This window comes from Cuculus canorus, chromosome 12 (genome assembly GCF_017976375.1).
Source record: "Cuculus canorus isolate bCucCan1 chromosome 12, bCucCan1.pri, whole genome shotgun sequence".
NCBI classification, from domain to species: Eukaryota; Metazoa; Chordata; class Aves; order Cuculiformes; family Cuculidae; genus Cuculus; species Cuculus canorus.
Genome location: NC_071412.1, coordinates 6,053,963 through 6,180,876, shown reverse-complemented (window position 1 = coordinate 6,180,876; position 126,914 = coordinate 6,053,963). Strand labels below are relative to the sequence as shown.

At 42.2% G+C, this 126,914-nt stretch overlaps 4 protein-coding genes across 6 annotated transcripts; 3 read left to right on the top strand and 1 right to left on the bottom strand.

The window, feature by feature from the left end:
• Positions 1-1,599: 1,599 nt before the first annotated feature.
• On the top strand, positions 1,600-16,423 carry BTBD1 (BTB domain containing 1). The gene is made up of 8 exons (XM_054078267.1): positions 1,600-2,012; positions 7,894-8,050; positions 8,618-8,723; positions 10,307-10,504; positions 10,770-10,962; positions 11,524-11,611; positions 14,500-14,646; positions 15,530-16,423. Exons 1-8 carry the CDS (start codon positions 1,642-1,644, stop codon positions 15,686-15,688), a joined length of 1,419 nt encoding a protein of 472 aa, XP_053934242.1. The 5' UTR covers positions 1,600-1,641; the 3' UTR covers positions 15,689-16,423.
• An 858-nt stretch (positions 16,424-17,281) lies between these two features.
• On the top strand, positions 17,282-21,698 carry C12H15orf40 (chromosome 12 C15orf40 homolog). Its single transcript, XM_054078273.1, has 4 exons — positions 17,282-17,371; positions 17,452-17,575; positions 18,832-18,959; positions 20,909-21,698. Exons 1-4 carry the CDS (start codon positions 17,327-17,329, stop codon positions 20,999-21,001), a joined length of 390 nt encoding a protein of 129 aa, XP_053934248.1. The 5' UTR covers positions 17,282-17,326; the 3' UTR covers positions 21,002-21,698.
• A 15,582-nt stretch (positions 21,699-37,280) lies between these two features.
• RAMAC (RNA guanine-7 methyltransferase activating subunit) lies at positions 37,281-110,635 on the bottom strand. Of its 3 annotated transcripts, none has more exons than XM_054078275.1 (4): positions 110,632-110,635; positions 42,421-42,484; positions 41,350-41,524; positions 37,284-39,767 (listed from the first exon to the last, which is right to left on the bottom strand). In XM_054078275.1, exons 3-4 carry the CDS (start codon positions 41,514-41,516, stop codon positions 39,581-39,583), a joined length of 354 nt encoding a protein of 117 aa, XP_053934250.1. In that variant the 5' UTR covers positions 41,517-41,524; positions 42,421-42,484; positions 110,632-110,635; the 3' UTR covers positions 37,284-39,580. The 3 variants fall into 3 exon arrangements, with proteins under 3 accessions (XP_009555170.2, XP_053934250.1, XP_053934249.1); XM_054078274.1 differs by lacking the exon at positions 110,632-110,635 and adding an exon at positions 44,276-44,339 and having other exon boundaries at positions 42,421-42,482; XM_009556875.2 differs by lacking the exons at positions 42,421-42,484; positions 110,632-110,635 and having other exon boundaries at positions 37,281-39,767; positions 41,350-41,534.
• Positions 62,878-123,010, top strand: HOMER2 (homer scaffold protein 2). Its single transcript, XM_054078269.1, has 9 exons — positions 62,878-63,032; positions 88,890-89,046; positions 106,166-106,297; positions 113,367-113,459; positions 114,532-114,671; positions 116,240-116,396; positions 118,703-118,813; positions 121,248-121,328; positions 122,673-123,010. The coding sequence occupies exons 1-9, from the start codon at positions 62,950-62,952 to the stop codon at positions 122,859-122,861; spliced, it is 1,143 nt and encodes a 380-aa protein (XP_053934244.1). The 5' UTR covers positions 62,878-62,949; the 3' UTR covers positions 122,862-123,010.
• The last annotated feature ends 3,904 nt before the right edge of the window (positions 123,011-126,914 follow it).

The window sequence follows — 126,914 nt, the reverse complement described above, 5'->3', positions numbered from 1 at the left end:
CTACTTTCCCTTGCCCACCTTGGGACAAGAAAAGCGCAAAGGCTTCCTTCTTCCAAGTCAGCACTATGATTTTATTTTTAAATATAGCCTCTGTGCAAAGCTACTTGCTGCTTTCTGGTTGGTGTACCATGTCTTCTTTTGCCCTTTCCTACTATCGTTTACTCTGCTGAAATTGCTTCCATCTTGCTTAAGGTTCTCTAAAACTTGTTCTGCGAAACGGACCACATTTGCCTGGTCTCAATTTTGTCCTAATTATAAACCTAAATGCAGAGCGGTGACATATTCTGTTCCTCTTTTAGCCACACGCTTCCATAAATGCTGACAAGTCTGGAGCTATGATAAACAGCTTTCAGCTCTGTGATTTAAATTGCTGCTGTATTTACAACAGAACTCCAGTAGATGGCAAAAGGATCCACTTTATTTTTCTAACTGACAGCATCTGGTTTGACAGAACTGTGAAAATGCAAACATACCTTTGCTTTCTTTCCCAAAACGCCACCAAGATAATAGCTAAAAATTATCCCATTTTGCTTGCCAGAATTCCCAGGTTGTAAGGGGCCTTAAAGCCCATCCAGTTCCAACCCCTGCCATGGGCAGGGACACCTCCCACCAGCCCAGGCTGCCCAAGGCCCATCCAACCTGGCCTGGAACACCTCCAGGGATGGGGCAGCCACAGCTTCCCTGGGCAACCTGGGCCAGGGCCTCACTGCCCTCAGCGTGAAGAAACTCTTCCTTATATCAAGCCTAAATCTGTCCCTCTCCAGTTTATACCCTTGTCCTATCACAAGACTTTATGAATAGCCCCTCTCCAGCTTTCTTGTAGCGCGTTCAGGTATTGGAAGGTCTCTATAAGGTCTCCTCAGAGCCTTCCTTTCTCCAGGCTGAACAACTCCAACTCTCTCAGCCTGTCCTCATATGGGAGGTGCTCCAGCCCTCTGATCATCCTTGTAGCCTCCTCTGGACCCCTTCCAACAGCTCCACCTCTTGTCTTATGCTGAGGATTCCAGAACTGGACACAACACTCTAGATCAGGACTCACGAGAGAGGAATAGAGGGTCAGAATCCCCTCCCTCGCCCTGCTGGCCACGCTTGATTCCCTATGTGTCTGGTGTCATATTACGTAGTAAAGCAACACCTGCATAATAATCCAATTGGCATTGAGATTGGCCTTTTTCACGGCATCAATACCCACTGCTTTCGCAAGATGCCTTTTTTAGGGCATCTAAATCAGCTCTGAATTGTAAAATAAAAGTACCACGGGCAGCCTGATTTAGTGGGATGTCCCTGCCCATGGCAGGGGGGTTGCAACTAGATGATCTTTAAGGTCTCTTCCATCTCTAACTATTCTATGATTCTATGATAGCCTTTGCTTCGAAGGCTTTGTCCCTTTCAGCGTCTCACGTGTTTCTCACAAACAGCACGGCTGCACGGTTTAGTCCTGCACGTAACCACACGCATTCCTGTCCCCCCCCCATGCACACGTGGGAGCGCCCATCAGTGACCCCCGTGCACACGTGGGCGCGCCCAGCAGGCGGTGCGCGGCTGACGCGCATGCGCGGTGGTGACGTCAACGCGCGCCGTGACGCCGGGGCGCGCGGAGATGATGTAAGGCCCGGCCCGGCCCGGCCCCTGAGGGCGGCGATGGCGGCCGGCGGCGGCTCCGGGGTGGCCGCGGAAACGCCCGCCGGCAGCGGCTCGGAGCCCGGCGCGGTGCTGCAGCGGGAACCGCTGTACAACTGGCAGGCCACCAAGGGGTCGCTGCGGGAGCGCTTCGCCTTCCTCTTCTCCAATGAGCTCCTGAGCGACGTGCACTTCGTGGTGGGTAAGGGCGGCCCCCGCGGCGGGGCGGGGGCGCCCCCCGGGCCCGGCCAGCAGCGCATCCCCGCCCACCGCTTCGTCCTGGCGGCCGGCAGCGCCGTTTTCGACGCGATGTTTAACGGCGGCATGGCCACCACCTCGGCCGAGATCGAGCTGCCCGACGTGGAGCCCGCCGCCTTCCTGGCGCTGCTCAGGTGAGGCCCGGAGGCGCCCACGCAGCCCGGCCCCGCATTTCGTGCCCGCGGAGGGGGATGCGGAGCAGAAGGGATCATTTCGGGGGCTGGCAGGCATTCGTCAGATCGCCCCGCACACGGGTTGGCTCCTTCGTGCTCTCCCACTGTGTTCTTTCCCTAAGATAAGTGCCCTGATTTTGGCGCAGTAATTGTTCGTTCAGAAAAGTACCTCCATACTGGTGGCAGGCTGCTTTGGCGTTTTGACTCCGTTTTATTTTAAGTAAGATGATGGAAATCAGTGGTTCGTTTGAGTGCTGGAATTATCCATCCACTGTCTAATAACGCCTAAGAAGGGACAAAGGCTGTCGTACCAAGCTTTCCATTTGATGCTTCCTCTGAAACCTTATTCATCTTACTGTTCACTTAGGCTTTCTCAGCTGCGGTTATAAAATGCTCTGGTTTTATATCAGAATAATACCTGCTATAATCACACTTATTTAAAATACTTTTGGGTGGAGAGTGAGGCTGCAGTGGAAGGCAGTAACTAAGTGATTTTTTACAAACAAACCACCTAAGTGAGATCGTGAGTACAGTGAGTGATGGCAAAGAGTCTGTAAAATGTGTTGGTGATTTCTAATTTGAGCATAATAGGATCTGCTACTTCTCGTGCTCACGAAACTGGTGAGTTTATGTACTGTTTATTTTTAGTCAACATAGTGGGGAATAAAATTTATGGTGTGCGTGGCAACAAATATTGATACAGTTTCGTTGTGCATCAGGCTGGGGTACTCTAATATGCTTAAACTGCTTAACCTTGAGGTTTTTCTTCAAAGAAACTCTTCTGTTAGTCAAAACCTCTGTAAGGTATGTGAAACAGATTTCTGTAATGAAAGTTTGGGAAAAAAGTAACATTATTGCCTGGAAATCAATATGTAGTGTCTCAAATCTTTCTTTTCAACAAAGAGGGGAGTGGCAAGATGAAGAATTTGTTTAGCAGAATGGGAAGTAGTGGGAAATGTCTTAGAATGTTTTCAAAGGTTAGGAGTATGTGATTGTGCACATTTATGTGTTTGTGTAGTAAAAGCACTGGACAGTGAAAAGTGGATATAACGAGAGGACTTTGTCTGGATAAGAATAGAAACAAGGAAACAGTTCTAAGTGAAGATAAGGAGGGGATGGTATTTGAGAACTGTAGGAGTGAATGAAGAGGTTAGACGTGAACAAAAGCCATCTTGTGTTGGTAGAGCAACTAGTATGTAATGGCCAGGGAACTTATATAAGTAAACTGACTGTTGTCGAAATACCACCATGCTGAACTGTTGAAACATCTTGGGTTTGTTGTCGTCTTTGATATTAAACGTGGCAGGTTTTTAAGATGTTCTTCCATATTTTATGTATATAATATATATATATAGGGCTTATATTGGAACAAATATAAATTGCAACATCTTGTTAAAAATACACCTAAGGAGAACTTCCTTAATACAGACCAGAACTGTACTGCTTCCGTGCTCATATATGCTGGTTTTTTTTGAAGTGTACCAACTATAAGACAACTGTTCTTTTCCTAGTATTAACTAGGGGAGGCAAGAATTATGCTTTGCACTGTTGTTCCCTTTTATCTGTCGTTAGTAAATTGGTGAGATAACGGTAGTTGGCTTTTATAGGGCCTTTCTTAAATCTTAGCAAAGAACAACTTGAGGTGTATTGGCTAGAAATTAAGTTGGGATCTTTGAATACATATAGCAGATGAACATCAAGGTACAGAAAATGTTTAAGTGATGCAAAACCTTTTAGGGATAATTTACTAATTATTTGATGTTTCACAGCTCGTTTCCATTTTATTTACTCATGATTTGTTAGGTCCTGTCTGCAGCGGAGTGTTTCATGAAGATCTACTGTTAAATTTGCTTGTAAATTAAAGCCTAAGGAAAAAAAAGTTATAAAATATTTTTTAATTCTCTTACAAAATGAAATTAATTTGTATCTGTCCAGTGAGATCAAGTGTCTTTTCTCTGTCCTGTGATGTTTACTTTCATGAGTACACAATTTAAAATCGGCTACAATTTCTACCTTTTTCTGGCAGAGGCTTCTATAATAAGAAATTGCTAAAGTATTTAATATTAATGAACAGAAACTTTTAATTGATGATACCATTGTAATTCCAGCAGTATGTTTTAGGGTTTTTTCCTCCCCTGCAGAAAGTTGGATAGTCCTCCTTGTGTATGGGCTAAAGTCTTAACAGTAAAGATGGGAAAAGGGGGGCCTTTTGAAGTTGGCTGGGGAAGGGGAGGGAACTTTCTTAGAAAACTGGCTGAGCTCAAAGGCTTGGAAAGAAATTACTATGGTGTGTGTTTTGCCTTATCCAGTATTCGTCTTGCCTGAAGAGTTTTCAAATATGAGCCAGAGGAGTGTTTTTTGTTTTGTGGTTTGTTTTTTTTTTTTTAAAAAAAAAGCAGCTGACTACTTCAGTAATTTGACAGAGAAATTCTTAAGAGCTGAAATAGCGTCAAAGTCGCAACATTTGAATCTGCTTCCCAATGAAACATCTTTTTTTTGGTACATTTCTAACTGTAAAAATTGAATAGCAACGATCAAAGAAATTAAAGTTGTCTGAGTAGGATTCTGCCTTAGAGTTTCACTTTGTTGTTTTTAGTTTGGGTTTTTTTTTAAATAATTTGTATTTAAAAATACCTTTTACAGTGTTTTAAGTTGTCCTTTGATCATAATGTAAAGGAAAGTGACGACATGGCACGAATTTAGTAGTCCGTTTTCCAAATGTCTTTGCAGAGGGCTTTGGCAAGCGGAGTCATAGAGGAGTAATCATGACTAACTGGAAGGAGATTCCTCTGTGCTTTTATAATGGTGAAAGTATTTCAGCTGTTGGGAAGATGCTAAGACTACTGGAGAAAGAAGTACTAACCTGAGAATAAAGAAAAGTGGCGTAAAAAAACATTTGAGAGGATTATGTACAGTGAATGGTCAAGTGATCACATGGAAAATTGTTCTGGTCACTAAAACTGTTCTTCCACTATGCACATACGCGCACATCCCATCCTGGGTGACAATAAAATCAGTGTACATGTGTAAAGAGCGGGTTATTGCTGCTCAAAGCGGAGGAGAGGAAGGAAGAAGGCAAGGGGGAAGGATAAGTGATCTTGAGCATCACTGAGTTAAGTGGAGGAGAATCTGTAGCATAAACATAAAGGTGTGCTAGTTGAGGCACTCCACAAATGAGTGAGTTAACACTGAGACAGAGCTGTTGGCATATGAGCAGAGGGACTTTTAGAAGGAAGACACACCTTCCTCTTTTATGCGTAGGAGATTGCATCATGATCATCCGTCTATATACTTAAGGGAAATAGGATTATGCAGCGTCTTAGCGCAATGGACTTTATTACCATTTTTGCAGTTTTTTTACAGCTACCTTTTAACTTTGCAAATGCACGAACTACTATTTGGCTTTGAAAATCCCAGAGGAGTATTGGCATCATCAAAAACTTGAAATTAAATATTATACACAAAACCCTGACAATACGACTTTCTTAGTGTATTTGGAGACTACTTGTCATGAATATTCTCAGAGTTTGTAGCTATATCACATGTTCTGGGACTGAAGTTGTTATGCTCTGTGGTGATTGATGTGTAGAAATAGATAATGAAGTCAACAGGGTGAGCTTCAGACGCTGTGCAAATTTTGGTTGTCAGAACTCTAATCGCTTCAGTCCTGTTAGTTTTGTCACTGACACACTTTCAGTTCAGGAGTGTCTTTTAACATAGATCCAGACATACAGCAGGGGAGAGATTGGAGCATAGAACCATAAGTGTATTCTTCACGCAATGAAAAAGCATCCTGTGGCTTATGTAAATGTCATGTAAATGAAAATCCTGCATGTATATGCACTGTTACCAGATTTGAATCCCTGTCATTTGGCCATGAGATTGGTTTCTGATGGTATGAGGAAAAAGCCTGCAAAATTCCCGGGAAAGCAGAGTTCAGAAAAGTGTGATTTGCATTTGTACCCTGATTCTTAAGAAGGTGTAGAAAGTGAACCACAAATCAACTAAGCTCCTCTGATGGCTCAGATCATTGGCTTTAGATTGGACAAACTTAAGGAATAAAATCAAAATCATGTTCCAAAAACAAATTGGTGGATTTTTTTTATATAGGGTTACGTAAAATTTATAATTTAGCTTGTGTGGTGCTTCTGCTTTTTTTTTCATAGCCTGTTAATGTTCAACTCTGATATGATTTGGACTCCAATCTCCTGTAAAATCATACAAGAAAGGTTAGGGCACTTTTAATATTATTTTTTTTTGATAGATCTAAACCCAAAGTCTAAATGCACTATTCTAGTTCCTTAATGAACAACTTGTCCATTTGGTGTACAAAACTGTACCTATGAGGTGTTAGTTTCTTAAAAGTAAATTTGTTGGTGATTGATTGGCAAGTTAGCCCATCATTTCCGTGAACACATGATAGTTTATAGCCTCTGTGAATGAGTTCTAAATGAACCGCATGAAACTTCTACTAACAAAAACGTTAGCATTTAATTAAACTTGTTCTTTCTACAACCTTATCGATATAAATCCAGTTTAAAAAAGTATTCTACAGCATCAGTCTCATTTCCTAGCTGATACAAAAGCTGGCCATATGAATAAATGGGAGTATTGCAATGGTAATTATGCGAACATTGGTAAGTGGCAGCAAATTTAATGTTGGAGGCCATATTTAGTTGTGTGTTAGCAATTATTGAGAATTAGTTTTCTTGGAATGTGAGAAATATAAACAGTGAAGAACTTCAGCTGAAATTTTAATTCTAGGTTTCTATTACTTAGATCTGCCCACGTTGCAAACAGGTCTGAGTCCATTACTTTCAGAGGTTTCTTTTGTTAAATACAAACTAGCTATTGTTACATTAGAAACCCTTCGAAACGCACCTTCTGTCTCTACTTGTTGTTTGCCATTCATTTCAGGAAAGGCTTGGTGTCTTCATTGTGGAATTCCTGCATGGGCTGAAGTGCCCTGGTTTATTATGTTTAATCACCCGTATGTTTGGGACAAATGTATTTTTGTAAATCACAGACTATTCTTGATTATTATCTGAAAAACTGATGAATGTGGCTAAGATTATCTTCAATGTCACCTGCAAGAAAAGCTATATTTAAAAAGTCTTTTTCCAAACAGAACCTTAGATCTTATCTTTTCTGGTCTCGAATAACAGCTGCTCAGTAAACAGTTTTTTCCCAGTTTTGTTGGAGGTTTCTGTCTTTGGTTCACGATTTATGCTAAAATCTCAACCAGTCATCCAGCCTCAAACAGTGGAGACAAGCCAGGGTGTTTTGCTGTGGCAGGAATAGACGAGTCAAGGTCATCTGCTAGAATATTACTCCCTTTCCCCTCTTCTGAACATTACAGAACAGTAACTTTGACATAAGATGTTATCACAGTGTAAGTCCTTGACAGTGTTCTCATGGTGGGAAAGCTAGTGTGTGCTGTCAGTAAATTTAAGTTCAGCAATATAGCCGTAGAGGGTTATGTATTAATACTTTGAAATACAGCTCTTCTGAGTGAATCGAAAGAGCACGCATTCATATGTTAAGTAATTCTGCAGCTCAGCTGTTGTTTACAGTTCGGTAGCTATGTATAACCAGCACAGCCACATCAGTCTTGGCGAGTAATGCATATTTAAAACAAATGTATGCCATTGGGTTAACGTAATACCCTTTCTTTGACCCTTTATCTAGCTTATTAATTTGTAAAAATGCTAAATGGTCAACTGCTGCATATTCACAGCATGAATCTTTGACCTGTTTTCTAAATGCAAAGAGACTTACATTGTGCTTGAAAGCCCCCTTCAAGATATGGTTTTATGGTCTGTATTTGTGTATTGATTTCTAGGTTTCTATATTCAGATGAAGTCCAAATTGGTCCAGAAACAGTCATGACAACTTTATACACTGCTAAAAAGTATGCAGTCCCAGCCCTGGAAGCCCATTGTGTGGATTTTCTAACGAAGCACCTCCGAGCAGATAATGCCTTTATGCTGCTTACTCAAGTAGGTAAATTTAAGCTTAGTTTTGTTTTACTAGAGAAAATAATATTTGGAGGAAAATGACTAAACAGTACTTCACAAAATAGATTTGCTATCACATAGCCTAATTTATGGATGAAAATGTCTTGTTGCTAGATTAGCATTTTTGCAGATTCAGCTTTTGATTAATGTGAAGGAAAGGTGCTTCTTTTTTTCAGGGTTTTTTTTTTAAATATGTAACAGATTGGGGCTTTTCATACGGTGCCAATTTATCCTAGTGTGTTGGTGTGAATCTATTAATTGCTTTTTGTTAAAACCATGCTTCAGTTCACTATAGTGGATTTGATGTGTGCTTGTTTTAGTTATATTACCAAAACTACAAACATAAGCATGAAGGAAAACTTGCATGTAATTAATTCTCCATAATTATGTACTTTTTTGAGAATTTAAGTGCTCTTTAAGTTATTAACACAGAGTACTTAGACAAAGCAACCTATTTTAATTTATTCTATACTAGAGTAAAAATACTTGCTTTTTAACATTAGTCATTTGTCAGCTTTATACTTAAGATGTGTTTCTTTACCCTTTTAGGCTCGTTTGTTTGACGAACCTCAGCTTGCGAGTCTTTGTCTTGACACAATAGACAAGAGCACCATGGATGCAATAAGTGCAGAAGGCTTTACTGATATCGATATAGGTAAGTTACTTTGTGTGTCATACGCCTTAAACTTCTGAAGTGAACTGCAGGGTGTGAGAAGACTCTGTGACAGTGACCCAGGGTAGTTTGCCTCCCCTACCCAAGTATGTAGGGTCTTGGGCACATCTTAGTTCCTTGTCACGGTAACCTCGAGTAGTTTGATTTCCCCCTCCTCTGCACACGCCTTTGCATGGACAACAATACAACAGCCAGGTGTGGATCTTGGAATTTGGACAACAGCGTCTGCATTACATCGGCAAGTTTGCTAATGAGCAAGGCAGAATATTGCAGAGATACAATAATCAGTGCAATTTTTATCCATTTCTGCAGTGCTTTCCTTTGAGTTTCACTCCCAAGCAGAGTTCCACTATGTAACATCCCCATTTGAGTGTCAGTGTCCTAGGGCTCCGACCGCGGTAACACTACGCTTTCATTATAGGCAAAGCTTTCACTTGCTGAGTGTTGTGCCTTTTCTCTGAGGGATCCATACCTGCTTTTCACGTGTAACAGGAGTCACACTGTCCTGTTGCTGTGTGGTACTTACCTACTCAGAGTTGCACAGGTCAGGTACAATTTCTGAAATCCTTTTTAAAGAAATAAGTATCTAAACTGCTGATTTCTAGGTTTCATCTTTTATGAAAAGCTAGCACTTGTAGATTTACATATTTAATTTCATTGTTGCTACATGTCTAAGACTTTACTCCAATTCAGCTAGACAGTGTGAAAATCTCAGACTGAAGGAAGGTATTCTAGATGCTTAAAGAAACTGTAAAGTCATTGTTAACTCATGCTCAGTGGGATTTGTATCCACACTGTGAGTGTCCATCTCTACTCTTGATAAGTCCCAATTTGTATTCACTTTTTCAATAAAATATTTTCTATGATGGCAAGCATGCCTTGCTTAAATTCAGGGCATATAAAGATTCAGAATATGAAAACGCTGTTTTTTCAGGCTTGTGTGTTGTGACAAACTGAGAATTTTTGCGTACCTGTTATTCATAAAATACCAGAACAAGGATGGGAAAAAATGCTTTTGTAAAACACGTGAGAGTTCCTTGCCTCGCCTCACACCCTGTGTTCCACCTTCAAGCTTTGTGGGTGGCACATACGTCAATGTTTAAGATCACTTTCATGTACCTTTAAACTGGTTTCGTGTGCGTCACTGCTGCTTGTGTCTATAGTTGATCCAGACTAGCAGGTTACTACTCAGATGAAAATATGACAGCGTCATCATGAATAACTTGTTTTTTCAGTAGTATGCATTCACCACTGGTCACTTACAGTTTTGATCTTGCCCTAGCCATGGAAATTCCTTAGGACATTGGTTATCACTACATAGATTATATATAGTCACACTCTTAGGAATCCAGAAGAAAGTTTATATGCTTTCTTCATTGCGGGAAAAAGATTTTTTAGTTTGGAGTCTGTATGCCATCAGGAGATTTACATATACGTAAGGTGGATTGTCTTATCTTTGTCTTATTAGGAATGTTCTTGGTGTTTACTAAACACTTTAAGCTTATGCAGTGTGTAATGCAGTTTTCATTCAAACCACTAACAGTCTGTTAAATTTTTTTCTTTAGACACATTATGTGCAGTTCTAGAAAGAGATACCCTTAGTATTCGAGAAAGTAGACTCTTTGGAGCTGTTGTCCGCTGGGCAGAAGCAGAATGTCAAAGACAACAACTGCCTGTGACATTTGGAAACAAACAAAAAGTCCTTGGAAGAGCTCTTTCCTTGATCCGTTTTCCATTGATGACTATTGAAGAGTTTGCAGCAGGTGAGTTTTGGAGTTCTTTGTCCTACTATCGGACCATATCTCTGCACTGTTCACCTGTGAGTGTTTAGATGCTTAACACTATTCTGTTACTGATACCATACTAATAAAATTTGTGATGCACAAATGAAAGCAAAACATCCTGGATAGTACTCTTTGGCTATCGGAAAATATTATTGTGATCTTCAGTTTGTGAACATGTGTGGTTTAAAAACAGCAGTTGGAGTAATTCTTCAAATCATCTTAGAAGTTTTTATTCTTTTCACAGGCCCTGCTCAGTCTGGAATCTTGTCAGATCGGGAAGTAGTAAATCTCTTTCTGCATTTTACTGTCAATCCTAAACCTAAAGTAGATTATATTGACCGACCAAGATGTTGCCTTAGAGGAAAAGAATGCAGCATTAACAGGTTCCAGCAAGTGGAGAGTCGCTGGGGCTACAGTGGAACAAGTGATCGGATTAGGTATGGCTTTTGAGACTATTTGGAGGAGAGGCAGAGAAGTGTGGAAAGAAAGGGAAGATATTACTCAACTTGGATATTTTAGCGTAAGATACAGTAACAAAAACATGCTGGTTCTGTTTGGGCAGGTTAGATCTTTCTCTTTTTTAGAATAACTTAGATTGTTGCGCACATAAAATATAAAGTAGCGAAGAACTAAGTCCAGAAGGACTGGGTGCATTCTAGAGTGATTAGGTGTTAGCTGCATATTCCTTGGTAAAATACCAAGTATTGATCTGTTTTTATTTTGGAGATGTTCAAAAGAATCTGGCTGGGTTTTGTTCAATTTTTTGTAGTACTGAATATCTTAGGGGATTAGCAAAACTTTCACCCGTAAAGCTGATACCTTACAAAGCATTTTTCTTATTACTGAAAGTTAAATAGAAAGTGTTGAAAAACAAATGTAATGTAATTTTCAATCTACTTCCCTACTCTTCAGTGTGACTTTTTCCTACTCGACTGGGAAGAAAGTAACACACCCATCAAAGTAGTTTTAAATTCGTCTCTTGGCTTGTGTCTTACTAGGTTCACAGTTAATAGAAGAATATCCATAGTGGGATTTGGATTGTATGGTTCTATTCATGGACCCACAGACTATCAAGTTAATATACAGGTACAGTATATGCTGTCTAATTAGGTTTATGCAGAAACAACGTTTGTAGCACTTGCAGTATGTTTGGTGTGTATTTGAGGAGCAGCAATTGATAGGCCAGGAATCTAACCTGTGTTTTGTCCATAACAGTGGTAATTAGTGGACGACTAGTGGAAAGTAAGGACAATACGAAACTCTCCTCATTTTCTGCTGTACTCTGCTGTCCTGCAATCATTGCCAGTATTGGTGTTTCTGGAGACCAAATTATTTTTTTCTGTATGGTAGCGTCTGGTGAATCTTTCTTCAGGATGCTTGTTGGATCTAACCTTGAATTCCTGTAAGCTTTCTTCAGAGGAATTTCATAGTTTTGTATCTGTTCAGTTCTGCACAAAGTTTGTCCTCTTAATAAAGTTTCTGGTAGTTCAGGAAAGATCAGAGAGCTGTTGATGACAAATCCAAGAAGTCAGTGACACAACATGTAGTGACGGCTGCTGTGTCATCGGGAAGATATTGAAAACAAGACAAAAGGAGACATTGTCTTGCTGTATAAAAGCCAGGTATGCCCACATCTTGAGTGCAGTGTGCAGTTCCCAGTCTCACAGAGTAGAATTAGTAGGTTGAGAAAGTGGTAATTAAAACAGTTAAGGGGATAGAGCTGCTGCTTTATTAAGGGACACCAAAAAGGCTAGGACGTTGCAGTTTGTAGGGGAGAAGGTTATGGGTAGGCATGAACACTGCTTCTGAAATCATGAGGGCAATGGATAAGGTAAATGCAGAACTGTTTATTAGTCACCAAACCCCGGAATATTAGAACTGGGAGACTCTCACCGATGCTAGCAGATCAAAATAGGTAAGAGCATGTTCTTAAGTGCAGAGGATTAGAAGATTCCAGAAGGAACAGAAGAGGGATGTGCACTGTAGGGAGCCCTAGTAGGACAGTTGTGGACGGTGGGGGAACAGGCAGCAGAGCCTAGACTTGCGTGCTCACCTTCAGCAACATCTCTTGCCACTGTCAGAGCATACTGGACTGTTTGTCTGACCTGACTGGGTACTTATTACATTCTTAGCTCGCTTGTTACACGTTTGGTACAGGCTTAGAGGCTTGTCCTTGCCCAGAGCTTTTTGCAAAGACAGGCACTGTATGGCTGCTAGTGCAGTCTAAGGCAGGAGGTTGTGTGTTACTACTGCTATAATTTCTTCTTTAAAGTTACTTCAGTTTTAGGTTTACTGACAACAACATTATCAGCATTGCCAGCACGGGATTCTCCCCGGTTTCTTGTAACCTTACCCTGCTGCTACTTGTTTTTTATCTTCATGCTGTTTGGCCCACCTGAGTCTATAGGGCTTTTTGCTACTGCTTTGTTGAAAGAATGATTTAACATTGGTTTTGATGCTTTCATATAGCTCTTCCTAAACTTTCTTTTGGCCTGCTTAGTTGTATTTTTTACATTTTAATCTGTCACTTTGAACCCTTCTATTTTTATGTGGATACAATGTCCTCTTTCTGTAGGATGCCCTTTTTCGTTTGTTTATTTCCAGTAATAGGCTTCGGCTGATCAACTGTGCCAACGTTTTTGCCCTATTCTCAAACCTTTACAAATAGGTGATATGTACAAAAACTGTATTTGTGCATATGATGTCCTTCAGTAGTCCGCATGCTTCTTATAAGGATTTTATTTTCTTAATTGCTCTTTTTAGCTTCTTTTGAACAAGCTTCCTCATTTTTCTCTTCTTGAAATTTAGCACAGCTGTGGTGGATTTGCTTTTGTTGTTCATATGGAAGCATTGACTCTTAGGCATATTATGGACAGTCTTACATAGTGTTTCCATTATGAAATTTTTAATCTGATCCTGCTCATCACTCAGTCCCAAATCAAGGGTTGTGTTTCTTCCTACTAAGCAAGTGGTTAGCAAGCTCATGAAACGGTCAGTGATAGCATCTAAAATTGTCACTCCTGCTTTGTGTCCTGATATGACACTTGCCTGGTCTGAGAGGGTTATTGAAGACACCACTAAAATTGTTTTTCCTGTTCTTGTAGCCGGTTTGATCTCTTTTAGCATGTTGTGGTTAGTGTTTTGTTCTGGGGAAAAAAAATAGAGCATGTTTTGCCTAGAATAGGGATTCATCTCATTTGTGTGATATTAAAAATTATATGACAATGTAATAATAATATTAAAATTAATAGGATTCTTGTAAGTGCAGTAATCATTAGCAATGTTCATGTTGCTCTAAAGCTCTGATATCAAACTTCTGCAAGAGGTGTTTGGCAGCATGGATAAGGATTGCTATCCAAAATGAGAAGTGAGGTATCTGCTATTACTACATCTTAGCTAATGATTCATATTTGCTACTAAAATTGAAGGCAAAAGAAAATATGCAGTCCGAGTGTAATTTTTATACTGAATTTAGAATAGAAGTTGTATGAAACATAGCAGTGCCAGTTTTTAAGAACGTATCCTTGACTGCTTGCATTGTCTATGAAAACTTGTTTTCTAAATGAGCCGCAGCCAGCAAATGTGCTTCCCTCGTGTGGGCAGCATATGTTTACAAAGATCAGCAAACCTAGGTACAGGGTTGTATGTTGTGTGTGAAGGTCAGAAGCTGAAGTTCTAAGAGCTATTTTTCATCTCCCAAGCAAAGACTATAACCCGGCTGGAGCAGTGTCGAGTATAGCCCACAGATTGGATGGCCTGCATGGAACTTGCAAGCTGTTGTTTGACACGCTGCTGGGTCAGCCCTAATGGTATTGGGAAATTACACCTACTTTTCCGTTCCAATATTGCGTTATCCTTGCAATTAAACTGGGTGGAGTAGGCAAGTGTTTGCTTGTAATATTCTAATATGCATACAGTAAGAAACTTTCTCCAGCCTGTAAGCCAAAAAATTCTGTTTTCATGTTTTTATACAGATAATTGATTATGAGAAGAATCAAACACTAGGACAAAATGATACGGGATTTAGTTGTGATGGAACGGCCAGTACCTTCAGAGTTATGTTCAAAGAACCTATAGAGATTTTGCCAACAGTTTTCTACACAGCTTGTGCAACATTGAAAGTAAGAATGCCTAACAGTAGAGAATAAAATGTTATTTTGATGAAAGAGTTGTTCTTTTATCTGTCTTTTGATGGAGAGAGTGTCTTCTAGGTCTTGAATTTATTTTTAGCGGGAAAGAAGGCCATAGTTAAACTCCACACTAACTTTTAAGACTGTGACTTCTCCTGTGCCACAGCACAGAATTCATAACTGGATCCTTTGTGCCTTCCAACTTTCTGGCTGGATGTAAAAGTTAGAATGAGTCCTGATGGAAGTCACTGGTTCTGTGTGGGCAAAAGCACTATCTAGAATACTTAATCTGGAAGCTTTCTATCAAAATTTAAGTGTTATTTTTTTTATGAAGGATATTCTAACCACTAGGTAGAGTCAAGAAAACAGAGTGGGTTTTTTTGTTTTACCACTTCTTATATACTAGTGCTGAAATATAGGAAAGAATTATTTGTTCTAGTAAGTCTCCCCTTAATGTTAGGGACAAAACTATTTATTCAATGTGTTCTTATAAATCTTTTAATACTCTTTTAAATGTAATTCCTTATACAGAAATGGAAGTTGAGTGGGTTGGAAAAACGATTGCACATTAAGCTGAGGCTGGGATCTAAGAATATAGACAACCTGTGTGTGACTAGGAGAAATACTAGAAAATATTTATTCATTACTAATTGGATAAACCCAAGTGTTTTAAGTCTACTGCCAGGGAACATTTATTTAGACATAGGGTACTTGCTTTTGTTGTCTGTGATATTGTATGTAACTTACATGATGTGGGTATAGAAATTTCATACTATTAAAATAACCTAAGGCAGCAGTATTCAAACTTAAGCATTTTATGGGTCTTGCTGCATGTTTCCGTTCAGTAGCTCATCTCCTCTTGGATGTTTTTCAGGGTCCTGATTCCCACTATGGAACAAGGGGTTTGAAGAAAGTGATCCACGAATCCCCTACTGCTAGCAAAACATGCTTTGTCTTTTATAGTTCACCAGGTAACAACAATGGTACATCAATAGAAGATGGACAGATACCAGAAATAATATTTTATACTTAATTTCACACGATCATCTCAAATGCGTCAGTGTATCAGTGGACTTCAGCTAACTAGCGGCAGCAGTTAAATTCTGTGAAATTACATGACTGTGTGAAACGAAACTAACTTGTCTGAAAGGTACTGGGAAAGCGATTGTCTCTGCATCATTATTGGCAGAATGTTATTTAGCTTTTCCTATTAAGAAAACATCAAGTGGAATAAATACTCTGTATATTGAAAAGCTTGTTTCAAATAGCATCTTGTGATAAAATTGCTTTGTATTTTCACTCCATTTCTCATGTAGTAATAATACTTTTTTTTAACTGGAAAATCCTTACGTGGTATGAACTTGTGTACCTTTTTCCCCAACCTGTCCTAAAATGACAGTAAAGCTGCTGCTGTAGTCCCAGCCTTCACCTCTTTCCAAAACGACCTTGGAATTGCCCTATGGACATGAATTGCTACTGTGGTGGTTTTTTTTAAGTACATCAGCAAAGCTGGATTCATGTTGCCATCATAACTTTTTGGAGGAGCTGTGGAGGATTAATGGACTAAGCACTGCAGACAGCACTTGTGGCTGCACTGAAGAAATGCGGAGTCAAATTCAGCAATAAACAGATCTTTCCAGAACGTCTCTTAATTCAGAAGGGCTGTTTTGGAACATGGAGCTGGTTATGGAAATAGCCACTGTATATACATATGTGCCTATCAGAGAATGTATAATGTGAAAATGAGAATACAGACTTTTAATTGTTATTTTGTCACTGGTCGTTCCACTACTGGGGAAAAAAAAAGTATAAACTAAGGATTATTTGTGTGTAACTGCTTTTACCGCTTTGCTGCCAGTGATGGTCGCTGTCTCGCTGTGTGTCCTGTGCAGTAGGAGAATGTGTACAAGACCCCTGGTTCTACTGAAGTAATAATTTGAGAATGCTGGAGAAAGAAGAGAGGAGGGGTGGGATTTGCCCTGTTCCCTCAAAGCAGAGGATTCAGAACCACCCCCCTGTTTCCCACGGCCGCTCCCTTTGGCCAGCGCTCCTCTGCCCCCGGAGCGGAGCTTCCCGTTCAGTCGGATATGAAGAGCGCTCCTGGAACGCCCCGGGAGGAACCGGGACGGGAGCGCTGTGCTGCGGAGGGGCTAAGGGAGGGGGCGGGGCCAGAGGGCTAAAGGGGCGGGGCCTGGGAGAGCTGGGGGTTGGTAAAGGGGCGCGGCCTGGTAGAAGGGGAAGAGTTTGACAGCGAGAAGGACGGCAGAGGGGGCGGGGCCGGCAATCAAATGAAGACTGGTAGAGGGGGCGGGGCCAAGTGGAGCGAGAGGGGCTCTAGAGAGGCCGTAGCCTGCAAGAGAGGGTGGGTTCTGATAGAATCGGGGCGTGGCCTATCAGAGGGGCGGGGTCTAATAGAGCGAGGGGGCTCTGGAGGGGGCGTGGTCTGTGCGAGGGGGCGGGTTCTGGCAGGAGGTGCACCCTGCTTCAACAAGGGGGCGTGGTCTCTATAGGGGCGAGGCCTGTCAGAGGGGCGGGGTCAGCAGAGCGAGGGGCGTGGAGGGGGCGTGGCCGTACGAGGAAGCGGGTTCTGTAGACCGAGGGGGCGGGACCTGGTGGTGGGCGGGGCCGTTCGCGGGGCCGGAAGGGCGTTTCCGGAAGGGCGCGTCCCGCGATGAGGGGGCTGCTGGCTCGGGGTGGTGGAGCGATGTCCCGGAAGGTTGCGGGCGTTCGGGCTGGTGGGGGGTGTGGAGCGAGTGAGCGGCGCCTGTGGTGACCGCGCCTGTTTCTCTGTTTCAGGGAAAAGGAGCCGGGAAGGGCCCCGCGGAGCCGGGAGCCGCCGCGGGACCAGTGATGGCTGCGGGCAGCGGTGTAAGGGTGGCGGTGCGCGCCAAGCCCGGCGCCCGCTGCAGCGCAGTCACAGGTGCGGCCGCTCCCCGCCTCCCCCTGGGCCGGGGCTGCGCCGGCTCGGGAACCGCAAAGGCGATCCGAGGGCTGGAGCACCTCCCATACGAGGCCAGGCTGAGAGTCGGGGTTGTTCAGCCTGGAGGAGAGAAGGCCCTGAGGAGACCTTAGAGCGACCTTCCAGTACCTGAAGGGGCTACAGGAACGCTGGGGAGGGGCTGTTGACCAGAGAGGGCACGTATTGAGCGAGGAGGAATGGTTTAAGTTGGAAGAGGGGACATTTAGATTAGACATTAGGAAGAAATGTTTTCCTGTGAGAGTGGTGAGGGTCTGGCCCAGGTTTCCCAGGGAAGCTGTGTCCCTGGAGGTGTTCCAGGCCAGGTTGGATGGGCCTTGGGCAGCCTGGGCTGGTGGGAGGTATCCCTGCCCATGGCAGGGGGTGAAACTGGATGGGCTTTAAGGTCCCTTCCAACTCAAACCACTCCATGATTCTCTGATGTCCTGAGCTGGAAAGGAAACAGTCAGAAAACTAAAGACAATATTTTCACACTGTTCTCAAAAGCAGGCGGTGCAGTGGGCATGAGGTTCATTCTGCTGAACAGCTTGGTTTGAAAGAGGTAATAAGCAAATGCACTTGATCAGTGCTGCAGTTTCGCACGTGTGGTTTGTGCGTGCTGTTTGTATCCCACGAGGTTGTGCAGGTTTATTGGAACTGTGAGTTTGATCTAATAAAATCCTTCCACAGTCCTTCCAAATCGGACTTGCTCTTGTACAAATCATAACTGCTCTTTGTACAGATCCATGCATGAAATCAACATGCTGGGCTGCTGCAGTGTCCAGTCTCAATAAGCGGCACAGTGAGAATGTTGGTGATAGCGTAGCTCGCTGGGGGGGCTCATTTATCAGACTTTTCGTTGTGGACTAACCTGATTTGTATTATGCTACATGATGCCAAGCTGGACCACAGCTGCGGCAGAATGGGGGACATAGAGGGGGACATGGAACAGTGCCCAGTTGTGTGAAAACTGATTATTCGTAGCTGCATTCTGATACACATCTGAAGGCTTCGCTGTTTTTTGTATCAAAAGGTTATCTTTGTACTGGCTGATAGTTTTAACTTGAAGGAGTGTTTGAAGTACAAAAATGTTGTTAGCTGCTAATCTATAAGTTTATTTGGTTTTAATACTTTAGAAAGTCTAAGCATTCATTTTTAGGAGACAATAACTAGATGTTCTGATAGTTTTGACCATAAAATCTTTAAAATATTTGTTATAGATGTGACAGCTGAGGCAGTAGGTGTAGCTATTGCTGCACCTCCGTCGGAGGGAGAGGCAAATGCAGAGCTGTGTCGCTACCTCTCTAAAGTGCTAGAAGTGAAGAAGAGTGAAGTTATTTTAGAGAAGGTACTTCCTTTTTTTTCTTTCAGTCTTGCCCTGCTTCAATTTAAATTCAAGATTTTGAAGCTTAGTCATTGATTACAGGGAACTGCTCTCAAATTTCAATCCAAAAGACACTTTAAAGGTCTTTGGTTAAGTTGATGGAGCGATTCATTGAAAACAAACCTAGTATAGGAAAAATGACGGCTGATCTTAAGATCTTTGATCAGAATAGTTCTCATCATATTATATTTTCCAGATTTGTGTGGATCGTGTTTTCTGTGTTGTTCAAAGCTTTTCTTGTTTTCATGTCAAATACAGTTCACAAAGTTTTTGCTTTGCAGAGGGTGTTTTATTAATAACTTTTCATTCATTTGTTTAAGTAACTTCTGTATTTGAGTGAAAATTCCCTGACAATTAACTGTCATGCGTAAGCAAGAGCATATGTAAGCACTGGGATTATAGCTGGGCCTTAACACTTTCTTTGTATTAGAATGTAACATGTCTTGACTTTGTGAGCAGAAACTCTGTTTTATTCATTGCGCTGAATAAATAATTTGTTTTATTAGTTCATTGTACTTAGTCATTCTTTCCAGCCATGTTCATTTATAGTTTATGAACATCAGATCACAATGAAAAATTGTGCTTTTTATTCCTGTCTATAGTAGTTGCTGAAGTCTGTTAAAAGATAGAGATAAATGACAATGTTATAAATGAATTGAGCACTATGTTGCGGAAAGGTAGAGATGTGAAGATTTGTGTCTTCTTTTTCCTGCTTCATTTATCAACATTTTACAGATATCACTGTTTTCTAACCTTAAAGGAGTGTGCAGGTTTTACCTAGATTATTCTCACAAGTGCTAAGCAGAGTTAGACATTAAAGGAGGCAGCGCTGTCAGACCTTCTTGACTCAGTTGTTCTGACCTATAGGTGTCCAAATAATGTTTGTTTTTCACAAGCCACTGTTTATTCTCTGAGAAGCATTGTGGTCAAGTCTGTATTTTACCTGTGGCTTAATTTTTTCTGTCCTGATCTGCTGGTGTAAACAGCAAGTGAGTTTTGGTACTATTTGCTCTCTTCTGTGCTCCTTGCCTTAGATAAGTGCTACCATTAACAAAACCAATCCAAATCTGGAAGCTGGATCATTTCTCACCCTGCAGATTTCTGTGCAGGGACATTGGTTTTCATCATCAACTGGCTCTACTGCTTAAAAAAATCTATTTTAAATTTCATGCTATTTTTCTGTATAGTAGAATTAAGGACTTTCTCTTCCTTCAGGATGTCCCTTTCGAGTTTCTCAAACTTCTTGCGAGGTTGCATGTTAACAAGGAACTTGTTTCTCATGGTTTACTGAATACTAGCAAAGTTGTGTCTTCTGGCAATATGAAATGAGGTTGCAGGTTTGCCAGTTCCTACGTAAAATAGTCTTTTTTTTTTTTCAGTGATGCAAACCCAAATATTTCAAATAACTGCTGTATGAATCTGGATGTCTTATACACTATATATAATGTGATCTCATTTAGTTGATATTATCAACCTGAGAACTCAGCTTAAGAGTAATTAATAGTCTGTGGGAGAGGATTCCGAAGAAGGGTCTGAAAGAACACAGTTATCAAATATACATATATATACACCCACTTTTTAAAAACAAAAATGCAAACTAGTTGGAGTCTTGCTTGTAGATGATATGAGTGAATTATGGAAACTTACCACTCCTTGCTGTTCATTCTAGCCCATAAAAACAACATAAATTCAAGGCATGCTCTGGGAAGCATATGTAGAGAAGACATTTTCCACCTTTCAGGTGACTAGAAGGGACATTGACCTCTCTCTTTCAGCTGCTAATTCTGCATGCGTATGCTTTAAGACTTATTTTTCAGCTACCTGATTTGTTGGCATTACAGTGAAATATTTTTCAGTCTGTGTATTTGGTGGTGACTCTCTGATCAATGTATTTCTGTGTGTGTCTAAACCAGGGTGGTAAATCGCGTGAAAAAGTGGTGAAGATTTTGGCATCGATGACACCAGATGAGATTTTAGAAAAACTGAAAAAAGAGGCTTCCAGCTGACCTGAAACAAGAGCTGGAAATGGGACAATGCATTTTGGTAAACGGGCTGATATTCTTTCTTACGTAAATCTAGTCTTCAGTAATGAATACAGATACTTCTCCCCTTCACTGCCTCGTTTTGTTAATGTCACTGTTGTACAGTTGAAGTTTTTGTGTAGATTTGGTTAGCCTTTGCTGAGGCTCCATATCTGCTTTTGTCACTATAGACTTTTTTTTCCCCTCTGGAGAATTTCCTGTTTGTGAGATTGATCCTCCTTCCTGGTCACTAAAGGCATGGTTTGGAAAACTTGTTTCTTATTGAAACAAATTTGGTTAATAAATTGAAAGGCTTGGAGTGACAATGTGAAACGTGGTACAGAAAGATGAGTCTGCCTGAGTGGTGAAGACCCTGGAAGAACCTTCTTTTCTGTCTAGCGGCAGGTACTGGGTGTGGTTTTCCATGATGTGCACATATATACATCTAAAATAAATGTATTTGAGGCCAATAATCTGTCATTGATTGGGCAAGCTAAAAGCAGAATCACCTGAATCAAACCCAGAAGTTTGCAGTATGAAAAACTGACCCAGAACCTGGTAATTGCGTATACGATGTTGCTTTGTGATAGTCTGTATTTAGTTTCCTGAGAAGTAAAGATGCAGTCTTGTATTTTTGCTCAATGTATGTCAAATGTAATGAGTGTTTTTAATAAAAGGGGCAAAAAAGTATTATCTAACTTGGTTTCGTGTTTATCTTTTTAGCAAAAAAAGGTAACATTAGAATGTTATTTTTAAACAAGAGGGGTTTTTGTGAGCTTTCCTTGATCCATGGAACATGGCTTGTTCCAGCCCATGGAGAATTGAGCAGTCTCATTTGTAGAATGGAACAAGAATTTTGAAACAAAATATGCAACTATACCCCAGTCTTAGGACTAACGAGAAGAAGGCTTCTCTGTTCGGTCATGCGTCAGAGTTCAGAGTAAGATTTAACTAGTATTCCCCCAAAATGTATGTGATGTCATACATGTCTGTGGCAGGAATTTGCAGTTTCATCTGCACAACTGCTGATGTCTGAAGTTGTTTTATTTAATGTACATATACGTATAAATGTAGTGCCTAAAGTAAAAAAGAACTGTTCTTCTTTTAAGGAGGTTTTTAAGGCTTAGTTAGTGTTTATTGTACATTCTCCTGGAAAGCAATGTTAGGAATGCAAAAGTTACAGCTAAATTTCTTTACCAGCTTCATGCAGTGCAGACTTCATAACTCATAATTTGTTTTTGGATGGTAAAAAATGTTTTACTTCAGGAAATTCTTTCTGCTTCCTGTTATCCTAAATATTGCAGCAAATGTTTTTAGAGTTATAGAACTGGTGCTTTTCCAGATGACAGCTTCTTCAAGGTGACTCATTTTCACAAATGTTATAAAAAATGTTACTTTCTTGTTTGGACAGTGCCCGGAGAAGTGAGTCTAAATTGTGAGTGCTGTTTGCTTAACGGTTTGCATGCGGGCTCCTTATTTTCTCAGGCTTTTGCTCAGCCATACGTTGCCTCGCTTGCCTTTCCTTACTTATCCTTTCCTGTCTGTACAGGCTGGTTTGGGTTTACTGTTCAGTCAGTTTGGTTCATGGCTTCTTGCTGTTTCATCTGTTCTTGCCCAGCAGAGGGGTATCCTGTCTCGCAGAAGAATGAAGGCGAAGCAAGCCTAACCTAAGTATTCAGAGGGTATTTTTTTTCTTATTTCCTAAACTTCTTTTTTGAGTAGAAAACAGCAATGGAAAGACTGAAACCTCCTGCGTTTATAAGTTAGATTCTGAGTTGGATGCTGCAACAGCCATTATAAAGACTTTTTTGGAAGCTAATACCATGTGTTATATGTGTTATATCCTATATTGAATTAACGTATTACGCTTTCCCATTACTTCAGACCCAGAGTGAGGGAGGAGCTGGGTGGGCAGGTGTAGTCTCTGAAGAAGTTGGTCTTCAATGATGTTTATCTACTACAATAGCCAAGTTAATCTTTCAGTTCCCTCTGTCTTGTCAACGTGTTCAGCCTAGTCTTTGCTAACTTCTGCTTCAGGGGTTTCATCTTTCCCAAACACCCTCAGCTGGCATTCTGAATCTTTTCTTCCTAATCACTGAAATTAACTCGAAGACAAATTTGGGTGCCTTCAGTGTGTTATGCTGTCATTTTTATGTAATTAAGCCAAGCATGTTGTCATAGTCATCACTTGTAATGAGAAGTGCTGTTCAGCTGGGAAGTTTATTAGTCCCTGGATAAACAACCACTGTGCCCTCTTCCCTGTTGCGTTTCTGCTTTCTATTGCATTTACAAGGGTGTGACTGAGGAGGAGGAGAGCCATTTATACAGTATTCATTTTGTGTTTGGCCAAACAAAGTACTTTTGCTTTCATCTGGGTTGTAACCTGCCCAGCTCAGTCATCATCCAGTATTTTTCCAGAATACTATATTTTTCCATTGTTGCAGTTGGCTGTTTTCTAGCGTTGCTTCTTAGAAAGCAGAAATGTTGGTGTCATGTATTGAATCCCGGCTTTCTGTTGCTGAAGGCGTTACTTAGTTGGGGCCTCAGTGATTATGTAAAAAAGCCACAGCAGATGGAAACCACAGCAGCAATCGAAGCAGGGGGGTGGAAATTAAGTTCTCCTGGTAGTAGTGCCCTGTCCTACTTCAGACTGAAACAGTGGACCAAAGAAGTCAATGCCTAAACTCTGGTTTAGGCCTAGCTCTATCAGATCTTGTATTGATATCCTAATCTGTCAGCTGTCTCTTCATAAACACAGTGAAATATCTTTCATTCTATGGAGAAAATTGTTGTAGGAAATACCTCTAACTTTTCATTACAGTATATTTTTAATAGAACAAAGCTTTGTGATGTTGTAGGAGGCTTCTTCCAAGAAGTACTTCAAAAATACTTTCCACATCCCTTGTCTCAAAATAAAACTTAACTGTTATTCCTAGGCCAGTTTAAAAACATTGCGATGCCAGTTGCTACTCTCCTTTAACTTGCTGGTCCCTGCTTTGTCCGCATGCCTAAGAATATATTTTTCTTTAAGTGACATGATTACTGAACTACTTGAAATGCTATTATTGACTCAAGCACTGCTCTCTTTGCATGATGCAAAATCATGATTAAATCTGTGATTTAATATGCCGCATGCAAACCTGGGCAGTCAATGTATTGTAAATAAGTTAATTAAACATTAGCAAAATAGAAGTTATCTAAATAAATTCTATGCCAAGCAGTCTTATGGCATAGAATATTCTTGCTTTTTCATTCTCTCAGTTACATTTGTTTTCTAAACTCCAACTTTGAAAGTGGGTATATGGCTTTGTTGCAGTACTCTAATATGCTAATGAAGGATATTTAATTATACCATCTGAAGCTGCCCTCTTTGCTCTTCTACTTTTGTTCCACTCCATTTATCATCTGCAGTGCATTCCTCTCCTTTTACTCCCAGCTGTTTCTAAATCCCCATTTCTTTGGGTATCATCTGTCTAAATAATCCTGTATAATGGACAACTTTGTGAATAACTGGCAGTGGCAATTTAGCAGAAAGCACAGTTTAATATCTTCTTTCCTTCTTTCAGCCTCCAGGAAGATAGATACACCTGATCTTTCTGTTCTTTGCTTCACATCCAGCTGTGTTTCCTATCCTGTACTGCTTATTTGCATATGTAAAACTTGGAACTAGCCGTCCTTTTATTTAATGCTTTATTTCAGCCTACTGTATCCCCCTCTTATTGTTTTTAGCCTTCATCTCAGGAGGATGATTCATTGCCTTATTAGCTATTATAAAAATGTGTTCTCCTGTCTCCTGGGAGCACAGAGATTTACCTGCACGTAAAGCGGATGTTGGTTATTATTCTCCAGGAAGGCTGCTGCACTTGGGGCAAAGTGCTGTTAATGTAACCAGGGTACAATAAATAGTCAAAAAGCTGCTGAAGAAATTAAGTACTTGCCTGAAAGGAGGATAGTTCTATAAGGGATAAGATGGACTTAAAGAGAAAAGATTATTGGAATGAACAATGCAGGGGCAGAGCCTCATTTTGTGCTGCTCAGATAAAGCCGTTGTCTGCCTTGAGAGTAGCTGGGGTTACAACGTGGGATTCAGGGGGGACTGCCGTTACCTTGCCTGTTTTCTTTGCTTGGTAGGTGTGCAGGGCACATGGGAAGGGCTGCAGCACGTTGTTTGCTTGGCCAGCTTTCATTGCTGTAGTTCTTTGCAAACCAGGATGCATTGAAGCATAATTTACAAATAATGTCAAAGCTCTAAATACGTGTGAGGGCACCGTTGGTGCTCATCTGTCTGAAAGGGGCACTTGGAATGGCAAGATGAATTTTATAAAACAAGCTATTCCTACGGAACCTTTTTCTACTGGTGGTACTTACAATAGTCTGTCTTAAAAACTACAAAGTTTACTGCTGCTTTTCTCTTGTTCAGAAGGTCTGCAGGGTTAAGTTTGATAATGATACCAATCACCACACGTGCTCAGCTCAAGCAGCCGCCTCCTGACACCTCCAGGCCCTGAGTTTGTGTGCCCCTTTGTTGCCTCTCACATCCATTTTTGCCGCTGTTGTTCCAGGTGAGTGCCTTCTAGCAGGACCAGGCTCTCTGGGGTTGTTTCTGCTCATTATTTGTCACATCAGCATTGTTGCTGGTGCTTGTCTCCTTAGGCGCTACTGCATTTCTTTTTCAGTGTCTTGGGCCTGAGAGCACTTTGAGATGTGTTCGTTGTGAAAGGGGAGTGAAAAAGACGTTGAGATCTTTGCAATCAGAAGGCAAACTTGTCCCTTCCAGTGAGGCCCTGTGGCATCTCTGTGTAGCCTCTTGGCATTTGCCCTTTAATAAAAATAAAATGTCTCCTTTTGTCTTCAGTCAGTCTGGCAGCAGTCAGCTAGCACCTATGTGAGGTCATGTACCTGCTATGAAGAAGGATTGCTATTAGGATGCACTTCTGAACAGACAATTTTCTTCAGTTTCATAGTTGCCTTTTTACAATGGCAATGCCATCTGTTACTAATAAACCTGAGAGGTGTATGGGGCTTAGGGGGATTTTTTTTTTTCTTTTTGTTTGAAAAACCTGATTAAGCTCATCTCTGGCTGAATGTAAATGCTAACACATAGAGGGGACCAGCCAGGCAAATTGCACGTGGCTAATTTTCCTTAATGAGGCTGTCTGATTCTGCTCAGTCACTTCCTCACTGAGTTCAGGTTCACCTAAAGCAGACGCAAAAGCTTTTCATTAAATATTTTTAAAAGATGATCAGCTTATAGTGATGTTCTCAAACTGTGTGATTACTGTTTGCTGTGGTTGCTGTGATGCTTTTTTTTTCTTTATTTAATACAAAGCTAGGCAATACTTCTGGCAAAAGATAAATGTGAAATTAGAGCACCTGACAACACAAACTTGACAATAGCTGTCACTAAATCATGGATGTGCAGCAAGGCCAGTCTTTCATTAGCCAAATGCATGTGTGTGTAGAAGTAGAGAAGGTGTAACATGTAATTAAACACAACTTTCAGTGGACTGAAAAGTGTATAAGTCCTAAATCTGCCAAAATAAGTAAAGTGAGCCTGTCAGTGGAGGTGTTAGTGTACATTTGTTACACACTTAAAGAATCAACCCCCAAAAAAACACGTAATACCTGAGCTTGAAGCCTTCCTGCTGGCTTTATGGGGTTGCCATTGCAAATCTGAGTCTGAAGGTACTTTTCTCTCTGATCTTGCTGTGAAATAGACCTCTACAAGAAACTGGAGATTTTCTGCACCGCTGTTCATGTCGTGAGGCTGGAAAGAAAAGTTCCAGTAAAGTGTGTTTTATGGAGAATGGTGTTTAACAACCTTTTCTATAGAAAACCTTTGGTTTCTCAGCAGCATATAATTCCTGCTCACTTCAGTGGACATCCTCAGTCTTTTTACCTGGGCTGAGAAACTTAAATGAGCAGTTTCTGTTTAATACATTTTCAGTTCTCAGCTATTCCTAGGCTGAGTTTTAGGCTTTGTCCTGTAGTTTTACAGTGGGAGGTACCTTGATTAGACGCTTTGAAGAAACAGAACTTGTTTGATTGATTCCTGAGTTTGCACACTAGGTGAACTTCTCCAATCCAAAATCAAAGAAAATAAAACATGGTGGGGAGAAGGGAGAAAAATGGGAATAATTCACACTAATCAAGGGTCTATTATTGGGCTAGGAGCAATTTTACTTGGCTTGTTGGAAGTATGTGCTGCACGTCCTTCTAATTTCTGCTGGGGAGGAACATGCACAGAATAGGGGGTGTGATAGACTCTAGATATTGTATAGCACTTGCTTTGCTGTTTAGCACTCCAGTCAGAATGGGAAAAAACCCTATCACAGGAATACTACTTTTCTAGTCATATTTTCAAAGACACTAATAATTTGCAATGTAACTTTCAGTTGTTTTTTTACTTGCAATCCACGAATCTAGGTGGGAAAAGGATATTACCCGTGGCCCTCTGATCATGAATCTTGAGCCCTTAAATGCCAGTCTGAAATTTTTCAGGAAGGAAAAATTTGTCTTCTGAAATGATAGATTTGTGTAAAGGCCATTGATGTGTAATGTAGAAAGAGCAACTACTGCTGCTGTTGTTGTTTAGGTTGGTTGAAATACGAATTCTTATGGAAAGATTGGCAAGCAAGCTGCTCCTAACCAGTCCATCTATTCTGCCTTCCTGTCTCATTTGAGTAAATTGATACTACAAAGGCAGCTACAGTTTGCCAGTATGTTTTTGTTTTGCTGGACTATTATCCCTCACAGCACGTCAGGGCTAACACATTGTAATTGCTGTGAGAGGCTGGCACATCCCCTTGACACCAGAGTCAGCCAACTGCAACTCCCGGGGTCTTATTTCATCTGCAGAGCTTCGTCCAAAGGATTGTGAAGTCTCCCACAGGTTTCCATTAGGTGAAATTGGCTGCCCTGGGAGCTCAGCCTTCTGTGATGCAAGGAGATGCTGCCAGAAATACTTATTCAGGTTAGTGAATATGGTGCGAGTTTGCTCTGCAGGGGAAGATAACTGGACTGTATTAAAAATGATTTCAACGTATGAGACACTGTATTTCTGTGTCAGAAAAGGAAGCGTTAAAACTCTGATTAGAAGAGAAATTTGAACTCTGAGAAATTCACACCTATCATTGCCACCTTTCATCTCTGAATTTTAGACCTAGCTCCTTTGCTGTTTTCATTTCCACTGCTGAAAAGGTGCAAATACCAAAAGGGGATGACACTTCAAGTTTCAAGTGATACCACTTTATAACGGTAAAATCAGGTCTTCCTATTAACTGACTCGTTCAGTAGCGTAGTGAGAGAGTAAATCAAGCACTTGTTTTCTTTTGCCTTACTGTCCGTGACCAGCATTGAGCAGAAGAGACACCCATCTTTGTTTCTTCCCAAATGATGTGTTTTTGCCATGAAGGAGCCTTTGGTCTACTGCTATGTGCCTGTTCAGCTTTAGAGGATAAATACAACCCATAGTTTTAGAGGATAAATAAACCTGTGGCTTCTTATTTGCAACAAAAAAGTGTAGTTAGAGGCAGGTTTGGCAGCAGAGAATAAGCTGTTGAGCTGTTGTGAACATTGGATTGGCAGCAGGGAAGATAGCTGTATTTAAGGATTTTAGAGAAGCACTTCTGAACAACAGTTTGAGACAATTCTAGAGACTAGGGCTGCTGATTGTCTTTGTGTCTAGTTTCACAAAGGATAGAGTCTTTTCCAAAGAAGAATGTCAGACTTCTAAAGCTAGAAAATAAGAGCATATAAACTAGGTATAGCTGCCTCTGTGTTTTGTCCTTTCCTCCAGTCTTTTCTGCTTGTAATAATCTACAAATTCTCATTTCAAATTAGATGCGAGTTCTTGGAGATGCACACTCCTCTGTTCCTTTGGTAAAGCTCCAAGTCTCTTGTTGCTGCTGTAATACAAATAATAATGAAGAGTATAATCAAAGTTGTATTTGTTTTGTGGTTATTCTGAACGCTAGGGACCTACAGTAATTATAATACCATTAAATAGAATTGGAAAAAGATTTAAAAGTAGATCATGAGGTGAAAGGAGACGAAAAGCTTGTTCGCTTTTTGTCACTACCCCAGGTGTTGCATTCTTCTCTTTTAGGGCAAAAAGAGCAATCTAAAATGATTTCCAGAATGCTGGGGCTTATATCAGTCCCTCTGTGTCAGGGGTCAAGAGTGCTATATAGAGACAGATTTATATGGGAGAAACTAAACGGGAATTAATTCCATTTCAAAAACTGTTCTTCTGTAAGTTTGGAAATGTATTATGTCTGACTGCATTCAGTAGTCACCGGTACTGTGTTTAGAGCCTGGCAATAGCGATATAACTATGAAGAAAGCAAGTCTTCCATATACCTTAGAATACCTCTCAGCATGGGATCCAATTGCTTTATGGATCTATGCAGCCCGGGTTACAACTCTATTTCAAGACTTCCTGGAGTGTGCTGATGTGAAAACATTCTATGATGTGGCTCTATGACCCAGCGCTGTGTTTCATGACACAAACCTCTGTCCCAACATCATGATTTGTACAAAGCTGGTGTGAGGTGCTATTTGTCTCCTGGTGTCTTTTATAATGTGTTCACAGTGCAAAGTTCCTGTTATGTGCTTGAAACTTTGTGTAAATACAAGGGATAAGAACCTTGTCCGTCTAGAAGCCAGGTAATAAAATCAGTTGTGCGAAGACATTAGGAAAAATTTCTTCACGGAAAGGGTCATTGGGCACTGCAGAGGCTGCCCAGGGAGGGGGTGGAGTCCCCATCCCTGGAGGTGTTTAAAAGGTGGGCAGATGAGGTGCTTGGGGACACGGCTTAGTAGTAGACAGGTACGGTTGGAGTTGATGATCTCTAAGATCTTTTCCAACCTAATGATTCTATGATTCGATGGTTCTAAGACTTCAGGTGGCAGAGTCCCACAGGACCAGAAGAGTGTGTGCGGCTTCTGCACTGTGCAGGTGAAACAGGACCTGTTCCAGCAGCTGCCAGGTCATTGCTCTGCCCTTTCTTTGTAATTTAAGGAAAAATAATTTATTTTAAGGAAAAATAATTTATTTTAAGGAAAAAAATAATTTCTTTTGTGTAGTTTAGTCTGTCTACTTTGTCTAATGTGATCCACAAGGTCACCGTTGGGCCCTGACTATACAGTGCCTCTGTGGCCGTTGCAGAGTTTACAGTGTTCATTTGTGAGGGAGAGATGATGTACGTGACTTTGGTTAATGATCCTTTAACACACAATGATTCCAGGCCAAATTGGAAGAGAGCATTCAAAGAGAAGGACAGGCTATGCATGATAAATAACTTTCCCATTGCACAGTTAAAGCAGACTCATAACAAATGTGAAAAATGCAATTTCATTTTCCTTCAGCTTTCAATTTCCTGCTAATACCTTTCACAGACGAAAATTTTTCTTTGTCAAAATCATAATTGTTTAAAGCCATATAAATTTGAAAGCTCTTAGAAGGTTAAAAAGATGAGTTAGAATACCCTTTTTAATTATTCTTTAAGCATACTGTGTTTGATTTGATTTTATTCCTTTACCTCTTCTTGTGTATATTGGAAGGGTCCCTGACAAAGGGCCAATGAAGGGGATTTAGAAACTGGTTTTAGTTTAATGACATTCTGGCCTGTATCAGTATTCAGGATGTGTTGCTTAACCTGAAGTGATGTGTTAATTTGACTTTGAAACAGAGAAAGATGTGGACACAAAGTAAAAAAATTACTGAATTAAATAAAATCATAACTACAGATCAGTGATTCTGCTAGAATGTTTCGCCAGTGAAAACAGAAGGCCTCGCATGGGCATCTGCAGTTTATCATCTGCGGGCAGATAATCAGCCTGATTACCAACCTGTGCTGTCTCCAGCTTTGCCTGCAGGTCGGCCGTGTCACAGGGACAAGCAGGGCATCACCAGCCTCGGAAACAGCGCACACCCAGTGTGGCGCTTCCCCACCCCAGTTGCAAGGCAGATGTTTTACGCACGAGAGCCTTTATGCCTTACACCATTCGTTTAGGTTCCCAGCATGCTGCACTGGACTGGCTGCTCCTATGTATTCGTATCTGTTATGCTTATGGAAAAGAATGTGAATTATTCAGCATCTTAATCCACAGGAATTCAAATAAATTGTACTCCTTGGGCCCCTTGCTTGTTTTCAGGTCCATAGTGTTCTCCACCCCTATGAATCCTGGTGAGGCATCACTGACTTTTTATTAACTACAGTCATTTTCTTGTGTTAAATAACCTCCTTTCAACTGCTGAAACCGAGGCATTCTTGTGTAGTTAACTATGAGATGGCCTCTTTAAACTCTACTTGTCTTTCTTGCAAAAGGTAATAGAGGAGCTCAGCAGAGGTTTCAGTAGGTGCTCAGCACTGCCAGGATTGCCCGGGATCCATAGCTCAGCTGGGATCTCTGAATAGGTTGCTTTTATCCCAAGTGGTGTGGACAGAAACCCTGTAAGTTCACTGCTACTCACTATTCCACAACAAAGCTATCCCAAAGGAACAAATCTGTGGCTGATGATACACAGTGCAGAGGACGAAGAGGTCCCACACTTAAGCCGCTGTTAAGAAAGAAGTGGCAAAGAGCTCCAGGAGGTTCAGAGAATAGCTTCCGAGGCAAGCGCAGGAAGTCTGTCCTTCAATTCGTCTAAACTTAGACTGGACAAAAAAACCCAAACCCAACTACAAATGTTTTGTGTAGAGAGGGGTGGGTGATGGTGTCGGTGGCATCACAACAGGTAGAGTGAAAGAGGCTGGTGATGGAGAAGGAGTAAACATTTTTCTGCTTAGAGACTATTTTAAAGCTCTACTCCAGTTTTGCCAAATGAAACCAAGATGCAGATATTTGATGTGGTCTTAACTCAGGGCTGACATTTTGGTCACCTTGATGCTCACTTGGGAAGACTGAATAACCAAAAATGAGCTGACATTCACTTGTAGAGATTTCCTTTCTCTGGTTTGGTTTTTTTTTTTTGGTGTTAAAATTCTTAGCGTAATTTTTTTTTAGGAATCCCTGAAGTTTCTATACAAGTAGTAGAAAACCTGAAGAGCCTGAGAAGGTTTTTTGAGTCATGTCTTGGGTAGTGTGGTTACAGACAAGTTTCTGCCTTTTAAAATGCAGTATAGGAGGTGTGATCTAAAGAGCCAGAAATTAACAGTTGAAGTCATTCATCAGCCGATGTCCTGTAGCACTGCTGTGTGCCATATGCATGTGCAGCAAAAGTGGAGTTGAGCCAAAGAGCAGCTGAGTTTGTGGACGGCTTTGAAGCCATAGTCACGACAGGACCTGCTGGGATGTCTAGGATCCTCCCCCAGAGCATTAATGAGAAATAGATGCCATCTGGAGGAATTTTCTTGCCAAGGGACTGTGATGCCATCTTTGTCTTCCAGTTCTCATCAATCCAAAACAGCTTTTAAGCAGATTTGTATTTTACCTTCAGTCAGATGTCTTTGTCTTCTCAGCTACTAAGGACACTCTGACCTTCAATAGGCTCTTCTAAAAGAAGATATTTTGGTTTTCATAAGACGTGTTTACTGCAATGACTGACCTGTCAGTCTTCTCTTCCCTGTTCCTGCACCAGTACATTCCCTCTTTCATCTGCTCCTCCTCTTACCGCTGTTTTCTTCCCTCTTCTTTCGCTGTAGGTGCAAAGAATGACTTTACCTTTAATGTTTTTGAAACTTGGATGTAATTCTAGTAGCTTGCACTAAAATTTTTGCATCTACTTGATTTTAAAAAGGCAAGCGCTGCAATACTTATATGAAGTTGGAACGTTACCTGCTCTTGCCACAATTTTATTGGATGTGCACGACTGTTTTAAAATCAATTAAATGTGAATGAATAGGACATTGAATACAGAAACCATCACAAGTTTTATTGATGTGGAATCTGGTTTGCACAGATTGTCCCTCATTTTTAATTCACCTCTCTTTCATTCAATGTTAACTATCAAGTTGGACTGCCCATAACTCTTACCTATGATGAGTCTGTCTTTATGCTGCTTATTTTTGGAGGGCTTTTCTACTATACCCATAGGATTAGAATCACTTATTGTTTAGTGCAAGTCTAGCTTTGAGAGCTTGCTCTGCCACAGGATCCCAACTATACCCCTCTGATTACTATGCTGTGTAACTGTGGAGTGCCATAAAGGCAGTGTTTAAATCAAGTCACAGCCTTCATTGGATCTATAATGTGTTTGGTTTTAGTTAAAAAAAAAATATTTAAAAATCAGCAAACAAATTAAATCCCTCACCAGAATGTTTCCAATTCATTGAGTTGTGAATTTGGACCCCAGCAGAGACTGCTGTCCGTACCTGTGCTTTGGATGGAGTAGCCCCTGTATGAGAGGATTTGTAGCCAAAATACAGAAGAGAGGAGAGGGAACTGGGGCAGACTTACCACCGTTTTATGGGTGGAACCTGAGACACAAAAGCATTAAAAGTGATTTGTAGCTGGGCTGGGAATTAACACGCATGTCTGATTCCATCTTTGAAAACATCATTTTCTTTTAACTTTCTTTTTAGTTCAGGTGGAATGGCTGGCACCGTGAAAAAGTTGTGTTTTCAGAATTTTAAAATAGCTTTAAAAGGAGTACTGTCTTCAACAGTGCTCAAGAATATGAGGAATTAGCAAAACAGATATTTCTGAAATAAATAGCCCGATGCCTGTGGACTGATAGCAAGGAGAGAGTAAAAACAGTATCGTATTTTAAAAAACATCTGTAGGCCAGTGGTAAGAACATGTCTAAGGCAGTAATGTTCAGGGTGATCTTTTATCGCCTACCACTAAATCCATTTTGTCTCTAAAACTGAAAATCCTGCTGGTGAGGTCTAAAGAGGTTCAATTGGATTTACCCAGAATGCAGGATATGTAATCAATAGCTATTTGTTTGTCATCCGTTGGATCTCTGCACCTTATTTAAGGACTTAAACTCTGCCAGTGTAATGTGCCAGCTGCTTAACTGCTTCCAGATTTCTAGAACCATATTCTACTGGCTTGTCTTACACTGGGGAGGTCCCTGAAATCTGTGGGGGAGGAAGGAATTTCTCTTTTCTTCCTCCAAGCTGCAGCATGGCAGAATGTCACTTGATAACCAATAATCAAATCTCCAAAGTTATTCTCCCCTATAGGATACATGAGAAAATGACCACAAAATAATTGTTCCTTTAGCCCAGCTGTGCTCCTTCCCGTTGTTGTCTGGGCTGTACACAGCATCTTCCCTCTTCCGTCTAATCCTAGAACGATGACGAATGAAATCCTGCTGTTAGAGGTATGCTCTGAGCTGCAGGGTCAGGGAAATAGGATTTGCCCCCAGCCAACTTAAGGTTAAGCTCCTTTATATTCTTAACAGCAGTTTAGCTGTATCTGGGGTTTAGAAGAGGCTGTGTGTACCCCAGGAGTGATGCTCCATCACTTCAGAGTAGGCGTTTTAAGTGTGTGACTTACAAATGAGCAACAAGATCTGAGGAGGATGTGTCCGCACAGAGCTCTTGCACTAAACTGATATAAACTCGCAGAGGTTTCATTTGCTGTATTAAATGCTCATACCATTAAAACCACTGAAGTAGTATTCTGAAGTGTACCTTACCTTTAGGTCTCAATGTGGCATTCATAATTCAAGATGACTCGATGACTGCTGAAGGGCAAAACTTAAAAAAACAGGTCTTTGTTGTTGAAAAGCTAATTTTCTTTTTATTTTGTAAAAAAATATGTAACAGTTTTCTATAGAAAATGTATCGTTCCAGATTTTTCTTCAGTAAAAAACTTCAGATGTAACTTTGGACAAATAACATCTGCTTTCTGATCAGCTCTGATCATGTTAACCTTGGAACATAGTGGCCAAAAGCTGCGTGAAACTTCTTATGGTATGTTTTAGGTTTTTTAACCTCTATCTGAACAGTACTAATTATAATAGTAAGTATTTAATTTATGTGGGTATATAAATACTCAACCATCTTTCTTCACAGTGAAAAAGAGCTTTGAAGAAGCTTAGTGTCTTAACCATTCTTCTACTGTGTAACACGTTTCGCTTTGAAGATTTCTTTTTTCATGAATAAGGTTGGGCCTTGGTTATTTTTGTAGCTCTACAACAAATAACTAAGATGTTTTCTTAACTTTAACTCATTTTTTTGAATAAATGAAGTTTTTTTTTTCTTCAAACAATGAGTGAGAGCAACTTTGATACTTGATATTTATTCATGTTTTATTAGTGAAGCAAGGTTTGAATTACATGATCTGCAAAAAGGAAGCCAACCCCTGCTTGCAGTGAAAAATTCATCCAGCTGCTGAGATATTACTTGAAAAAGATGCATCAACAGTCATTTGTATTCTTGTTCATTACATGCAACAAAAAAGGTAACCATTTGGGATGATTTATCCTGTTGTGTGTTTATTAGACTTCAGGAAAATGTAGGTTTTACCAGTTTTTACCATGTCTTGTAGTAAATTTGCATTTTCATAGGAGAGAGTTCTTAGATATTCTGTCGGGTTGAGCCATATAGAAATAACAATTTGGCATCACTGTTTCACATAAGCAAGTGAAGACTGACAACCACTAACTGCAGTCCTTGCTTTACTGAGGAAAAATATAGGCTGTAGTAAACACGAAAATACATTCTAGCCTGTGGGCCCTAATGAAAAAACAATCCTCTTGAGAGGTACAATCATTGTGCCACCACAGTACAGTTGCCATCTACTCACCTGGCAGTGCTGGAGCCACTGGAGTCTTTTTGTCCGCTAGGATTTACATCCGTGTGTCTTGAATCAGGCTGCGTATTTCCTAGGTGCTTTCAGGGAAACCTGATCTGCCCTATAATCTTGCTTTTGGTCATTAGAATATCAGCGCTGTGTGTAATTGAAGGCGGGTTATATAGTTCTCTTCTAACATACAGGGACAAGGGGGTAGATCATAGTAATTTTTCCTGCCTGGCAAACGAAAGGCGAGTGAGGTACAGTTGCATTTCATTGCTCCTAAGGCAGTAGCTGCTGTATGCAGTAGTCCTGTTTTCCCTTCCTTCTTGCCCTGTGTTTCTACCCTCCCTGGTTTGTTAGTGTAACCAGACAAGCTGGATCAGCTAACAATGTTCACCCAATGATCTGTAATTCAGACCTTTTTTTTTCCTAAGGAAAAGGTGGTAGCAGGCAAAACCTTAGCTTCAATTCGATTAAGGATTTTTCATTCCAACATCTCAGTATAAGACACAAACACAAACATGTTTCTTGGTTAAGCAGAATATTTATTAGCAAACTATTAGTATGAGTTTAAATATATTCAAATATATAACTGCTGCAATATAGTCAAATATATTTAAAGAGTAGGAGATGAAACATATTTTTCGTTCTAGAAGCTCGATGTTGATTATACTTATGTTGGAAGTAGCGCTTGTCTTTTCTGTCTGAAATCTCTGCTGGAGAGCCTCTTGAAAGTAGTTCTGTTTCTAACTAACCTTTCAGAGCATGTCTGCACATTTCTATTCCCAGCTGCAGAGCTAGGATAAAATAGAGGTTCAATAAGACTGAACACTTGTAAAAATGTATCTTACAAATCACACTGCGATATTTTTTCTACTCACTCTCTTTTGCCTTCAAGTAGCTAAATCGCTTAGCGTGTTTTCAAATGCTAGCTAAGAAATGGTATAAAAGCTACTGAGTTTTCTTGGTTGTTGGCCACAGCACCTGTAATTTGGCAGGATAATTTTCAGTATCAATTAACAGTCCATACAAAATTGCCCTGAGTGTTGAGGAACGGGTTTAGAGCTACTGCAAGAGCCATGTTCAGAACTTCTGGGGCAGTCAAACACTTGGTAATGTGGCAGTCATTTTTCAATACATAACACTTCTCTTTCTTTTGGTTTATTCATGATAATAATGATGTCTGAGCAAATATCAGATGGAAGAGATCTCTTCAAGTCTCATTTCTGACACTGAATTTTAATGTTAATCCTGCAGTCTCCAGCAGTTAAAGCAAACAATTTCTGTAGTGTTTGAAGGTGCAAATGTTACACAGCTTCAGTTTTGTCATCTGCAACACACTAATGCATAAACCATAATTGCAGACAATACTTACTGGTTTTATTTAGCTTGAGAGAAACAGTAAACTGGATTTTATCATAAATACTACGTCATCTAAGTGGAAACACCTGGAGGTAATATAGTGAAATCTATCTTTCTGCCCAGTGCAAGGCATGCATTTATTTAGAAATGTATTCCTTCCCCTGCCCCCACCCCCCCAAAAAAAAAGGATTTTTGCTGTAATTACAGGAAAAGTTTTGGTTTTGCTTTTGTACAGGCACTTAAAGTTGAATTGAGAGCTCTGATGGTGAGGCAGATGAAGTCAAGAACATAAAGACAGAAACCGGGAAGATGCACTGGCCTGTGTCCCTCCTGGTCTCACAGTCAAGAAACTCAGAGTGATCCGAGATCATGAAATGTGTGATTCGAAGTCATAACTTCCACCTAAACCATCCTAATCTATCGGCTTCTACTTCCTCACAATGTTTTATTCTTTATTCACTAGTTGCAAGACACTAAAAATAAAGTAGTTATTGGACTTGATGAAAGGCAACAGATGAGATAGAATCCGTTCCTTTCGCCAGGTTTTATTTCACCCAGAGCTGCTACTCCAGATGGTAAGGAAGAACAACATCCTGGCACAGCCTGACTTCCGTGGCATAACTGGCAGCGTCAGGCTCTTCGCGGAAAGAGATGTGCTCCGTTCCTGCGGTGGGAGTCTGGGTTATCTGGCACTTTGCATGTCATACCACATTGAAAGGGAATTCCACCATCCCAACTTGCAGGCTCTCTGTAGTACACAGGTAGGAACTTTGCATGATCTTTTATCCCCCAGTGTAATAAACGGCTCCTCCAGATTAATGAGGGTTAGGAGGGTGCATTTAATCGAAGAGAATTCCTTAAAGAAAAACAAACCTCTCACTGAAAGATTTCTGAAGTTGGACAACTGAATTAAAGGCAAATACTTAAGGGAGAAGGATATAAAAAAAACTCTATTACAGTTAACGCTATTACATGAAAGGCAGAAAACAAATACCTGGCAGGTGGATGCGGACCCTTAGGTCATGGCTTTTGTATCACAAGCTATGGAGAAGCTAGATACAGTGTGTGCTTCTAGGAGCAACTGTAAACATACTCTTCAGCTCTTAAAAGCATCTTATCAGCTGGGAAGCTGTGCTTTTCACTTCTTTGTTTTTAAATCAAGATGCACTAATTTGCACTCTTTATCACCTAATGTCAAGACTTCTACAGCAGTTAGCGTGGATGGTCATGTGTTTCTGTACAACAGCTGAAGAAAATGTCAAGTACTAAGAAATGCACTGCTCTCTCGGTACAAATTAGCTTATCACTTAAATGGTGAAATAGAGAACTTTGACCTTATTATAGTGGAGTGTAAGATAGTGGATTAACACTCCAGACATCCAATTAATCGCAGTGTCTCATCCTCTTGCTTGCAGCTGAGTAGGCCATTCTTCTAACCTAAACCAGCATCTGTCCAGTATTAATGCTTACCCACTAGTGCTGCTGCTCGTGCACTTAGGCGAGCGTTGCAATTCTGAATGTTTCATGAGCAGATTAGAGAAATATTCAGAAACATCCTTACACGTGAACGATACTTTTATTTTGTGAATACTTAAAAGAACCACAGAACTTAAATGCTAAAACTGAATAGCACTCTGCACTACTTATGCTATTTTCTCATGCAAAAAAGGGGTACAGAACAGTACTGATCTTTCTTCTAGAACATGCACAAAGTATTAACACAAACTAATTACAGTGATGGTCAAAATTTTACAGCTTTACTGATATGGGAATTCCAAACTTTGGGATGCACATACCAAATTTATTTTAAAATGATACAAATTAATTTAAGCCTGATATTACTTCTCAGGTAAAACTTGTATATTGCTGAACTACTACAATAAGAAGATACATACTTAAACTACTTAATTTTTATTCCAACTTTTAGGTCATGTTTTAAGAGGAGTACTGCAAATAAATTGAAGCCATTGAGACAACAGACACAATGCTGAGCCCATAAAATATTTCTTGTCATAGCATCTCTCTTCTTAGTTTTAAGGCATCTGAAATTCAAACCAAACTGAGCTTTTCTCCCTATCAAAAGCCAAACTAAGAAATTCTCTCCAAAGAATGACAGAGTATATTGCTTTTAAAAAGAACTGTCCTAAGGCAACGTGCCACACTACAGGCTGCACACCAACAACAGATATTTTCTCCTTACCTGTTGTGTGTTCTAAAAATATAAGAGAGAAATCTCAGTGATGAAAGAAGTGTACTAGTATGTATTCAGACAAAAGAATATGTGATAGAAATTTAATCTAAGATTTAGACTCTAAACAGACTCAGTATAATTTTTTATGCTTTTATTATTCATGAAAGGTATCCTCTTTTTCAATTCACACTACAGATAAACAGCAATGGACTATAATACTAAGTCTTCAGTGATCTATAAAACTGGAAAAATAAAAAAACAAAAATCTAACTGAACTTCTTACACAGCATTACTGGGCTTTCAAACCACACGTATCATCAGTAGGAATGGTAACGAGGCCCTGGGTTGTAGGAGTTATAGCCATACTGTCCATAGTGGGAGTAGGATTGTCCTTGTCTGTGCTGCTGGTAGTTATTACCCCAGCTTCTTTCCGGCCTCTGATTAGATCTATAGTCACCTTGCCAGTTGTATCTGTCCCCTCTAAAATACCTGCCATCTTGAAACCTGCAATGAAAAGAAATGTCAGAGATTCACACAAACCTTGAGCTTTTTTTAAAAAAGATCAATTAAAATGAACTCTTAAATACAGTTTTTATGAAACCTGTCATGTAACTGTTCATACACACATTTAGAGATTTTTATGACAAACTGATGAAAACACATCTTCAGTCACCTGAGATCATTCATTGATTTGTTACCACTACCCAACATGCCAAGCAATGGAAGGGCGGTTTATTTCCTAACATAAAGTAATCACAGGCCTTAGGTAAAATGCTGGAATTTTGAACAGAGATTCAACCAGATCACTTATGTCAAAAGCAACCAGAAGATACATCCATAGTGGTGTCACGGAAGCCAGGTTCAGTCTAGTAGCTTCATGGTTGAAAGCTGTGGCAAAGCAAGCTTAAGTACAATTCAGTTACCTAACAGCAGAGAGCCCTAGAATTTGCATATTCCCAAAAATACATACTACCACTGCTTCAAGGTTTCTTGTAGATTCCCATACCCAAGAGTGTATCTTATCAGTGGTGTTTAGTCGTTGTTCAGTCTAAATTTTGGCTTTTCAGCTGTATTTCAACGCCTGTCAACACTTGAGCTGCCTCACGGTCATTTTCTTTGGGTATCTCAATGGTGTGGTGTAGACAAACAACATTTACATGAGGTTTGCCTCGTGACCAGAGTGTAGATGTAAGAGTTCACTAGTTCAAAGAACCACAAAGCTCTAAGAACATCTCCCTAAACAATCACCTTCTTTTTTCATCTGTAGAAACTGATTGTGCGTTTAACTTAATGACAACCCTCTAAGGTGAGAAAAGGTTAGAATGTTGTGCTTCTTTTCTTCAGATAAGGCACAAATCCTATTTAGATATTTAGCCAAGTTGTCTTCCCAACTGTTAGTTGGCCTGGAGTTTAACTACGTTATATTAAAGCCATACTATATACTGTAATCATTGTTTTTCAGTCACACGAAAATCAGATGTTACTGCCCAGAACTGAGTAAAGAGCTGCAATTGCATCCTAAAACAAAACCTGAAAATATTCTGCCGCAGGCAGGTAACACTGCACTTGCTAGGCAAACTGGATGATGGATTTTGCAGTCATTTCTGCTAGATAAAAGAAATACAGGCTAATCTAACAAAGTACAGCAAATATACACGTTACAAATGAAACATTTTCTGGCCAGCTAGCAACAGATAATGACACTATTAGCCTGTTCCTTTGAACGTTTTCCTGCTGGTTATTATCCAACAGAAGATGGGCTGCTTAGTTTTGCAGAACTCTCATCTTTTCCCTCTGGCTGAGCTGTAACACAAGTAGGGCAATGGGTTCAGTGGCTCCAGCTCATTCCTTACTAAAATGCAAATTACTTAATGCAAATTACACAATGCAAAACCTTTGACTATCAATACAGAGAAAATGTACCTCATTACTTTTCACAGACCATTTCTCTCAAACATAGTTATCTATGAAGTAACAAGAAGATACTTCTAGTAACAGAACAATTTCCTATCTTTATTCTGAAACAAATGATCATTCACCTATATATTGGTGAAACTACCAAGACTTAAAAAAAATAAATCAGTACCGATCTCTGTTTCTCTGGTTGCCACCAGATCTATTTCTCCATTCTTCAACTATAGGAGGGGGATCTGCAGGGCGTTTCAGATATTCTTGGTATTCTTTATCATCTGATGTGAATCGATGAGCAAACATCTTTTCATAATTCAGGGGCACGTCAACAAAGGAAGTCATTCTGAAAACTTTAAACATGAACACAATAAAAGGGGTATTAGGAATGTAGGAGGATTCTTATTGTAGCAGATACCAAAATCCCTTCAGGGCAAAGGACAATGAAAAGTTACACTCAGATTAACACAGCAGTTAAATTTTGGGCAGACAGTACAGATGACTAGTCTTAAATCTTACAGATGTAAGACTGTAAATAACTCTCCTGAATAGGTTATCTCTGATGGAAACTAATTTCAATTCCACATGTAGTCTTTGGACATCTATACCGGACACACAGACACTGATGTCTCTGAACTCTGGGAATGCTTTTAATGGACTCCATCCACACAGGAGAAATTAAACTCAGATTAATAACTAATATAGTCAGCCATTACACAGCAGTGTAATCAATTCTGATAGACCTAGATTAAGTGAGATGAATTGTGGTAGGAGATATGGGACATTTCTGAGAGTTAGTAATAGAAAAAAAGTATTTCTTCAGAACATACTCCCAATCTACTCCTAATCAGTTTCTGACAGGAAAAATGTTACTACAATTAACATGAAAGGTTTGCTAAAGCAGATTATAATGCCAACCCTACAGGTACACATAGCCAGCAAAGCAAAATAATCAGATTTATTCACAATAATTTATGTGTTACTAACTTGATTCAGAGAAAGAACAGCACCTAAAAGGATGTTAAATTACCTCATAATATGCCTCTCAGATAGCATTTGTGTTTAAGACCTTAGTTTCCTTATTTACCTGGCTATATATGCATTTGCCTGTCACACGTTGGTGCTATCAAGTACTGACCATCAGCAAAAGTCTATCCCTAACAGCAGATGCTGAGGAAAGCTCTACACCTACTGTTTTAACAAGCCCTGGGTAATTTACAGTATTAAATGTCTTTGTCTCTAGACTTACAGATTAAGCTCTTCTGCTGTCTCCTGAAGATTTGCAGGCAGAACCAATATTCACCTTGCAAACTGGAGGGAAGGAAGGAGGAGAGATTTCTTCTGGAGAGCTAAGTTATATACCCTCAATGACTAAGGCCAATTCTTCTCTCGGCTGTACCCACCATGATCATCTTGAGAGGGTATACAGCACAAGACATTTTCTGTATACTGAACTCCCCTTTCATCAGCGTCAACAAACTCAGTGCCTGATGAACCCCAGAACCCTTCTGCGGCCTCCCCCTTCCACCAAACAACAGCGTAGATCTTTCTGAAGCTGGCGTGTGAGTTATTCCTGCAGGATGTCCAGTGACTTCACCCTCCTTTTTTTGCAACGATCTGACCTCATTAGCTTTTACCATGAGCTGTCTCTAAGAGAGAACCTTTAAGATCATCCAGTTCCAACTCCCATGTCTTGGGCGGGGACACCTCCCACTGGATCAGGGTGCTCAAAGCCCCATCCAACCTGGCCTTGAACAGCCCCAGGGAGGGGTCATCCACAACTTCCCTGGGCAACCTGTGCCAGCGCCTCACCACCCCCATTGTGAAGGGACTTCTTCCTAATGTCTATTCTAAATCTTTCCCCTTCCAACTCAGACATTCCCTCCCATCCTATCACTACATGTCCTTACTGGTACTGAAAATGCCAGCAATTACACTCTGTAAGTTTCATTTTGGAGTTTTAGAAAGCGAGCATCCTTTATCAGGCCTGGGACACACGAGGGAGTGATCTCCATCAATCGTGTGCAGTGAGGCAAGAGCTGGGGGCAGAACAGATTTCCCACTTACATGCAGATAGATAAATTTTCTCAGAAATCTTATGCATATTCTATTACTATCCAAGCACTAACTTCAATCATAGAACCACAAAACAGTTTGGGTTGGAAGGGACGTTAAAGATCATCTAGTACCAACCCCCTGCTATGGGCAGGGACACCTCCCACCAGCCCAGGCTGCCCAAGGCCCATCCAACCTGGCCTGGAACACCTCCAGGGATGGGGCAGCCACAGCTTCCCTGGGCAACCTGGGCCAGAGCCTCAACACCCTCAGCGTGAAGGAATTCCTTCCTATGTCCAGTCTAAATCTGCCCCTCTCCAGTTTATACCCACTGCCCCTCGTCCTATCCCCACAAGCCTTTGGAAACAGCCCCTCTCCAGCTTTCCTGTAGCCCCTTCAGATACTGGAATGTCGCTCTAAGGTCTCCTCAGAGCCTTCTCTTTCCAGGCTGAACAACCCCAACTCTCTCAGCCTGTCCTCGTATGGGAGGTGCTCCAGCCCTCAGATCATCTTTGTAGCGTCCTCTGGACTCGTTCCAACAGCTCTATATCCTTCCATATAGATAATGTTTTAATAAACTCCACAACAGTCAGAACTCTCGCTCCTTTGGAGCTTTGGCTCCAGCTCTGCCCTGGCCTTTGGGATGGGCAAAGGCTGCAAACAGAGGGGATGGCGGAGGAGACACCTGCTCAGCACAGATCCCACTGAACTCAAAGCGTTATCGCCTTCAAGGGATGAGCAATGCCTGCAAAACACTGCTTAAAGGAGAACGTGCTGCCAGAGGGACGTGCTGTCTTTCAAAGAACATGATTACTTAGATGAAACTTAACTCTCCTTTAGCTTCAGTCAAAGCTATCCCGCTTTTACACCAGCAACCACTTGTTCTATCATCCAAAGCCCCTCCCATCTCTCCCGTAGCCCCAGTCTCCCCCCGCGGGGGCCGCTCTCAGGGCAGCCCCATCCCCTCCCTTCTCCTCAGCCTAAACTCCGCTGCCCCCCCGCCCCCCCCCCCCCCCAGAGCCGGGACCCCGCGACCGCATCACCCTCACCTTCCGCCGCCGCAGCACCGACCCCACCCCTTCCGCACTTGGCCACGCCGCTTCCGCAGCCGACCGGGCGGGGGCGAAAGGGGGCGGTGTCCCCCGCAGCCCCGGAACTGAGGGGAAACCGGCGAGGAATGAGGGGTTGGGTTTGCTTCGCTGCCTTAGGGTCAGCAAAGCACTCTGGTGTAGAATCATAGAATGGTTTGGGTTGGAAGGGACCTCAAAGCCCATCCAGTTCCACCCCTGCCATGGGCAGGGACACCTCCCACCAGCCCAGGCTGCCCAAGGCCCATCCAACCTGGCCTGGAACACCTCCAGGGATGGGGCAGCCACAGCTTCCCTGGGCAACCTGGGCCAGCGCCTCAACACTCTCATGATGAAGAAATTCCTCCTTGTGTCCAGTCTAAATCTGCCCCTCTCCAGTTTATCCCCATTCCCCCTCGTCCCATCCCCACAAGCCTTTGTAAACAGTCCCTCTCCAGCTTTCTTGTAGCCCCTTCAGGTACTGGAAGGTCGCTCTAAGGTCTGCTCTGAGCCTTCTGTTCTCCAGGCTGAACAACCCCAACTCTCTCAGCCTGTCCTCGCACAGGAGGTGCTCCAGCCCCAGATCATCTTTGTAGCCCTCCTCTGAACCTGTTCCAACAGCTCCATCTCCTTCTAATGTTGAGGATTCCAGAACTGGACACAACACTCCAGGTGGAATCTCACAAGAGCAGAGTAGAGGGTCAGAGTCATCTCCTTAAACAGTACTGAGATTTGTGAGGTGCTTTCCCTGCCTTCCATGCAGATTTTAAAGAGAGGATACTTTACATATTAGGGAGAAATTCTTGGCTGTGAGGGTGGTGAGCTGCTGGCACAGATTGCGCAGAGACGTCATGGCTGCCCCACCCCTGGAGGTGTTCAAGGTCGGGTTGGATGGGGCTTTGAGCACTCTGATCCGGTGGAAGGTGTCCCTTCCCATGGCAGGTGGTTGGAACTGGATGGGCTTTAAAGTCCTTTCCAACCCAAACCATTCTATGACTCCATGATCTTTTAAGCTGAAAAAAAAATCAACAATCAGAAAACTAAAGACAGCAGTAATTTCACACTCTTCTCAAAAGAAGCCAGTAGTCACCCTTTCCTGTTCCCCTGCAGGTAGCACTAGGCAGTGCAGTAATGAAATTCCATGATTTTGTGATTTTATATCTGGAATACAGAATCATAGAATCACTAGGTTGGAAAAGACCTTTGAGATCATCAAGACCAACTGTACCTATCCACTACTAACTCATATCTCTAAGCACTTAATCTACAGATCTTTTAAATACAGGATTTTAACATGAAGGTACCGCTGAAAAGGAATGTGGCACCTACACCCTGTCACTGCCGATTTAAGTAATAAAAAAGCTTAGACGTGTTGATTACTGTGTGAGCAAATTGAGATGACGTGAAGCCTTTTTGGTGGCTAAATAATTCTGCAGAAACCAAAATAATTTTGGGTTGATGTGTGCTTCAGCGATATGTTTGTATCCCACCTGGTGGTGTAGATGGCGGTCAGTCCTCTCACCTTTAACACGTGTGAAGTTGTGCATGAGCATCAAAACTTCTCCTAACCGAGGGCCTTTGCATGTAAACAGAGGCAGGGAAGGGTACCTTCCTTCCTGTACTTCTTCCACCCTGGGTTCTATTACTGTTTCATGAAGTGGTTACTAACATCTCGCTGCCTCGAGGGTTTGTGGCACACGGATGTGGTGTTGCCTTTCTCCTCTGAATGGCATCAAGACCTTCCTGCAGCAGAAATAATGTTGGTGTCCCTGTTGCTGTCTGCCTTGTTTCCACAACGCTGATGTTTTTGCATTGCTGACTGTTTTCCACAGCTCCTACACCGATGATTTTTAAATGGTCCTTCATGTGTGTATAAGAAATGGATTTTTGTAGGACCCTTTCAGAAAGCAATGGTTTTTTTATAAGCTTTACTAGATACTCTATCGCTTGCAGGCACCAGCAAAGCATAGAGACTGGTAATCGAGTTTGTCACTTGAAACAAAATACCGCAGCAACAGCCAGAGCGGCATCCAATTCTCCACAAATATTAGACCAGAATAAGTGCCCTTTGTTGATATAAACAGCAATAATTACAGTCTGCTCTCCTGTGTGACCTACAGCAGGAGTGCATTGTCACTTGCAGAATAGAAATGATGACCTCAACCCAAACAGCCTGATGCAAATACCTTAGCCTGGATAGGTAGCTTTAAGCCAAACAAATTGTCGTTGAGGCTGAAAAATAATATATTTTAGCTCAAGTTTCCCCCATATAATCCCTGTTCTACTGGCTGTCCTTTTCAAATGAGCAGAAGTAAGTAAAATTTTATTTCTTCCCAGACATGTTTCGTTTTGACTACTGGATATTGCAGTTTCAGGTATGTCTACAGAGGATTTAATGCATAAAATTAATGAGATGATCCTTAATAAAAGGGAGTTTTTTTTTAAAGCCTTAGTCTGCTTTTTCATTAAAAGACCAAACTTAATTTAATATTAAACTTTTAATTATAGATTCAAATTATCCATACATTTAAGCGTGTGCATAGTCTAAGCATATATATAAGTTCTGGTGAATGCATGGCCCCCTTGTAAATGCTGTGAGCACTGTACTGCACAAATTACAGTTTTGCTAAGGTGCTGTCATCAGCATCTCCACATAGAAAAAGACTTGCAAGGAATGGCTAAATTAGAGAGGTGTGTGATTATATATATCGTATATATTTACACATGACGCTTATGCTTTGGATCTTTTTCCATGACGTGTCTTTATGACTACTGTGGGTTAGAACATCAAGAAGGAGATCATGATCCAGGCTGCAGTTTCCTAAGATTTCTCATAGACACTATACTGAAGTTCAAACTGCATGTAAAAAAGAGCTAGCATGATTTTTAAGGGAATAAAGGCACTCAAAAACGAATATTGTCCCCAAATAGGACTTCCAGCACCCATTAAATGCCTCACATGGCACATACCCGCATAATAGGTGCCCAAGTACTTAAAAAGTCTAGCTCCAAGTGTTGTCAAGGCTCAGGACTTGATAATCCACTCTTGCAATCTTTCTGCTCACTTCAAGGCTCTCTGGGTAATTAATGTGTTGGTTTTGTACAAACACAATCTCGTAATCATCATCTCTGAAGTCTATTGTAGTGTGATAAAGCCTCGAAGGGTTTGGTTTTTTTTTCTGTGGATTACATTGTGTTAAATAATGTAAATAAATTGTAATCTTCTAAATTTTAAACAAAGAGTTGTTCCTTTTTGCCTGTCAGAGCTTTTGTAGAATGGATCTGCCTGACTGAACAAAGGAATATACACTAAAACTAGGAAAGTCTTGCTCACTTTCAAACAATGGGAAATCACAGTTCTTTTTATAATTATTTAATCTTGGTAACTCTTCCTGTTCTGTCACAAGACTTTGTATTTGATGTTTTACATAAATTCCCAGCTTCTGGACTCATGTGTTTTCACTGAACTTTCATTTGAAAATTAGCTTATAGTCTTTGTTATTATGGACACTTCTTGGGGGAAAAAAAGTAAGTGCTGTACAGGATAACCAGCCTGTACCAAGAAGCAAAAGGAAAACATTATTCGAGTTTTATTTGTTTAAAAACTTATAATTTTTGCAATTTTCTGTTTCTTTATGACTAGGTTTGTTGCTTTATCTCAGTAGAGGCTGACAGCTGTGGTGTTTTTCTTGAAAAGTCAGCATGTATCTCAGTAGCAGGAGGAAAGGAGAACTACAGTTTGTGTACAAGTCTATGTCTTGAAACAGGAGGGGGTCGTTTTCCTTCAGTGTTAATACCTACCTTGGGAAGCCTAGGAAGGAGCTAACATCCCTCGTAACTGGGGCCTCTCTGATGAACGGAATATCCATCCATAAATGAATAAGCAGAGAAACCTCCATAGATTGTAATGGATCCTGCTGGGGGATTTTAATAAGAAAGCAATATCTCAGGTAATATTTTAGTGAAAATTTATCTATTGTCAAAACACCAAGTTTTTTCCTTAGCTTGCTGAATCTGTTGGGTGATTTCCTGTCAGCGCTTTCCCTCTCCCCCCATTCTTTTGTCAGTGTCTCAGTTACAGTGTAACTGAAAGCCTGGTTTGTTTGTACAATGAAACCCGATTTCCCTGGATAATTTATTCTAGGAAATGGTGATGTCTGGCACTGTTGGAGAGAGCAAGGCTTTGGGTTCTGGCCAGGGGCAGGTACAAAGGGTGTGCGTGGCAGCCTTGTTATTGATTGCACACTAAAGGAAAGCTGTGTTTCTGTGGGTGCAAGAGGCTGTAAGAGCACCAAGGGACATCTGAGTAACTAAGGACCACAAAGTGTTTGCTATGAGAGATAATTGCAGTGAGAGATAGGTAAACAGAAATACTTTTGAGCCAACCTACTGAAATATTTGGAGTTGTGCTCTTTCTCTAGGACCCCCTGCGCTTGGAGAATCAGTTCTCATCACAGGGTATTATTCTTTTAGCTGGAAAGGATCGTTGCCTAGATGAAGCTCGCTTAAATAACAAGAAAGATGGAGATATAACAGCTGCTACTGACAAATGCCTCTAAAGCCAGTGCAGTTATCCTGTCAGATCTCTGCCTTGCCTTTGCTGTTATATTGTATGATATCACCGAGCTTCAAAGTGTCTTCTCCGCACCCCCATATGGTATTGTAAAATCGAGTCCATAAAGGAACAGACTGGCCTTTCTACCAACTTCACTAAACTTAATACAAGCAATGTTTCCTTCTCAACAGTGACCTTTAAATGTTAACTACCAAAAAAAAAAATAACATTGTCCATCTATAAAAGGGGGAAAATGCAGTTCCTGATTGTGTTAAATAATGATTTTGGTGCTGTGGGGCTCAATTCCTTTGCATTAAGCTTACAGCAGTGTAACACTTGATTAGAAGGAATTTATTCCTAATTTATGCAAATATGAAAGAAGGCCTTTGATTTTCCTAAGAGCTATTTCTGTAATCAGTTTTTTAAAATTCACAGTCACATTAAATTATATTTCTAGCACATTGTTCTCAAAATTAGTGCAGAGGTGGTGTTATCTGACCGCCATTTATATGTATCTATATGCATATATACAAATTTAAAATCACTACATTCTAGCTGCTGTCTTTTCACCTTTTAAACTGACTAAGCTAGTTATGCCCTTTGGGGGCTATAAGAATGAATAATTTTTATTATTTTTGCTCTCTTAGACAGTAATTGCAGAGCAGTATGCTGTCTCTGTTTTTTTTTAATATTATGGTGCCATTTTATTCCACGGTGCAACACCATTAACTTCAGCGGAGTTACACTAGAAATGAATTTGTCTCCAGGAGGCTTTTCCAAATGTTCAGTTCTTTCCTCATGATTACCCAGAGGAACAGAGGAGAAGGCGGCAAGACAGAGAGCCCTTTGATAAGGGGAATGTAGTTCAAAGTGAAGTCTTGTTTCTGCCATTCATGGTGCTCCATATGTTCCTCATTTGGGGTGGAGGTGGGTTAGACCCCGTGAGGCACACATGCTGTGGCTGAAGGGCAGGCAGAAGGTTTTACATAGCACATCTGGTGCACAGGTTATGTTCTTTCCCAGACATAGGTATTGTACAGATGGAAAAAAAAAAAAAAAAAAAGAAAGAAAAAAAAAGTGGGAGGAATATTCATACGCTTAAAGCGTACTTCTGTGGAGCTACTTGAAAGTCAGAAAATGGAGTAGCCAGACGCTAAGATATCAAACTCATCATAATCATCGGGCTGTCGAAACTCCAATTCAGATGCTTTTTAGATGTCAAGTAATCCTGCAAGTGGAGACGTATGAATCGGTGCTGCCATGGATTGTCTATTGTAAAGATAGTTGCGAAATGCAAAGGAGGTACTTGCAGAAGTTTCTAGGACTAGGTTTTATTCATACTCAATTTTCTTTTATAGTTGGATATTTAATTTTAGTTTGGGCTCTTTTCTCATGTTCATATCCAGTCTAAAACATTCAAATCTGCTGCAGTATGGAAATGCCAGTGTGTAACTCAGCAGCTCCTAGCTGAGTTTAGAAGGGGAATTTAGAGAATGTCCTTGCTGCTGTCGGGGGGCAGGGAGGGACAGGGAGGTGACAGCACAGCTGGTGGGGTAGGGACCCATCCCACAGCCCCCCAGCAGGACTGGCCGGGGACAGCAGCTCAGAGCTCAGGGCCAGATGAGTTCATGTGGATGAGACAAGTCCAAGGCAAATTGGAAATTCAGTCCGTGGGTCACTGCCCAGATCAATGGGGTCCATGGCCAAGCACAGCACGGCCGCAGCACAGCTGACTTTGAAGCCCAGCACAGCCACAGCAGCGCTGAGCAGGGACTGAGGACCCAGGGCTGAGCTTACACAAACCCCTGTGACCGAGGCAGGGGAGGAGGGGTGGCCCAGGGGTCTGGTCGTGGCAATTAAGGCCTGTCAAGGCATTCAGGGCTCCAACAGGCACATCTGGTAACAATTTCTGTTATGTTTAAATCAGAAACTTAGATCCTCACAAAACTTAGGAGCTAGCAGAAGGAAATGGTCATGCCTTTTCAGTAAACATCTAGCGTTTCTCCTGGGTTGGATAGTTTATGCAGTTTGCAGGTTCCACGCCAATCAGTTGCCCTCACAAAGTCAAATATTCAACCTATAAAGAGGATGCCTTGGTCTCCCATTTTGCCCCCAGAGTCTCCCTTCTCTAGATGGTGACATTCCCCGGGCACTGGTGCGTCACCCTGAGGCTCCATGTGTGCGGGACTCCCGTGCCATCGCTGAAGACCAGGTTTGAATTCTGTCCTTGCTGCCAACCCCATAGATAGATATGTGATGAGGCCCCACTCACGCCTGTCCTTCTGCTTCTGTGTGTCAAGGTCACTGCAGATGTTTGAGCACGTGTCCAGGTTCTGCTAAAGGCAATGAAATACAACAGTATTTCAGTGTTTTATTCCCTCTCAAGGCTTGGGTCAGTGGAACTGGTCTAAGTAATGCTCCTTCCCTTAGATACTAAACAGGCTTCCTCCAGAGAGCTTTACCAAGAAGCTGTTAGTTAGCACAGGAATTTTTCTCCCTTTTTTGTATTCTCTTTGCACATAAAGAGAGTTCTTCAATGTTCTCTGCAGTTCCTTTTAAGGTTAAGGGCCATTAGGGAAAGCAAGGGCTGAAGCATAGGCCAACTTTGTACTACTTCAAGCTTGGAGTGTCTTCTTAACCTGAAGTAATTTTTTAAAAAAATTGTAAACCAGAATTTTGCTGAGATACCAAACTGTATTGAGACCACACTGTGCTAAAGTGAAATAAAGTGTAAGTGAATTAGCTGAGCTGCAGAGAAGCCTGCAGGATTTTGCAAAGTAGGACTCAGTAGTCTCCTTATTCTGATATTGCCTCGCTATGGTTGTGCACTCACCTCTGCATCCCTGTGTTGTCCCTTGCCCTGCACGAAATCTGGAATCTCTGGGCAGAGGCTATCATTCCATTTTATGTTTGTGCTGTGCTGGGGCTGGTCCTTGACTGGAGGTCTAGGTCACCATCACTACTAGCAGCAATAACTCTCCCTACTGTTACTAAATTAGAACTGGAAGTCATTCTTTCCAGCAGACAAGGGTTCCTAATCTTTCAGGAGATATTGCTGTGGCTGTCACTCCTTTGTGTCCCCTCCTGCCCTCCCTGAGAACTCTGCCTCAGACATCGACGCACAGCGTCCTTGCCTGACCCCGCAGTGCTGTAATTCCTTCCCCATCTTTGCCCCAGACTCCTGCAGCAGTTTCCTCTCCTGGAACCTCTCTGCAGTGCTGCTGTTCCCATGGTCCTTGCTCACCCTCCCAATGTCGAGTTTCTCTTTGCCGCTCTCTTGGGCTGTGGCTGTTTCTTTCCCATCTCTGCACCTCCTGCAGAAGCTGTGGTGGCAACCAGCTGCTTAGCGTGCTAGTGCTCGGCTGAGTGCTGCTTTCTAATGTTGGTTGGGAACCAGGGCAGAAGAACATGCTGACTACTCAACAGTCTAAGCTAAAAAAAGCATAGTGATGTTATCTTGGAAAATGCAAAGTTCTGATGGAGCCTTTGATGGAAGCTTATTAAAAACAAACTCAGAAAACCTCACAAACAAATGAAAACCACACAGTAATTTTTGGTTATACATTGAATGTGATTGTTTTGTATTATACTGTGGCTGCTCATTTTAAGAATAATACAGTTATTTTCTTGGTCTTAAATGCTGCTGTGGGGGTATCACAAACTTCCCAAGTAAAAACTTAAATTAAAAAGCAAATGTTAATCTCCAAGCAGTAGCATCTGCAGTATATTGCAAGATAAGAGTTCGTCAATCTGAAAAACTAAGGCAGATTCTAATTAAATCAGGTGGAAAATGATGAGCTAGATATACATTTCATTTAAGTGTGGCAGTTACATAAGATATCAAAGATCTCATGGTTGCGATCTGATGGGAAATGTTGCTGCCAGATCTTGCAGACTATTTCCAGGGAGAGAAATCCTTGTTCCACTGGTTCCAAGTACTGTTGTGATTTTTGCAGTCAGGACTTTGCTGTGGCTCTCTAGGAAGTCACATCGGTCCTGTTGAAAGCTGCAGATGATCTAGTAATGAAGCAATGTGTCAGCGGAGTACTAGGAAACACCGTATGGTGAGTGCTGCCATCTTTCCTGTGGAGCACAAAGTCCTGACTATTTATGGTTATTAAAGGTCCTAGTGCACCTTTTGAAAAGTAAGGCTCTTAATCCTTCTGTGCTGGCCAAAGTCTATTTTCAGCGATGCCACTCTGGCTATCAGCATTTCCTGTGTTGTTCCAGATGGAGATAGTGTTGGCCATTGCATTCTGTTCCAAACTACATGCTGGGCTCCTCTCTGGTTTGGAACAGCTGATATTTTCCAGAAACAATCATGCCGCAGTGTTGTGTGAAGTGATCTCTCTATATCCCTCCCTTGTCTCACAGGAATGGAATGAGGATTAATCAATTATGACCTAATCATGATCCTAGTGAAGTCAAAAGAAGGGTTTTTTTTTCCATTGGCATCATGGGGACAGGATTGTCTTCCGTGTGGATATTATTGAGATACCTGCACATTAAAACAAATGAAAGTGCAAAGCATTACCTGTTGAAAATGTCTGTGTATGAAAATTCCTTTAGCTGGAGAGGAAAATGCACTTTGAAGGCTCTTTCTTCAAGAGTCTACTTACTTGTCACAACCGACGTTATCGTGCATGTGGAAATTCTACTTCGTTGAATGTGGCTTTAAGCATGCGGTGTTGGTTGGCTGGCATTTGTGGCTTTGCAAAACTTGCTTAATTATATTTTCAGGGCTGGCTTCTGCCCTTTTCCCAATGCAGCTAATGGTGTGGAATTGTATCTCAGAAGCCATGTTCTTAAAACTGTCAATAATTCAGTTTTAAATATTGGAAGAAGTTTGAATACTGAGTAACAATAGCCGCAGGTTATTCTCTTTGACCAAATGTTAATTCTTCTGGGCAAACAGAGGATCTAGAAAAGAGCAACTCTGGCTGGATTTCCAAGAGACTACAAAATATTTCCTCCTTAGATCTTTTGACATGCCATTTCTGATGTCACATTTAAAACTGTAAATCAGTTTACAAGTTGGACAAATGATATCACTGAAAAACATTTTCCCAGGATTGCCTAACTTCTTCTGTACAAATATGATACCAGTTACCTCTCTCACGCAAAGGAAAGAGCGGTCATGGACTATTTTGGGAAAAGCGTACTCACCAGATGAACATAGAGAGAATATTCAGTCAGCCACTGAGGAGCAGAAGATCAGTAATAAATATTACTAAAGGTAGTATGAATGTAGATTAGCCTATTCCTGCAGGAAAACTATAAAATTAAATTTAAAAATGTTGGTACATTCACAAGATAAATCATGTGCTCTTCTGCAAATGAACAGTAAATGAAAAATAGAAGATATGTGTCATCCATACTTTATAGCGTTGACTTAATTTTCCTCCATATGTAGAAATGGGTTTGATGTGTATGTATTAATATTTATCCATTGGCTAAAGATTAATTTAAATTAATTAAATTTAATTTAAGAATAATACAGTTATTTTCTTGGTCTTAAATGCTGCTGTGGGGGTATCACAAACTTCCCAAGTAAAAACTTAAATTAAAAAGCAAATGTTAATCTCCAAGCAGTAGCATCTGCAGTATATTGCAAGATAAGAGTTCGCCAACCTGAAAAACTAAGGCAGATTCTAATTAAATCAGGTGGAAAATGATGAGCTGAAGGCTCTTCTGAAAACTGGAAGTGTTCTGCTCCACCTTCCACCAAGTCCCATGGAGTTAAAGCTAGATTCTGTAGCTGATTTTTCCAAATTCTGGATTTTATACACCCCTCCAAAGACTACGGTATTTCCCTGAAAAGGTGGAATCTGTGTCTACCATTAGCTATGAACACTTTTATAACTTCTGTTAACAAGAGTTACATAAGATTGGATTTAAGAGTGTTGACAATAAATATTTTCTGAGAAGCAATATACGGAGCTGAAAAAATATGATTGTGTTTGTTTAACTGATTGGTAGCATTTATGTGTTTTTTCATCCATCTATTGTTGCAGAGCAAAGCTTTATTAGGTGGAATTAGGAATGGAGAAGGTTCCTTTGAGCTAGTTTTATCTAGGGAATACCCTAGATAAATTTACCGCCCAATTTACCACCTAATAGATTCTTTCAAAATGCATTTCCTCGTCAAAGTAGTCCTGTCATCTTTGGTTGTGGGAGCTGTATTCTCATTGTTCTTTCCAAATAACTACTCCTATTTTCCCAGATTTTAATTATTACTGTAGTAAAAAGAGCGAATTCTGCAAGATCTGTGGCCTTCTGGCCTCACTTTTATTATTGATTAATTATTGTAGTTTAGCAGGACCTAGACATAAGGGCTGGTACAAGTCAGGGTCTTTAATTTAATTTGAAAGTGGTGCAAATTAAGTCCAGTTACATTCTTTGGTTTGTTTTTTTTCCCAATGCATTTTGGAAGCATAGAAATATTAGGCTGTTTCTTAAATGCATCTTAATTGCTTCCCATAGGACAGTCTGTGGAGAGAAAAAACTCATCGCTTTCTTTCAGAAAATGGTGCAAAATATAACTCCCGTGGTGACAAGTAGTTTCCTTCACAAGTGAAAGTCAATTCTGTCTATGAAAGTCACTCATAGCTGGGCACTTCTGACTTCATATCTCTGGGCCAGGTCTGGATTCCTTGAACTCAAGATCTTTTCCACAATAGGAGGAGGGAAATCTGTGGTGCTACTCATTTTCTTACGAGCTGTAGTGAGAGCTTTGGGTTGCTCACAACTAGACCTCAACCATCAGTTTTTGCTAATAGGTTTGAAAGCCCACGTGGCTTCATTCCCACTTGGCACTCTCTACTGCTCAGTCGTTTGAGAAAGTCATCCAGGCAAGGGATCCAGGTACGTCTGCCCACAAGGAAACCTGTAAGCCTTTATCTGTCCATCGTGTGTCTGCGTAAATGAATCAGATCTCCTCTCTACCCAGGGAAATGTCTTCCTTTTCCAGAAAGGCAAGCAAGAAGCTGATTAAGGGGCAAAGTCCACTGATGAGTAAGTTCTAAAGAAACAAAAAGTATGAGGTATTTCACATCAGCCTGAATTCCTACAAGCAGCCAAGGCAAGCGGTTCCAGAGAGCTGGGATGCTCCAAAAGGTCTGGTTCTAGCCTCTCTTCCTCTGTCATGTGGAAATGGAAGAATAGTGGGTTTTTGTATGGGAATAATGGGGGTTTGGGGAGAGTGAGGGTGGGCACGCACTGGGGAGCTGACCTTCATGGACAGAGCTAGGGGCTGCAGACCTGCCTGTTGGCACATCCAGGACCCTGGGAAAAGGGGGAGCGGGAGGCAGGGTTTCTTGAAGAAGGACAGACTGCAAAAGGAAAAGAAAACATTTCTCACTACAGACTTCAGGAACATATGACATTGCCTTCTCAGTCTCACCCCTGGCTCCCACTGCTCTGCCTTCCGTTCCTTCTGCTGTTCCCATCTCCAGGCATCCCTGATTACACTCTGAAATTGTTCACATCGCTGCAGTAAGTTCGGTATGGGGAGGCACAATTCAGTTTTTGCTTATGTCACTTGAGCTGGCTCTGGTCTCACGGGCAGGATTAGTCCTACACATGATGCCAGAGCACAGCACAGTCCCAGGCTCAGCAATGGTCCCTCAGCCCCCTCGGAGGCCAGACTCCCTTCCTGCTGGAGGAGAGCCAGCTGCAATTAGCCTGGGAGGTCTTTTCCACCTTCTCCCTTTCCTATCTCCCCAGCGCCTGGGGAAGCATGACCCTCTCCCCAAGCTCGCTGATCTGCACCCACACCAGACATTGTTCATGCACTGTAGAGCCCAATACAGCCCGCAGAGCGGAATGGGCTAATTAAAAAGGCAGCACTTAAAATGCCAGTCTGTGGTTGCTTGGAAATGTAATCCAACTTTGGTATATTTTCGAGCTTAGATTTTTGAATCCAAAATTCCATGTGACGGAAGAGATGGGTATTTAAACAGATGTCTGCAATTTCTTTAAAAAATAGAGATTGAGTTACAGATGGTAGAAAGGGCCTGAGAATTAAAATCTCCTGAGCTACAAGAAAATTTACATGTGAGCAAAATGGCTTGCTGAAATGAATGGTCGTGCAATTCTGCGTGTTTGAAAATTTGTCTTTTTTTTTGTCGCCAAAAATGTGAATATCCTTTCCCTTTTGTGTTATCTGCTTCTCTATTAGTGCCCTTGGCTGTCACTATCATTGCCACAGCCAAGTCGCAATATGAGGGTCCTGTTTCTAACAGACAAGGCATATAGTTCTTTCCTTCTCCCATCTCTTGTACAATTTGGACTGCCAGTACCAAAAATTTTGATCTGAATTAGCTTAAAAAGAAAACTAATGTACCCCATCTGCATAACCAGTGCCTTATCGCTCTAACTTCTGTTTTATAAATTACAAATAAATGGAATTTTGTGATGTAAGCCTTGAAGGAAACCAGAGTCATCAACTGCAAATGCAGATGAAATGTGGGTTTTTTTTCTTCTTCTTTTGGAGATTCAAAAAGAAAATGATAAAAACAAACTTTGAGTGAAAAGGCTGATAACTTCTAAAGTGATATGTGAAATGCAAAGCACTGCACACTGGAAGGGGAAAACTGAACACATTTGGTACAGTTTTGTGGAGTAAATCGGGATCCAGCTCATCAGCTGGGAAACCTGTGCATTGCTATAAGCAGGTTTGTGAAGATCTCCACTCTTGCATATGTAGTAAAAAAAAAAATAAAATTGCAGTTTTAGGATGTATGTACAACAAGCACATAGAGGCAAACACAAGCGTTAAGGAGATTTTAACATGCAGTGCTCCTCACCTACTCTGCAGAGTCACGGCCTGTCCAGCACTAAACCAGTTAAAAAAACTGATTTCAGAAAAGAGCAGCAAGCCCCACTATGGGCAGAAAAATGTGAAGAGTGACCAACTTTATTGACTTCAGAGTGGAGTGGGCATAACTAAAGTGCCTACATCAATGAAACCATGACGGAGGAAAATTGGGAGTATCTGTTTTCTCTGTCTTACCTTGTAAGAACAAAGAAATAGGTCTGTTAAAAGGAACAAGGTTTGCTCCAAGTATGGGACCACCTTTACAAAGGTTCAAGTTCATCGTGCGCTCCTGGATTGGTCCCAGGCTGGATTTCTAGTAGACCAAAGAACGGAGAGTGCCTGGAGAATCTGTCCTGAATTGCTTATTAATGCTGACAGATGCTCTCTGACTACACCAGTATTATTAGAAATCCATCAGCCTCTTAGTTTTACAGCCTCCGACACTGTACTGGGTACTCACCTTCAGGGCTGGGAGACCTGTGGTGGCTGGTAGGGTGTTATTCTGGTTTTGCTGGCTTTCTTTATGTGTCAACGTTTTCCCTCTCTAAAATCTTATTTAATGTTATTTTTTGTTAGCTGTTATTTGTCTTCATTGAGAAGGCAGTGTATACCGCAGTGTGACAATGACAGCTCTTTGCATTTACATAAAAACCTGCTTTGAACTGATATTTGCATATTTTACAGGACAACATTTTTGAAAGTGAGATAGAATGCTTGTGTACCTTCTATTCCTCCACTTAGACAGGAGCTTTCTGGCACTAAGTAATTATACATATAAGAATAAACTGCCAAGAATAAGAGAAAGTTCAACCTACTCTCTTGATGATTGACAAAATGCTTTTAAAAATGAGCTTCTCCTTTTTTACTTGTAAAGAGACAGAAAGTAGTCCTACATGATTGTTCTTGGATTATTTCTGGAGAAGAACAGAGACAAGAACCACTTTTACCTTCAAGGAGAGCTGGTTTTACCATACATATCACACAAATGTCAGCTTTGGGGTTTTTCTGTCTTGCTGGAGGACTTGTTGAAGGTCTCAGATGTTTATTGTGAGCTCTGACATTTTAATTGAAAGTTCAGGAGTGTTGATATTTTAAACAAATAGATCCTTTGTCCAAATTGTTTATTAGATATTGGATTAAGTAGGTTTTAACAACAAAAATAATAAATTGGAGTGTTTTCAACAGTCTGACTTAAAATTCTTTCTTTTCTCAGTTGCTCATCTTTAAAATTTTATGGTCAGTGGTATTATGATTATATTGATTCTCCATTCATCGGGGAGTTTGAAAACTAATTCTCTGTTTCAAATGTAAAAATCAAGAATTCCCCCAAGCTTTTTTGGTTAAACTTCTCAATAACATTTAAAGCTTGAAAAAGGTTGGTTATTTGTCAAAGGAAAAAAAAAAAAGAAATGGCACAGTTCTGTCGGAGTGAAAAAATGCAAATTTCATCAGTCTGGTTGAAAAAAACCCAGAAAATCGCAGCATTGAGTATTTTGTTTAATAGTATCTGCCATAGGAAACAGGGAGAAGACTGTCTTGAAGTATAATAGTTGAAAAAGACTGGTTTTCTGGAAAAAAAAAACCTAAAATAAAATAGAGTGGCGAAAGATGACAATACTGAAAGCCAAGCAGAAGGAGAGAAGAGAAACAGTGAGAGAAAGGAAGAGACCAGTGGGCTCTTTGCTTTTCGGAATTCAGACTGGGTTCATATGCCTGATTGCTAGATTAGTTTTCTGAAAAGAATATTCACCCTGTATCTAAGAATCAAAAAATTATATCTTTAGGAGGCTCATGGGAATAGGAGAAATTTCCCATCTGAAGAAGTTACATCCATTTCAGAATGTGGGTATTTTTATCGCTCAGCTTAAATCATACCAAGGGATCCTGTGCCTTCCGTATTTTGAGTCTTCCTGAACTGTGCCACAGTAATGACAGCACACTCGTGAATACTAAATGAGGACTGAATTACCATCATGTACACATCCTCCACCGGAGCCAAATCGGAAATGAAATATCATGTCATATACAAAAGCTTAAGACCTGATTAATTTTGATAGCTTATTTATAGTTCTCATTTATGGAGAACTCAAAATACTTTAAGAAAATGGAATACTAAATTGTAGTGAAAAAATGTAAATCAATAGGAACTATACACAAATTAGTACTGTTGGTAATGGCAGAGGAGTTGAAGGTAGAATTGTTTGTAGAGCGATAGCTTCATTCAGTATTGATAACGGTAAGTGGTTTGCATGAGATCTGGGCCTCACTCAAATCCATGAGACTTTTACCATTGACTTAAATTGAGGACAGGACGGCATCCTTTGTTTGGCAGAGACAAGAGAACAACAGCAGTGTGCCACACATCAGAAAGATGAATATCTCATCCTTTGGGAAGAATGGAGGGAATGCCAGACAAAGGGAGTGCATTTACAGGAACCCAAATATGAGCAGAAAATGAAGTTAACTCACGATCTAGCATAACAAATGTCTCAGCTTCCTTGAGAAACAGGACCACAACTCTGTCTCTTCTACATGACAGTTCTGAAAAGAGCGTGAATAACAAGTGAACGCCTTATGAACAAACGCAATATACAAGTTTTTGTATCATGTGAATTTCACAGCTAATTACACTTCCATAAGTTTAAGCTTTTTTTATAACTGGGGATGAAAATACACTCTTCAATGCAAGATTAGAAAAGATTAAAACCTTAGAAAATGCTAAGGCAACTACAGTTCCAATTTCCAATTTTCATCTTATTATGACACATGTAGTAAGTGCATTACCTGAATTTGATCCAATTTCATTAGATATTTTTGTAAGTCACGTACAACGCTGGTTCATAAAACACAGCTTTCGTATACTCACCGAAATGAGCTAATTAATCAGAGAGGACGAAGACAACTCCTCTCTGATGAATGGAATATGTGATTTAATGAAATGAAGTAAATGGTGTGAAAACAGTGAGATAAAATCATCCAGTTCATGGTGGGAGTTTTTTCCACAAGATTGCCTGGCTGCTATTGCCCACCCCCCACCCGGGAGAATGCTACCCCTCACTGTTTCCAGAAGAAGAGAAGAATGGTCATGTCAAAGCAATGTTCAAGGCTGCAGCCCACTGAGAACACAAAAGGATGGTTACTTTTGCCATGATTATCCCAGATGAAGCAGAAGCTCACCTTCAGCTGGCAAAACAGGATATGTGAACTCTTTAAACATCAGTGATTAGGTAAGTAATCAAGTCCCCTCAAACACCCATGGTAGAGAGAGCAGATGTTTTGGAGTGGTGGCATCCCATGGCCTTTTGAAAATGTCCATGTAGTTCACCCTGCTTTTCTTTCCCCCACGGCATAGATTTGAGTGTATGGGATTGAAATGACATTTTGGTGTTCCAGACATCAGGAAATAGTCGTCTGTCAGAGTGGGAGAGTTTCATTGTCCTTAGCTGGAAGGTGTTAGGTTGCTGGTGAAGTTTTCCTGTGAGGGTTCCCATGGTGTCCCCCAGCTAATACCGAGGACAACCCCAGGCATTACACACAAAGTTCAAGCAGGCAAACAGAAAGCCTTTCCCACAACTTTAAACTTTCTTTGAAAGAACGACTAAATCAACATGAGATTTTAAAAGGGTGAAAATAATCACTCTTGATGGTAAGGTATTAATTATAGCTTTGTGTGGGAGAAGTTAAAATCCTCTCTTATGTGTGAACTGGGCGTCTTTTCCCCACAAAAGAATATCTGTGTCTGTGTAGCACAGTCCTACCAATACCCAAACGAGCAGGTCTGTGGCTTTCCTATGGATTTGTGTCCTGTGATTTCTGTCAGATGTCACTGTCACCCTCATGGCTGGGCAGCCATAACACAACTCTTCCACAGTGGTGCAATTTTTCCATCAGTGGAAAGAATCATCCCTCTGTTTTCATGAAACCTATAGGAAACAATAGCTTTGGGACCCCACCTGGCGCAGGTTTGCAGGGGTGGCTGAGGAGGGCCAGAAGAGATTGAGAGCAGCCCTGGAGAGAAGGACTTGGGGTGTTGGTTGATGAGAAGCTCGACACGAGCCGGCAGTGTGTGCTCAGCCCAGAAGGGCAACGGTGTCCTGGGCTGCATCCAAAGCAGCGGGAACAGCAGGGAGGGAGGGGAATCTGCCGCTCTGCTCTGCTCTTGTGAGACCTCATCTGGAGTGTTGTGTCCAGTTCTGGAATCCTCAACATAAGAAGGATATAGAACTGTTGGGACGGGTCCAGAGGAGGCTACAAAGATGATCCGAGGGCTGGAGCACCTCCCATATGAGGACAGGCTGAGAGAGTTGGGGTTGTTCAGCCTGGAGAAGAGAAGGCTCTGAGGAGACCTTAGAGCGACCTTCCAGTACCTGAAGGGGCTGCAGGAAAGCTGGAGAGGGGCTGTTTCCAAAGGCTGTGGGGATAGGACGAGGGGCAGTGGGTATAAACTGGAGAGGGGCAGATTTAGACTGGACATAGGGAGGAATTTCTTCACGCTGAGGGTGGTGAGGCCCTGGCCCAGGTTGCCCAGGGAAGCTGTGTCTGCCCCATCCCTGGAGGTGTTCCAGGCCAGGTTGGATGGGCCTTGGGCAGCCTGGGCTGGTGGGAGGTGTCCCTGCCCATGGCAGGGGGTGGGACTGGATGGGCTTTTAAGATCCCTTCCAACCCAAATTATTCTACGATTCAATGATTCTAAGAGGGGTCCTCCTGATGCCCTTCTGGGTGGAGCAGCAGGCTGGGGGCTCATCGCCCTGGTGCGGCTGACACTGCCCGGTGTCCCCGAGCCTGGCAGGGCGGGCGCTCACGCATCATCCGCGCTCCCTTCGTTTTCCCGAGGAAAACGGATCCAAAGCGTGAAAAAGCCGGGGGAAAGGCTGGACGGCAGCGGGAGAACCGCCGGGTTGCGTTTCACGAGGATCCCTCGGCGGTGACATCCCCGGCATCCTCTCTGGGACCGCGGGACGGCCGATCCCCGCCGCTCTCCCGGGAGATCCGGTCCCAGGAGGAGCAAGACCGGGACCGTTCGGGCTCCGCGGCAGCGCTCGGGGATCCCCCTAAACTTCCCCCGAACTTCCTGGCCGTGTCCACCCCCCCCCCCCCCCCGAGCTGCCGAACCCTCTTATCGGGGCTCGCCGGTCCCCCCCGGGTCCCCGCGGGAGGCTGCTCGGTGCCGCCGCCGCCCGGGAGGCAGGTTATGTAAGGGGGGAGGGAGGCGGCGGCGGGAGGAGGAGGAGGAGGAGGAGCAGGACGGCTCGGCAGCCGCCGCCGTGCAGCCGCAGCCGCCGCATGTGCGAAGTGGGGACGCGGCCGCCGCCGGGCGCCGAGCGCGGGGAACCGCCCGGGGGAGCCGAGAGGTGCCGAGACATGGGGTGAGTGCGCCGGGGCAGCGAGCCCCGAGCCCCGCGTGGGCACCGAGCCCCGAGACACGCGTAGGCGCCGCCGCCCCGAGCCCCGCACCCCGAGCCCCGCGTGGGCAGCGACCCCGGAGCCCCGCATCCCGCACCCCGAGCCCCGCGTGGGCAGCGACCCCCGAGCCCCGCGTCCTGCACCCCGAGCCCCGCGTGGGCAGCGACCCCCGAGCCCCGCGTCCTGCACCCCGAGCCACGCGTGGGCGCCGCCGCCCCGAGTTCCGCATCCCGCTCCCCGACCTTCGCGTGAGCGCCGAGCTCCGCGCTCCGAGCCCCGCATCCTGCACCCCGAGACCCGCGTGGGCTCCGCACCCCGAGCCACGAGTGGTCAGCGACCCCCGAGCCCCGCGTCCTGCACCCCGAGCCACGCGTGGGCAGTGACCCCCGAGCCCCGCGTCCTGCACCCCGAGCCACGAGTGGTCAGCGACTCCCGAGCCCCGCACCCCGAGCCCCGCATCCTGCCCCGCCAGCCCCGCACCCCGAGCTCCGCGTGAGCGCTGCCGCCCCGCACGGGCTCCGCACCCCGAGCGGGCAGTGCCCCTCGAGCCCCGCATCCCGCGGCGGCTGCGGGGAGGCGCCAACCCCCGGCAGAGCGGAGGGCAAATCGCTCCCGGTGCGGTACCGGGGGCGGAACCGGGGTTCAGGGGTCCCGGGGTTCGGTGTGAGCTGAGGCGCTGCCGGTGCTGGAGGCGCCCCGCGAACTCGGATAACTGTGCGGGTTGTTCGTTAATGGACGTGAATATCCCCGTCTTGATTTTATTGTACCGCGCCGGCAGTCTGGTGGTGTGTGTCGGCCTTTTGGAGAATTCATCCCGCTCCTCGCGAAAATTAGCTCTGTGTTTTCCTCTCCTCTAACTTCAACGAAGGCTGAATGTTGGCTTTAGAGGGGTTTGTGGACTAAATATCGGTAAACGGAGGTTAACGTTGTGCTGTTGGCTTGAACTATATATAGGTCTGAGATCCTGTCGACCAGAATGTCTTGGGGGATTCCAACGACACACATTTAATTTGCTTTATTTTGATCCTCTTATGTTCTCTTACACCTTCCTCTCCTCTCGTCACACCCCTGTGGTGAGGAATTGTTCTCCAGTTTCTGAGCTTCCTCGTGCTGCTTCCGACTATGCAAACTACTGCTATAGATTTATTATTGTCAAAGTGATATAATTGGAGACAATGTGGGTAAATAATGAATTAAAATGCCGTGAGTGTGTCTGAATTCGATACCCAGGAGTACAGAATAGAAGAACAGGGGTAGAGGGAGAAATAAGATCTAAGTCTCCTCGTGTCTCGCTTCAGGATTACAATAGGCTCATCTGCTTCTTAATTATGTGAAGTTCCACTGGAAAAACAGCTAGAAATTTTCCTTGGGGTTGGAGAAAGAAGCACCAAAACCTTTCTGGGGCAGCACTACCCTGCTGAGTCCAGGATGGACAGACGCATCCATCCAAGGGAAACTTGCTTCTGTCATTTTCCCTGGGCATGTGTCTCAAGGCAAATATTGTTGTTGTATTTTTTAACCATTTCCATACTGGTAGATCAGTTTAACTGAAGTTTAGTTGTGGCTTGGATAGAATTGACTGGAAGGTCCCAGTGGTTTCCCACCCCTCTCTGGAAGTCAGTTGTAGCTCTGGGCTTGGTGTCGTCCTGCTCTGTCTCCAGAGCTGTTCAGGCTGTGAAGAACTTTAAGGCTTTTGAGTGCTCTGCTTGTGCTCATGTTTGTGCTACTGTGTACGCGGTGTTGGGTCCTGCACAGGTATGAGGCTTATTCACCAGCCTAGTTCAATATCCTTTTTTAATGTGTTTCACTTCCAGTTATTTCAGGCTCACTCCGGTGCACATGAGATCAAGCTCCCAGCATCATTCATTCCCAGAGTTTCAGCGTGGGTTGTACACACTCGTACACTCTGTACAGAGCACAGACAAGGTGTTTTTTGAATATACATTTTGCCAGAGTCTCGTATCATTATCTTGCCATTCACCTTTTTAATACAGACTTGGGAGTACGTTTATGATAGTGTTCCTGCGGCCGTGGCTCAGCACGTGTGACACAGGAGCAGCGCCCTCAGGTTCCTCCCTGTTCCATCTCTGCTGGCAAATCCTCCATCTCTGCATGCTCCAGCTTTTCCTTCTGTGAAATGAGCACCTCTGTACTCTTCTATGTGATTATGTTCTGGTCAGAGCACAGAGCTGAGTCTTTCTCACTTTGGAGAATTTCTTTTGTCCCAAGCATTCCAGTGGGATTTGCTTCCTGGGCATATTTTAGTGTCACATGTGGGGCATGGTCTCACAGAAATTATGACAGTGACTTGACTCGTAGGTCTTAAAATATTTTTCCTCTTTTTTTCCCCCCCTTTTTTAATTCCTGGGGGTGACCATTGCTAATCATTCATTTAAATGTTGCCTATGGATTTGGCAGTGACTGATGGTGCTATGAAATCTGATACAGCTACTTGAGCTCAGCAAAGCTATTTAAATTGCTTATTAGTTGAGAGCTGAGCTATTTAAACTGTTGTTTTAGTTCAGCTGCCTCGGCAGCAAGGTAGTGTCAAGTTTTACAAAAGTAATTTACATGTTTTAAAAAAAATTATGCCTGTGATTTGGGGTATGAAAACAGTATTGTGTTCTAAAAAAAAAAAGAAAAGTGTCCAGGCAAAAAAAAAATATCTGCCTGAGTGCCTATTGAAGTCAATGGGGAGGTTTCTGCTGGCTGAAAACCATTGTTTGGGGGACAAGCCATTGTTAAAGATATCACTGGACAAATGTTTACTTTAAAGGGAACAAATCTTTTCCTCTATCACTGCTTTCTTGTACCCAGCACATCTGATAACTGCTGTTACCTCAATAGTCTCAGAGCTTAAACGTTAGCTATTTGAAAACCGCAGTGTACTACATTTCCAGCTGTAGAAATCCATGTCCAAAAATACCACCTGATTTGTCTCTTGGTGTTGCAAGCCAAGGGCCAACACAACCAAGAAAAGGGCTCGCTTGTCTATGGCTCTGACTTCAACCGGCTGTAGCTGCTAATCTAATAGCCAGGATCTGATTCAACTTGACCTCAATTTAAGTGGTCTAAGCTAACTTTACAGTTAAAGTGTCAGTTTTAGTTTTCAAGGAGGTATTGGCTAGCTGCTTCCCCCACGCTTACATTCTTCTACTATTTTAATTTCTTTAATATCTTTGCATTTCCTTATCTGTCTGTTACAACATATTTCTTGTTATGAGGCACGTGACAAGTATCCAGGTTGGATTAGACCTGTAAATCACTTCAGTGCTGCTGAAGCTATTATTTATATTATCTGTTAGGTTAAAACTCAACTAATTTAAATACCCTCTAGCAAGAAAATTGAGTTTCAAATCTGTTTTATAAATCATATCAAAATGCAAATCAGGCTTCTGTGTGTTAGAAATTATCGCAGAAAGCTGTAGACTAGTGTAAAGTGTGTGCGACACAGGTTAATGATGAACTAGCTCAGAGCACACATTTCTTTTGACTAATACGAGATGGCTTCTCTGTGCTGCTTCCGCAGGGGCTGATGGGGTAAATTATCCCTGTCTGTCTGAATTCATTCCTACCTCCCCTAGGTGGGCTTTGAGTCCACACTGTCCTCCAGGAAGATGGGGAAAAAGCAAGTTCCAAGCCTGGATCAAGCGATAAAGTAACTTCATCTTAAGGAGACTGGACTCATCAACAGGTCTCAGCCTCTCCTGTAATATTTTCATTAAAAGGTGCAGTTAGGCGCCGGTGTAATGTTTTTATTATGCAGTGACATTTAAGAACATCTGGAAGGTCTGCCTTGCCCTCTTCTGTTAGCAACAGTGAAGTCCATCGGTCGGCATACAGCTTTATTTGGGGAGTAAAAGGCAAACAAATGGGAGTACAAGGAAAGAAGAAAGTGAAGGAAGGGGATGATGTGATGAAGCCGGTGTTATAGGAAGACATTAATTTTGGATTATATTCAAGGTGGCCTTCCCTGGTATCAGCAGTGATTTAGATACCATGGTGATGTGCTTCGCCTAAGAAGCTCCGTGGTGGGGAGTAGCGTGTTGCAGAGGAAATTCTCCTTGGCCATTATCCAGCTCCTGCTGAAATCCACAGGAGTCTTGTGCTGGCTCCCTCCAAAGTTTGGCCGGGCTATCTGTGCCTGAGGAAAGGGCATATCCTGGGACCCCAGGGCTGACGGCCCTGTTCAATGTCTTTATCAGTGACCTGGATGAAGGCATTGAGTGCACCCTCAGCAAGTTTGCAGATGACACTAAGCTGGGAGGAAGTGTGGATCTGCTGGAGGGCAGGGAGGCTCTGCAAAGGGATCTGAACAGGCTGGACTGCTGGGCCGAGACCAATGGGATGAGGTTCAACAAGGACAAATGCCGGGTCCTGCACTTGGGGCACAACAACCCTATGCAGTGCTACAGACTGGGGGAAGAATGGCTGGAGAGCTGCACGGAGGAGAAGGACCTGGGGGTGTTGGTTGACAGCCGACTGAACATGAGCCAGCAGTGTGCCCAGGTGGCCAGGAAGGCCAACGGCATCTTGGCTTGGATCAGAAATGGTGTGACCAGCAGGTCCAGGGAGGTGATTCTCCCTCTGTACTCGGCACTGGTGAGACCGCACCTTGAATACTGTGTTCAGTTCTGGACCCCTCACCACAAGAAGGATGTTGAGGCTCTGGAGTGTGTCCAGAGAAGAGCAACGAAGCTGGTGAAGGGGCTGGAGAACAAGTGTTACGAGGAGCGGCTGAGAGAGCTGGGGTTGCTTAGCCTGGAGAAGAGGAGGCTGAGGGGAGACCTTATTACTCTCTACAACTACCTAAAAGGAGGTTGTGGAGAGGAGGGAGCTGGGCTCTTCTCCCAAGGGACAGGACAAGAGGGAATGGCCTGAAGCTCCGCCAGGGGAGGTTCAGGTTGGATATCAGAAAAAAATTCTTCACAGTAAGAGTCATCGGGCACTGGAACAGCTGCCCAGGGAGGTGGTGGAGTCGCCTTCCTGGAGGTGTTTAAGGAACGGGTGGATGAAGTGCTGAGGGACATGGTTTAAGGGAGTGTTAGGAATGGTTGGACTCGATGATCCGGTGGGTCCTTTCCAACCTTGTGATTCTATGACGGGCAGATAACACAGCCGGCTGTCACTGCAAAGCCAGTGTCCTTCAAAGTTGGGCTGGGACAATTGTATGCCCGAACGCTCCCAAGTTGGTACTGTGAGCTCGGGGACTCTGTTTTGAGGTTTTAAGGTCAGCAGCTTCAGTTCAGTTCCTAGTAGAGATAGCTCAGGGGGAAGATGGTATTGGGTATCATCCAACTGGTGATTGTGCTGATATCGAAGGAAAGGGACCGAGATTTGCTAGATGCTGTTAATGTCGCCGTCTTTGAAGCAGTTGGCTCTGGGGATGCTTGATTCTTTACAGCCTTTGTTTGTTATGTAGCTATTCCCATTTTGTAGAGTGATTATAAACGGCTGCTGTTCTGACTTGGAGAATTCGGTATTTCTGCCGGGGTCTGTACAAGATCCAGTGGAAAAAACAGGTCTAAAGAACTTTAAGTTCCAGAGCAGTATGCCGAGTTGACTGAAATGGATGAGAAAGCTCAGCTGACCTCAACAGTATGTGTAAAACCTGTTGTATGTAGTTCCTTTCTTATATTTAAAACAGTTGAATAAGGATAGAGAGGCAGGGAGCTTGGTCGGGGTGTGGGGGAAAGAAAGAACAACAACAAAAAAAAGAGATAGCCAGATGGTCATAAGGGTTTCTGTATGCTTAGGATTTTGTTTGGGAGAGTGAGCAAGCCTGTAATGTTGGAGTGTTTCACCCAAGTCTGCCATCAAATGAGAGGTCTTGTCTTCTCTCACATGACTGTGAGGAATTTGTAATATTGCAGATGAACCTAACTTAGTGTGGGCAAAAAAACTGTGTGAATAAGCTCCAGTGAAAACTACGGATTGGGGGAAATTACAAACAAGCTAATAAAAGAGCAGCAGAAACAAACAGTGAAGGAATGATTGGCATGAAAGACACAGTGGGTTAAGAAAAAAATTATAGAGTCTGCTAGAGAGAAATTCAGCAAATTACAGTGGGAAAAATCTACAAGTACCACAACGGATTTGAGTGCTCTGGTGCAAATTTTGGCATAATTTGCTCACCAATGCTGTAGAAAGAGTGAACAGAAAAAAACCCTGAATGCTAAGAGAGTGATCGTAGTCAAGTTTGTTAAGCTACTAGACTGATTAATTACTACTGTTAATTTGATTATCGCTTGAGAACAAACTTATAAATAAAATATCCTCCCCAACGTTGGGTTGTCCCTCAGGCCCCTCTTTCTGTTTGAAAAGAGGTTGGTCAATAGGTCTCCTGATAACAAAGGCATCATTTGAAAAGTTAAAAAGAATTATTTAATATTCAGTTCCTTTAAACTGAAGGTAGTTTTAAGTGGTGCAAAATCTGACAAAGTGTCTTTAACGGTTCAAGCATATTCCCAACATGACTGAAATGGGCAGAGAGGAGCAATGAGATTGAGAACCCAAGAGTGAAGGCATCAGCCTGGTTTTGCATCTAGATTTTCTGCAGTGCTGCTTATTCATTTTAGTCATTCATTTGGCTCTATTAATACAGTGCCTACAATAAATAGCCTCACCCATGAGCACATTTAAGGACACGTAAGCATTTTGATTCAGCTGTTGGTTTTCCTGTTGACTTTGAGATAGGATGTATGCAGAGTGGGAAGCTCCTCAGTCCTGAGGGTTGCTAAATGGTCAAATCTCTGCCAGCTTTCACCTTGAATGTTGTCTCTTGTGTTTGTGCACTTTGTGCGCTGCAAAGACAGCGTGTGACTTGTTTACGCTGAGTTGTGGTTGTGGTTCTTTAGGATGTAAATGTGCTTAGGGGAATGTATTTCAACTATGTTTCTCTGATAATTCAGCTGTACACTGTAAACAGCTGACAATCCTCTTGTTGAATTTCAGAATGTGACAAGGGCACTGCCTTCAAACGAAGTCAGGGAGCATTTAAGCTTAGGCATTAAAGAAGCACTTTTAATGGCAAGAGCAATTAGGCAGGGGTAGACCCTTAGCATCAGGGAAGGTGACGGGGGAGCCACAGCCACCCATCACCCAGCGCGGGTTAGGGACGGTGTGAGCAAGGGTTGTGTAATATGTACTCATGCAAAATGTACAAGATGAGATTGGATGATGCGGTTGATCTTTGATTGTATTTTTGATGACACATCCTAGCTGCTCTCTGCCTGTTTGTAAGAGAGCTATCTGCCCGCTGCTGCTGGCTTGGATGCTCTGTGTTTAGCTCATGTGTGACACAATTAGCTGACTGCTTACTCCTCATTGACGTAGCAACAATTAGAGGCTATTTGGCCTTCTTGCATCACTTGGAAATGCCTCGTAATGGTAATTTTGCCACCAGGGTCAGGATTAAAATGAAGATAATATTTTAAATAATTGATGCCCGAGGCGTTTTAGGATTTGTTTAAAAAAAAAAACGGATATTGCTGGATGACATCACCAAGCGGGACAGCCTGCTTAATGACTCATAGGGGAGCAGGAGGCTCTGCTGTGTAGGTGTTTTAGGATTTGTGGGCTTCATGCGGAAGGCTGGCAAGACTGGGAGCTTTAGCTGCAAAACAACTGTGGCTTTATCATGGAGAAGAGAGAGCAGATTTGACACAGGGGAAAGAGGGCTTGGCAGTGGAGGTGTGAGCTGCAGTGGCTGCTGGTTACTGTGCAAAGCTTGTTCACTTCAGTGGCAACGCATCCTCCTTTCCTGCCTCCCCCCCCATGCTCGTCTGAGTTTATTTATTTGACGTGGCTTATCAAAATGCAAGATTCTAAGCATTTCTGATGTGACAAACTGTTTTCTTTCCCTCTGGAAGTTTCGCTGCAGCCTACAGGATTTAGAAACTCAAACCCTGCTGCTCTTTCAAAAAGAAATTTTCTGTAGAAGTTGCACTCTTCTGCCTACACATCAGGGGCCCGAGAGCCCTCCCAGCAGCCGACTGTTGTTCCCTGTTAACATACACATCATAACAGTAGAAGTCCTGCAACTACATTCTTACCAGGTGAGGTTTAGTACAGCAGTGCAGCAAGACAGCAAAGGCCTCTTTGGAATAGGTCTAAAAATATGTAGCCAGCTTTACAATATTTTTTGCTAAAGCTTCTTCTGGTTGTACTGAGGATCCTTCCTTCTGGACTGTGAAATGGTGTGTGTGAGTACTTAGTGTATAAATAGTTGTTGTTTTCCTCAGCTCAACACTTTGCAGTAGATCCTCATCAGGTATGGAACATTGTTTTGGGGAAGGGAAAAAAATATAAAGTTCAAATTGTGCATGGCTCTGAAGGGAAATATTAATTTTATTTGTGGAGGTGTAAGCATCTGGTTTTCAGTATTCATAGACTCAAGGAATTGCCAGGTTGGAAAAGACCACTAGGATCATCGAGTCCAACCGTTCCTATTAGCCACTAAACCATGTCCCTGAGCATCTCATCCACCCATCTTATAAACATCTCCAGGGATGGGACTCAACACCCTCCCTGGGCAGCCTCTGCCAGTGCCCAGTGAGCCTTTCTGTGAAATATTTTTTTCTGATATCCAGCCTGAACCTCCCCTGGCAGAGCTTGAGGCCATTCCCCCTTGTCCTGTCCCCTGCCATTTGGGAGAAGAGCCCAGCTCCCTCCTCTCCACACCCTCCTTTTAGGTAGTTGTAGAGAGCAATAAGGTCTCCCCTCAGCCTCCTCTTCTCCAGGGTAAACAACCCCAGCTCTCTCAGCCGCTCCTCGTCAGACTTGTTCTCCAGCCCCTTACCAGCTTCGTTGCTCTTCTCTGGACACACTCCAGAGCCTCAACATCCTTCTTGTGGTGAGGGGTCCAGAACTGAACACAGTATTCGAGGTGTGGTCTCACCAGTGCTGAGTACAGAGGGAGAATCCCCTCCCTGGACCTGCTGGTGACCCCATTTCTGATCCAAGCCAAGATGCCATTGGCCCTCTTGGCCACCTGGACCACTGCTGTTTTATCCGTGGAAGAGGGACAAGTAGTGCAGCCAGAGCTGGGAGTATTGGGCAAGGCTTTTCCTTTTGAAAACATACTTTGAGATGCACACTTTGAGATGCATTGCAGTGCCTGACTCGAGTTCTTTGCTTTTGGTGAGTTGCTCTGTAATATCCAACAGCAACACTTTGTTGTTGCCTTTGTTTCATTCCCTGGTTTTATCAGGCTTTTGTATTTTGGCTTCCCACTATAAATCTGTTGCACACATCTAAAATGTCTCCCTGCAGTTGTTTAAGTGGGAACATGTGATGTGGTTTGTGATATTGAAAACTGTTAATGAGAGCATTTGAAAAAAAAAAGGAGAGAAATGCACTGAGGGGAGACGTGCAAAATGTCACTGACCAGCATGTGAAGCTGCACCGGTGGCTCTGGGCTGCTTGGAGTAGAGTCTGACACTTTATTATTGTTTATTTCAGAGATGATGATGTCTAAAGACGAGGCAGGAGCTCTATTCTGGTGGGTAGCTCGGACAGCAGTGCAGAGATGGCAACAGTGCAGTTGTCTCCCTGTCTCTGCCTTGGCATCACCCCATCTGTAACCAGGAGGTACCTATGTGCTACCCCTCCAGGTAGAGCTCCTATCTCTTACAACTTCACGTAGTCCAAACCCCTAGTAGCCGTAAAGCTGCAATACTCCTCCCTGACCTGCCAGGAGGTTTCTGCCTGATAAGGCAGCCACGAGGTGCTCGTGGGCACGATGTACACCCAACGTGCAACCATTGTCCTTGGGTATACAAGGAGATAAAAGCGTCTTTGGACTCTGCTTATGTACACGTATAATCCAATCATTGTCATAATAATCCTCTCTCCTCCAGCTTGGATAAGGAGAACTTTACTTTATGAAAATATAAAGGAGATTTAGTTGCCTAAAACTTTACAGCACACAGGTGAATGAGAGCTCATCATTTCATCATTATTTTGGTTTTTGTTTGATGGTTCTTTGTCACTTATGTAGTCCATTAGAGGACTTTTTGTACTGCCTGTTGTTAATAGAGGTGGTCTTTAGAAACTTGTATTTAAGAGATCTCCTAAAAATGCTAATACATAGAAAGGGAGTCTAATTTGGTTTAAGGTTCTTTTCAAGACTAGCAGAAACCAGCTTGACTGAGAACAGGGATTTGACACTTCACTACACCCACCTGAATTCAAGGAAATTAAATTAAAAGCTTGAATCTCTTCTCTCAGTCATAATGAAACACAGTAGCTGGGGACAAGGATCAGATCCCATCTTGCAGAAAGGGATCTGTTGATTGGGGAGTTATTTGGGGTAGACGGGGAGGCTGCTTGCCTCCTCCCAGGCAGATTCAGAAGTGTGCGTGTCTGGGCTTCCTTGGGAAGCTTTCCTGTCCTTCTGTGCTTCTTCCACCTTCCCTTGTGCTTTGGAGCAAAGGGAATGGGTGTGTGTTTGTGCATAATGTGAAATTCTGCTTTTGAGAGATCCAAAGGATGAATGATTTCTTTAAAATTGCCGTACAATCCTCAAAGCGGTTCCCCCGACAGTAAGTTCTGAGCATCTGGTTTTGAGACATTCAAAACTGATTACTATGGAAAATACATCAGCTTTCAAGGGCTTGAGTTGTTCGCAGCCTGGTGGTCCCAACTGTCTCTCTTGCCATGCTTTGCCTCCCCAGACTTCTCTGCAAAGCCTGTGTTTTTACAGAGAGCTTCTTTACTCAGCTGGACCAAGCTCCTCGTGAAGCCTGGGGTAAATGCTTCTCCTGGGGTTGTGGTTACCTGCTTTTTCCCGCTGTAGGAAAAGTCTGGTTTGACTTTGTCAGTCTCAGAGCAGTAATCCTGCATATGTATCGTTCAGATCTTTGCAAAAACTTTTCTCCGTTGAGTTAGAAATCAGCATTTCAAATTCTATGAGGGGAGAAGTTGCCAAAGTTTATATTTTAAGCATAGAATTTGGAACAGAATCAAAATATCTAATCCACTTTGTGTTCCCTGTTTGGTCTTTCTTCCCTGCCTTGTGAATTGGCATCCTTGTCCTTAGGACATAGAGCAATACTGTACAGCTCTAGAAGGCTTCTCCCATGAAATATCAAAGTAACAGTCACCGATTTGCAACATACTTTCACGTAACTGTTTAATTAGGGTAAGTGAGGTTGTACTGTAAAGAGTTTATGCTCATCAACTGCTTTTCAGGATGACCTCCAAATTATTGGCTAGAAGAGAAAATAGACACGTGACTGCTGGGAACAGTTTGGGGTGGTTCAGTGCTGCCTATTGTTCCTTTAAAGAACGACTGATTTAAATGAGTTAAACAAAGTTGTTCAAATTTTCCAGCTTGAATCTAAGTTACCTTTGTTCCTCACTTTCTCTCCTTTTTGCATTGTCCTTCTGGTACTCCTCCTTCCCCTGCAATGAGGTTGTATCTGCTGTGGCTCCCTGCAGGGGGGGACACGGGTGCCCGGAGTGGCAGCAGCTCTGAGCTTGGGTCAGTCTTGGCTGGGGAAGCACATGGAAAAACAGAGGGCAAGTCTGGCTTGTCTAGGGAGATGTGGGCAACTGAAATGCTCTTTTGCTGCCTTTCAGGAGTGGTAAAACTTCCTGAGAGAAAACTCTGTTTAGAGAGATCCATACTAGAGACCTTACAAGTCAAATCAATTTAATTCTTAGGGTGCTAAAGTGTGAACGTGCAAAAAGCGTAGTAAAAATTTCTCACCAAGTGGCGCCTTATCCTTAGTAGCTGAGTACTTGATCCATTCTGCATACTAATGCCAGGCACTAATTTTAGATCACAGGGACTATGAGGAGTTCAATTTCCAGCTCTTGACTTGCTATAGTTTCCTTAGGGCAAATAGGGGAAACTGGTCATAAACTTTTTCTCCCAGCAAGGGCGGTGTCTGCCTCTGCTAGCAAAGAGCATCCTACCATGAGAGTGCACTCAGAACACACTGCTATCTCATACAATATATGATTTTTAATCCTATTTTAAAACAAATAAATGTTCAGAATTTTGTTCTGAAGATGAAGCAAAAAATTTTGTAATGCAGCTTATTAATCTAGCATACCAGTTCATCTAGAATCTGAGCTGGTTTTGCTCACATTCGTCTGGTATATGTAAGCAGTAACTTAAAGCAGAAGAGGATCATGTCTCCTGCACATACTTGCCTCTTTGTTTTGAAGAGTGAAATTACCGCTGCATATATCTCATAAAAGGTTCAAAGCCCCACAGCAAAAGTATTAGTAAAGGATGCAGCCATAAGCAGGTTGTGTCATCTGGGATGCCTGTCAGCCTGACGTATTATCCATCGAGTGCTTTGTTTGCATTCGGTAAATATGATGAGCTACTGGCTTCGTGCTGAAGTTGCACTGCAGAACTTAGCAGTGGCTTATCCAGTCGGCAGCGAGCAAGATGAGCCTCTGGTTGCCATCCAGCCGGTTTGCTTTGTTTCACAGGATTGCTAGGGCATAGTTCTGTCCTCTCCCAGTTGATTCCTCTTTTGGTAGCAGGCATGGAGATAGCTGAGTGCATGGATAGCCCTGCTCCAGAGACCATACTGTCCATGGTTTGGGTTGTCCTCCACTGCGTTTGCTTGGGCCAGGGCTGGGTATGTGGCTGTCCTTAAAAACAGGACAATAACTTCCATGTGTTTGGGAGCAGAGTGCAGAGAAGGATTTAGAAAAAAATATCAGGAAAAGAAAGATTTTGTATCAGTGCTGCCAGCTCGCAGGGCAGCCGGCATATCAAGCAGCAAATAGTGGCAACTAAATAAGGGCAACAGAGAATAGCTAAAATGAGGCATGTTATCCCCTGGCTATCACAACGGCGCTGCACTCCAGCTGAGGACCCAGTACACAGCCGGTTTCATCAATAACTGTGCGATACCCGCAGGCCCTTGAGCTTGCACTGAACGGGAATCCTGGGAGAGAACCCAGTCCCAGCGTGCCGGCCCATCCGAACCCATCATTTTTATCCTAGTTCATGGAAAAATTATTTTAGATCATCTCATCACTTTAAACATTTTGGTAAGTGTTAATATACTTTCAGCGCAGTGGAAATAATCACCATATGGCTGTAAGATTTGCCATCTGTCCAGAGATGCTGAAATACAATTAGTCCATGTAGTCCATTTATCAATCTATAAGTAGCAATATTCACAATCCTGGCAACTTTGGCTGATGACAGAATCAGCTCTTGTATAGGCCTACCTGTCTGGCCTTATTACAATCAATATATAAATGAGACGGAAAAAATCCTGTCGTTCAGCTGTGTCCTTCATCCTTCACAGAAGAAAAAAAATAGTCTGTGTTGGTGTGAATGAGACTGATGAAATGCTATGCCTTAATTTTTGTAGCACTAATTGGATTTTTATGTCTAGTAGACCTTAGTTTCATAAGGCAAAGCCAGATTTACCTGCAGTCTTTCAATCAAGAAATACCAGCAGGACAGAGTATGTCACAGGGGAAAAAAAATGTTATTAAATCTTCTCCTGTTGTATTAACTTCCCAGGCGCAAAAAGCTAAATATTAGAAACATTAGAAATGTCATCATTAGCATCGTACGGGTAAGATTTCATTTTTCCAAGGTTTCTTGTTTGACTTCAGAAAAATGAGAAGATGGCTTTTCAGCAGAGTGAATAATTTTTCCAAAAAAAAAGGTCAAGGCCTTTCTATTTTAAAATTACCAATGACCTGACAATATAAGGGGTCTGACTTTTGACCGCTCTTGCAAATCTAGCCCCTGGCAGGTGTCCTAGCCTGGCCGCTCGGGACTGTTGGCCTCCTTGAAACCTGGGTTAGATAGAATAGCTCATGTATATCCAGAAAATAACTAACTTTTTAGTTTGTTTTACATATTACCGGGACTCATCTTGCATAATAAGTTTATAAGTAGACTGTGTGCTATGTTTTGTTTATTCTACAAATTTTCAGCCAGCCCACGCTAATTTTTGAGACTCTGCTGACATGAGAATGTAATTTTTTTCCGTATTTGCATTTTAGCCTGTAGTGATGGAACCTGCATCGCATGAAGAATGCTGAAGCTTGAAATTAAATCCTCCCATAGCCTGAACCTGGTATAACCTGTACCTCACATAACCCACAAGGTTGGAGGCATTGGCGTGCACAGATCAGAAGTGCCGAGGGAGCAGGATTGCAGGGATCAGAAATAGGTGGCTGTTGAGGTTCTTCAGGAATTTCTGGGATAAGTTTCTCCCAGTATTGCCTGAAAATATGTGCAGTTTGCAGTGTTAGCAAGTTGTAGCGGTTTCTTTTTGTGGCTTTTGCTGGTATAGGGTTCTTTTGTACCTAAGGGAGTAGTGGTTTGGGGTTTTTTGTTTTGTAAATAGTGTGTTTCTCACAAATCACCTGTTGGTTAAAGTTTTCAGGTTTAGTAGTTTTTCTGTCTGAAGCTCAGGCAATTACCAGAGGTTCTTCACTTTTGCACTAGGGTTGCTGACAGCTTTTTATACCGGCAAATAAACGTACGTTATCTGCGATCTGTACTGTAAAACTGGTGGCAACAGATGGTGTTACATTTTTAAAGATTAAAATGAATAACGTTAGCTTCTAAATGTTTGAAATTTCCTTTGTATTTTTAACTTGAAACAGAAGAAACGTGTCACTCTGTGATCCTATTGGCTGCTAGTAAATACATTCGTTTCAAGAACCGTGTCCCCTGGTTCCTTAGAGAGGAGCTGCCTGTGTGCTAGCAGCAACCAAAATAGTCTGGTTGTTGATTCTATTAGTCTATTAAAATCATCAGAAAATGGAAATCTGCCTTTTTCCAGATTTAAATGGCATTGAGTGGGGAATGAGGCTGGCTTTGTCCGTGCTCATGTGTGCCCAGCACCTTGCCCGTTCCTGACAGCAGCTGTGGGGCTCCTGGCTGTGGGCGAGAGGAACGTGCTTGTGCCGGAATGTCTCTTTGCTGTTCTTAATGCACCATCTTTGGTGCTCTTGACTACATTTGATGATTTTTGTCTTCTGGATGGCTTGTTCTAGGAGACAGCAATAAATCTATTTAAACATGGCAGTGCTCTTACCAACCTGGTGCTGTTCTCAGCGCAGGCAAGTTGATACCTGTACCGAAAAGCCAGTGCAGGCATTGATTTGCATCTTTCTAATCTCTTACAGAGTAAATTGCTTATTCTTTAATTGCTTTGAATTTTTACATGCTACGTTTTCATTAAAGGCATGCATCCTTGTGTTAAACCATCTGTTGGTACCCTTTTTCTTGCAGCCTAGTAAAGCACTTGGACCTGAGTGTTTTATTACCCCAGGTGCAGCATCTCTGGTCACAGCCTGTACCGACACGGGGCACACGCCGTGCCCTGCCTGAGCTGCCCGCACGTGGTAGTGGCCACTCGAACAGGCAAAGCAAAGCCCTATCGTTTGCTTCTGACGTTACGGTTGGTAGAATTTCTTATTTGATCCTTTAGGCAGTAGATCAAAAAGAGTTATACAACTTGTTCTTTAAACTGAGCTGATTGGGTTTTTTTTCCTCTCGTGTAAGTGGAAGAAAAGCCTCAGGGGAGAGCATTTGAATAGGGTATGGGAAAGCATATCGATAATTACATGCATGGATTAGTGCACAAAAGTACTCCCCTCCAAGGATCCGCTTAGTTCTGTGGCATTTGAAATAACAGAGTGTTTAATCATATTATTTTGCAATAGTAAGGCTTTGATTATGCTACTGATTAAAATCAACTTTTCAGATTTCTTTGTGTGAAGATAACCTCATCTGCCATCTCATAGCATGGGAGGAGAGAAAAAGTCCTAAACAGAAAGATGCTGCCCTGGTGGTGTCAGTGAGTTTCACTTGTGCAAGCACACACATGGTCTTTCACTTCAGTCTTCTGTTTGTAGGTACAACCTATTTTGATCGTATATCTTACGGCATTTAATATCTTCATTTTAAAAATAAACACCAAATAGCTCACACAGCCTCCAAGTATCCCCAGCCTTCTGCCACATGGGAGACACGGCACGAAGGATTAATAATAACAGACTCTGCTAGCGTGCCAAAGGATTTTGCTGATGATTTACAAATGCAAAATAAATTACTTTCTTCCTCCAAAATTGCATCTACATGATTTTCTTTTCTTTGATCATCTCTCACTAGTGCCAGCTCTGGATGTGTGTAGTGTCTGCTGTGGGGTGAGGAGGCCCAGGAGTGACCGTGGTCCCTCATCTCCCCCTGCAAGGTTGGGGTTGGAGGCTTCTAGGGAGCTCCTATGGGGCAGTGCTCTGAGGAGCGCTGCCTCTCGTTTTCTGATGGTGCTCAAGGAGCTCGACACAGTTCAGATCTACACACTGTCTTCTTATTTCTCCTTTGTAAAACAAACCAACCAACCCCCGTGGTCTCTCTGCACATTGAGAAAATTCATGATGGCACAGAGCTGTGGTTTTGTTTGCGTTCGGTCGGGTGGCTCTGACATCTCGGGCTGGAGATGAGCTGAGTGTTTCTCACGTTTGGGGTACCCTTTGGCCAGCTCTGCCCTGCACAGCCCCCCAAAATGAGCTCCAGTGAGGTCCCTCCTGCTTGAGTCTTCCTGCACCGCAGCAGAGGGTCTCGCTGAGAGCTTTCCAGAGCAGCCCCCAATGTGTAAATCGCAAAGCTAGCGTGTGCCCACACGTCATCCTTCCAAACGTCAGCTGCATGGGGTACATTTTGGTGAGCCAGAGCTTAGGCAGCTGTAAGCAAGCGGCGGGTGGCTGGGTTTGTGCCGGGGTGGGGAGTGCTGGCAGCAGGCAGGGCGCGGAGCAGGCTGCTTGGCTCCTGCGGGCTTCTGCTCGCTGCTCCAAGATTTACACCTTCAATTTACAATGGCAATCTCTGGCTGAAAGATTACAATGCAAACACTGTGCCACAGAGGAGGCTGTGCTGAAAGCATTAACTCTACCGGAGCTGGGGCAAACCCAGAGGATGTAATTTTTTAACCGATCCAGAGAAATAGGAATGGTTTCGGGGTTTGGTTATGTGTTGATGTGGCCTCGTTTGTCGGCAAGGGTAGGAGAGGTGCTGGGGTGAATAGAGGGCAAGTGTTTCTTTCAGTTTAATAGGGTTTGAATTTATTGCTATGCAAATAGGAGGCTGTGTAACCATTACTGGGGGTGCAAATTTATAGATGATCCAGTGTTTTCTCAGGAAGAATCTTTGAAATAACCAGAGTAACACGACCAATTTCACACACACCCTCCTCAGCGTGTTTTCTTTCTAATAAATAACCTTACCTGTGAAGGATTAGTTCAGAGTCCTCTCAGTTCCTGTCACTTGTGCATGAGTGTTTATTCACAGTGCCTTGAAAGGTTAATAGCCATCTGGAGATAGCCCAAAAATAACGTGTGAGCTTTTTCTGCTTTTTCTGCTGAAGTTAAGCCTTTTAATTTGTACGTTGACTTTATAAAGTCATAGTGGCATTGTGAGACCTCACAGATGTTGCAATGATTTTAATACAGAGAGCTTTTGTCCTGAAGATTTATTCTTTTGGACTTATTCAGCCACAAATCAAAAATTAGTTTAATTAGCATCTGTGCTTTTAACAGAAAATTCCTCTTTAGCTAGCTAGGGTTTTTTTCTATTTTTTTTTTTTGTTTCAGTAACTGTAACTATTATGTTTCTTAAAAACGCAAGAAACACTTTTGCTGATTATAATACATCCTCTGTCAAAACAATAATGCCTGTAAAAGAATGGGACTCAAAACTTGGGGACTTTTGCATAAATTTCAAATATTTCTGCAGGTGAGTCTATCGACTGCAGTATAAAGTGGGCACCAGAGAGTCACACCTATGGTTATTTGAATGAGTTGCACCACCATGCCCTTGATTAGCACTGCTGCTGGATTCAGCACTTTCAGCCTCATCGTGGTCACCCACAGACAGACAGATCTGCCTACAAAACAGGAATTTCATCAGCTGAAAGACTGAAAAGAAAGAGTTTGAGTCAGTTATATTTATATAATAATTTATTTATTTAGGAATATAGGAATAGCTGTTTCTCTTTCTTGTTTTCTCTTTTCTAGGGACAGTGTAATAGCTGTTCTATTAGTAATTTTTTTTCCAGAAGTTGTTTCCTGTATCTTCCTGTGTACCCATAATTCCACCCTGCAGCAGGGAACACCACCCAGGAGCACAGGGCTTGGCTGACAAAGTACTGACAAATGCGGTTTAAGGGGTGCCTGCATATTTTTTTCATTTTTTTTTTCCACACTCGCCCTTTTTGCGCTTGCCCTTCCTGCGCTCTGTTGCTCAGGGTTGCTTCTCTAGCCTTCCAAGCAATTTTTTCTGTGGAAATACCTGTATAAGGAGGAGTATTTGCATTGCAGGATAAACAGCAGCTGCTCAGGTCTATGGACCTGAGGATGTCCATGGGGCAGACTCGCATCTGACCACCAGTGCCTGACTGCAGGTGGGCGGTTTGCAGGGCTGGAGTCTTGTCCCACCTTTCTCCACGTGGTATAAGTTTTTAAAACCACTGGTTGCTCTTTTCTGGTCTGTAAAGACTGTTAATTTTTACAGTAGTCGCTTTTGTTGGGTGGTGAATATTCAGCCTTTTAAATTCACATAGTCAAAACCTTCCCTGGGCAGAAGATCTGGTATTAAACTGCACTGCAATGAAAGCGATGGCAAAGCTACACCGAGGAAATGAGGCGGTTTAATTTTAGTTCCAGGCTTGCTACTGGCTCTGTTATCCCAAGGTGCCATCTCACTCTCGATGGCTGTTTCCTCAGGTGTAAAATGGAGCCATTACCCACCTGCTTGCTTCACACTATGAATTTTGTACCCTTGCAAGTTGAAACAGGCTCTTCACTTCTGCTGGTTGTGTACGCTGGCAGCCTGTCGGAGCTGATGAGATCCAACTGACCTGGATTAATTAGCATATGCCAGTTTGGGGAGGGAGCAAGCTGCCTGCTTTCATAATGCCAGTTTGCTGCTACCACATCTGTAGTATGCGCAGGTTTAGTGTTCACCTCTCCCCGGCTCTTTTGCCTGTGCTGTGGTGGATGCTGAGCATACAGTATTTCAGGGAACTGGGCTGGGACAGCTCGGTTTGCTCCAATTTCAGTGTTAGGGGGATCTACTTAACTGGAGTGCATGTGGTGAGGAGAGGTCCTCAGACTCCAACCTCAGTCATCATTAAGAAACTAATTTGTTTGGTTCTCCTCTTCCTTTAAAGATTTGATCCAAGGTGATGTGAGCCTTCAATGTGTAGAGGTAACAGCCTAGAAGGTAGTGGACTCTCTCTGTTGCTTTGAGCAAAGATTAATTCTGTGTATAAACTGCAGCTGGTATATTAATTACCATATGCCACACCATGACCTGTAACTTCTTCCCCGACACTTACATTCTTCATCAGAGGTCTGCCTTTATGTGGATTTTGGTACATCAGGATTAGTTGGTTTTGAAGTCTGAGATGCACATGTGTGAACAAGCGAGCAGTGTTATGGTAGATGAACCAGTATTTTCACAGGTGATTTTTAGGCATCATTACTTCCTTGGACTTTCATTTTTACGAGTATTTCCAATAGGAGAAAATCTCCATCCATGACCTCGAGGGGCACCATGCGACAGTGAAATCTAGAAAGGCAATGTGGGAGCAGCCCAGCAGGGCAGGGAACCCCTGGTGCTGGCACTGCTGCGGCCGAGAGGGGACAGTTGGTCACTGCTGGGGTCGTGGGGAAGTGACTAGAGAGCTTGCTGCTTTCAAGGGGCAGGGTGTATTTATTCAGTTTTATTTGGGACTGAAGGCACGCTTTTGCCTTGCGCCTGTGCTCTTAGCCGTTGGAGCTGTGTTGAGGCATGGACAATGTTCCGTGGCTTTGGGAACTGGCACCGTCCTGCTTTTGCGTAGGAGGAGAGGGCAGCTCTCACGCCTGCACAGCTGGCTGTGCCTGGTGAGGGGGCTGGGGGAACAACGCCCTTCGTTTTAGCAACCCTGCTTCTTTTTGGATTATTGCAAAGAAATACAAATGGTGCTCCAAATTACGTTATATCTGCAGATATACATAGAGGATTAGTCCTTTTTATTACACTGTCAGGCAGCAGTAGTGATGCTCAAGCACTATTGACACCAAAGCTGATGTTGCGTTTAGCAAATAAGTTTTTTGTATCGTGACCAGTGAAGGCGGGTATGTCACAATCTAGGATTTTTGTGCTCATAACCACTCTTCTTCTTTCTTGAAAGATCATCATTATCTAATACTTGTTATGGCAAATCACTGCACATCTGCTGGCACTGTCAGGTAGTATAAACCTCAGCGTGTGCATGATGCTGGCCTGTAGCAGGAAGCACTACGTTCCAAAACCTCTATGCTTGACACGTTGTCTCCAGGCACGTGCATCCTCCCCCAAACGGCAGTTATATGAGTGCGTGTTCTTTTGATGAAACACGTTTATTCCAATTGGTGGATTAGACAGTTAGTGCAAAGCTAAGTGTGGAGAGAACACAAATTATGCTGTCCTGTAAACTAGGTATCCTCTTCATGGAGAATTTTATGTGATCTGTTAATAACGGTCTTAGCAAAATATGCAGATAGTCGTTTTGCCTCTGGTGGAGTACCGGAGCTCCGGTCACAAATATGTTTGATATTGCACAGAATCACAGAATCACAGAATCACAGAATCACAGAATCACACAAGGTTGGAAAGGACCCATTGGATCATCGAGTCCAACCGTTCCTAACACTCCCTAAACCATGTCCCTAAGTACTTCATCCACCCGTTCCTTAAACACCTCCAGGGAAGGCGACTCGACCACCTCCCTGGGCAGCCTGTTCCAGTACCCAATGACTCTTACTGTGAAGAATTTTTTTCTGATATCCAACCTGAACCTCCCCTGACGGAGCTTCAGGCCATTCCCTCTAGTCCTGTCCCCTGTCACTTGGGAGAAGAGGCCAGCTCCCTCCTCTCCACAACCTCCTTTCAGGTAGTTGTAGAGAGTAATAAGGTCTCCCCTCAGCCTCCTCTTCTCAAGGCTAAACAACCCCAGCTCTCTCAGCCGCTCCTCATCAGACTTGTGATCCGACTTCCAGATCCGACAAGTAAAGGAGCTGCTTTGTGCTATCTATTTACGGCTCGGTCAGCGAGTCCACCCGGTGTGCACTGGACACTCTGCACATTTAAAAGAACTTGGGTACTGATCCTGTAGGGAACCCCACAAGTTGTGTTTATGGCCAGAAAGATTGCTCAAAACCAGAAATATTCACATCATTGGTGCCTGTTTAGAGCGATTTCCAGTCAGCCCCGGGGAAGGGGTTCTGGGGCAGGGGTTCTCCCAGGGCTGGCAGCGGCTCCATCAGCCACCGATATCCCACAGCCCTTCAGCAAAGGCTCTTCACAGCTGAAGTGATTTAAATCACTGCTTGTGCTTGTGATTCAAATGATAAACAAGGAACTTGGAATTAAAGAATTTGAACTTTTCCTAAGTGAGAGCTTGTTCCCATTGATTAGGAAGAGTAATATAAAACACATGGCTTGCAGCTGATCACACGCTTGTAAAATTTGCCACAGTTGTATATTAACCAGAAAGTGATACCGTATCTTATGCAGCTGTGGATGCAGTTGGTGAGCACTGGAGTCTTGGTTTTTTACTTAAGTTCTTTAGAAAAGGTCTGTGATATATTTTACATTTATGGAGAGTGATTGGTTTTCACTTGAGATTTGTCTCATAAGGATGGAAATTAAAAGTCAACTAAAATGAGTAAAACCATGACTTGAAAATTGCAATCATGTGCTGGCCATATTTAGTAATAAGAAAAGCTTATCAAACTGCATTTTCTGTCTTAATCTGCATTATTAAACAAAGCTATTAGCTATAATTTAGGCCTCCGCTTGCTACTTTTCAAGTAGCTTTATTCTAAACAGTGGATGTTAATGTCAAATTGATTTTTAAACAGATTTTTTTTTTTTTGAAAAAAGAGTATTTAATCAATCTTTAACAACTTCAGTTAAAATTAACGAGATTTTAAACATTCATAAATTCTCTTTGTCTTCTGATTTACGAGTCTGCAGCCTGGCTGGCAGCGCTGCTGCTGCCTGCTTCCCTGGGCAAACTGGCAATCTCATGTAAGGACCAGACTACAGAGGTTCAAAGGACACAGGATGTGTTGCGGGAATTCAGGTTAGCATTGCTGTGGCTTTAGGCATAAAACTCGATGAATCGCTGATAAAATGAAAAGAAAGAAACCACAGGAAAACTAAGTCATACCTCTGTCAGTAAAGTGCTTTCTTGAACGTCAAAAGTTGCAAGTGAGTAAGGCAGTATAATCCTTATACTCCAGTTTGGAGCCCTGCAAGGCTGTCTTAAGTGTTTTAAAAGTGCCTAATTCAGCATTTCATTTGAAAATTGCTACAGTTTTATAGTTGCCTCTGTGCACTTCACTGGTCAAAGGAGTTAGGGGTGTGATGGAGGGGGATATTCCCCACGTGTTAAAAGCTGCATCGTTGGAGTTGGTCAACGCTTTTGGCTTTGCTGACCTGCTATAGGGTGAGGCAAAGCGTGGTGGCACCGGCTCCTGGTTCGTAGACCCTGCTGATGGGTTTGTGCTCCCTGGGGTAAGAGCTGAGCACGGACCTGCGGGTGGGTTTGACAGCAGTTTCTTGGCAGGGCAGGCATGGCTGAAGAAATGCATCTTCTTTTCTTAATTATTATGAGCCACCTCTGGGAAATCCTTCCTGGAGGTCGTGTCCTGAGGGTGCTTTGTCAGCTTTAGGAGTCGAAAATTGGTCCTGGGGCTTTGCTGCTTTGTAGAGCTGCCTACGACAGAAAGGTCAAAGGCATGTAGCAAAGCTGGTGAAGGGGCTGGAGAAGAAGTCTTAGGAGGAGCGGCTGAGGGAGTTGTTTAGCCTGGAGAAGAGGAGGCTGAGGGGAGACCTTATTGCTCTCTACAACTACCTGAAAGGAGGGTGCAGAGAGGAGGGAGCTGGGCTCCTCTCCCCAGTGACAGGGGACAGGACAAGGGGGAATGGCCTCAAGCTGCACCAGGGGACGTTCAGGCTGGACATCAGAAAAAAATTTTTCACTGAAGGGGTCATTGGGTGTTGGCAGAGGCTGCCCAGGGAGAGGGGGGAGTCACCTTCCCTGGAGGTATTTAAAAGATGGGTGGATGAGGTGCTTGGGGATATGGTTTAGTGGTGGGTAGGAATGGTTGGACTTGATGATCCTAGTGGTCTTTCACAACCTGTAACATACGGAGAGCGTCCAAGTGGCTTTTCCTAATTTTCATCTCAATGAAAGGTCAACAGCTCACTTATCATGAATGAGGTAGAATGCTGAAGTTTACACATTGCTTTGCCTTTTTTTTAATGAAAAATAAAATTATTTATCAACTAGCATACTATCATTGTGAGTGATAGGGCTGCTGTTTGCACCCAGGAAGACAAAACGCACTTCTTGTTTAATAATTGTAAGGATTAGAAGCATAGTCAGGTTTTGCCTGTACTTTATAACAAGACCCCCACGTGAGTGGATACATGGCTCTCTCAAGCCCTGAGCTTCAATAGCCATTGATTTATCCACTTGGATGCATGTTGACAACTGTAGCTGCTAAAAGACTCCTGAAAAAAATGGAGACAGATAGATTTTCCCTTCATTCTACTTTTGTTATCTCCAGATGTACTTTTTGTGCTTGCTACTGCTGCTGCAGAGAGGCCAGCCATAATTTTAACAGCGCTTTCTGGTATTGTTAAGATGACTTGATAGAGTTAAAGTTGTTTGTGGAATGGGTTTGTGTGAAGGAAAAGTCTGAAACTTCTGAAAGTGTAGACTGCAATATATAGGTCATATTACCATTGGCAGAAACAGTTATGAGTAGAATCCACTGAAAATATAGAGCTAAGTAAGAGGCAAAATAAATTCAAAATTATTCTTCACTCTGGGAAATTACATATTTTTAGAGTAAAAGAGTAAGTAGCTTGAGGGAAACATCGCTTCCCTGCATTCCTTATTGCAAACAAACCCTGTGACCTTGTGGGCGTTACACTGTCAATCCTGTCTAATGGATGACGGAAATATTTAAAAAATGTTATGGAGTCCTGCCCCTTCTTTCCTCCCATCTGCATCGATCTTAGCATGTGAAACCAGTCAGGTTCGATGAGTTACCGATAAGGAAGAGCTGAAGCAAATGCTGCTTTTTCACAGCCGTAACATGACAGTCCCATTGTAATTTCCATTTATTTCATTTAAGCATTTTACAGAGTTCAGCACAGTGATCCACCCTGAAACCTGCGTGGCAGTCCCTGGAAAAATGTAAAACTTTGCATATGTCTTGTAAGGAGAAGACCGTTGTCATTGTCCCTCCTGAGGCCTCTCTGGGCTTTGCAAACTCCCTCCATCTTCCCTGAACTAATTCTGCAGTTAGATCGCTCCACCGGATGTTTGTGGGTTTACTCTCCTGAATTTTAATGTAACTGCAATGGTCGGGATCACGTGTGGTGTTTGATACAGTTCCTACGTGCAGTACCTGAAGTTCTTCTGGTCTAAAAATGAACAGGTGGATATACAAAGAGCTGAAGATTATAGAAATCTTAATATAAACATAGTTCCAAAACTATGGAGCTGATAATTATAGAGAAGAATTATTTCTATGAACAGAAAAGCACAGCGTATGAGAGCAAGAGATCTCTCTGGCCTTTCACCTGCCTCTTTTTATTTGCTTTGTCTAAAATTCAGCCTGGCAGCCTTTTCAGTTTCCATGTGGTAAACATTTTTGGGCGTTAACTCTATTGTTGTGCAATTGGTTTTGAATCCTGTCATAACTGTCAACTGTAACTATTCATGATATGATATTTTGTGTGTGGTAAGAACATATTGAGCAATGCACTTAATATTGGCTGTTACATACTGTAGCTTTTAAGAACTAAAAGCGTGCAAATGTAGCTGAAAGCACAGCAGAGTCTGATTTGCAGTTCACTTCTACTTCTAAACTTGGATTAAAGGTATAGTTGGAAGTGAATTTAGGTTTATGGCCTTTAAGTAAGTCTTAGTTCCGGCCTTCACCCTAGATGATTTTGTGTATATCACATTTTGTTCTTCTTGTCCTTCTCTGATTTTTTCCATGTGATTTGCATTGTCACGTGTTGAAGGTAGAACAAAACCCCACCGCTGTGTGCACCGTTTTCTTGATGAGTAAAAGCATCTGAGGAGAGCTGGTTTGTTTAGGAACGGGGTGTCCAAGGCAGTAAGTCACCCACTGATAGTTGATCTGGAAGTCAGTATCTATCAATACAGGGACTTAGTCGTGTTTCTTTCCCACCTTTCGCTCCCCAGGATTACTGAATGTTTTTGCATCTGATGAAATTTCCATGCACATCCACAGAACGGTGTGATTCTAAGGATAGACATTAATATTTCAGCAATATTACCATGCCTGTAGATTGCTGGAATCATTAGTGCATCTGCAGAGGAAGCCTGGATGTAGGTAGCGATTCACAGGAATGTGCAGCAAGAGGAAATCCGGACGGGAGGGACTTGTTATTGCTTTTGAAAAAATATGGGTGGGGAAAGAAAGAATGCATGTGAGTGTCCTTCCCTGGAAATCAATATTTTGAGGAAAAGGTGGGTACCACGTTAGTATAGCGTGGGGAGAAGAAAAGCTGATTGCGTCGTGGACCACGACAGTAATTTTAGAGCACTGAGTGTCATTTAGCGATGCCAAGGAGAGGTACCCAAGGCTGGATTATGGCTTGGCAGTGTCACTGCTCTGCCTTTTCGCTTGGGGGATTACCAGGCTTGTGCTTTCAACGTGCCTGGTCAAGGCTGGGCTTCTGGGACATTTCATCTTCCTCAGACTCATGCATCCATTTCTCCTGTCCCTCCCTATTCCAGAGAACAGCCCATCTTCACCACCAGAGCCCATGTCTTCCAAATTGACCCCAGCACGAAGAAGAACTGGGTTCCCGCAAGCAAGCAGGCTGTAACTGTTTCCTACTTCTATGACAGCACGAGAAACAGCTATCGGATTATCAGTGTGGATGGAGCCAAGGTAGGAGGCTGATGGTACCCTGGCGTGTTTACTGTGCGGAGAGGATTGTGACTGTCAGTCCTGGCTGAAGATAGACGTAGATGGGCTACGTAAAGCATCTACCTTCATAAATGCTCTCTTTTTTAATATGGACGCTTGTAGTGATAATTGGAAAAACATACCGCACCCTAAAAATGATTTTGCCAAACTTGATTTTATCTCTGACTAGTTTGACTTCACTGTCTTAATGAGCCAAGAGCTTTAATTGTCCAAATTGAGTCTGTAGCCCAGTATCTAAAATTGCTGTCCATACGAGATAGATAAGGCTGAGGCCTTTTCAGTGAAACTAAATATTCTTTCTAAAGGGAATGAGGAGACAGATATGTGCAGACTAGAGCTTTTAATGTAAATGCCAACTGCATATTCACTTTTGCCTGGTTGAACTTGTTTACACATTAGCACTTAATTTTCTTCAGCTTTCTCACTGCAGTTCATCAGCCTTAGGTGACAAATTAGATGTAAAGACTTTCCCTCCTTCACTGTTTTCTTCTTATTTTGTTTCACATTACCAAGCATCACGCTAAAGTGTTTCCTCTAAGAATCCTGATCAGTTGAATGGAATGGGTTGCTCAGACAACTGTTTTTATGACATAATAGGTTTATCCTTTTGATTAGTCCCCCCAGAATAACTTGTAAGGTCACTGCTTTCCCCTAGCAGACCCCAGTCAGAGGTATAAGTTAAAACATTTCACTCGTGTACAAAAGAACATCGGTCATTCCTGCCAAAGAACAAACCACAGGGCAACAGGACAAATTTATAGCCTGTTTATCTGTGTTCCTGTTCGGATGAGGATGCTAAAATATCACTGTCCTGGGAGAGAGAGATCTCAGAAATCATCCCTTAATAAAGCTTTTCTATTTGTCATTCCTGTTTCACATACTTGTTTTTCCAAACATCTCCTGTGCTGTGTTTGGTTATATATCTGCTTATAAATCAGCCATACTGCCTGCTTAAATTGATGGTAATGTTTCACTGACATCGGTACAGAGTTAATATATCACCTTCATTACAGTGTTTGTGCCGGTGTGTTCATTTCCAGAAACACCAGCTAACTGCCCTGGCTGCCTCAGTTTGCAGTCAGCACGCACAGCCTGTTCCCCTGCTGGGGAAAGCTGGGCCCCCCCAAAATTTATTTCCACTCTGGGGTTCTCCTGGGACTGCTTGGGCGAAGCTGGTGCTGGTGGCAGTGGGCTGTTGGCTTCACAAACCCAGGCAACTGTGACTTCCAAACCAAAACCGCTCTACTCGCAGCAGTGGGTCGCTTGATTTGTGAATGTGCATGCATGCATTAAGGCCAATTAATGAAAAGAAAGTAATTACTGTGTGTGGCAGGGAGAATCTGCAGGGGCAACGTGTGCCCACAGCCAGAGGGTCCTGCCCAGAACTGCAAAATGCGTGCTGAGAACATGATGGGCGTCCAAGCTTTGCTTTGTAATCCGCCCAAAAGACATTCAGAAGGAATCATCCCCCATTTTAGTGTATCCCAGAAGAAGGTGAGCTTTCCATGATTAAAATTCTCCCCTGGGGGTTCCCAAGCAAGAATCAATTCCTGGCCACATGAATTATTCCTCTTGTATTGAACCTTTGCTGATTAAGGAAGGGGTTGAACAAAGATGCTGCCTTCATGCTTGCCTCTGGAGAGTCCCCTGTTACCCTCCCTGCCTGTTTTAAGAGTGCTGATTTGGAAAAAGGAGGATATTTATAACCAGATAAGTTTAAAAGGTGCATTTCTCCCTCAAACAGCTATTGTTTAGCATTTTGACCTACTTTTCTAGCCAAGAATGAAACTGGGTAGGACTGTGAGGAGTGATATAGACAGCATCAGCTGGTGGTGTCCTGCTTTATGTACACTGCGCTTATTAGAACGAAGTCTTGTATGTCTTAGCAAATATGATGCACATTAGTATCACGGCATCGCTGTGGGCATAAGTTATCGTTGTTTTAAAAACAAAGAAAAAGGTGAAGCTCAATTAAATTAAGAGACTTGTCCCTAGAAGGATGGGGTGATGAAGGATGACTATCTCATACAACTCTCCATCCCTGTCTGAACTGCAGAGGGGCTGTTCTAACAGCTTATTTTAGGCAAACATATATGATGCACATTGACTTGCAGAGAATTCTCATTTAAATCCAACTTGCATGCAGCTGTTGGATTAATTTGGGGTTATTCTTTACCTTCTATTGACATTACATAGAAGCAATAAAAAGATTTTAAAGTGATCAAGAATACCAGGCACTTCATTTAAACATTGTTCATTGTTTGGTTGCGTAAGCAATCAAATACTTTTAAAATACTTTTAGCTTTCAGTGTGTTGCGCTGGGCAGAGTGGAGTAACATAGGGCTGCTGAAACCCATGAGCGCTGCTGTCGTGCAGAACATGGTGAAGGTGGTTGTAGGAGGGTGAAGAGGAGTGCCACAGGGCTGAAGTGAGGGATTTAGGGAATCACCGAGCCCGTGTGTTTAAAGGTGGAGATATTGGGAACTCGTTTTTTGAGCGTGGCTGTCAGAGGGGCAGAGGAGTTGCTTGGCTCTGCTGCCGGCACAGACCCTGCCTTGGGGTCCTTACCCATTACCAAGAGATGGGGAATAACAGAAGGTCCCGGCTGGCATATGCAGAGGTGGTCAAGATGGACAGTGCAGCAAAGAGGAAAATGGAACAGAAAGGGAATAGGGTAAAGGTAGGGATCGGAGTGAATTCAAGGGCGCTTAACTCTTCCCCTTGCAGAGGGGTATGCAAGAGGCTCATGCTGAAAACTAGGAGTCTAAGATGATGGAGAGAGTGCACACCTTCCAGGTGCCCACGTTTCTTCCAAATCTTCGCAGCCCAACAACAGAAAACTCCATTGAAATGCCTGGCTGTGAGAAGTGGAGAAACTAGATTCAAAACAGCTTGTACTGCTTTAATTCCTTGTCCTTCTAAAGGTAGAAGGTAATACCTTTGGGTGGAAGAGAAGACCTTTGGGCAGCCTGGTCTAGTGGGATGTCCCTGCCCGTGGCAGGGGGTTGGAACTAGATGATCTTTAAGGTCCCTTCCAACCCAAACTATTCTATGATTCTATGATAATAAGTATTGTAATTCCTGTGTCTTTCATAGAGAAATAGCTGCTGTAGACAGTAGCTTACAATTTATAGCAAAAGATTTCACAGACACCGTGCAAGTATGCACTGAATGATCTTAACCAAGATACCGTTACCAAATAATGGAAGAGATTACTATATCTTTTAATTACATTATAATTGACTTGTATGTTGTCAAAGTAATTTCATCACGATGTTTTAAGAAGTTTCTAGCCAGAGGCTGGCTGTTTAAACTGTAGAATAATGAATGCTGGAGGAAATGATACAGTAAAATGCAAGGGCACACGTTGATTCAGAGTTAATGAGGCAGGCAAGAGACTTCGCTGTATGAAAGTGCCCAATGTTGTGGGCAAAAGTCAACCCTGTTGAAAAATGACAAAACATGGTGATGATGCAGGGAGAACACGAACTCCTAAGTGCCTGGTTGCTGTGTAGCGTGCGGGGAAAGCCACACACAGAGCTCCTCATTAGAAGTGACCTACATTATTCCACCTTTTAGAGGTGAAAAGAAAGTTTGAAAGCATAAAAATTACTCAGACAGGTATCATCCATTATCCACAGGAATAATGGATGGTAGTGCCCTGTTTCTTGGGTTTGTTTATTTTTTGTAAATAGGAAATATGTGTTATCCAAACGTTATGGAGGAAGGGGAAAGGATGAGAAACTTGTTTGATCTCAGAAGGAAATATGATCCCTCAGAAACAAGGCTGTGTTTTCATTTTCAGATGTTCAGATGTTATATTTCTACAGAACCTGTGATTACAACAACATAACTTTTATCTTTTGAGAAATAAGCGGTTAATAAGGAATAAGAAGCTATCTTAAAAATTAACAGCCAGCAATAAAGTGTATAGTGAGACATTCTGAGACAGCAGCAGCAAAGAGACACAGCAAGAGTCATCTCGGAATGCCAGTCCTAAGTTGTCTCTGTGAAATGCTTAATCAGATGAGTAGAAAAAATTAAAATTGGGGTTAAAAAGGTGAATATATTGCAGGAGTAGTTTTGCTAAATACCTGCTAGAGAAACAAAGACTTTGTGTTTCAGAGAAAAAATAAGATGTTGGCTGACACTCATTCCCAGTTGTTAGATCATTTAGAAGAGTTTATTAGCTAACAATTACCTTGAATATTGAAGATCAGTAGCTAAGTTGGGCATAAGTGTGTGAAAATATTGAAGAGAGAACCAGAAAAATCACTCTGCTGGGAAAGCAAAATCAGTGGGTCTGTTTCTGAAGTAAATCGCAATTAGGAAGAATAAGATGGGCCAAATTTTGCCAATCAGTATTCACATAATATGCCCCCAAGTGAATACAGGACGTTATGTAGTATGATGAAGCTGTTTGATGAAATGGCATCTATAGCCTTATAATGGGATCTGTCAGCGAGTGTCACACCAAGAACGGACCGTGTGATTTCCAGAGCAGAATGAAGCTGACAAGAGCAGAGCCCCAGCAGCGTGTGGGAGCAGAGACTTGGAGAAGTAAGAGAGGGTGATATGTAAATCTGCTAATATTTGATGCAGTTCTGGCTCCCTCAGTTCCTGTACCAGTCCTAATTGCTGCCTAATTTAATAGCTGCCCACCTCCTCATGACCACGCTTTTTTTGTTCTCACGGCTGGAGGCAGGCGTCCTGGGCACACGGAGAGGAAATTCAGAGTTCTTCCAGTGCTGTGTTCAGAGACTCAAAACAAATAATTTTCTTTGCCCATGGAAATGGAATTATTTTAAGACATAGTTGTTAAAAATATCCTAGGGTATTTTGCCAAAAGGTGACTCTTAGATGTAAGAAGCTTTCCTTCCACACACGAAAAGAATTGCAGGGTATGGTAGCACGGGTGAAATTCCTTCATCTAGCTAGTGCTTTATGTTCTTTTTTTTTTTCTTTCATTGACGTAAATTTAGCTATTAAATCAATAGCAACTCTTTCTCAGGAAAAACCTACCGAGTAATTTAGATATTACAGAGTTTTTTGAACTGAATTATAAAAGGCTTCTGTCAATGCGTACCTCGCCAGCGCCCTGTGTTGGTGTGGCGCCTCTAACTGCGCCTCTAAGACCTCATGGACCTGATTTGTGATAATGCGTAGTGGAAGCGATCACACCGCCTTCTCTCTTGACATTCGAAGTATCAGTGTATTGTTTGCCTGACCCCGCGCTCAATGAATTAAGTGAAGTAATGTAGCATGGTTTATATTTTTTAAATTACTGTTTTTAAAAAAATACAGTATTTTTTTACCTATCTAAATTTTCAGGTTTAATAGTTTTGTAGTGAAATGATCAGGGGATGTTTTATAGCCTTGGATAGCAAAAGATAAAAGGTTATAAAAGAACATGGAAAATGACATTAGAAAGTGGTGTATTGCCTTTTCTTTTAACGTGTATAGAGAAATCGTGAATTAAATGCTACGAGTCTGCAAAATGTGGGTGAGCATATATATGTGTTTTGTCAAAGGGACAGAGATTCTTTTATTTCCAGCTTTGCCTGCCCTAGTTTTATTTATGGCCGTGGCTTGTCAGGAGTGCTGTGTGCATCCCAGAGGAGTGCGGTGCTGCTGGGGTCCGAGCTGGCTGCCCAGTGCCTCCTGAAATGCTGACAAGGCCCGCTCCTCTCCCTGAAGATTATTTTGCTGACTATGGACTATGATTTCCAGAGAACCCCTGCTGGTAAAATCTGATTAAATTAGCAGATAATATTTTTTTTTATACCACCATCTTTACTGTTAGTAACTGAGATGAGTATTTCTTTTTTTTCAAAACTTATTCTGCTGTGCAGTTTTTTGCCCTTTGTGCTGGTTATTCCAGACTGGGTGCAAAATCCCTTCTTTTCTGGTCATTGGAGATAGAGTGCCAACCATAAAATGAGTGTCAGGAAAGCGTGGGCTTGATGCTACTTATGGCACTGAGAACCAACACATAAAAAAGACCTTTCGTCAAAAGCCAACATAGGCCCTTTGTTACTGTTTGAAGAGCCCAAAAGACATATCCCAGCTTAAGAGTGACACGACATTAGGGTAATCCGGTGGAAAGGTGACCAGGTTTTGGCCTCTGGAGTTCTGAGCTGACTGATGAAGTATTCCTGTATTCGTGGCCATACCTGTCCACAAAAGAAACCTTCATATGCCATAAAAAAGATTTCCCATACCGACTGACTACTGTAATACAGAAATTTGAGCGTATTTGATGGCCGCCTTCTTCTCTTTATCGTAATATGTTAAGTACTTCGTGAACTATTGGAGCTAATTTCAACATGATTAGTAGCACTGGAGATGATGCTGGAACCATAAAAGAGTAATTCCAACAAATGGAACTAATTAATCCCCCCCATAAAAGAGTAGAACATCTTTTAAAATACAAAAACACGGTATAAAATATAATTTTAATGCATAATCCTGTCTTCCAGCATGCAGTTTATGTGCAGGTTATAATAAACATCTCATTGCTTTTATATTAGTGAGATGAATGTTAAGTAAAAACGTTAGTTGTGATTTTATGATCTTTATACAAATACCATATAATAGATAGGTACTTTACCATTGAGACTGAGCAACTATAATTTCAGCGCCTGTATGCTGTGAAACTATACTAGAACCTTTAAAATAATTTGATATTTAATCCACTCTCATCGGATGAGCGCATTTCACGAGGCAGCTGCAGTGTGGACTTTTCTCGGTTCAGGTTTCCCAGCCCATGCCGGAGAACAATGCTCATCTACCAGAAACAAGTTCTAGTACCAATTGTACTAAACAAAGTACTTTGTAAAAGATGCCTGAAGAGTCTCTAGCTGCTTTTTGCAGCCCCTTTTGGGCTTGTGCTTGCTGTAAATAACGAAGCTGGATCGGGCAGCTCTGGGAGAGGCAGCTGCTCCTTTTGTAGTGAAGTTCTCCATCATTTTGTATGATAAGCAGAATAAAAGCAGGAGAATCATCTCCCTGCCCTGAGTCATAGCACATCAGCCTAACCTAAGCTTGGACTGAGCTCTCTCGTTCAGGCAGTGAAACAACTTGCAGTAAATAATATTTTTATTGTGCTGGTTTTAATGGGTATTTCCAGATTTCATTTATAGATGTTAAAATTGTGGTGATGCAGCCTCCAGGAGGAAGGATTCAGGGATAACTCTGGGTTTAAGGAAAATCTGCTATCAGTGGGTGATGCTTGTGCCATCCAGGCAGAGGTTGTTGCTCCGGTGAAGGCTGAGGTGCGGGTGTAGCGGCAGGAAGGTGTCTGCATGGCATGGCCAGTCAGGCACCGCGAGAGCACGGGGTGTATGCAAAGTGTTATGCTCCAAAGGGGTCCTGTGAAGATATAAATTCTTCAGCATGTGGACTATCAAAGAGAACTGTGAATGCTGGGGTTAATGGAAGTTGGAGCAGGACAGATGCAGATAGAAAATGAAAGGCACACTTAAAACTGAGGATCAGTGCCTACATGAGGTCAACACAGCAGAATGTGCACTGGATCGATCCTGCTGCTGCGTAGACGAGGACTTCACATTCTTCTCAAAGACATCTTTGAAATAATAGTGAATAAAATTAAGGAAAATAACAGTCCCGGTGATCTTGAAGTGTTTGTGTTCTCTGTGTTTATGGTGTGCTTAGCTTGGGTAAAGTTACTTGAGTTTTTGTTTCTGTCTGGATGTTAAAATTACTTGAGAGCATTTTCTTTAGAAATCAGTGATGAAGAAATGTAACAGAAAGGGGAAGCAGAGCTGTCAGCTAAGGATGAGACCACCCACTTGCATCAGCCTTTATTTGCTTAACATGATATCAGGTGTTCAGAAACTCAGTCTGAGAGGAGGTGCAGGATTTAATAAGTGGGAGGACAGCACATGGCCTGAAGTTGTGCCTGCAGGAGAATTTTCAGCAGTCACCAAGACTGGTTTAGGTGGGTAGAGCTAGTAACATAGGGTGTGCTTGTGCACAGGTCCTTGAGTGTTCAGAGTATAAATGTTAGGGCAGAACTGCAGTGGTAATTTCAGAATTGCTAATACTGCTGGACATGAGCTGCACAAACAAGACCTGGGGCTGCAGGTGAAAGAGCTTGTCAAAACCTGAGAGGTGGAGCAAAGTAAATGCTGGGAAATTTTGTGGGTCCTTTGAGACTATATCAACCAGAAATCCTGATCATCTGCTGAGGATGTGTTTTGATTTTTTAAGAAAAGAAAGTCTAGAGCTATAGAACTCATATCACTTAAATACTCATCTCTTTCCAAGTTATTAACTTTGAAATGTGAAAAATCCTCTGTTCACTGTCTGGATTATTTCTGGGACTTAATCCCTCAGAAGCTGGTTAGTAAGCTTAGGAGAAAAGATAATAAAGTGCTGGCAACAGCTGTATCCTTGACAGAAGAGCAGAAGCACATCTGCCACTGTTTGATCCTGTCTGGCTTATTCTCGTACTTGTATGTACAGTGCATGCGGGTGTCACTCAGTGGAAAGACCACACTACTAAATCCAAGAGATCAGTGCTGCAGAAACATTTTCATGAATGCAATTTGTTAGTCTCTAAAAAGACAGAAAAGAGAGCACCACTATCCAGAAAGTAGAGAAACTTTGGTCTGGGTAGGTTTTCCATAAAATTTCTTGCAAAAGCTCTGTAAAACAAAGTGTTTGAGCACGTAACTGCCTCCCACAGGGTTGTTTCTGATCACCAGACTCGAGCATGAATGTGGCATCTGAACATGCTGAAGGGGTTAATTAAACCATATGATGTTATTGTAAAGAAACCTTGTATCAAGCAAAGGATGCCTGTTCCAGGTCATGGTCCTTGAACTTAGCAAGGTTTTTGGAGAATCCATAATAAATTTTTGGTGAAAATAACCCATGCCTGTAGTTAGGTGAAAATTGAGGAGAAATTTAAGAGTTTTAGTAACATCATTAACACAGGCACAGCGTGGTAGAGGTTGCAAATGCATTCCATTTTTGGTTTCATCGGTTGCTCAAAGCAAAACCTGAAATAGGCACATTTAAAGGTGGTAAAAGCTTTCATAGCTGCTCACCAGACTCCAGGCAGCACAGTGGTGCTCGGTTTGCTTGTGGGTTTTGCTTTGTGGTGCCTTTTTGTTCCAAAAGAACTTACGAGGAGGCTGAGGAACCATGTGCCCAAAGGTGAGCTGAGCACATGCTCCAACCCCTTGAACTTCACACAGCCTCCTCCCAGGGTACGAGGGACTTGCATCAAAAATTGCAATAAATGAGCACTGGTTATAATCTGGGTAAATATTTTTACTCCCTCTTTTTAAAAGTTCAGCGTCTGAAAGTAATAAAAATTCCTATAAGCTGCGCTTTGTGAAACTCTTAAGGATTGCTTGTCCAATGAAAATACTATAGGAATTATTTGTTCCTTTCTTCCCCCCTGCTGTAGTGCCGGAGGTATCTAATACTTGGAAATCCCTGTTTGGAGAATTAGTGTATCAGACATTCTAATCAAGTCATGCCAGATGGAGTTTATAAATAAACTGTGCAGCATTGTGTATTCTTAAAATTCGAGCAGTAAACATAATTCAAGGCAATATTTTCCTAGTTAGAAAAAAGTAATTCCCAAACATGGCTTCTTTCTTGATTCTGGATTGCGAGGTTGCAGCCAAGGGCACGGTGGTTGTTAGATGGCAGATGAGGAATAATACAAATGACTGTCAACCATTAAATACTACCTGAAATCCAAAGCTAATAGTTCCTGAAGAGTGAACAGGGTGATCATATGAGCTCCACCTAGCTTTGTTTTCTAACAGCAAAATAAGACATGAGATGTTTCTGAGGATGCAGGAGGTTTGGTATTTCATGTCGTAGTTTCTCATAGATAACTTACATCTTTGGTTATGCTAGTGTATTGCTCCAAAATGTTGGTAGACATGGTTGCCTTTGATTGTCATCTAGCAATGTCAATCATTGCCTTTGATTGACATCTAGTGATTGTCATCACTGCTAGATGACAATCAAAGGCAACCATGTCTACCAACATTTGAGGTGCTTTAGGAGATGCCAAGTAGATCCTAACATCTCCTAAAACTAATGTACCTGCCCTTCTTGGACATTCCTTACGCCAAGGGGCACTTTTTCCAGATTTTAGAGAAGAATCAAGAAGTTATCCCATTGCTGACCACTCGCTGGGGTGTGTAGGTTGTTAAAGAGTAGGGGGAGGAGTCTTTAATGATGCCGCATGGCCATGTTTTTTCTGACTTCTGCAAAGAGACCTTCAGGCTTAAGTGAATCTGTTGTCGTACAGCTTGAAGGATACAGAAGATGTTTGGTGCTTAAATGATTTGTATAGGTGTGTGGTTATAATCTACACAAAGCCTACATGCTTTTATTAAATCCTCCAAAGCATGAATGTGATATATCAATGGGGTTTTTTTAATTGTATCTCATTGTAGATAAAGCAACATTCTCCTTCACACCATTTTTAGTCATGAGGACAAAAGCAGCATCTCCACTCTTTCTTGTCCCTGTCTCTGAGAATTTAGGAATGTTGTTTCTCATGTGAAAATAACACACAAGCATCGTGGTTTGTATATTTTATAAGATGTTGCATGAAATTCCTGGGTGACAATTTGTTCCAGTGTAGAGGGTTTGAAAACCCTTGCTGTAGATCTGCTTCATGGAACAGCTGCTGGTGCTTTGAATTGGGTGGGTGGGTGGATGTGTGTGCTGTGCCTGAAAGGAAAAGAATTCTAGTCAGATGTCAAAGCAAAAATAGGAGATTTTAGAGATTTAGACTGGGCGGAGGAGGTGGGAAGCCAACTCTGCGGAGATGTTAATTACCTTGGGAAGAAAAAGAGCGCAGTGGAGTAGGTGTAGCAGGAGATTTACTTAATACAATTCACATAATCATGAACCCACTTCCGTTGCATTTAGACAGGTTCGCAGTGAGAGCGTTACAACAGAAATGTTTTACCAGAGGAAAAACAGTTATTAATCTTTTTATTGGAGAGAGGGGCTATTTTTATATCTCTTCATGAAGGAGGACAAGAACTGTATGGTTTTTGTTTGATTTGTTGGCTTTTGGGGTTAAAAATGAACGTTGTCACTCATTGAATTATCCTGGGGACACGAGGTGATGCAAGATGAAAAAAAGCTATGTGCAACTATAGAAATGGCCCTTTTCCCCAGAAAGCAAGCAGCTTTATCCATAAAACGTGAGTCTCCTCCCTCAGAAGAAGCTCAGGCTGGGAAATGAATGCTTCGGACTGCAGCACATCCTCTGTGGCTTGGAAGACATCCTGATATCTTCCTCCTTGCAGAGTGCAGAGGAATTACTGTGGCTCCACTTCCACTCTTGTCTCCTGCAGAAATACGCGATGGGTGAAATAGCTGCTGTTCTGGTTAACTGTGTAGAACAGAAACTCTTGAAAAGCAGTACCTGGCCAACCTTACTAGCACTGTAGGGATGAAACAAAGAGTAACCAGAGCAAGAGTCTGGTAGTAGATGTCCTGCCAACTATTGCTTGTCCTGTGCTCTGCCCACCCTGTTGTGCAGAAACGATGGAGCAGAGCAGGAGGAACCCAATGCTGCTCTTAACATATGTTTCCAGTGCTCTCATTCTAATTAATTCATACCCTCAGCCTGTCCCAGGTAAAGCACCATGTATGTGTCAAGCGTAGCAGATAAAGCAAAGCTAGAACAAGTGCCATTGCTATTTTTAATTTTCCAGGGTCATTTCTTTTTTAAGGACCTTCTACAAAGACTTAGCAGGAAGGGAAGGGGGAAAAATTTGATCACATCTGCTGGCTCTGATTTGTAAAACAGCTATAATTAATCCTCCTGCATTACAGGTTCACCATTTTGGCCAAAGCCTTTTCTTTCTTTCACGCCCAAGTTCTTATGCTGCTGTGAGCATATTTTTGTGCTGCTCCTGCTTTACTCTGTTAGGTGGCCTTGGGAAGGGACTCTCTTTTTTTTTTCCCTTTCATAGCACTGTCTTGATTAACATTGTGTGTGTGTGCTGAACTAAAACTGAGATGGTTCATCACCGCTGAAATATTGGTGAACAGATGTTACATCTATAAGTCTAGAAGCTCTCAGCATAGATAGGAAGGATGGTGGATAGCAAAGGATAATGCCCATCATGGAAACGTGGGTGGGTTAATTCCACAAGGGAATTTGCTGAACGTCTGGGGCCGAAGGAGAATTTCTTGACAAATCCATCCCTTTCTCATCTCCACATCCAGTGTGACAAGCCCTTCTGATTTATGTTGACTTGATGAACTGGAAGAACCTGCTGAGCCTGTGGTAGCTGTGGCCAGAGGATTAGCAGCTTCTTTCCCTCTTCAGTTCTCTTTTTAGATTGGGATACATCTCTGCTGAAGATTAGCAGCCTGGTGGGTTGGGGAAATGAAATTTCACAAGGGCTGCAAACTGGAAAGTGCATATTCAGAGGTGTGAAAATGAAATGGGGAGGTTTTAAGGTAGTGACTTCTTAATAATTAGATCCTGTGGCCTCAAGGCTTGGGGCTTTTCTGGAGATGAGGTTACTTCAGAGGAACAAGTGATGTGAATTTAATGGGGAAATTCCAGAATAATTCCTAATCCAGCTGTCCCAGAGTAAGGGCCTCTTTTCTATTTTAATTTAACATCATTCCAGAATATATTGGCTGATATATTGGTTAGCTGTTTTGACAGCTGTTGTTTCAGTCTTTTCCCAGGTAGAGAAGCTTGTGGCAGGGCTGGCTGCATTGGCTCATTGACCCCTTTGGCAGATGTCTCATCAGAGGAAGCCGATTCCTGCGGACGCGTTTGCCCTCCTCTTTGGGGCTGTGATGGTGGCTCTGCCGGATGCCCATTGCGATCGCTGCTCTCTTTCCCCTGGAGCTGAGCTTGCTCTTGTCTCTGCTTTTCTCCCTGGTGAATCCTGGTGAGCCAGGGCTGATGTGACATGGGCGTATGCTGTGAGCCAAGCTGGCAAACCCCATGTGCTGCCCCAGCTCCGCTCCCTCTGTACTCCAGCCAACCAACACACACATTCACCTTATGTTCATGAAACATTGACTTGGGAAAATATATTTTCAGGAGTCACATTGTCTTTTCCCCTTTTGTTTGCTGTTGTGGTACGGGGGGTGTGAGAAGGGGACCCCCTAAGTACTCAAAGCATCTGCTAAAAGAAATGTCAGCTGTATATATGGACACTGCTCATATATTGTGAGCAGCATGAGCTGCCAATACATTTTTTTTCCTTCTACACACTCGGGTCATCTTCTGACCTCTCCCTGCTTGATTTATTTGGCAGTTTCTCTCCGTGGGAAGGCAGCGAAATGGGTGTGTTACAGCCTGTGAATGTTCTGCTCTATGCCAGCTTATTTGCATTCACTTTTATCAGATGAATATACCCGGTGTGTCTCTAAATGTCTGGAATAATTTCTGGTTGATGTAGCATTACCTTGTACTGAGAACATTCTTCTGTGTCATCTTCAAATAAAAATTTAGATTTGCCAGGATTTTTTTCCTCCCAAAGGAAGTGAAATTAGTATGAGATTTTGTTTGACTTATGCAGATGTATCAGGGATGTTTGCCATCTGATACACTTGCATGTAGATGAGAGCAAAAGCAGATATTTTTTTTGCTCCTAACTGCATGTAGACAACCCAGTCAGCATGATGAATGAGTTTATTATTCTGTAAGGTCCTTACTATATTATGCTTCTTTTTGCTTTTCTCTTTAGGGAGTACTCTTTAACCACTTCAGGGATTGATTGCATTTGATTAGAGAATAGTTTGTCTTTTGAATCCGTTATCCTGGATGAAAGTACGGAAGTTTATTCCATTTTCTGATGCAGCTGGACTTGGACTGTGTGCTTGCTACATGCATGAGGGCCAAAAGCAAAGTTATTTTGTAAGAGCCCATTTGAATTGATAAGTGGCTTTTTCTTACGGAATTATAATACTGGATTGCAGTTAGGGATGAAAAAGAGCCCATGGGCTCATCCTGCCTACAACAGCTTTCAAGTATGTCCTTTCCCTTCTGTGCCCATCCTCTCAGCTCCTTCTTCCTTTTGAAACTGAAAGTTCTGGCTCATCCTTTTATCAAAAAAAGAATTTTTTTCCCAGTTTGTTTGAAGTTTCCTGCTGTGGTGGCTACAAATGCTTCCTCTGCCTTCTGGTCTGGCTGGAGATCTTCTGTCTGGGAGATGGAGGAGTGGTGAGGAGTGCTTTCCTTCTCATCTCATAGCCAAGGGTGAGCTGGCCTTGGGAGGGGGTCTAGGCTGGATTAGCTGGGAGGAGCACTTGCAAGCCTTGCTCTCCATCATTCTTTGAAATCATAATGTCCTTTCTTTGTCCTAAATACAACCAACATGATCGATCCTTGGCCAGCGTAGTGGCTCTGCTGTGAGGAGGTGACCAGATTTACATGGAAGCGAATGTACAGGCTAACGTGCCGAAAGTTTAATGTTCCAGCATCTTCCTGTGAGCGTGATGGAGTGAGGATGGGAAGGCAGATCGGGTTGATAAGTGCAGTGTGCCCACATCCAACTCCTCTGAGCGGTTTCTGTGAGCTCTGATTTAATCTCCTAAGCTTCTATTTCGGTTTTCGCTTCTCTGTAGGAATGCAGCATTTCTGAAGTGCCTGCCTAACAGAGAGGAATTTAAGGAAAAAAACAGTAGAGCCAGCTTCTAGGCAGTTTCACTAATTGCAGCCTGTTATAAATTTAACAGATGAACTGTCAGTTTCTTGAAGGTGTGTGATCACCACAACCTTTTCATGGATTCTCTGCTGGCTATAGAAAAACATAACCTTTAAGGTGCTAAGCTAATGTAGTGCATTTTATTGCTCACTACATTGCTTCTTGGTTTACAGTTTACAGGCTTCCTTATTCCTTTTATCACATCTTTGATGATATTGGACTGGGGTCTAAAATATATCTTTGATGTGGTTTTTTTATATATTTGTATTTACTCAATGATTATTGTAGGAGGCATGGAAGAATTTTTTTTCTTCTCAGAATCTGCTTTCAGCGAGTGAAGCTTTTGCTTTTCAATAAAACAGGTCATTTTATTAGTTTTCCCCCACAGATGTCTAATTTGATTTGCACAGTAGGACTGAAATAATACTTTGTATCACTTCAGATTTGTAAGTATTTCATAGCTTCCAAAATAAATTCTGTAACTTGAGAAGCTAAACGCTTGTAAGTAGTTCAGCTGTCTCATGTAAGATTTTTAAAGAAGGAATATACATATAGCACTTTCCTTAAAGTTTTTTGGAAAGCATCCTGATTTTTTTTGGGTTGTTGGTAGATTTTGCTTAGGGACATGGTTTAAGAGAGTGTTAGGAATGGTTGGACTCGATGATCCCGTGGGTCCTTTCCAACCTTGTGATTCTATGATTCTATGATTTTCCTCCTGCTCTTGTGACTCTCTGTATCATGCAGTCCTCATATCCTCATACTCCTTTTGCATTGTTAAAACCCTGCATAAAATCTTTGATTTTCTTTTAATTTAAGTCTCTGAAGTGACACTTAGATTTTACATTGGCTGCATTTCTGCTGTGTGACGTAACTGGAGGAGGGCACATCTGGGTGGTTTTGCTTCTATGCTTATACCTCTGCCTGTCAACCGGCCGTTCAAAAAGATATTTTGACCCTGAAAGCTGATGTTTGCCTGGTGTGTGTTGGCCCGCGCTGGTTGCAGAGTCACCTCTCCACCTTTCTTGCCCTGTGTATTCCCACACAGAAACCAAGCTCAGGGGTGCCAACCACCTGGCCCTCCTCTGGGTTGATCTTTTTGGTGACAGAGTCAGTGGCAGACAATGGTATGTTTATTTGAAAGGTGTGGTGCAAAAAGAGGGAACCGCTGGCGCTGAGGAGTTCCTAAGAAAGCAAATCAAAGCCTCAGCACAGAGGTCAGAAGTTAGGGAGGGGCAGAGGTGATCTTTTCTCTGTTAAGTTTAATTCACACTTTTTGCTAAATGTAAATGATAGCTTAGGGAAAAAGCTGCTTGGAATACATAGTAAATTATGTTGCCAGGATACTTCCTGATCATGTTAATTAAACTGTCCCACGGATTTGGCTTAATTACTGCATAATTTGCATATTGGAAAGGATGGTACACATTACTAAAGAAAGCTCCTGTTTTGTTAGTGGAAAGAACATTGTACATGAATTGATTTCCAGGGGGAGGAGTCTCTAGACTCATATAGTGATGTATCTTGAAAATAAAGTTAAGGTTTCTGATAATGAACTGATGTATATCTCATTTCTTTTTGCAAGACTACATTTGATGCTTGTTCCACTAAGTTCCTTAAAGACCTCATCTCGACAGCCACCTTCTTGTTGGCTGTTTCTTTAATTACAACAACAACTGTTCCTTCCAAGGTGGTGAGTGGCAGAGCAGACATTAGCTGAGTGGCATAAAGTAGCAGAATATATGTCTTGAAGAGGCCCACATTTGGTGCTGCGTGTGCATCGTTGGTGCTGCACTTCAGAATCCTCCTGCGTTAAGCTCACTATGAAGTTATCACTTTCTCCTTGCCTTGTGTTTTGTTTGGTTTTTTTACTTTCTGACACGTCTCTGGCATCCTACCTGTGGCGGCCGAAGGCTAAACGGAGAAATGCAGAAAAATCTCTTTAATTTTCCAGTCTGAGGGCAGGTGTTGCTTGTGGACACCGTTTTTCCAGGTCTTGGGCTATCCCAGGTGCCTGGCGGGGTGGTAGGAGTAGCCACATGCCTTTGTGATGCTAAAAAAACAAGAGGATTCTGCATCTGCATTTCTGCCAGGGTAATTTTATAGCTCCCAAACCTGCTATTGCTTTGAGTTCGGTGGTGTTCCTGCAGTGATGTTTAACTGCAGAACCATGCTTTGGAAAAAAAGGAAAAACCATCAAAATTCCTGCAGGAAGTAAGGCAAGATAGAAACTGTTTTGTTTTGGGGAAAAACTCTTCTGAATGTAGCAATTCCCCAATTTGACAGCAATTTCTGTCAGTTGTTTTGGCTAATAGGATCCTGTCGTTGCTAGGATATGCATTTCCAATGTAGCTTCTGCGTTTTAATTAATTTTTTGATCTGTTTTTAAACAGGTGATCATAAACAGCACAATCACACCTAACATGACCTTCACTAAAACATCACAGAAGTTTGGCCAGTGGGCGGACAGCAGAGCAAATACTGTGTTTGGTTTGGGCTTTCCCTCGGAGCAGCAGCTGACAAAGGTACTGGGGCTCATTGGATTTCTGCAGACTGTCTTGTTTCTTATTAATGAAGGATTGTATATGCCCATCTGATCTTTCCTGAGGTGCATGCGTCTGCAAGTCCTCTTCATCTGTGCAAGTTGCCCGTCTCCTCTAATTACCCAGTGCCTCTATATACAGAAGCAGCCAATATTGCAAACTTTGTGGTTAAAACTCTAAATCAAATCTGGGCACCGGTACTAGTGGGATGATCTCAACAGTATCTTGCCCAGTGTGGCTGAAAACATTGGTGTTTTCGGATGTTTACAGAAGCAGCCTGAACTCTGAAGCATTTTGTGGTATCTCCCTGCCCTGTGTGCTCATTTCAATTGAAAGTGACACCAAAAACGAAGAGAATCACTGATATGCCAGAATTGTTGGCATTAGGGCTGCCTAATGTGTCCGAAAGAAGAGAGTTGCAGTCCCAGCCTCAGAAACATATGTTTTGATGACTTGCTAACTTGGTAGCAGCAGTGCCAGTCCCTGGGGCTCGCTGGTACCCTGGTTTTGCAGATACTGCTGTGGGTGGGGCTGCTCTCAGCAGACACGGTAAACTGATCTGAGATAAAATAATACTGCATTTTGGACATTTAAGCTCAGTGATGATATCTGCAGTCCTGACTCAAAGAGGTTTTATCACAGACCTGCGGAGGAGGTGGTGAGTTATGGCAGAGGTGGAGGATGAGTAGCTGGGAAGGTCTGATGCCAGGTTGGCTGTCAGAGCTGTGTCTCAAGAGCTGCACCTCAAACGTGGGTTTGGTATTAATGGAACACTTCACTCGGCCAGGGATTAGCTACAACAGCAGGCTTGTAAAGTCTAGAGCTGCCTCTTGTCATGAATAACCAGTAGTTTACAATACATCCTTCATCATCAGATTAGTGGTCTCCCCAAGTGCTCATCAAAAGCTGAGATGTTTGTTTGTTCATGCAGTAAAAAACCCTCTCCTTATCTAACACATAGGTTGACACTTGAAGCGTGGCTGCTTGGCACTGGGTTTTGTCTATTAACTCAGCACTGTGTCCTTGGGCAGGGCACATGGTCTCTCATGCTCCTGTCCTCTTGTGTGCTTTGATATGAAAAGAATCAGGAGAACGAGGCATTTCTTGTCTCTAAAATAGCAAAGGCAGACCGTTGCGATGGAAGGAGGACCTTTTCATCAACTGAATTGTTATAGGAATTTATTTTACTGAGTCTGACATACTGTGGTTTTGCAATTTCCAGAGAACTGCTTTTTTTTTTGCAACTATTTCTTAAAGATAAAGCATGGTTTACTTTTCACATTAGATTAGTTTTGGACTTGGGTTGTCCATAAAAGTGCCATGGCAATAATCTGCTGTTATGGGATGCTAAGGCCACACAACCAATCACATGCAAAACTAAGGCTCTAGTGCTGGTTATGTTTCATGGTGCTTACTCAAGTGTAGAGGACCGCTTAGTTCAGCTGTGCATATTCTACACTCTTGTGGCAGAGACGTGTTTACGGTAGCTAAATAAATAGTATGGAAACACGGCAGGATTAAAGTGGATCCAGGGGAATAGTTTGTTTTTAGTAACAGATAAGCATGATATAGTGCAGCCTTTGGACACCAAATGAAAGAACTGTCACCTTTGGATAGTAGTTTTTAATCCCAGATGACTGAACTTGCACCTCTGCAATGCGACGAGTGACCACACGGTACCTCAGTGCTGACTGAGGTTAAATGTACGTCACACGTGGAGCAGCATGACGCTGAAACTGGCTCAGGAGAAGAGAGGTGTAGTGAGGCACAAGGTACATTCGGAGGTCCTTGCACGCTAGTCAGAGTGATTTTAACATATTCTCCAAATCTGTCCAATGATGTCCTTAGAATAAACTTAACACCGGTAACGGAAAGCAGCTCTTTAACATTTGCGTATCTGGACTAGAGGCAGTCTGAAAACAACACCTAATGGACACAGGGACCTGGGCACCGGGTGTGATTCTCCCGCATCGATTTGCATATCTGTTTGCACTGCAGATCTACTGAAGAGCCCATTGCCAACAATACAGCCTCCTACTTGCAGGAAAAGCTTCATAGCTCAGCAGGAAGACTTTTTCTGGTCAGTATATTGAAGGGGAGTTTAAGGGGAGCACTTCTGATAAGATAAAGTAAAAAAAAAAATAGAGAAATATGACAGTTATCTAGCTGGAAAATATTAGAAAACCTGGTTTATTACCACCATGCAAAGCAATGGGACAAAGAAATCCCTTACCATCCATGCTCCTCAGTTTAATTAGTGAACCATTAGTACAAAAGATCAGAGATGGTGGAGAGATTACAGATGTCTAAATGTATTGGGAATAGTAAAATCAAGTTTCATTTTATGTTGATGATATTATACTCTTATAAAAGATATAAATTAAAGCTTTCCAGTTTTACTGGAAGTAATTGAAGCTTTTGGTCAGGAACTGGCAGGGCACACTAAAACACCTCTTAATCAGAGTTCAATAGCCCTGACTGAAAATAAATAAATAAATAAAGCTGAAAAAAAATGTATACTGAAAACAATAAAGAATAATGAGATTTAATAAGAGGTTAACATACCTAAAAACATCTACATTTTTAAGAATACTGGTTGGCCTAATAGGAGATATTGCCTCTTTCTAATGCCTTGCTTCTCTCGAGATACTTAAGCATTAATCCATACCTATAGGGAAAAGCAGTTCAAATTAAACATGAGCCATTAATGAAAATTGCTTTCAGTGACCTAGTAACCTAATTACTATTCACATTGATTGGGAGAATGCAAGTTGATGTCCTACTCGGGGTCCTTTTCTCCTCCTGCAGAACTCACAGAGTCTCCTTTCCTACCCTGTGCCTCCAAAAGGTCTCAAGAAGTTATTGAAACATTGCTACAGCCAAATGGAAGCAAGAATTGAAAGAGAATTAATGGTGTGCCTGGGTGTGATGAAGAGGCAGGGCTGGTGCTGTAAACGTAGTGATGTGTTTTGCACGTGAAGCAGTTAAGTAAAATTTCTGCTATCATTCAAGATGCTTCGGTGCAGATGTGCTGTCTGAGGAGCTGGAGGTCATCAAGAGCGTAGGGACAGAGATTTATACTGGTGAGAAACCCAGGCTTTACACATCATTTTGTTACATTTGGGCAACACCGGACTTTATTTCTATGCATGCATATACCTTATGTGTGTGGTGTTTGCCAGGCACTCTGTCACAGGGGAGAAAGCTTGGAGCAGCTCCTGCCCCCAGCACGCAGCACGGACCCCCCCCCCGGTCCAACCTGCATCAGTAGAGCAAATTACCAGCCACTTGCTGGAGTAAATAGCCTTGTTTGCTGCCAGTCTGCCTGGGACTGAGAGCTCATCCAGAGGAATCCACACCAAACCACACAGGCGTTGTGGGTCACGGCACCCATCGCATCACCCAGCCTTCTGCAAACCGAGAGGGCGATGAAAAATTTATGAGACTGCTTTGGGTGGGAGCAGCTGTTTCATCTGACGCTGGCACAGTTTGACAGTAGGAGACATAAAATATTATGCTGGATCAGGAGCTTAAAATTTATGCATACAAAATAATGCTTTTTAATGTAGAAAATGTTCAGAAGGTCTATTTTTTTTTTTTTTTTTTTGTCCGGGTGACAAGCTGGTTGCAGATTTGAACAGCCTCTAAATAATTTGTGATATGCAAAGTAGCATCCTTGAGTCCCCGTTACATTTCAGTGGCCAAGATTCATAATCAAACCAGGGCTCGTGGGCTGCAACAGCCTTAAACTAAAAGCCTTCACAAGTGTTGGTAGCTGCAAATCTTTTCCATATTGCAGCTTGGCCTCACAGCTTCCTGCTGCGTAGGAAGACATGTCATATAATCCATAATGGATTATTGGAGTGGTGTTTAGCTGGTGTTTCTTCTACTCCAGTCTTTTTTACTAATTTTGGGGAACTTTGTCTGGTGGAGGAGAGGGAAGATGAAGGGAGTGAAAATAGGTGGAGGAATATAACTTCTTTAAATTTTGTGTTAAGTATTTATACACCCGTTGCCCCTCGAGACCATATTTACCAAGTTTTCATTTTCTAAATAGAAGACTATTTGCACTTTTTAACTAGGAATTTCGTATTTGAAAAGCACTCCGTGTTGTTGCAGTGGTTTGATAGCTGAAAGTTTACGTAGATCCTGGTGGCGGCACGTGATGTATTAGTCTCAGTGATTTGTGTTTGGGACAGAAGAAATCAGTTACTGGAGAGAAAGCATCACTGATTTCTGCCAGGGATTCGACACTGTGGCCATGCCGTCACTCTCGCAGGTGGCCTCAGGAGCTGGGTAGCTTCAGAAACGTCTGGTCCGCTGCCGTAACAATTAGCGTTGGTAATGCTACACAAGTTTGGGCTGTCACCACTGTGTTGAGTAATCAAACGAAAGGCTTTACCTTCATAACAAGCCAAGTGATCCTCTGTAGCTTTCAAAAATAGACTGTTAGTAAAATCTAGTAGGTACTAATTAGCTAAGAATAAAGTAGAAGCAGCAGCAGAACTCTTTAGGGACTGACTGTTTCCAAGTGTATGGGGTAAAACGAAAACCAAAGACAGTATTTCACTGTCTGTTTCCATTACAGCTGTCTTCAAGTTTGAAACAAAGATGAGAATGAGGGGTAATATTTTGACTTTTAAAGATGAAGATGCGTCACTAAGACGGTGGGAAAAATTCAATTATTGATACCTATTTGTTTGTAAAAGCAAATATATGTGCCAGGGCTCATCATCCTACAAGAAAAGCTGGGGAGGGATTAGTCATAAAGGCTTGTGGTGATAGGATGAGGGTGAATTGGTATAAACTGGAGGGGGGCAGGTTTAGATTAGACATAAGGAGGAATTTCTTCACGCTGAGGGTGTTGAGGCTCTGGCCCAGGCTGCCCAGGGAAGCTGTGGCTGCCCCATCCCTGGAGGTGTTCCAGGCCAGGTTGGATGGGCCTTGGGCAGCCTGGGCTGGTGGGAGGTGTCCCTGCCCATGGCAGGGGGTGGAACTGGATGGGCTTTGAGGTCCCTTCCAACCCAAACTATTCTATGATTCTGTGTTAAATACTTGTTGGTAAACTAGAGACATGACTGAACTCTATGATGCTATGAGATCATTATCATTGTTATATTGAGCGTTTGCTTTGCTCAGTCACGTACAATTTCTTATTCTGGAAGTTTTGAAAAATATCCTTCTTTTTCTCAGCTCACATAATTTTTCACAGCAGTCTCCTCTGTGCTTTATGAAGATAGCTGCAAAAATAAAATTTGATAGATCACTTCCAATTCTTTTTGTCTTTTCATATTTCATATAGTCCATGAAGAACCCTCATAAATTTTTCATACTTGCCCATAAAGATTTATTGTAAATGAGAGACTCAAATGAGACCCTTTACTATTTGCAGGAAACCTGAGTGTAGAACTTACTGTTGGTACAATATTTTAGAAATAATCCGTTTGTTATAGCGGTTTTGTAACAGCAGGAGATACATTTTGTTTCAAGTTTGAGTTAAATCACTTAAGGTGAAAATATAATGTAGTCGTTCTTGATGATCTTTATAGTGCTAGAAAAGTAATCAAGTAATTTGTGCATGCAGTGACTGCATGTGACATCAGATAGCAACTACTGCCATCCGAGAGCACATACTTTGCATATGCAGTTTCAGCTGTTGTATAGAAAACAATTGGATTCAAGAGCTCGATCATCATTCATAAGCATCACCACGGATCATAGTCTATACCCAGAATTTCACTCGGCTGTGAGAATGTGCTCATCCATGGTGTTTAAAAATGATGTATGTGTGTTTGTTGGAAATTTCCATTTGCATGTGTTTTACAAAACACAGGTGCTTCCATATATAAATCCAGATTTCTGTTAGATCAGTTGGAGAAGATTTGGTTTTGTCAATCTTTATAGTCCCTTACAGAGAGAATACTAAGTACCTGCTGTAAAACTAAAAGATAGAAGATGAGATTAGTAAGTGGATAATGATTCTTCCCATTCCTTGACTATAAAATATGATGGCTTTTTCATGATTTTATTTACAATTTTGTCGTAAGCGTTCTGAATTATCCGAGGCAAGCCTTTAATCCACAAACTGTGCGATAAAAGACATCTATTTATATTTTTACTTATAATCCTTTCCAGCATTTCAAGTTTCTCAAAGCTCAGCTAAGCAAGACCTTTCTGCTTTAGCAGAAAGACAAAGTTACTATTCTCATACTGGGTATATCTTAATTAAAAAAATAAATTATGAATTATGCCTTTTCTTCCATCTTTGCGGTCTTCCTTTTAAAACTTAAAATACTGTTTAAAGTGTTTAAAACTCTGCACCACTGACTGCCTGTGGTAATATTGTATTGCAGAAGTGCCACACTGGCTTCGGAGCAGGTGTCCTACGGCAACTTGTAGAGAATGGCATTATTGCTTTTCCACCTTTATCTTTCCTTTCCCCCAGTTTGATATAACCCTCTTACAGGAAGCATTTCCTTGATGTTTGCTACCTGTATTTTTACCAGTAATAAGAAAATTAGACCAGAAAAGCTGTGTTTTCATATGGCCCCACTGTACATTCAGATCTATCTTTTTCTCCTTTTTTCTATGCCTTGATAATCTCTTGCTCGTATCCTGCAGATTTCTCATGAACTCATTTGCATTCTTTAATTTAATTGACTTGCTCTTAGGAATAGAAGACATTGATAATCCAAATATGTCTTTTATCCTTTCAACTTTAATAGACTGTCAGCATTGAGTAAAAGAGAGGAGAGGGGAGGAAATAAACAAAACCAAATCAAACCAGAAGATGCTAATAGCTTCTCTTTTTCTCCGTGGATTTTTACTGTGATCTGCCAGAGCTACAGACACGTCCCTCTTTTAGAAACACTCCCGTTCCTTTTGGAAGAACCTCCCTGCCAAAGAATTAAAATGTTTTTTCTTGCCAAAAATTTTAAATTATCAAAATCAGTTGTTCACTTTAAGAGATCTATGAACCCTATAAATAGTGATCCGAACAGTTTAATAGGTGATAAATCATTTTAATAAATATCTGTCATGCTTTTCTCAGTTTGCAGAGAAATTCCAAGAAGTAAAAGAAGCTGCCAAACTAGCAAGAGACAGATCTCAAGAGAAAATTGAGACCTCGAGCAATCATTCCCAGGTTTGTAATTTAGCTTTAATACCCGTGAGCATACAGGATAAATAATTTAAAGTTAAATTTTCTAATGGACTGTACCAGCTTCTGACAGCAAGGTTTAAGTGTATAAAATGAAGATTGCCAAAGGTAATTGTCAGCTGCTGGGCATTAACATTGTCAGAAGAGTATTTTTCATCCATCCATGCTCTTTGCTTTCATTTATATCTAATTTTTTTCAGCAGTTCTTGAGCTGTTATAACTCTTTTAGTAGCAGGGAAAGCTGTACATCCTTTGATTTGTACTGTTACACATACTTGGGATCACTGGGGAGTGCTTCCATGCCCAGGGAGATCTGGATTTCTTACAGATAGAAGGAATTCAGTGTTATCCCAGTCTCTATGAACGGTTCACTCTGATTTCCTACACATTGCATTACGTAAGAATGAACCCTATTCAGCAGATGTTCTTGGTCTGGGCTGGTGTTTGGAGAAAAGGTAGACAAATTTTCATCACAGAGAAATTCAGGTGCATGGACAGAAAAAAAGTTGGTGAATGCTCTTAGTCTTGCAACTAACCCCCTTCGTGGGGTTCGCCAGTATTGGTGTGAGAGGCTGACTTTGGATACTCATTTTGTAAAGACTTTGGTCATGGCCTTTATGCTTTACTTTCTTTGTTCTCTGTTAGTTGTCAGCACCAAGCAGTCTATGGATGGGATCTCTCTGAGGGAGTAGAATCTTCTTTTTTTTATTAATTTTGGTTTGGACTTTGTGTGCTTCCAGGTACACCGTATTGTTTCATTATCTTAAAAATAAACAAAGCAACCTTTAGAAAACGTTTTGTATTATAAAAGCAATGATAACATGCCTTGTCAGCTGGAACACTTAATAAACTTCCATTTTGTCTATCATAATTTTTTCGTTCTTTTAAATAGACCAGTTTTGCAGCCAAGATGTAGAGGGTATGTGTTTATTACCACTGTTCTGCCAGGAAAGCATACACAGCCTACGTCTCCGCAGTGTGGGATCAAGATTACAAAGGAATTGGTGTTCTGATGATGCAGGAGATGCCCAGTGTTCATTTGTGTGTTGTGCTGCAGGAATCTGGACGTGAAACACCATCTTCCACTCGAGCATCTAGTGTGAATGGGACAGATGATGAGAAGGCATCACACGGCGGTCCTGCTGAGGCACATCTGAAGTCTGAGAATGATAAATTAAAAATTGCTCTAGCCCAAAGGTGAAGTTCCTTTAATACCTAAATTGTATCGGAATAGCGTGCTGTCATTATCTGGTGGCGAATGATATTAACAGAATTTATTTAAATGCAATTGCATTAATTTCAAATGATGCAGCGGAGTAGATGAATGAACAGATTTTATCAATTACCTCCGAATACTCAGTTGAGAGATATTTACTGTTTAGTTTTTTCCTGATCTTGTTCGTGATGAAATAAGATCTCTCCTATTCTGCTGATGCCAACTCTTATAAACACCTTCATTTCTGAAGTTTTAGAGCCACAGAAATAACATTAAAGCCACGGGGGAGCAATTGCTACTGATAACATGCGAAGCCAATCTCTTCTTCCTCTTTGAGTTCGCTGCATTTACTTTGATGAAAATAGATATGGAAATTTAAAATCATAAAAGGGAATGAACCGAACCGTAAAAAGTTGAAGTGAGAAAAATCGTTTCACTGGGCTGCTCAGAGGTCTTAGCAGTGTGTTTCTAAAGTGGTGGACAATGCCCCTTGAAGTCACGTTTTTTGCTATATACTTTGATAAAATTCTTTGAAAATGCTGAGAAGTGTAATTTGCAGCTGTAGTGAAAATACAGGCGTTGGAATATGCAAAGTTCCAACATTAAAATAGAACAAGTCTCTGCTGGGATCTTGCCTTGTCTGCATCTTGCATGTGAATATATCCGTGAATGAAAGAAAATCTAACGGGATCAAGCTACTCTTAAAAAGCTATTTAAAGAATAAGGCAGCAGCACCATAAGCAGCATTACTCAGTGAGCAATTATAAGGTTACATATATTATATTTGCTGTACATCTTCTCTCTTTAGTGATATTTCAATAGCGTAATCTAGTTCAAATCGTAAATTTGCTTGTTCCTCCTGCTGAAGACACCTCCACAGGCCAGTAGCAACTAGCACGTGAGGACCTTCAGAGCCTTCCTTCCATTTACTCTCTAATCTCGTGCTCTACACTGCAGCTTGAGGCTTTGGGGAATGAGCAGTTTAATTCTTCAGAATTATGTAACACATTTATTTTTAAGACTGGGCATTAAAAAAAAATATCAATTATAGGTACTGTTAACCCCATGGCATCTTCTGTTCTGAATTATTGTACCATCTGCAAATGCGTAGAGTCACCTTGTTGCAGGGTACCAGGTCCCCAGCGGGTGCTCAGCGAGGCACGGCTGCGCCGCGCTGGAGGTGAGCGCTGACTGTGCACAGCACTGGGGTAACACCTGTGTTTGCAACCAGTGGGGATCTCAGCTGTCAGCTTAACCCTACAGCCTGCTTTGACGGCAGGACTTCTGTTCCAGGCACGCAGGTCACTGTTAATCGAGTTGATAGACCCCTTTGTTTTGGCAGACACAGTCAAATTAAGGCTTCTGTTCTCCTTAGGTGGCCAATGGCCAGGGCCAAGCACCTACATCTGAGCATACTTAGTTTTATAGACAACAGATCATTGGTAAACACACTCCATGGGTGGATGAGTTTGCAGTCAGGTGAAGAATGATGGTCTGCAGGATTATAAGGTAAAGCCACCTAATGTCACCCTGTTGTTTTTTTTCTCAGTTCCTCCAACGTGAAGAAATGGGAGACGGAGCTGCAGACCCTGCGGGAGAGCAACGCCAGGCTGACCACGGCGCTGCAGGAGTCCGCAGCCAGCATCGAGCACTGGAAGAAACAGTTCTCAGCCTGCAAGGAGGAAAATGACCAGCTGAGGAGCAAGGTAGCAGAGCATCCCCACGGGAGAGCCGCTTCTTCAATTAGCTGCTCCTGCCATTGCTCTTTCTCTTGGATTTCTGCTATTTTATCATTGTGTCTCTTAGGAGATGGATCTTGTCTTTGAAAGGGAGGTGGACGGAGGGGTTAAGGCAGCTGCTTCCCTCTGTGCCCAGCAGGCAGGGAAGTTCAAAGGGCTGAGGATCAGCAGGCGGACTGGTGCTGCTGCATCAAGCGAAGCTCATTGTCTCTTGATTTGGGAGGCTTGGTGCCAGCAGGGGTTGCTGGCTGGGGTGATAAAACAGAAACATTTTAAAGGTGGGAGTACTATTGCATATCCCTTTCGAAACTCACTTAAATATTGCCGGGTGATGAATGAGTAGAAGGCGAGGTTATGACCTGGTTACCCACAGGAAGCCAAGCTGGAAAGCACTCTGTATTAGAAGTAAATCCTGACGTTGGGAAGGGAATGAGGATGTGAGTTACGTCCTCAGCACCATCGGCTGTGAGCAGGGTAACGTGGGGCACATCTGGTCCAGAAATCTGCCAAGGGGCATCGTCAAAAGCCTTTTCTCCTGCATTACTTAGCACAGTGTTTCTCAGTAGTGTAAGACCAGTGGGTGAGCAGCAGCTACAGCAGAGAACAATTGAGATGCTTAATTTTTTAAAGCCTCGGTTTAGAGTAGTCATTGGCATTGTCCGTCAAATAATACTGTGCTCTCTGTCAAGATCTGGTAGCAGCCCCACACGGTGCTGGCACCAACTTGGGAATGGAGGAGCCTGCTTTCCCTGAGCACCACTTACAGGGATAATTCCACTGTATTCATCCTAAGTGTCTTTGAGAAACCTGGGCCCTTTCCCTGCTTGCTTAGATGGATCACTGGGCATTTGGTGTAGGAATCAGATTGTATCAGTTTGGTGAGAATTTTGTTTTATTTATTTAGTGTTTGCTTCCAAAAAGGGGAAGAAATCTTTTATGTTTTTGTCTGTCAGTAGACTGCAAATAGTATTTCAGCGTTGGAGGTGGCCTGGATTACCTCTTGGCACTGAAAATCTATGTGGACCAACCTTTTCCCCAAGCAGATACTCTCTACCTATTCACATATTTTAGATGTGCGCAGTGATAATTCAGAGATCAAACCTGACCTATATTAACTGATGTTACTTTAAGAAATTAATTGTTACATGATTTGGGTTCTTATAGCCAGTCTCTTTTGGATAGAGGAAAAGTGAGACTGGAACAGTATATAGCGATATATAGCATAATTTGCTGCTTTCTACTAATGACTAAATACTAACTTGTAGTTTTTTACTTCTCTGTACTGTTGCAGGGAAAATTGGTTCTCATTAACTGATGAAACATGCCACATCTCAATAGCTGTAGCCTAGATATGAAGAGATTATCAAAACACTGCCTTACTACAGCTGCAAAGTCACCATACCGGTGACTAACCAGGCTGTGCAGCAATGCTGTCTGTGTAATGCATTGCCTTTTTTTATGCAGAGAGGTTTTCTGAGCTTCTCCCCCAAGTAGGTCCCTTGCTCGATGCTCATGCTGCAACACTGCAGTGCCCTGGGAAGTTCCTTCTCCTTTATTAATTGGGTCAGGATTTTTTGCATATTGCTCTACCTTCAAATGAGGGAATTTATAATCCCAAAGCAACATGAAGCTGAGAATTAAAATACATACTTTAATGAGCTTGCCTGTCAGCCTGTGGGAAGTGCATCTCTTGGGAGCTAAGTCCAGAGCTGGCAGGAGGAGGTGTGGAGAAAGCAAAGCACGTCCCTGGGTGAGAGAACAAAGCAGCGTACGTTGCTCTGAACTGTTTCTTCCTCCAAAGTTTTGATGTTGTGTCCCTCGTACTCCAGCTAGAATAATAAGCAGCCCTGGAGAAGGCAACGCTGGGAGCACTGAAGAGATTCCTTCTTCTTGCTGCATTAAGAAAACCTATCCCTTATAGTCTTGTGATGGTTGCATAGAAGTGAAGTGCAGATTTTATCCTCAGCCCCACATATTTCAGCTGCTCAGTGTTCTGCGCATTCTTGGGTAATTATCTGTGATACTGTGCAAGAGAGAATACACAGTCCCAGGGCTTACTAGTGGTTGTGCAAATTGGCTGTTTTTAAGGGAAGAAGCAATAATTTTCTTGCAGTAAATCAAGGGCTATGATCTAGGAAACAGATCCACGACAAATTAAAATTGTCCGTGCTTCCCTTTGCTGAGTGAAGCAATCCCCCTTTACATCAGCCGTGGTCTGCCCCAGATATCCAAAAATTCGAAGATTTTCACTTAATGTCTGACATTTCTTAAAGATTGAAGAGCTGGAGGAACAGTGCAATGAAATAAATAAAGAGAAGGAAAGAAACGCACAGCTGAGTAGACGTCTCCAGGAACTGGAAACAGAGCTTCAGGACAAAGAGCTGGTAAGTGCCCAGAACACAGAAATTCTGTCTCCTTCTTACTTGGGATGTAGATTTATGGACTCGCTCACGTACAACTGGAAGAAGCCAATGCCTCAGTGCCATTTCTAGATTTTCGATGTCCAACTGTTTAGCAGTAGTTTGATAGAGTTCCAGAGTCTCAGTGTCATGATGCATTATGAACTGTGACAGCACACGTTGATTTGGCAGTGGTTAACGAGCACAACCCTAGTACATATACTACATTTTACTTCTAAAGAAGAGCTTGAGTGGTGAAACAAGTTGCCCAAAGCCAGACAGACCTATGCTGAGAACAAAGTTACGGTTGCCAGTCCCCATGTCCTGAGTTCCCACAGACATCAGGACCATCATTAAAAGATATCATTTACAAAATAACTTGGCATTGGTGTAACAAGTCCTGGTTCTTTATCTGGATGGCTTGTAGTCTTCAGCTGTGGTGGTTTACAGTCTCCCTCTGATCTCAAGACTTATGCCAAATTTGGGTTCATTTAGAGTATCTCAGTTTGTAATTTTTGACATACAAGGTGTTCATTTTTCTAAGGAGAATGATTTTGATGACTTGGAGCCCCTAAACAGTGGGGAAAATAATGGGATCCTTGGTTTTTATTCCTTTGTTACAGTGACCAAATGCCCTGTGCTGGCTGGAGAGAAGAAGCTGTCAGCAGGTGCAGTAGTTTGCCATGTGCCATTACAGCATCTCTGCCGATGCTCTTAAAAGCAGTGCTGTTAAGGGGATTTTTAGATGGCACAAGAAGATAGTTTAGGGAGATGGATTTTGATGCACTGTTATAAATATAATATGTTTTTCAGCCTCATATTTCAAAGGAAAATGTCATGCTTTCTCCCTAACCTCTCTGTGGTAATAGCATGTATAATAACCCTTATTCTCTGCCAGCGTTTCCCACAAGAGTCATATTTTTATGGTACCAAATGAACCAGAAAATTGATTGACTTGTGAATATTACATGCCTATCTTCCATTTACACTGACAATATACTAACTTGTTTTCCAACTGCATGCTTACATTAGCAGGTTCTTGATTAGGTCTAAACCACCCATAGGTAACCTTTTTGTGGTTTGCAATTCAAACCAGCGGGAAGTCTGCTTACGGACGCTGCTGTGTAAGAGGAGCTGTTGATGTCCTCTTTACGAAGGAGAGAGAAATTTAAAGACATAGGTGTCAGGACAGAGCTATCTAGTGAAATATTTATATTCATATATATAACATATGCCATATGCAATATATATGCTATGTATATAAATATGCACACACTGCATTATACTATATATAGGAAATTTGCAGTATAGTAGTGTGTATTTAGAGAGAGCAAGCAAGTGCATATAGGATAATATGTTTTGAGATGTGAGCCCCTAGGCATTAGTTATGTATATACGGATATATATGCGTGGGAATCAGGGTAGCTTGAGAGAAAGTGGTGTCTTGTTCTGCAGAAGAGCTCAACCTATGGATTCTGTTACAGGCATATCGTGCTTGAAGTTCAGCTGTCAGGGAAGAAATCACGTTTCGTAGCCGAGGAATCTGCTTTCAGATAGGACTGGTTTTGCTGTCCTGTCTCGGTACAGCTCAGAGAGGATATACTCCTGTTTACTCTTGAGACTGTCACCTACACGGACAATTTCTGGAGGAGACTCCTCCACTCACTTCAAGGCACAGTTTTTCTTGGACCTTGAAATGTGCTTTCTCAGATGCTCTGACAATCCTTCTGTAAAATGTATAGTCTTTCTTTGAGTCTTTCCCTACTACCCACATCGGAGGTGTTAGTTTGTGGTGTTGGTGTATTCAGCTCTCTTAATTTCCATCAGAGACATGATCTCTTATCACATCACATGCTCTTTTTGTGAACTCCTTCAGCTTGTCCTCTCAATTTTGGTAGAGATGCCAGAACTGAATACAAATTTCAGTGGGGGATTCTTGGAGCTTTACAGGGAAGAAGAGTCCATTACAGCTGTACTCTGTAATGAGTCCTCCATATATTCAGCTCGTAATGCCTTTGGCCTTTTTTTGCTGCCATATATCATTGTAAATTCATGTCTAATTTGCTCTTTGCTACCATCTATAAATTGCTTGTAGCATTACAGCCCTTCACATTTCTCCCTTATTGAATGTGTCTTTTGCATAGGTATGTATTTTAGATTAAGATCTCTTTAATACAATTAGTGGTACTCATGCTTGAGATTGGATTACATTTTCTGTTTTAGAAATACATAGTGCAAAAATTTATTTTAGTAGAAAATTAATGTGTTTTGGAATGCAAACATGCGATTTTGATTATTTTACATCCAAATACTTTGCAGAATACAACAAAATATGCAAAGTCATTTCATAGTCTCAAATTTTTGTTATGTTTTAAATTGAAGCATGCATTAATAATCTTTTTCTTTTATATTTTCAAAGGAACTGGAAGAGCTGCGGAAGCAGGGTGAAATTATACCACAGCTAATGTCAGAATGTGAATCTGTATCTGAACAACTACAGGTACAGTTCAGCAATGAAATTAACTTTAAAATAGTTGAGGTCTTAATTTTCTTTCTCTTAACTATATGCTTGTCTCTGTTCTGAATTCAATGTTGGAATGTAAAAGAGCTCTTGCTTGCAAAACCAAAAAATGCTAACTACGCGCAAAATACACTGTGCCCTTCCCAGCACAGGAGTAATTAAATAGCTCCATTGCTTTGTCTTGCTCTTTGCTGAAATTAGTTTGCCTGAGATCAGGTTGCCTCCGTCTCCCACAGATTCCAGGCTACCCCGTGTCCCATATTTGTTCTGCTCTGAGCTTGTGGAGCTACACCACAGCCGAGACCTGCGGTTAATTCCTGCAGTGTCACCAGGGAAGGCTTTTTGGAAAGAAGCAGATGAGTGTAGCTACACATCACGAGGGAACAAAAGTTCACCTGAGGATGCCTTTGCACGCTGTATCATTCTTTTCCAGCAAAAGCACAGCTAGGTTTTGTGGCTCGGTTTTGCACATGAAGCTGGGCTTTGGGCATCACTTGTTGAAGTCAAGGCTTGTTAAATGCAATAAATTAATCTAATACATGAAAGGAGAAAAAATGGAGGCAGTCTCATCAATGAAATAAAACCGGTCAATCAAGTAAGCTATCACTCTGATAGTCTAAATGATCTAAAATCACTTAGAAGGGTGCTGTGGAGTGCAGATGAAGAAAATGGTAAAAATATATATTTAGTTTAAATTTAGTTTGATCCAGTATGGGAAACACATTGTGTATGGCTTTTGGTCAGAATAAACACGTGCTTACACTCATGAAATGGAGAACAGTAGGCGGAAGAGTTAATAAGACAGGAGAATAATAGAAGGCAAGGCAAGTGTTGTGTGGCTGCCCTGTTCTAGGTGCTCATGCAAAGTGGAGCTTTAAAAAGATGCCAGTAGGTTCAAAAGTGATTAATAAAGCAATATTATTCCTCAGGCAGTATTTTCAAAGCTTGTTTTTCAAAGTTAAACCACCGTAGATAATTCTGTATGTAATTTGTGGCACAGTGTCTAATTCTTCAACTGTAGCAATGACAGAAATATATGCACAGTGCATGATTTAAATCCAGCTGGATTTTAAAATATGAACCAAATGACAAAATCTGATGCAAAGCATCTTTTCCAGTTAATCTGTGTCCTTTCCTGCGTGGTATTTCTTTCCTTTCAATCTGACTAGCCAATGTCACTTGCTCTCGTAGATACTTGTCTTAATCAGTTTGCAGAAGTCTAAGCAAACTTTTACAGCCTGGCTGCCGTCTGTTGCTTTACCTGATTAAATGCTGTTCACCTTTCTTCTCTATAACCATCTTGTTGTCTCTCTTGTCTTTAAGGCTGCTGAGAAAAAGAACAAAGATCTTGAAGAGAAAGTCAGAACACTAAGAACAGAAGTTGAAGAGAGCAAACATAGGCAGACCAACCTTAAAACTGAATTAAAGAATTTTTTAGATGTACTAGATGGGAAGATAGATGAATTACATGATTTCCGACAAGGACTATCTAAACTTGGGGTTGACAACTAGATGGCAATAGATATTTTTTGTAATCTAGGATCTGGATGTTTGACGTTTTGTTGATCCCAAACATGTGTTTTGCAAAATATAACTAGAATGTTCCACTTGTTTGCATTGTTTTTGTACATAGAGGCTGAAAATTTTGATGGGGGGTGGGGTTTTTTTTGTTTATTTGTTTATTTTCCAAACCAATCATGCTGCTCACTGAATTCGATTGAGATTAGAAACTTTCAGTATTGCTGCTCTGGCTTCGTGGGGTTGGGAGCAGGTAGAGGGTTTTGTCTCAGGAATCTGGATCTAGATCTGCCTTGAAATGAATATGCAGTTAGTTGTCGCAGGGAAATTTATATCTTTCTTAAGGGCTGTTGCAACCATAGAAACAGAAAACAAGTCTTTTTCTTCTCCGGACTATCGGCACTCCTAGCAACATCCACTTTATTCCTTGGTGGAGCAGAGAGAAGATTAGTTGGAGCTCCTGCAGTTTGTACAATGTGCCTGTGATGAATGGCAGTCAAGTGAATCACTTCACACACATACCAGAATCTGTAGGGACCATGTCAGTCGGGCCTGCTTCACCAAAAAAAAATCCAGTGGCTTTCAGTTAACCTTCGATACAGGCTGCATGTACTTGCCTGAACCCGTACAGCACGAAGTCAGTGTTGTAGAAATGAATTTCAACTCTTCAAGTCATGCATCTTAGGTGAGTACAGCTTCTCTTGCTTAACAAGATCATCTCTCTTTGGCCTTCGGTTTTCAGCACACATAGTTCTGTCTTTATGTGCCTCTCTGAAAAATGCCCATCTGAGTCTTGGGACCAGATATTTATTTTTAGAAGTAATATGCTGCTGGTTAGCGTGCAGGTCTCATGCCCATCTGTGTAACTTGGTCCCTATTGATTAACTACTTCACAGTAGTGAAGGAGATGTTGATTTGAAGAACAGTATAAAGTTACTTGAAGGTATTGCTCAGAAGCAAGTTTCGGCTTAGGAGACTGACAGGGTCATGACCACGTGAAATCAAAATCCTTCCCTATAATTTCTGCCTTCTCACCTCCTGTATATTTGACAGCAGGGTGGCAGTTAGTCACCAAGTTAGACTGCCCCAAATAAATCCCAACCCAAAAGGAAAAAATGCTGTTGTAGTCTTAAACTGATTATTCAGCAGCTCTAAATATGTTTTGAGAAATGCATCTGCTGGGCTACAGTGAGAAGGACGTTCACCTCCTCACAGGTGGGGAAGTAAAAGGGCCAGAAAGGAGAATTCAGCCCAAGTTTTGCTCTTGCTCCCAGCCTTCAGCATGTTTCTCTATAACCTCATTCGATAGTTTTTTTACACGAGATCTGAATTAATTCAGGAAAGAACTTTTATTTATGTGACCCTACTATTTGCTTAATTCAGGCAAAACCTTGGGTGAGCACCTCATTAGTACATTCCAGCAGGGACTGATTTAAAATGGCTGGACTTTTCATTTAGGGGCATTTTCCTTTCTTGGCACATCTCTGTTATAACACTGACCTTTAAAAGAAAGATTGGTTATAGATGAAACATGCGTTTGCCCATAGATATACAGTCCTCATGCTGGTTCTGTCTGCAGTTGTTCCTTGAATTTTCATTTCATCTGTTACTCTTGCGTTATCTTCATTGCTTGTTTTTTAGACTGGACTTCGTGTATTTTTTCTTTTACTCCTCTTAAACAATTGATGTGAAGCTGGGACCTTTCATAACTATGATGACCATTTAAGTCTCTTAAAAAAATTGCTGTAGGCTGTAGATATTTAAAAATAAAAATAAAAATCAGGTACGTTGCATGTAGGCGTGTGAAAATTAGGCTTTGCCAGCACGGAAGATTCAACAGTTGCATAATGTGGGGTTAGATCAGACTTCTCAAAATTGAAAATGACGTCGGAAACTGTGTGTGGTTGTGCACAAGTAATCTCCATATTCAGTTTTTTTATTTGATAGCAAGTCAGATGGACACCATCATTTAACAGGCAGCTTGTCCCGCTTCTCTTCTCCCATACTGCTTTAGAGTTCCCAAAATGCAGCCCATCCCTGCATCAGGTGGGAATCAGGGGCTGATACTACTAAGAGCTGGAAGCAATATAGGTAGTCAGGAATCTCACCACAGTTTATTGCTTTCACACCAAGGATACTGCTCCATCTTGTTTCTTCTTTTCTGTTGAGCAATGTTAGGGCTTCCTTCTTGGTTTTAGTATAAAATATGATTTTTAACATGATTCTGGGTAGAGGAATGCAAAAGACTCTGTGAACAAATTGTCTTATTGGGGTTATTCCAGGTCTTTTTGTTTCCACTTGAGTCAGGTCTTCCTCAGATTCAGTTCTTTAAGAGTGTATTAAGCCACTCTTAACTTGGAAGAAAAGTGTTTCTATGGGATTGCATCAGTTTAACAGATGGAGTTTAATGCTGGCACATTAAACCAGTGCATAGCTCTGACACGGGTGTTTTTTTCTGAGAAACAGCGGGGAGTCCTTAGAGAAATCCCTGCCCCGTCTCTTCTAGTCTTGCCCTGAGTGTATGTTTTCCTTCTCTGCTATAGCTGAGTTATTAGGGATGCCTTTACACAGCTATTCACTGTGGGAAACGTCATCCATCAGGCATCAAAGGTCTTGCTATAATTACTTTCTTTCTCTCTTTTTCCTTCCCAACAGCAGTAAGTTGAGTACATGTGTAATAATGTAAAAACCTCACCCTAACTCCATCTCCTTTAGCCTTTCTCTCTCTTTCGTTGTATTTTTCCTCTTCAAAAGCGTGCTAGGAAGGGGTGATGCATGCTCTCAAGAGTGTCTGGATGCCGCCCATAGCTCCTCTCTCCAGCCTGGTCCTGTCACTGCCCCTGGACTGGAGCCCTGTGCGCCCACTGGGTGGGATGTGATGGTGTCACACACTGCTTATTCCTTGACACTCTGTGGTGGCCCTGCAATAACCCCTGGATACCAAACTGAGCATCACGCTGCTCCTCAGGGACTTGTTGAAATGCCTCCTCTCTCCAAGCAGGAGCACCAGAGTGGCCAGTCTTCCCCCACTGAAACCATCAGACAGATATATTTGTTCCTCCTTTTGTGTGTGTTAGGGATTCAGCCCGTCTGCAGGCACCCCGAGCCAGGAGCTGCACTCAGCTGGCAGCTGCAAGCTTCGGGATGGCCCCAGACACTGCTGGGGCAAAGAAATGCTCATCCCTGTCCAAGAGACAGTCTGCAGAGCTTGGTTTTATTTGTTATTAAAATACTGCCATTGGCAGCAAAGTAGGTCATTGCTCCATTTCCATCCAGTTTGAGTGGAGATGTCTTTGTATGAGGTTGTATCTCACCTTGGGCAATCATGGGTTCACTTTCTGGGCACAGAGTGGTTGATGGCAGGATCTATCCTACCTCAGTTATGTGCTCTTTCGCTAACCAAGATCTTGTGCTTGGCACTTCCCGTGCTGATACCTGCTGGCTGCACCGCCGTGGATCCCACCGCGCTGCCCGTTCTGCCTGCCCAGCCCTGGTGGCATCAACAAGCTGGGGGCTCAGGTGGAAGAAAAGAAATGTGTGCTGGCATCTTCTGACCCCACATTAGAGAGTGTTTTATTGCCTTCTGGGCTTCCTGGTGAGATGCTCCTTTGATCTGGTGTTAGAGCTGCTGAATAATGGGGGGTTTTGCTTGGTTCAGTGGCCAAAATGAGATCTGAACAGGTCCACTTTGTATTATCACAGAACCTAAAAATATTCTGTGACTTAAATATATATGGAGATAGTTGTTTTTAAGGGAAAAGAGTGTCTCATTAGATATGCTATTTCCATTTCGGAAAATCACCTTAGCCTCATCTTTGGATAAATTATTTCAAACTGAAAACCTGAAACATCGTTTCACACCCTAGAAGAAAACGGGTTATTCTTTTACTTTTTTTTCCTATTTGGCTGATTCTTTATTTGCTGATTTTAACTCAAATTCGTAAGTAGTTTTGTTTGGCCTAAAAGTGCACTTTCAGCTGAATCAGTACTTTCCAGTGTTTTTTTTGTCTGCGTGTAATTGGTGTCAACTCTACTAAGTGCACTCAC

Bases quoted from the DNA above. Each gene is read 5' to 3' on its own strand.
- BTBD1 (XM_054078267.1), top strand. From the start codon at position 1,642: ATGGCGGCCGGCGGCGGCTCCGGGGTGGCCGCGGAAACGCCCGCCGGC. The intron at 8,051-8,617 runs GTAGGTAAATTT...TTACCCTTTTAG, and splicing joins CCTTTATGCTGCTTACTCAA to GCTCGTTTGTTTGACGAACC. The intron at 10,963-11,523 runs GTATGGCTTTTG...GTGTCTTACTAG, and splicing joins GGAACAAGTGATCGGATTAG to GTTCACAGTTAATAGAAGAA.
- C12H15orf40 (XM_054078273.1), top strand. From the start codon at position 17,327: ATGAGGGGGCTGCTGGCTCGGGGTGGTGGAGCGATGTCCCGGAAG. The intron at 17,372-17,451 runs GTTGCGGGCGTT...TCTCTGTTTCAG, and splicing joins GTGGAGCGATGTCCCGGAAG to GGAAAAGGAGCCGGGAAGGG. The intron at 17,576-18,831 runs GTGCGGCCGCTC...TATTTGTTATAG, and splicing joins CCGCTGCAGCGCAGTCACAG to ATGTGACAGCTGAGGCAGTA.
- RAMAC (XM_009556875.2), bottom strand. From the start codon at position 41,534: ATGTTTAAAGTTTTCAGAATGACTTCCTTTGTTGACGTGCCCCTGAAT. The intron at 39,768-41,349 runs GTACTGATTTAT...TTTTCATTGCAG, and splicing joins AACCAGAGAAACAGAGATCG to GTTTCAAGATGGCAGGTATT.
- HOMER2 (XM_054078269.1), top strand. From the start codon at position 62,950: ATGTGCGAAGTGGGGACGCGGCCGCCGCCGGGCGCCGAGCGCGGGGAA. The intron at 114,672-116,239 runs GTGAAGTTCCTT...TTTTTTTCTCAG, and splicing joins AAAATTGCTCTAGCCCAAAG to TTCCTCCAACGTGAAGAAAT. The intron at 121,329-122,672 runs GTACAGTTCAGC...CTTGTCTTTAAG, and splicing joins CTGTATCTGAACAACTACAG to GCTGCTGAGAAAAAGAACAA.